We start from the raw sequence: 134875 nt of genomic DNA, 5'->3' as shown, positions 1-134875 counted from the left end.
TCCTGTATACAGCTTGTCCAGAATTTCCAACATGCTTCCGCTCTTGGGACGGCTGTTCTTTTACACCCTGGACTTTCCTGCAGTGCCTCTTTCAGCGATTCTAGTCCAGGTCAGCTGCCTGTGGCTTCTCCAGTGTCACCAAGCCACACCGGCTCCGGGGTTGCAAAGACTGTTGGATCTCACTGGACAGTTAAGCTTTGCAAATGTAATCTCAGTTCTGTAACTTGTATTGCCTTTGGTTTGCCTCTGTCTATATTTTTTCCACAGCCAGCTGGGGCCGAAAGCAGTTTTTCTTTGTACTTAGCATAGTCTGCATTGATTCTTGATCTTGAATGCAGAGCAACTTTCTCTTTATCTCTGGGCCAAGCTGAATTTCAAATTAACCTGTTCCTAGACAAATTGCTCACACTGTGTCAGAGGCTTTTTGGTGATTACAAGCTCCTCTGAGATGTATGATCTTATCTAGATTGAAGGTACCTTCTAATGGGCATTGTTTAGATAGATTTTCACACGTATAAAGATTCCAATTCTCTAAATACCTGCAGGTTTTAGGACCATAATGTATGTACATGTAATATGCTCGGGTACCCTGAGGGGGTGAGGTAGAATGCTTAGACTGTCCCTCACCCATTTTCCACTTACACACACAGGGGGGATGCCCTGTCCGCGCTAGCGGCTCATAAACTAAGGATCTCTCACTACAGGGTACTCACACAGGAGAGACTAACGAGGATGGCCACGACTCTCCTACACCTCCCTTCAGCAAAGAGCGTCGGCTAGTCTCTGGGAGACGGCGCCGCTTACTCTGATTGCGTCCAGTTAGATGATCAGACTGTCAGTAGCCCAAACAGAAAGGAAAGGGGAGGGAAGATGGGTTCACACGCTCCTAGACCCAGGTAGCTTCCTCGCCGGACGATGCCAGGCCGAGTCAGCCCACCGTGGGTCGGATCTCCTAAAGATCCACTAGTTACCGGGTTTGCGTTAAAGTAGTCCTGGTCACGAGCTTTCGCTTCACAGGGTACTCTGGGCGTCTTCCGGTAACAGTCACTCACACTGGTGTACACACACACACACACACCAAGGCCTTTATTTCCTATTACCACAATGCATCTTTACCTTACGTCCGGACCCAATACTATGAGGCGGTATGACAACCCCTCGAGGTAGTAAAAACCCCTCAGCACCGGTGCATACCTAATGCATTTACCTATGCATTACCTTGTTGGCCAACCCAGCAGTTCCCCAGTACTGCTATAAACTAACCTTGTTGGGGCCTTTCCCCAATACCACTTGCATCTGATCTTGCTGCACAGTCAATGCGTTCAGATGGCGTGAGCCCAACAGAGACAGACGTCGCCACGGACGGTCCTCCTCCGACACCCCAATAGAGATTTCGAAAGGTCTCATACCTCTCATGTGGCGCCATGGGGTTCGAAGGGGAATGATCCATAGTAGCCATCTGTGGGTCCGTGGGCGTTGCCATCCCGGACGAGCCCCCAAATTGTCGGAGAAAAACTCAGTTCTCGCTTTTTCTTTGGGTGCAGCAAAATCAAATACTTTATTCTTTCTCGTGTAATTACAATAGAGGGAGAGAGAGCTCTAGGACACAGGGTCGCCCCAGTCCCAGACAGGTCCCTCAATTGGTAAACAATTACAGCAAGCATTTATACCTTTGTTACAGACAATAACAAGCAATAATACAGACAATAATGAGCAACAACTGCTTATACATAAGCCATCCTGCTATCTTATTTTTCTCACTTCTAGGAGACGCCAGTCTACATATTTGGTTATCAGTTGCAAGGTCGTAATAACTTCTTACACAGTTCTTTCCCTCTCACCTCACACCATCCTCGCTTCTACAAGTCTCACGTCATTAGGGTTACAGTGTGGCCTAACTCTTGCTAACTACTAGCCTGACTCTTGCTAACTGACTGACATGCATTAAGATCCCCTTCAAATCCTTGTTAATTGTTTCCCTACTTCCATGTGCTATAGCAGGGAGTTTCTTGAGTAGACGGTGTAGTTTCTTTTGGTAACCCTCAGTGGGATTGGAGGATAGTGGCCTGTAGAATGTGGTGTTGGAGAGCTCACTACAAAAGCAATTTTCCCTCTCTTGGTATTGACACCTCCTCGTCAGTTATTGAGAGTGTACCACATCCACCCTAACTAAATTGGCCTTCAACATTGGTTCTCTCTTTGTAAGGTAACTCCCTTCTCTTCATGTGCCAATATATAATTATGCCTGTTTCTGTAATTTTCATTCCCTGCATCTGAAGAAGTGGGTTTTTTACCCACAAAAGCTTATGGCTAAGTAAATCTGTTAGTCTTTAAGGTGCCCCCGGACTCCTTGTTGTTTTTGTGGATACAGACAAACACAGCTACCCCTCTGATACTTGACACCATGCAAGGCTCAGAGTTGAGGGAATCACGAAGGCTCATAGGTGCCCAACTCCTAAGGGAATAGGTGCCTTATTCCCTTTGTGAATTCCACCTTTGATCCTTTCTTAAGCCAGGAGATGGTGGCAGTGGGTGCTGCCCCTTTTGGCCAGGAAGTGAGGCCTGGCTGGTTGCTGTGGGAGGAAGAGGAATGGAGGATGCGTGTGTCACGTTATTGATTTGAACTGGTCTTCTCCAGTCTATCTGCGCCCCCTGGTGGATATGTACCAGGTATGACATAGTACCACCAGCCAAGTCATCCCATAGGATGGACAGATCACCTAGTCCAGCCCCCTGCACGGAGGCAGGCCCAAGGAAACCTAGACCAGCCCTGACAGGGGTTTGTCCCACCTGTTCTTAAACCTCCAGTGACAGATTCTACAGCCTCTCTTGGAAGCCTGTTGCAGAACTTACCTACCCTGAGAGTTAGAAAGTTTTTCCTCACATCAGACCTACATCTCCCTGGCTGCAGATTAAGCCCATTATGTCTTGTCCTGCCCTCAGCGGACACGGCAAACAATCGGTCTTTCTAACAGCCCTTAACATGTTTGAAGACTGTTACCAGGTACCTCCTCCGCTGTCTTTTCTCCAGACTCAAGATGTCCATGGCTGACCAGGTTTAACCTTTCCTCACCGGGCAGCTTTTCTAAATCTTTTATCCCTTTTGTTGCTCTTTCTCTGGACTCTCCAATTTGTCCATATCTTCCCTGAGGGTACGTCTATACTTACCGTCCAGGTCGGCGGCTAGCGTTCGACTTCTCGGAGTTCGATATATCGCGTCTAATCTCCGAACGCGCTCCCGTCGACTCCGGAACTCCACCACCGCGAATGGCGGCGTCGGCGGCGACGGGGGAGCCGCGGACTTCGATCCCGTGGCGTCTGGACGGGTGAGTACTTCGAACTAAGGTAGTTCGAGTTCAGCTACGCTATTCGCGTGTAGTGTAGACCAGGCCTAAGGTGCGGTGACCAGAACGGAACACAGGACTCCAGCAGGGGCTTCCCCAGTGCTGAGCAGAGTGGAACAATTACCCGTGCCTTACACACTCCTCTTAATACATCCCAGAACCATATTCGCCTTTTTCGCAGCAACGTCACATTGCTGACCCCATTCAGTCTGTGATGCACTGTAACCTCCAGCCCTTCAGCAGTGCTGCAGCCAGCCAGTTATCCCCAGACTGTAGTTGGACACAGGCTTCAGTTTGACATTAACTCACCCACTTTGCAGTGGGGATGTTGGCACAAATCACGCAGGTGCTGCTCACCCTTCAGTGCCTCTCCATCATTCCCTTTGAAGGAGAGACTGGGAAGAAATCCTTGTGCATCTCAGCCCAGCGTACCACAGGCCATGCCCCAGCCACACCCGCATGAGGGCAGAAGCAGGGAGGGCGCAGTAACAAGGGGTGTGCTTGGCCATGGGGATGCTCACTGCTGAGCTAGGCTACGCTGGGTGCAGATAACCTGGGGGAACTGTGCAGTGAAGACACAGCTTGGCAGAGCCAGGCTGCTAGCAGGCCGGGCAGGTCCTAGTAGTTCAAAGTCCCCACCTGTAACCGGGTCCTTTCCTGGCCTGCCTTCCCGCTGCTCTGGGCTCCTTTAATAAAGCACCTTCAGGCTTCTCTTTTGCAGCACCCGTGGTTTTTATTTATATCTAGTACCCACCACCAGCAACACTATATACAAAGTTTACAAGGCTTTGGTCTCCTCTTTACAGGGGTTCTCCCTTCTCTTCTGCCGGTACTTCTCGGCCGACAACCCGAGGAGATCTAAGATGGCCGCTTTTACCGCCTCATAATCCCTGGCTTGGGTCTCTGTCAAGGCCATATATGTGGCCTGTGCCTCCCCGGTGAGATAAGGGCCGAGCCGTAGGGCCCAGGTGGTCCGATCCCATCCGGCTCCCAGGGCCACCCGCTCAAACGTGCCCAAAAAGGCATTGGGGTCATCGGCGGGGGCCATCTTACACAGGCTAAGGCCTGGAGTCCGGGCACCATCCCCCACCACAGCAGGACTCACCAAACGCTGGAGGAGCTGCTGCTGTACCACCTACTGCTCCTTGATGAAATCCTGGAAGGCTTTCTATTGCTCAGTTTGCCAGGCAAGGAGGGCCTGCCGCTCCACCTGGTGGGACTCCTTGAAAGACTGTAGTGTCTTCCCTAGTTCGGTCTGCTGCTCTGCGAGCCATTGCAGGGTGCCTTCCATGCAGGCTGCCACTCTGTGTCTATGGCACGGATAAGGGATCCCGGACAAGCCCCCACGTGTAACCGGGTCCTTTCCTGGCCTGCCTTCCCACTGCTCTGGGCTCCTTTAATAAAGCACCTTCAGGCTTCTCTTTTGCAGCACCCGTGGTTTTTATTTATATCTAGTACCCACCACCAGCAACACTATATACAAAGTTTACAAGGCTTTGGTCTCCTCTTTACAGGGGGTTCTCCCTTCTCTCTGGAGACTACCCCTTCCCTGGCCAATCCCCCCCCCCTTTCCACTGGCTGCCGGCCAGCCTTTATAGCTCTTCTCTGAGCAGGCCCACAGGTGCAGCCAGTTCCTGAGGCCAGGCACCAGCCTTCTCCCCAGCCCCAATCTATTTCCCCTGATTGAGGCTGGCTGAACAGGGGCTAATTAGGTGCTTGTGCACCAGCACACTGCTACACCACCCAATAGAATTCAGCAGCCAAGCCGTCCCTCTGGGATTGCCCAGCTGGGGAGCAAAGCACAGCTTCAGCTGCGGTGCCTCAATCCCCTGCTTCTCTGAGCCAGCAGCAGGGGCTTGCAATGCAGCTGACAGTGCCAGGCCCAGGTTTGCTCCGGCAGAAGCGTGGCACTTTCCACAGGCCCCATCCCCAAAGCTCGATTCATTGTGCGAGTAAGCCCCCCGCGGGCCCAGACCTGGTCCCACTCACGGCTGGACTGGACTCCAAACCATGCTGCTGAGCACAGCCCCAGCTTCTCACTGGGGGCGCCGTGCCAGCCGCTCTGGGGGCGCGCCGGCCTGTACGCGCCGTGCCAGCCGCTCTGGGGGCGCGCCGGCCTGTACGCGCCGTGCCAGCCGCTCTGGGGCGCTGCCTGTACGCGCCGTGCCAGCCGCTCTGGGGCGCGCTGCCTGTACGCGCTGTGCCAGCCGCTCTGGGGCGCGCTGCCTGTACGCGCCGTGCCAGCCGCTCTGGGGGCGCGCCGGCCTGTACGCGCCGTGCCAGCCACTTTGGGGGCGCGCCGGCCTTTATGCGCCATGCCAGCCGCTCTGGGGGCGCGCCGGCCTGTACGCGCCGTGCCAGCCGCTCTGGGGGCGCGCCGGCCTGTACGCGCCGTGCCAGCCGCTCTGGGGGCACGCCGGCCTTTATGCGCCGTGCCAGCCGCTCTGGGGGCGCGCCGGCCTGTACGTGCCGTGTGAGCTGCTCTAGGGTGTGGCAGCCATTACACACTGTGCCAGCCACTCAGGTGTGCTGGTCGATACACACTGCGTCATCCGCTCTGGGAGTGCACCAGCTGTATGTACTGTCAGTCACTCTGGCCTGTACACGTTGTGCCAGCCGCTCTGGGGCCATGCTTGTGTGTACAAGCCGTGTCAGTCACTCTGACATGCACTGGCTGGTATGTGCTATGTCACTGCTCTGAGCCATGTCAGCCGTTCTGGGGTTCACTGATCGCTGGGGAAGGGTGTCACTCATTTACACACAGCCCTGCACCAACCTGCACTGCCGTGGGCCCACATGGTCACCAGCCAAGACCTGCTGGAGGTTGCCACTGCAGAGGATCTTCTGGTCTCACTGCAGGAGACGCCCCATCCTGTGGCCTCGGGGCTTTGAGGATCCGCAGGGTAGAACGTGGGGCTGCTGGTCCCTGGGGAACTGCCACACACAGCAGTGCTGGCAGTCACCAGCCACAGGCTATGAGCATGCTGGAGCCAAGCACCACAGGCTGTGTCTGATGGGCAGTGTGCCAGGGGTCCTGACAGCTAGGGGTGTTACTTAGGCCTGGTGCAGCTAGGCAACCCCCAGCTGGCTGCCATGGTAGACCCTGCTCCATCACCTGGCTCTGGTCCCTGGCTTCTGACCCTGCCTCTGGCCCCACCCAATAGGCTGGACCCCCATGCCCCAGCTGTGACAGGAGTGGGGATTCCATCCCACAGACTAGATCCCAGCCGGCAGGACTGAGCCTCCCCTACCACTTGTCAAAGTTAGAATCAAGACTCACAATTTGTCAGACCACTCTGTTTTTATTAGCGCAGCGCTCCGCCAATAACACCCAGATAATGTGAGTGGCCATGCAAGACCCAAACAGTCTTATTTATACAGATAAAAGAGCGGGAATTAAACAAAGGGACAAAGAGAGAAAAACAGCAAAATTCACCTGGGGCATAGCATGCATCTCCTACTTCCTTACTAACTCCTATCGATCTAAGGCTAATGCTTCACCAATTGCCCTTAAACGGTGCAATTGTTCTATGTTAATGTCTGTATTCCTGACACCTGGACTCCAGCATTCCAGCGATTTTCCTTAAAGGTACAGACAGCATTTCTTTAATCCTATCTATTTTTGTAATATAATTCATTCTACTTTCACACACTGAAGTGGGTTGCTGGTGCCTGCAGCCCATGGCTCACCTGCTTCAGTCCCTTCAGATCTCCCTGCAGCCCATGGCTCACCTGCTTCAGTCCCTTCAGATCTCCCTGCAGCCCATGGCTCACCTGCTTCAGTCCCTTCAGATCTCCCTGCAGCCCATGGCTCACCTGCTTCAGTCCCTTCAGATCTCCCTGCAGCCCATGGCTCACCTGCTTCAGTCCCTTCAGATCTCCCTGCAGCCCATGGCTCACCTGCTTCAGTCCCTTCAGATCTCCCTGCAGCCCATGGCTCACCTGCTTCAGTCCCTTCAGATCTCCCTGCAGCCCATGGCGCACCTGCTTCAGTCCCTTCAGATCTCCCTGCAGCCCATGGCTCACCTGCTTCAGTCCCTTCAGATCTCCCTGCAGCCCATGGCGCACCTGCTTCAGTCCCTTCGGATCTGGTGCCAGACAGCCCACCCCAGGGCCAGCCCATGAACACTGCCAGCACGGGTCACAGCCCTGGACAGCCCATGTGGGGTGGGGTATTTGATGGGCATGGGGGTTCCAAATGCCACATGGCCCCTTGCTGGGGCTCTGCCTCCGGGCTGCATTTGCAGGACAGCAGCCAGCCTTGGCACAAGAGCACCAAACACCCTCCTTCTGTGACAGTCCTGGTGTGTCGGGTGGGTTGCTCTGAGCCTGGCACCGGGGACAGACACTGACTGTGGCTTTTTTGCAGGGACTGAATATGTGATGCCCCCCACTCCCTACAGAGGCATTGGAGGCCAGGGGTCAAAAGTGCATCTGAAGCAGCTTCTGGCTGTTTAGAATGTTTTTAAAGGGGGAGCTGCTCAGTGGGGGAGGGGGGCTGGATTCCAGGGGAGTCTAAGCAGGATCAGCTTGAGCCAAGGATGGTTTTGGGAAAAAGAAAAAAGGGCAGGTGGCCGCTTCCCCCCAGAGCCCTGCTGTGAACGGGCCAAAGAGGCAGTGGGGGAAATGGCTGGTGGAGTCTGGAGGCTGGGGGAGAGAGAGCAAAGCAGCAAAGCAGGGCTGCAGCGCGTGGGGAGCCCGTGGCTGGGGCCCCGTTGTCAGAGCTCCCAGGGAGAAAGGCCAGGTAAAGAGGAACAGGAAAGCCAGAGCGAGCAGGCGCAGCAGGGCTGGCCGCAAAGGGGAAAGACCCTGGTGTAAGGGGAACAGAGGGAAAGTTAAAGGAAGCACAGTACTGTTAAACGAGAGGAAAAATAAACAGAGTCTCTAAGAAACTATTAGAAAAACATTGTTAGAAACCTGTGAGGAAAGTACAGCCCAATGAAAGGTGAATGAAATAAACTGTAATTAAAGTGAAACCGACTTAAGAAATAAGGCAGAAAAGTGTTGTAGTGAAAGTAAGAAAATAGTAAGGACTGTAAAACAAACCATGCAAACAGCATGCTAAGGCTGACAAGGTGAAGCGCTAGGAATAGAGGGTATGTCTACACTGCAGGATTATTCCGATTTTACATAAACCGTTTTTTGGAAACATTGTATGAAGTCGAGTGCACGCGGCCACACTAAGCACATTAATTCAGCGGTGTGCATCCATGTACCAAGGCTAGCGTCGACTTCGGGAGCGTTGCACTGTGGGTTCCCATAGTTCCCGCAGTCTCCCGCGCCCATTGGAATTCAGGGTTGAGATCCCGAGTGCCTGATGGGGCAAAAAACATTGTCACTGGTGGTTCTGGGTACAGCCTCACCCCTCCGTCCATGAAAGCAGCAGCAGACAACTGTTTCACGCCTTTTTTCCTGGGTGAACTGTGCAGATGCCATACCACGGCAAGCATGGAGCCTGCTCAGCTCAAGACAGCAATCATGGACTTTGTAAACACCTCGTGCATTCTCGTGCAGTCTATGCTGAACCAGGACCTGCAAAGCCAGGCAAGGAGGAGGCGGCTACGGCAGAGCGGCGACAAGAGTGATGAGGACATGGACACAGAATTCTCTCAAACCGCGGGCCCCTGCGCTTTGGAGATCTTGCTGGTAATGGGGCAGGTTCTAGCCATGGAACGCTGATTTTGGGCCCGGGAAACAAGCACAGACTGGTGGGACCGCATAGTGTTGCAGGTGTGGGACAATTCCCAGTGGCTGCGAAACTTTTGCATGTGTAAGGGCACTTTCATGGAACTTTGTGACTTGTTTCCCCTGCCCTGAAGCGCCAGAATACCAAGATGAGAGCAGCCCTCACTGTGGAGAAGTGAGTGGCAATAGCCCTCTGGAAGCTTGCAACACCAGACAGCTACCAGTCAGTTGGAAATCAATTTGGAGTGGGCAAATCTACTGTGGGGGCTGCTGTGATGCAAGTAGCCAAAGCAATCATTAAGCTGCTGCTACGAAAGGTTGTGACTCTGGGAAACGTGCAGGCCATAGTGGATGGCTTTGCTGCAATGGATTCCCTAACTGTGGTGGGGTGATAGATGGAACCCATATCCCTATCTTGTCACCGGAGCACCAGGGCACCCAGTACATAAACCGCAAGGGGTACTTTTCCATGGTGCTGCAAGCACTGGTGGATCACAAGGGACATTTCACCAACATCCACGTGGGATGGCCAGGGAGGGTTCATGACGCTCGCGTCTTCAGGAACACTACTCTGCTTAAACGGCTGCAGCAAGGGAATTACTTCCCAGACCAGAAAATAACAGTTGGGATGTTGAAATGCCTGTAGTTATCGTGGGGGACCCAGCCTACCCCTTGATGCCATGGCTCATGAAGCCATACACAGGTCAGCCTGGACAGTAGTCAGGAGCTGTTCAACTACAGGCTGAGCAAGTGCAGAATGGTGGTAGAATGGGCATTTGGCCGTTCAAAGAGACGCTGGTGCACATTACTGACTTGCTCAGACCTCAGCCAAACCAATATCCCCATTGTTATTGCTGCTTGCTGTGTGCTCCATAATCTCTGTGAGAGTAAGGGGGAGACCTTTATGGCGGGATGGGAGGCTGAGGCAAATCACCTGGCCGCTGATTACGTGCCACCAGACACCAGGGCGATTAGAAGAGCACACCAGGAAGCGGTGCGCATCGGAGAAGCTTTGAAAACCAGTTTAATCACGGGCCACAGTACGGTGTGACTGTTGTGTTTGTTTCTCCTTGATGAAAACCCACCTCCTTGATTGACTCATTCCCTGTCAGCAACCCACCCTCCCCCTTCGATTACAGCTTGCTTTCTAAGGAAATAAAGTCACTATCATTTAAAAATCATGTATTCTTTATTAATTAATTATAAAAAGAGGGAGAGAACTGACAATGTAGCCCGGGTGCAGTTTGGGAGGAGGATAGGAGGGAAGGAAAAGGCCACTAAAAATTTTCAAAATAATGACAGCCTTTTGGTTGGGCTGGTCACTGGGATGGAGTGGGCAGGTGCAAGGAGCCTCCCCCCACGCATTCTTACACGTCTGGGTGAGGAGGCTATGGAACTTGGGGAGGGGGGAGGGCAATTATACAGGGGCTGCAGCGGCACTCTGATCCTGCTGCCGTTCCTGAAGCTCCACCAGATGCCGGAGTATGTCACTTTGATCACGCAGCAGCCTCAGCGTTGTATCATGCCTCCTCTGATCTTCCTGCCGCCACCTCTCATCTCGAGCGTTTCTCCTCTCCTCACGTTCGTCTCTCCTCTCCTCCTCACGTTGGTCCCTCCTGTCCTCACGGTCACTGGCATCTTTCCTGTACTTTGATACCACGTCCTTCCACTCATTCAGATGAGCTCTTTCATTGCGGGTCACTTCCATGATTTCCGAGAACATTTAGTCTCACATCTTTTTTTTCTGCCGCCTTATCTGAGCTAGCCTTCAGGACGGAGGAGGGAGGCTTGAAAAATTTGCAGCTGCAGGAGGGAGGGAAAAAAGGGAGAGAAGTATTTAAAAAGATACATTTTACAGAACAATGGTTATACTCTTTCACGGTGAACAACACTATTCACATTACATAGCACATGTGATTTCAGTACAAGGTCACATTTTGCATCTTAATATTGAGTGCCTGTGGCTCTGGTGTTAGAGATCACAGACGCAGGTCTGGGCAACAGAATTCGGCTTGCATGCGGCCATGGTAAGCCATTATCTTTCGCCTTCTGCAGCCTTCATCTATCCAGCGCCCTCCTTTCCCAAATAGCAAGCAAGGCCCATTGAGTGCTGCGTCTTTCCTGTTAACGTGCAGCAGCAGAAACCAAACTCCCGCACCCATCCAATTCTCTGGGATGATCACTTTACTCCTCCCCCCACTGCATGGCTGGTATCAGGGAAGATCCCTGCTAGCCAAACGCGAAAAAGCTCAGCGCCAATCACCCCCCCGCCACACCGGCTTGGCTAACTGCAGGGAAGGTTTTTTTTCAGCCACAGGCAAACAGCCCAGTAGGAATGGCCATCTCTGTCCCCTTAATTAAATTCCTGTATTTCAACCAGAGTACCATGAACGATATCACTCTCCTGAGGATAACACAGCAAGATAAAGAACGGATGTTGCTTGAATGCCAGCAAACACCGTGACCATACGCTGCCAGGCTTTGTCATGCAATGATACCAGATTACTTGCTACATGCATGGCGTGGTCAAGTGTCCTACCATGGAGGACAGAATAAGGCTGCGCTGCCCAGAAACCTTCTGCAAAGGCTTTTGGAGTACCTCCAGGAGAGCTTCATGGAGCTGTCCCTGGAGGATTTCCGCTCCATCCCCAGACATGTTAACAGACTTTTCCAGTAGCTGTACTGGCTGCGAATGCATCCCAAGTCCTCAGGGCAAATTAATCATTAAAAAACGCTTTTAAACCATGTCTTATATTTACAAGGTACACTCACCAGAGGTCCCTTCCATGGCTTCATTGTCTGGGATAGTGGCTTGGGAGGGCTGGGAGGGTAATTCCATCAGGGTGAGAAAAAGCTCCTGGCTGTTGGGGAGACCGGAGTGCTGTGTGCTCTCTGCAAGCTCGACCTCGTCTTCCTCCTCCTCATCTTCCCCGTCCGCAGAATTCTCAGCCATGGCTGCGATTACCACCCCAACCTCAGAATCCATGGACAGGGGTGGAGTACTGGTGGCAGACCCCCCTAGAATTGAATGCAGCTCAGCGTAGAAGCGGCATGTTTGCAGCCCTGCCCCGGACCTTCCCTTTGCTTCTTTGCTTTTCTGGTAGGCTCGTCTGAGCTCTTTAACTTTCACAGGGCACTGCACTGAGTCCCTGGTGTGGCCTCTCTCCACCATGGCCTTGGAGATTTTTTCAAATGTTTTTTCATTTCATCTTTTGGAACGGAGTTCTGTTAGCACGGAATCCTCTCCCCATACAGTGATCAGATCCAGTTCCTCCTATATGGTCCATGCTGGAGCTCTTTTTCAATTCTCAGACTGCATAGTTACCTGTGCTGATCAGCTCTCTATGCTGGGCAAACAGGAAATGAAATTCAAAAGTTCGTGGGGCTTTTCCTGTCTACCTGGCCAGTGCATCTGACTCCAGATTGCTGTCCAGAGCGGACACAATGGTGCACTGTGGGATAGCGCCTGGAAGCCAATACTGTCGAATTGCAGCCACACTAACCCTAATCCGACATGGCAATACTGATTTCAGCGCTACTCCCCTCATCGGGGAGGATTACAGACACCGGTATTAAGAGCCCTTTATATCGATATAAAGAGCTTCGTTGTGTGGATGGGTGCAGGGTTAATTCGGTTTAATGCTGCTAAATTCGGTATAAACTTGTAGTGTAGACCAGGCCAGAGAAACTGCCAGGGAGCAAAGGGGCTGTAAGCTAGAAAGGAGCCGAGGGATAACAGCTCAGCCAAGGAATCACATCAACAAATTTAGGCTGCAACTCAAACCAGTAAACCAAGGTGTGTGTGTGTGTGTGTGTGTCATGGGGCACTGCACACTGCCCCTGTCTCGAGCACCAACTCTGCACTCCCACTGGCTGGTTCCAATGGGAGCTGGGGGGGGGTGCCTATGGGTGAGAGCCACGCAGAGCTGCTTGCATGCCTCCACCTAGGAGCCAGACCTGCTGCTGGCCACTTCTGCTGCGCTGCTAATTGGGAGCCGCCTGATATAAGCCTGTGCCCCAATCCCCTGCCCCAGCCCTGAGCCCCCCCAAACCCAGAGCCCCTTCCTGCACCCCAAACCCCTCATTCCCAGCCCCACCCCAAAGCCTGCACCCTCAGCCCAGGGCCCTGACCCCCTCCCACACCCCAACCCCCTGCCCCAGCCCAGAGCCCCCTCCCAGACCCTGAACCCCTCATTCCTGGCCCCACCCCATAGCCCTCACCCCTGCAGCCCTACCCTCTGCCCAAGCCATGTGTCCCTCCCACACCCCAAACTCCCATCCCCAGCTCTGTTGGGTCGCAGACATCAACAATTTTCTTCAACTGGGTCACCAGAAAAAAAGTTTGAAAACCACTGTCCTAGTGCATTGTGTTCACTAATTCAAAATGCTGTTGTTTTATACATGAAAATTGTTACCTGTTAAGGCTGATTCCCCACTCTGGCACTTCGAGTGCAGAAGGTGGGGCCCACAAGGATTCTGAAAATTAATACTGGCCACTCCAGGCTTGTATTAAACTCCCAAAGATACAGCTTCTCTCTGACCTTGGATTGGTAGATGCTGCCACCACCCAAGTGCAGAATCCCTTTAAGAGCCCAGGAAGGTGCACTTGGGAATTCCTTCCTGTGGGGTACCCTCAAGCCCTTTCAACCCCCTCTGGCTGAGAAAAAAAAAAAGGAAATCAGCTGTCGCCACCAGCTAATTAAACATGTGCACAAACCTCTTAAGACACAAAAATCCAATCCAAAAATGGTATTTATTCATAAAAAGAAAAGAAAAGAAAATACATCTGGGAACTCAGGCTATTGCTAGATTTTAAAAGAGCAACTACACTAAATAAGCACAAATAATAGCTTTCTTGAGGTCCATCTTAAAGGTTGCAAGCATAAGAACGGCCGTACCGGGTCAGACCAAAGGTCCATCTAGCCCAGTATCTGTCTACCAACAGTGGCCAATGCCAGGTGCCCCAGAGGGAGTGAACCTAACAGGCAATGATCAAGTGATCTCTCTTCTGCCATCCATCTCCATCCTCTGACAAACAGAGGCGAGGGACACCATTCCTTACCCAGCCTGGCTAATAGCCATTTATGGACTTAACCACCATGAATTTATCCAGTTCTAGCTGTTATAGTCCTAGCCTTCACAACCTCCTCAGGTAAGGAGTTCCACAGGTTGACTGTGCGCTGCGTGAAGAAGAACTTCCTTTTATTTGTTTTAAATCTGCTGCCTATTAATTTCATGTGGTGACCCCTAGTTCTTGTATTATGGGAATAAGTAAATAACTTTTCCTTATCCACTTTCTCCACATCACTCATGATTTTATATACCTCTATCATATCCCCCCTTAGTCTCCTCTTTTCCAAGCTGAAGAGTCCTAGCCTCTTTAATCTTTCCTCATATGGGACCCTCTCCAAACCCCTAATCATTTTAGTTGCCCTTTTCTGAACCTTTTCTAGTGCCAGCATATATTTTTTGAGGTGAGGAGACCACATCTGTACACAGTATTCGAGATGTGGGCGTACCATGGATTTATATAAGGGCAATAATATATTCTCAGTCTTATTCTCGATCCCCTTTTTAATGATTCCTAAAATCCTGTTTGCTTTTTTGACTGCTGCTGCTGCTCACTGCGTGGACATCTTCAGAGAACTCTCCACGATGACTCCGAGATCTTTTTCCTGACTCGTTGTAGCTAAATTAGCCCCCATCATATTGTATGTATAGTTGGGGTTATTTTTTCCAATGTGCATTACTTTACATATATCCACATTAAATTTCATTTGCCATTTTGTTGCCCAATCACTTAGTTTTGTGAGATCTTTTTGAAGTTCTTCACAGTCTGCTTTGGTCTTAACTATCTTGAGCAGTTTTATATCATCTGCAAACGTTGCCACCTCACTGTTTACCCCTTTCTCCAGATAATTTATGAATAAATTGAATAGGATTGGTCCTAGGACTGACCCTTGGGGAACACCACTAGTTACCCCTCTCCATTCTGAGAATTTACCATTAATTCCTACCCTTTGTTCCCTGTTTTTTAACCAGTTCTCAGTCCATGAAAGGACCTTCCCTTTTATCCCATGACAGCTTAATTTACGTAAGAGCCTTTGGTGAGGGACCTTGTCAAAGGCTTTCTGGAAATCTAAGTACACTATGTCCACTGGATCTCCTTTGTCCACATGTTTGTTGACCCCTTCAAAGAACTCTTTACAGAAACCATGTTGACTGTTGCTCAACAGTTTATGTTTTTCTATGTGTCTGACAATTTTATTCTTAACTATTGTTTTGACTAATTTGCCCAGTACTGATGTTAGACTTAATTGCCGGGATCACCTCTAGAGCCCTTTTTAAATATTGGCGTTACATTAGCTAACTTCCAGTCATTGGGTACCAAAGCTGATTTAAAGGACAGGTTACAAACCTTAGTTAATAGTTCTGCAACTTCACATTTGAGTTCTTTCAGAACTCTTGGGTGAATGCCATCTGGTCCCGGTGACTTGTTAATGTTGAGTTTATCAATTAATTCCAAAACCTCCTCTAGTGACACTTCAATCTGTGACAGTTCCTCAGATTTGTCACCTACAAAAGCCAGCTCAGGTTTGGGAATCTCCCTAACATCCTCAGCCGTGAAGACTGAAGCAAAGAATCCATTTAGTTTCTCCGCAATGACTTTATCGTCTTTAAGCGCTCCTTTTGCATCTCGATCATCAAGGGGCCCCACTGGTTGTTTAGCAGGCTTCCTGCTTCTGATGTACTTAAAAAACATTTTGTTATTACCTTTGGAGTTTTTGGCTAGCCGTTCTTCAAACTCCTCTTTGGCATTACATTCTTGCACTTAATTTGGCAGTTTATGCTCCTTTCTATTTGCCTCACTAGGATTTTATGCTCCTTTCTATTTGCCTCATTAGCAACACAAAAGCATCTGGGGTTAGCACAGAGGAGTCCACAAGACATAAAGAAATAAAAAGAGATAAGCCTAATCGCATCTTCCTAGACATTTCCTGATTTACTTACATATCTGAGGTTTTAAATGAGTAGTTTCTAGGTATGATACTGATGATGTTTTCATTCCTGGCCCAAGCTTCTCATGGCATAGCTCTGTCCTGTTCACCTCTCCCCAGGAGGACAACAGCCAGACAAAAGGGGATTCTTTGTTTCAATTTTAAAAAGTTCTAGCCTTCCCATTGGCTCTTTTGGCCAGATTCCCATTCACTTCATAGAATCATAGAATATCAGGGTTGGAAGGGATCTCAGGAGGTCATCTAGTCCAGCCCCCTGCTAAAAGCAGGACCAATTCCCAACTAAATCATCTCAGCCAGGGCTTTGTCAAGCCTGACCTTAAAAACCTCTTAAGGAAGGAGATTCCACCACCTCCCTAGGTAACCCATTCCAGTGCTTCACCACCCTACTAGTGAAAAAGTTTTTCCTAATGTCCAACCTAAACCTCCCCTTCTGCAACTTGAGACCATCTCAAGTTGCAGAAGGGGAGGTTTAGGCTTGACAAAGCCCTGGCTGAGATGATTTAGTTGGGAATTGGTCCTGCTTTTAGCAGGGGGTTGGACTAGATGACCTCCTGAGATCCCTTCCAACCCTGATATTCTATGATTCTATGAAGTGAATGGGAATCTGGCCAAAAGAGCCAATGGGAAGGCTAGAACTTTTTAAAATTGAAACAAAGAATCCCCTTTTGTCTGGCTGTTGTCCTCCTGGGGAGAGGTGAACAGGACAGAGCTATGCCATGAGAAGCTTGGGCCAGGAATGAAAACATCATCAGTATCATACCTAGAAACTACTCATTTAAAACCTCAGATATGTAAGTAAATCAGGAAATGTCTAGGAAGATGCGATTAGGCTTATCTCTTTTTATTTCTTTATGTCTTGTGGACTCCTCTGTGCTAACCCCAGATGCTTTTGTGTTGCTAATGAGGCAAATAGAAAGGAGCATAAAATCCTAGTGAGGCAAATAGAAAGGAGCATAAACTGCCAAATTAAGTGCAAGAATGTAATGTGTTCTGTCATCTTCTACCACTGAGAACAGCCTAGATCCCTCCTCTTTGGAACCCCCTTTCAGGTAGGTGAAAGCTACATTAAAACTAAAGCATTGTAGTGGTATGGCTTTTTATTTTGCTACAGACTTATCCCATCCTGTAATAGAAATACTTTCACTTTAATATAAGTGAAGGTGATTTGCTGTAATATAAACACTTTTATTTTGGCATGAATTTTACACCTTAGGGAAGAGGTTTTTTGGGAAACTCACTACTTTCATCTAGACCCCAGGCAAAAATGATTATAGTAGTTGGAACAAAAATCTAACCAGATTAAGTACATTATATACACTCCTGTTTCCACTTGTAACTGTCCTTTCTTTATACAGCACTATAGATGTGCATAATAGTTTGGACAGAATGACAGGTCCCTGCTCCAAGGAGTTTACAATCTAAGGACTTGTCTACATGGGGAAATAGCCTGGAATAGCTAATGTACAATGCCTATTCTGCATTAGCTGCACATATGGATACTCTTATTCTGCAGTAGGGATGCCTTTGACCAATTTAGCTTAATCGACTTTAGAAGTGGATTAAACTAACCTGCAGAAAGACACTCTTTTAGGGTATATCTCTACAGTAGTTGGGGGATGTGACTGTAGCCTGGCTCTGGCTGGTCCACTAAAAATTGCAGTGAAACTGCAGTGGCATGGGCTTGTCACCTGAATGCATATCTAGTGTCCCAGAGGGCTTGCACTCAATGGCTAGCCTGTGCTTGTGCTACCATGGCTTTGATGCTATTTTTGGATAGCTAGCCAGATCAAAGCTAGTTTGGGAATGCCTATGCATGCTGCAGTCACACCTCCTGACTGCTGTGTAAAGGTACCCTAATGTGCAGAGCTAGAGTGGAATAGCTATTGGGATTTCAATATTTCTGAGGGGAAGAGCTAGCTCAGTAGTTTAAGCATTAGCCTGCTTAAACCCAGGGTTATGGGTTCAATCCTTGAGGGGGCCATTTAGGGACCTGGGAAAAAAATCTGTCTGGGGATTGGCCCTGCTTTGGGGGTTGGATTAGATGATCTCTTGAGGTCCCTTCCAACCCTGATATTCTATTATTCTAAATCCCCCCTCATTCTTCTCTTCTGCAGACTAAACAATCCCTCAGCCTCTCCTCATAGGTCATATGCTCCAGGCCCCTAATCATTTTTGTTGCCCTTCACTGGACTCTTTCCAATTTTTCCACATCCTTCTTGTAGTGTGGGGCCCAAAACTGGACACAGTACTCCAAATGAGGCCTCACCAGTGCTGAGTAGAGGGGAATGATCACATCCCTCGATCTGCAGGCAATGCCCCTACTTATACAGCCCAAAATGCCATTAGCCTTCTTGGCAACAAGGGCACCCTGTTGACTCATATCCAGCTTTTCATCCACCGTAACCCCTAGGTCCTTTTCTGCAGAACTGCTTCCTAGCCATTCGGTCCCTAGTCTGTAACAGTGAATGGGATTCTTCCCTCCTAAGTGCAGGACTCTGCACTTGTCCTTGTTGAACCTCATCAGGTTTCTTTTGGCCCAATCCTCTAATTTGTCTAGGTCCCTCTGTATCCGATCCCTACCCTCCAGCGTATCTACCACTCCTCCCAGTTTAGTGTCGTCTGCAAACTTGCTGAGGGTGCAGTCCACACCATACTCCAGATCGTTAAGGAAGATATTGAACAAAACCGGCCCCAGGACTGACCCTTGGGGCACTCCGCTTGAAACTGGCTGCCAACTAGACATGGAGCCGTTGATCACTACCCACTGAGCCCAAGGATCTAGCCAGCTTTCTATCCACCTTATAGTCCATTCATCCAGCCCATAATTCTTTAACTTGCTGGCAAGAATACTGTGGAAGACCGTATCAAAAGCTTTGCTAACGTCAAGGAATAACACGTCCACTGCTTTCCCCTCATCCACAGACCCAGTTATCTCCTCATAGAAGGCAATTAGGTTAGTCAGGCATGACTTGTCCTTGGTGAATCCATGCTGACTGTTCCTGATCACCTTCTTCTCCTCTACATGCTTCCTTTTACCTGTGCAGAGCAGCGAGACTTTTTAACCCTTTACAGGTAGAGCAATTAGAGAACAGCTACTAAGAGGGATTTTATAGCTACTGTCTGGCTGGGGGTCCATAAAAGGGAGCTCCCCCCCACCTTCATTTATCACATTACCTATGAAGTGAGTTTAATGAAGACAATCGTTAATACATAGTTGGTAACAGTAATAGTTTATGGTGTAAACTTAAGAAGTAGTTCCTGCTAAAGCAACTAACTCTGATTTCCTTGTGATTTGTCCCCATTTAATTGATTTCTGCTTTACCCCACCTGATTGAAAGAACATAATACAGTCTCTAGATTGCCTCTGCCTCTCCTCATTGCTCTGACTCAGAACGCCCCTCCTTTCCCGGCTATGCTGGGCAGAGACTAGGTCCCTCCAAGGCCCATTTTAGCATCAGCTGTGAAGTCCTAGAGCCCCAATGCAGCTGTTATCTGAGGATGCGCAGGGTCATCCCATTGTCTCTTAGCATCTCTGGGGCAGGGGGCTCAGGACTCTTGGCCCAGTTTCTGGGGTCTGTTTTCTGGACAGTCAATAGCACTCTCAGCTCCTCTGAAATACACCAATTCTCAAGCCAGCTGGGCTGGCCAGAGGGGCCCTCCCATTTTAGCCCAGTTTGCTGCTGTCACAGCATGTGGGGGAGTCAGGCCCCCCACTTCCTGCGATTCACCGTGACTCTCAGCCAACCAGTAACACAGAAGGTTTATTAGACAACAGGAACACAGTCCCAAGCAGGGCTTGTAGGTACAACCAGGACCCCTCAGCCAGGTCCCTCGGGGGGGCAAGGATCTTAGACCCCAGACTTGGAGTTTCCTGCCTCTTTTCAGCCAGCCCCAAACTGAAACTAAAAAACCTCTCCAGCAGGCTCTCTCCCTTTGTCCAGCTTCCAGGGCAAAGGTGTTGACTCCCCCCCACCCCTCCTCCTGGCTCAGGTTACAGGCTCAGGTACTGTCCATCACCTAAAGTCACCCCCTGCTCTCCCATCCCCCATGCAGACAGCCCCAGTAAAACTATCAGAGGGGGAGCCGTGTTAGTGTGGATCTGTAAAAGCAGCAAAGAGTCCTGGGGCACCTTATAGACTAACAGACATATTGGAGCACGAGCTTTCGTGCATCCGATGAAGTGGGTATTCACCCACGAAAGCTCATGCTCCAATACTTTTGTTAGTCTATAAGGTGCCACAGGACTCTTTGCTGCCAGTAAAACTAGACGACATTCCCAGGTCAGTCCGCCCACTCCCTGCTCCGTCACAGCTACCCCCATTAAAGCCTTGGAAAGAAACTTTTTTTAAAACCAAACAGCTCAGTAGGGACAAGTTCTCCCCCAAAAGTGCAGCAAGGAAGGGGTCTGGGTTTTGCTTTTTTTGGAGATTAAGTGCCTGAAAAATGGTTTATTTGCAACTGTTTTGCCAAATAACCAGTGAAATCCCCTGGCACCAAAGTCTATTATACACAAGTAGAGTCTCTTTATGCCAGTGCTGAAAGGCTTGAGCCAGTTGTCCAGTGAGGAGGGAAACATTTTGGGGCTGGACTAGTTATTATTGTTCTTTATTATCTAGCCTTTGGTAAAATGCCTCCTCCTGCATCCCTCTGACCTGGGGAACGCACACATAGACTCATAGACTTTAAGGTCAGAAGGGACCATTATGATCATCTAGTCTGACCTCCTGCACAACGCAGGCCACAGAATCTCACCCACCCACTCCTGTAACAAACCCCTAACCTATGTCTGAGTTATTGAAGTCCCCAAATTGTGGTTTGTAGACCTCAAGCTGCAGTGAATCCTCCAGCAAGTGACCCGTGCCCCATGCTGCAGAGGAAGGCGAAAAACCTCCAGGGCCTCTGCCAATCTGTCCTGGAGGAAAATTCCTTCCCGACCCCAAATATGGCGATCAGTTAAACCCTGAGCATGTGGGCAAGACTCACCAGCCAGCACCCAGGAAAGAATTCTCTGTAGCAACTCAGCTATCTAACATCCCATCACAGACCACTGGGCCTATTTACCTGCTAATAATCAAAGAACAATTAATGGCCAAAATTAGGCTATCCCATCATACCATCCCCTCCATAAACTTATCAAGCTTAGTCTTGAAGCCAGATATGGCTTTTGCTCCCACTACTCCCCTTGGAAGGCTGTTCCAGAACTTCACTCCTCTAATGGTTAGAAACCTTCGTCTAATTTCAAGTCTAAACTTCCTAGTGTCCAGTTTATATCCATTTGTTCTTGTGTCCACATTGATACTAAGCTTAAATAATTCCTTTCCCTCCCTGATATTTATACCTCTGATATATTTATAAAGAGCAATCATATCTCCCCTCAGCCTTCTTTTGGTTAGTCTGAACAAGCCAAGCTCTTTGAGTCTCCTTTCATAAGACAGGTTTTCCATTCCTCGGATCATCCTAGTAGCCCGTCTCTGAACCTGTTCCAGTTTGAATTCTTTCTTCTTAAACATGGGAGACCAGAACTGCACACAGTATTCCAGATGAGGTCTCACCATTGCCTTGTATAACGGTACTAACACCTCCTTATCTTTGCTGGAAATACCTCACCTAATGCATCCTAAAACCGCATTAGCTTTTTTAACAGCCATATCACATTGGCGGCTCATAGTCATCCTGTGATCAACCAGTACTCCAAGGTCCTTCTTCTCCTCTGTTACTTCCAACTGATGTGTCCCCAATTTATGACTAAAATTCTTGTTGTTAATCCCTAAATGCATGACCTTGCACTTTTCACTATTAAATTTCATCCTATTACTATTACTCCACTTTACAAGGTGATCCAGATCTTCCTGTAGGATATCCCAGTCCTTCTCTGTGTTAGCAATACCTCCCAGCTTCGTGTCATCCGCAAACTTTATTAGCACATTCCCACTTTTTGTGCCAAGGTAATAAATAAATAAATAAAACCATGTTGTATTTTGTCACAATTACCATTGACCTCAATGTCCTTAACTACTTTCTCCTTCAAATTTTTTTCCAAGACCTTACATACTACAGATGTCAAACTAACAGGCCTATAGTTACTCGGATCACTCTTTTTCCCTTTCTTAAAAATAGGAACTATGTTAGCAATTCTCCAGTCATACAGTACAACCCCTGAGTTTACTGATTCATTAAAAATTCTTGCTAATGGGCTTGCAATTTCATGTGCCAGTTCCTTTAATATTCTTGGATGAAGATTATCTGGGCCCTCTGATTTTGTCCCATTAAGCTGTTCGAGTTTGGCTTCTACCTTGGATGTTGTAATATCTACCTCCATATCGTCATTTCCATTTGTCATCCTTCCATTATCCCTAACCTCCTCATTAGCCTCATTAAAGACTGAGGCAAAGTATTTGTTTAGATATTGGGCCATGCCTAGATTATCCTTAACCTCCACTCCATCCTCAGTGTTTAGCGGTCCCACTTCTTCTTTGTTTTCTTCTTATTTATATGGCTATAGAACCTTTTACTATTCCAAGGTCCAACTCTACATGGCTTTTGGTCTTTCTCACTTCATCCCTACATGTTCTGACCTCAATAAGGTAGCTTTCCTTGCTAATCCCTCCCATCTTCCACTCCTTGTAGGCTTTCTGCTTTTTCTTAATCACCTCTCTGAGATGCTTGCTCATCATTGGTCTACAATGGTCTGCCTTTGAAATTTTTCCCCTTTCTTGGGATGCAGGGATGCAGGCTTCTGATAATTTCTGCAACTTTGACTTGAAGTAATTGCAGGCCTCCTCTGCCTTTAGATCCACAAGTTCTTCAGTCCAATCCACTTCCCTAACTAATATCCTTCTTTAAAGTTAGCCCTTTTGAAATAAAAAAACCCTAGTCCCAGATCTATTTTTCTTTATCCTTCCATCTAGTTTGAACTGAATGAGCTCATGATCTACAACCATGTCTTCTATGAGGTCCTCACTACTCACCAAAACCAAATCTAAAATGGCATCCCCTCTTGTTGGTTCTTCAACTACTTGGTGAAGGAGTCCATCAGCTATCGCATTCAGAAAAGTCTGAGCCCTATTATTATTACTAGCACTTGTTCTCCAGTCTATATCTGGGAAGTTAAAGTCTCCCATGATCACACAATTCCCATTAGTGTTTACTTCATTAAAAACATTAAAGAGGTCTCTATCCATATCCAGATTAGATCCCGGTGGTCTGTAGCACACCCCAAGCACTATCTCAGGGGAGGCTCTAGTAGTTTTCTTCCCCAATGTGATTTTTGCCCAGACGGACTCTCTCGTATCCATTCCATCCCTTCTTATTTCTTTACAGTCTACCTCATCATTGATATACAATGCTACTCCACCACCTTTGCCTTTATTTGTGTCTTTCCTAAACAGCACATAGCCTGCAATACCTGTACTCCAGTCATGACGACTATTCCACCATGTTTCTGTTATCCCTATAATATCCGGTTTCACTTCCTGCACCAGTAGCTCTAGTTCCTCCATTTTGTTTCCTAGGCTCCTCACATTAGTGTACAAACATCTTAATTTTTGCCGTTTGGCTTCACTGACATTTACCTGAATAGGCACAGACATTCTACCACCAGTATCACCTATTAGACTGGTATCCACACTACCCTTCCTCCTTATGTCCATTCGCATACCCACAACTGTATCCTTAATTTTTGCCATTTGGTTTCACTGACATTCTTTACCCGGTTAGGCACAGACATTCTACCACCAGCATCACCTATTAGACTGGTCTCTATACTACCCTTCCTCCTTATGTCCATTCTCCTGCCCACGGCTGCATCCTCTCTTAGTTTGTTTTCTTCCCTCTCAATGTTGAATTCCGGCATGGAGATTACCTGGACATCTCCCAACCATCTCCCCCAAATTCCTAGTTTAAAACTCTCTTAATCAGTTGTGCCAGCCTCCATCCTAGAAGTCTATTTCCCTCCTTACTCAGGTGAAGTCTGTCCTGAGAGAACAGTCGTCTGTCCATGAATGCTTCCCAGTGTCCATACATCCCAAAGCCCTCCTTATAGCACCACTGCCTGAGCCATCTGTTGATCGCCATAACCTTGTCACACCTTTGTTGCCCTTCTCTAGGAACAGGCAGAATCCCACTGAAGATCACCTGAGCCTCGATTTCCTTAAGCGTCTTCCCCAGTCTGGCATAGTCTCCCTTGATACGTTCCAGCGAGAATCTAGCCGTATCATTTGTTCCCACACGGAAGGACAATCAGCGGATTCTTTTCCACTCCCATTGGATCCTTTTCAGCCTCAGATCCACATCCCGTATCTTAGCCCCCGGTAGACAGCACACTCTTCTGTTCTCCGGATCAGCTCTAGTTACAGGTCTGTCTATTCTTCTCAGTAAGGAGTCCCCAATCACGTAGACTTGCCTTTTCCTGGTGACAGTGTGATTCTCCGGTCTATCCCCTGTTCTCTCTGGCTGCAAGTCCTCTTGATTCCTATTCACCCTTGCAGTCCTCTGTAACCCATCCCGTATCCTCCTGGGGCTCATGTTTGGTGTTGTCTCCATTGACTCTTCCCCTCTTCCTATAGGACTAGCTGCTCTTCTCTTCTTCCTTGCCCTCTCACCTTCAGTGACCACCTGCTGTGCCCCTTCTTCATTTTCCAACTCTGCAAACCTGTTCCTGAGCTCTATTTCTCCTTCACTGGCCCGTCTTTTCCTCTGCCTGGTTCTCTTAGTCACATGCTTCCACCGTCCACTTTCCTCACCCAGCAGTCTCCCCTCAGAGTTCTTTGGTCCTGTTTCCATCTGCAAGTCTGAGCTTATCCCTTCAGCCTCTTCATGTCTTTGTTCCATCATCCGCTCGAACCCTCTTCTACACTCTACCAGAGTTTCCACTTGCATCTCCAGTCCTCGGATCTTTTCTTCCATCAGCTTTATCAGGCGGCACTTCATGCAGACAAAACTCTTTTCAGGTACCCCCTCCAGGATCATGTACATGGTGCAGCTTCCACATCCAGTCATCCTCATTGTGTCTTTCACTGCTGCCTCTGTATCAGGCATAGCCTTCCCACCTAAATCCTGTTAGTCCAGGAAACACAAACCAAAACAAACCCCCAACAGGCCCCATAACACCGGCAGACCACCACCCACTCCCTTCACTAGGCTGTCAGTTCCTCTGTCTAGGTCTCTAAGTCTCCTCCGCAAACTCCCCCTGTAAACTCTCCTGTTTACAGCTCTGTTTGCTGGCTCCTGTGCCGCTGCAGCTGTCTATGCCGCTGCCTGACTGGCTGGCTACCTTTATAGGACCCCTAAGCAGGGAAGCCCCACCCCCTAAGCAGGGCTCTGCTTCTCTCCCAGCACCCTGCCCCTACCAGCCTCCACACATGCAAACTACAAAATACATGTAAGCAGAGTCAGGATGAGCTCTACCCTGACATCTGGTGGTGAATTATGGGGAGTGTGAAAAGGAATTTCAGGTATTTGCATTGGCACACCCACCCCACCTAGTATAGACCATGTCAGCCTGGGATGGTTATTTTGACAGCTCTGGGATCCCCAATTTCTTTGATATTGGGGCAGGAGGAATAAAGTGTTGTCACCCTGATTATGTGAATGAGGAACTATGAGACTGCGGAATGACAGAGATGTCTCAACATCAATTAAGTAGCACTTGCTAGACAAGGGACATGGGTGCCAAAACCCAGTGAAATGAGAGAGGTTGGGGACTGGTGTGTGTACCTAATAGTATGGGCCCCTTTTGAGGGTCTGGAATGCCAATTGCACATCTTCCTCTCTCCACTGTTGAAGAGCAGAGCTAATTTTGATTCCATTAGGAGTTTGTCTAGACACTGCTGAGCTGAATTCACCTTGGGCTAATGGTGCATCAGCAGTGGAGCTCCCCTACTACAAGCTGAAATCACTAAGAGAGCTAAGCTTACTGAGCAAGTGTAATGAAGGGTGAACAGAAGTTACAATATTGAGATACTGAAACAGAGCAAGTCTCAGTGATTTAAGCAAGAATTGGATTGATAGTGAAATTTACAAAGGCAGCAGGCTGAACAACTGTGGCTCATAACAAGCATCTTAATTGTTAATTAGCCAGTTATTCATAAAACTTTACTTATGAAGTTATATTAATAAAGTGAACAATTAAAAACAATTTCATTCATCAGTTCTACACTGCTCCCCACAAAGCCAGTCAGGACTCTGGGGAGCCTCCTCTCCCTTGGAGCAGACTGTCTCCAGGACAAGAAGCTCACACGGCTTCACCTTCATGGGTCTGACCTTGGAGCATTCAGCACCTCTGCCCCTCCGTGTGCTTCCCACAGCGAGTCTGCCCAGGTGGGGTCCTGGGGAAGCCAGAGGGTCCTGCACACACCCCAACTTCATCATCAGACGTGACTCTCAGCCAGCCAGTAAAACAGAGGTTTATTAGATGACAGGAACATGGTCTAAAACAGAGCTTGTAGGTACAGAGAATGGGACCCCTCAGCTGGGTCCATTCTGGGGCCCAGCAAGGCAGACCACCCCGTCTGCCCTCACTTCCTGTCCCCAGCCAGCTCCAAACTGAAAAACCCCCTTCAGCCTCTCCTTTCTGGCCTTTCTTTCTTTCCCGGGCCAGGAGTCTGTTTTTAGATACCATTAACTCTGGCTTGAATAGAGACTGGGAATGGCTGAGTCATTACACTACTTGCATCTATTTCCTTATGATAACTATCCTTACACCTCTGTCAACTGTCTCTAATTGACCATTTTGATTATCACTACAAAAGTTTTTTTTCCTGCTGATAAAAGGTCATCTTAATTAATTAGCCTCTTAGAGCTGGTATGGCATCTTCTCTGTATGTGTATATAGATACTCTTCTTATATGTTCCAGTCTACGCATCCGATGAAGTGGGCTCTAGCCCACGAAAGCTTATGCTCAAATAAATTTGTCAGTCTCTAAGAGTATGGCTACACTTGCAGCTGTACAGCACTGTGAGTTAAACCCGCCTTCAGAGAGCACAGTAGGGAAATCGCTGCAGTCTGTCCACACTGACAGCTGCCAGCGCACTGTCCTGGCCACGTTTGTGGTGCTTGCGGTGGCATTGGGAGCGGTGCATTATGGGCAGCTATCCCACAGCTTTCCCACAGAGCACCTCTTCCCATTCTGGTGCTGTGGGTTGTGGGAAAGGAGCGGGGGGTGCAGGGCATTCTGGGTCCTTTCCCAACGCCCCGTGATGCATCGCTTCACATCCCAGTAATCCCTGTGTTTCCGTCCACATTTCGCACCATCTTTCAATGGTTTCTGTGCAGCGCAATCTGTGTTTCATTTTGGTCTGTGGGAAATGGAGCCTGAACTGCTGAGGAGTATGCTGACGAGTCTCGCCAGCACATCACGTTTGGCAGTTGAGCTATTCCTTAAGATCCAAAGTAACAGTGAGGAGTCCGACGATGATAGCATGTCACATAATGCATACAACACGAAATTGCTTGTGGCATTCACAGACATGCTCAGCACCGTGGAATGCCACTTTTGGGCTCAGGAAACAAGCACTGAGTGGTGGGATCACATCATCATGCAAGTCTGGGATGACGAGCAGTGGCTGCAGAACTTTTGGATGAGAAAAGCCACTTTCATGGGACTGTGTGAGGAGCTCGCCCCGACCCTGCGGTGCAAGGACAGTGGAGAAGCAGGTGGCTATTGCAATCTGGAATCTGGCAACCTGTTTGGAGTGGGGAAGTCGACCACTGGAATCATGTTGATGCATGTTTGCTGGGCCATTAATCACATCCTGCTCAGAAGAACCGTGACCCTGGGGAATGTGCAGGACATTGTGGCTGGTTTGCACAAATGGGTTTCCCTAACTGTGGAGGGGCGATAGATGGGACGCATATTCCTATTCTGGCACCACCCCACCTAGCATCCGAGTACGTTAATCGGAAAGGGTATTTCTCTATGTTTCTCCAGGCACTTGTGGATCACCGTGGGCGTTTCATTGACATTTACACAGGCTGGCCCGGAAAGGTGCATGATGCACGCATCTTTCGGAACACTGCCCTGTTCAGGAAGCTGCAGGCTGGGACTTTTTTCCCCCAGAGTAGAAGATCACAGTAGGGGACATCGAAATGCCCATTGTGATCCTTGGAGACCCCTCTTACCCTTTAATGCCATGGCTCATGAAACCCTACACAGGGAGCCTTGACAGCAGCAAGGAATGGTTCAACTACAGGCTGAGCCATGCCGAATGACGGTGGAGTGTGCTTTTGGCCGTTTAAAGGGCCACTGGCGATCTCTGTATGGGAAGCTGGACCTGGCCGATGACAGCATTCCCGCGGTTATATCTGCATGCTGTACCCTCCATAATATTTGTAAAGGGAAGGGTGAAAGCTTCACTCAGGCATGGACCTCTGAGTTTCAACACCTGGAGGCTGAATTTGCACAGCCAGAGAGCAGGGCTATTGGAGGGGCCCAGCACAGGGCTGCAAGGATTAGGGATGCCTTAAGGGAGCAATTAGAGGCTGAAAACCAGCAGTAATGTCTGGTGCCTTGCACGGGAGTGAAGTGCAGTGGTTCCAGTGTTAGTAGGAATCTGCTTGCTAAGCTGACTTGCAGTGGCTGTTTCTTTCTTGGGCTAAGGTATCTTTTACTTTATGCAATAATTAAAGAATGTTTTCAAAGCCAAAAAATCCATTTATTGAAAAGAAACACAACTGTTTGGGAATCAGAAAGGGCAGGGGGGTGGGGTGGTGAAGGGTACAATCACAGAATTGCGTATGTCCTGTCTGGAATGCTGGGCAATGAGTGCTGCACTTCAGGATGGCTATGCTGCATGGTGATGGGGGTTGAGTGCAGAGGGTAAGGGTCGTAGTATTCAGAGCTGGGTGGTGAAGATACAAGTGTTGGAGGCAGCTGGTGGCGGTAAGAATCCGGATGTTGGGGAAAGTGGGTTAGAGGTGACATGGGGACACAAGGGAAAGAGTTTTGGGACAAGGGCTGCGTGGGGGAGGGCGGGCGCGGTAGTGCTCCCCCTGCATGGCTACGAACGCCTGGATAGAGTCCGCTTGCCGCTCCAGGATGCTTATCAGCTGATCTGTACTTTGCTGCCGATGCTCCTTGCTTTGCCGCCGGAGCGCTGTGTTTTCCTTGCGGATCCTGCTTTCGCTCTCCCTCCACTCCTGTGCTTTTTGATTCTCTGTAAGAGATTGCTGCATCACTGCTTGCAGCATGTCTCCTTTGCTTTTTTGCGGCCTCTTTCTGAGTCTTTGCAGCCTCTCGGCTGGTGATAACATGGACAGCTGAGATCTCAAGGTTGCATCTGTAAAGGAAAAATGCAACATTTAACAGAGGCCGCATTGTTTATACCAGACAGAGTAATGATTCCCCCGCACTTAAGGAGAGCACACACAGTCTACACGATAGCATAATTTTCCCATCCCAAAGAGCCGCACACAACCCACGGGAGCCCCAAAATGGTGAGTGAGGGGGACTGATTGTTTCAGGGCCGTACTGTCCTCTGGGTTTCTGTGCCTTGGGGAGAGCCAACAGCTGCAGGGGATACCTACATTTTCCACAGGAGTTTATCCTGGAAGATATCTCGCTGCTGAGGGTGACCTGGGAAGCAAGGGAGGGTCTTCTACTGCAATGCGGCTTCCGCCCTGGCCCATATGCAGCTTGCCTGTGTGCAGCAGTGGTCCCCCTGCCCCTCACGGCACAGTGGTGCAGACACGTTAGCCTGACTGGGACAAGGACCACAGTGGCTCTCCCAAGAAACCTGCGCAAGCGCATTGCCCACGTTCTGGATGAGACTTTCAAAGAGATTACAGAGGCCGATTACCACGATGTGATAGACCACATCAATGCGCTGTTCTGCATCTAGGCATGCATGCAGCCCTAACCCTCCTCTCCCAAAGAGCCTGCACCGAAAAAAATTCCTTCCCGAAAAAGGGCTGCTTACCAGGCAGGAACCTGCTCTTCTGTTTGTCCTCCACCAAGTACCGGCTGTTGCGACTGGCTACGTTCCTCCTGGCTCGAGAAGAGCTCCTGGCTGCATGGCTCCAGGGACTCTGGGGTTTCTCCCCACAGCCCAGCACCCTCAGTCCTGCTTTCCTCCTTCTCCGCCCCCCTCCGAAGTGTCCATGGTGGTGCTTGGAGTGGAGGTGGGGTCACCCCCAAGTATTGCATCCAGCTCTTTGTAGAATCAACAGGTCACGGGGGGAGCACCCAAGCGGCTGTTTGCCCTGTGGGCTTTGCAGTAGGCACTCCGCAGCTCCTTCACTTTAATCCTGCACTGCAGTGCATCCCAGTCATGGCCCCTTTCCATCATGGCCCTTGATATCTGCCCGAAGGTATCGTAATTCCTACAGCTGGAGTGCAGCGGGACTGAACAGCTTCCTCCCCACAAACACTGATGAGGTCCAGCAACTCGCCATTGCTCCATACTGGGGCTCACTTGGCACGTGGAGACATGGTCACCTGGAAGGATTTGCTGATAGCACTCCACACCTGGCTGAGCAAACAGGAAGGGGATTTTTAAAATTCCCGGGGAATATAAAGGGCAGGTCTGATGGTTGGTCACCTGAGGCCAGGGCAGTAGAGTTCAAACTGATGACCAGAGTGGCTAGAACAGGCATTGTGGGATACTTCCGAATACTTCTGGAGGCCAATCAGAGCGCATTGGGCGGCCACACTGGCACCATAGTGCAGCAGCAGCAGCGCAATACTCTTTATTCCTCTTGGGGAGGTTGATCTCCTGAGGTCCCTTCCAACCCTAATAATCTATGATTCTATGATTCTATGAGTACCAGTAGCGCTGTAGCCACGGAGACACAGCACTGTACGTGCCTTGCCAGTGTGGACAGGGAGTGAGGTACAGCGCTGTGGGTGGCTTTATTGCGCTGTAACTCGCAAGTGTAGCCAAGGCCTAAGGTGCCACAAGGACTCCTGTTCTTTTTGTGGATACAGACTAACACGGCTGCTACTCTGAAACCTGTCACTATGTGGATTGGAGTCTCCCAAAGTCCATTGTCAGTTAAGTGTTTCCTGACTGGGCACTTACTGAGAATAGTCCCTTCTCAAGAATCTCACCAAATGCTTCACTGAGGCTACTTAGAATCAAAACACATTGAGATGCAAGTACCTGGCCAATATTCATAACTTTAACTACAAAAATGATACACACATACAGACAGCATCATCATAACCAGCAAAGTAGAACCTTCTTATAGACACCTCACATGACAACCTTTGTATAATATTTGCTGCAAATATATGAGTGGTTGCAACAATGATCTATATGGTCATAGTTGATGTCAATAACATAAGAACATAAGAACATAAGAAAGGCCGTACCGGGTCAGACCAAAGGTCCATCTAGCCCAGTATCTGTCTACCGACAGTGGCCAATGCCAGGTGCCCCTGAGGGAGTGAACCTAACAGGCAATGATCAAGTGATCTCTCTCCTGCCATCCATCTCCATCCTCTGACGAACAGAGGCTAGGGACACCATTCTTACCCATCCTGGCTAATAGCCATTTATGGACTTAGCCACCATGAATTTATCCAGTCCCCTTTTAAACATTGTTATAGTCCTAGCCTTCACAACCTCCTCAGGTAAGGAGTTCCACAAGTTGACTGTGCGCTGCGTGAAGAAGAACTTCCTTTTATTTGTTTTAAATCTGCTGCCTATTAATTTCATTTGGTGACCCCTAGTTCTTGTATTATGGGAATAAGTAAATAACTTTTCCTTATCCACTTTCTCAACATCACTCATGATTTTATATACCTCTATCATGTCCCCCCTTAGTCTCCTCTTTTCCAAACTGAAGAGTCCTAGCCTCTTTAATCTTTCCTCATATGGGACCCTCTCTAAACCCCTAATCATTTTAGTTGCTCTTTTCTGAACCTTTTCTAGTGCTAGAATATCCCCTTTGAGGTGAGGAGACCACATCTGTACACAGTATTCGAGATGTGGGCGTACCATGGATTTATATAAGGGCAATAATATATTCTCAGTCTTATTCTCTATCCCCTTTTTAATGATTCCTAACATCCTGTTTGCTTTTTTGACCGCCTCTGCACACTGCGTGGACATCTTCAGAGAACTATCCACGATAACTCCAAGATCTTTTTCCTGACTCGTTGTAGCTAAATTAGCCCCCATCATGTTGTATGTATAGTTGGGGTTATTTTTTCCAATGTGCATTACTTTACATTTATCCACATTAAATTTCATTTGCCATTTTGTTGCCCAATCACTTAGTTTTGTGAGATCTTTTTGAAGTTCTTCACAATCTGCTTTGGTCTTAACTATCTTGAGTAGTTTAGTGTCATCTGCAAACTTTGCCACCTCACTGTTTACCCCTTTCTCCAGATCATTTATGAATAAATTGAATAGGATTGGTCCTAGGACTGACCCTTGAGAACACCACTAGTTACCCCTCTCCATTCTGAGAATTTACCATTAATTCCTACCCTTTGTTCCCTGTCCTTTAACCAGTTCTCAATCCATGAAAGGACCTTCTCTTTTATCCCATGACAGCTTAATTTACGTAAGAGCCTTTGGTGAGGGACCTTGTCAAAGGCTTTCTGGAAATCTAAGTACACTATGTCTACTGGATCCCCCTTGTCCACATGTTTGTTGACCTCTTCAAAGAACTCTAATAGATTAGTAAGACACGATTTCCCTTTACAGAAACCATGTTGACTATTGCTCAAGAGTTTATGTTTTTCTATGTGTCTGACAATTTTATTCTTTACTATTGTTTCAACTAATTTGCCCGGTACCGACGTTAGACTTACCGGTCTGTAATTGCCAGGATCACCCCTAGAGCCCTTTTTAAATATTGGCGTTACATTAGCTAACTTCCAGTCATTGGGTACCGAAGCCGATTTAAAGGACAGGTTACAAACCTTGGTTAATAGTTCCGCAACTTCACATTTGAGTTCTTTCAGAACTCTTGGGTGAATGCCATCTGGTCCCGGTGACTTGTTAATGTTGAGTTTATCAATTAATGTCACAAGCCCTTGCTGCAGATCAAGCCCATTACATCTTGTCCTGCCTTCAGTGGCCTTGGAGAACCATTGATCACCATCCTGTTTGTAACAGACCGTAACATAGTTGGACTGTTATCCGGTCCCCACCTTTTCCCACCCGCTGCTGCCCAGCTCCTCCCCCTCGCCCCCAGCACCTCCCACCCGCTGCTGCCCAGCTCCTCCCCCTCGCCCCCAGCACCTCCCACCCGCTGCTGCCCAGCTCCTCCCCCTCGCCCCCAGCACCTCCCACCCGCTGCTGCCCGGCTCCTCCCCCTCGCCCCCAGCACCTCCCACCCGCTGCTGCCCGGCTCCTCCCCCTCGCCCCCAGCACCGCCCCCCCGCTGCTGCGCGGCTCCTCCCCCTCGCCCCCAGCACCTCCCACCCGCTGCTGCCCGGCTCCTCCCCCTCGCCCCCAGCACCTCCCACCCGCTGCTGCCCGGCTCCTCCCCCTCGCCCCCAGCACCTCCCACCCGCTGCTGCCCAGCTCCTCCCCTCGCCCCAGCACCTTCCACCCGCTGCTGCCCAGCTCCTCCCCCTCGCCCCCAGCACCTCCCACCCGCTGCTGCCCGGCTCCTCCCCCTCGCCCCCAGCACCTCCCACCCGCTGCTGCTCGGCTCCTCCCCCTCACCCCCAGCACCTCCCACCCGCTGCTGCTCGGCTCCTCCCCCTCGCCCCCAGCACCTCCCACCCGCTGCTGCCCAGCTCCTCCCCCTCGCCCCCAGCACCTCCCACCCGCTGCTGCCCGGCTCCTCCCCCTCGCCCCCGGCACCTCCCACCCGCTGCTGCTCGGCTGTTCAGTGGCTGGTAGGAAGTTCTGGGGGGAAGGGGGAGGAGCAAGGGCAGGAAGAGGCAGAGTGAGGGTGGGGGTGCTCTGGGGAGGGGGCAGAATGGGGCAGGAAGAGGTGGGGCAGGGATGGGGCCTTGGGAAAGAGTGGAGTGGGGGTGGGACATGGGGCAGAGGGGAGTCAAGCCCCCTGGGGAAATCAGAAATTCAACACCTCTGCCCCCCTACTCCCTATGCCCAATGCCCCCCCAAGACTCCCCCAATAATGCCCAGTGCCCTGCACAACATTATCACTGCCCAGCACCACCAGGCCCTCAGGGGTGGGAGGGATAGCTCAGTGGTTTGAGCATTGGCCTGTTAAACCCAGGGGTGTGAGTTCAATCCTTGAGGGGGCCACTTAGGGATCTGGAGCAGAAATTGGTCCTGCTAGTGAAGGCAGGGGCTGGACTCAATGACTTTTCAAGGTCCCTTCCAGCCTTAGGAGATTGGTTTATTACCTTTTTTTTTTATTACAGCTCCACAGAGAACTGCCCCCCCCCCCCCTAACCCCCCCTCCTACCCCCCCACAGACACACACAGATCCTCCCTGCCCTCACAGCCCAGCACCTCCCACCCCCCCCTCCCCTCACTCACCCTGCTCCCCACTCACCGGTCACCAGCATCCAGCCCTGACTGTGTGTGCCAGGCAGAGGCAGGCCAGCGCAGCAGCGCAGCGCAGGCAGCAGGGAATAGCTCAGGCCCAGCTCCGGCCCGCCAGGAGCCAGGCCAGGCCAGGCAGCCCCTGCCCTCCCCTCCCCTCTCCCTTCTGGGCTGGGGCCTGGCCAAGCCCTCCCTCCCACCCCACCCTCCCTGCTGGCTGGCTGCAGGGCCCAACTGGGCAGGAGACTGCAGCAGCAGGGGCCCAGAGGGAGGCAGGAGGCAGGGTGGGTGGCACCAGGGGGGGGGGGGCAGAGGGGGCCAGCCGGGCAGGCTGGCTGCAGGCTGGGCTAGTGGGGAGGGCAGGTGAGCAGGGGGTGGTCTGCACAGAGCAGAGCAAGCTGGGGCTCCTCCTCATGGGCGGCGGCCCCTCCATCTCCACCCATGCCATTGTTAACCCCAGCAGAGCCTTCCCTCCCCCTCCCGTGCCCCCCCCCCCCCCCCCCCCTCCCCCCCCCCTCCCCCCTGCTGGGGAGGCAGGGGGCTGCTGGGGGGGCTGCCCAGCAGTGGCTAGTGCAGACTGATTCCTGCCCTGCCTGCCCAGGCTGGCAGGCCAGGCCGGCTGCTGCAGGAAGTCACGGTCACGGAGGTCACAGAGTCACACAAACTCATTAGCAGTATTATTATAGCAGTTAGTATTACAGCAGCGCCCCCAGCCAGGGCCAGGCACCTTTGTTGTACATTATTTATTAGTGTATTACAGTAGTGTATATAGTGGGTGGTAGCCCAGGGTGTGGGAGCTGGCTGTGCTGGGAGCTGGGTGCTGCCAACATGGTGTTCACTGGCCCACTTCCATGGCATGGCGGCCCCAGATGGCGCTAGGGCGCTAGACTCAAAAAAAGCTAACCTGCCCCCCCAAAATCTGCCGGCCCGCCGCCTTTGGAAAACCCCCACTTCCTCAGCCTGGCCTTCCCGTCCCCCCTCCCAGGTCAGAGAGAGACTGGGGCTGGTGTGAGCCAGGTGGTGAGCCAGTGCCTGGGTGTGTTTGGTGGTAGCTTGTACCTGTAGCTAGGTCAGGTAGATTGCCTTGCCCAACAGATGCCCCAGGCCTGGGTGCAGGGCGCAGCTTGCGAGGCCAGAAGGGTCTAAGGAAAGCGGGGGGAGGAGGGTCAAGGACCCAGCGAGGGGAAGGGACTGCCCTGGGCCATGCAGCAGGTTGGTGGCTGAGCAGGGATAGAGCCCAAGTCTGCGGGGTCCAGGCAGTGCCCACAGCTGCTTGGCCATGCTGCCCCATCGAAGGCTGGGAGGGAGCACGTCTGAGGGCTGCTGGCTCCGTCCCGCTGGCAGGGAGCTGGTGCGCCAGGCCCGCTGGGTGTGAGAAGCACTGTGCAGGGAGGCAGGTGTTGGTGTGAAGGCCGGGAGCGGTATCTCATCCCTGCTGCCTGTGGACCACAGGTGTGCGCTGCACGCTCGATAAGGCTGGGAAAGGCAGCTGCTTCCGACAGCAGCAGGGTCAGCACAGGAGAAGAGTTTATCGGCCATGCCCTGGCAATTTGGTGACTCAGGCACAGGGAGCGTGGGGATGGGGTGACAGAGGTGCAAAAGGAGGAGAGCTCCCCTTCCCCAAACGCCCTCCATCAGGGACGGGCCCAAGCCACAGCACCCTGGCCTAGCACTGCAGAACTGACCTTGCTGGCTGGGGGCTGTGATATCAACCGGCACCATTTCCCCTCCTGGGCGCTATGAAGGCTGGGCCGAGCGCCCCAAAAGGTCCCTGGGGCTGGCCCAGGCCTGCCCCGTCAGAGGTGTTGGGGGGGGGTGCACTGCCGGTGGCACCCCCATGCAATGCAGCCTGCTAGAGGGGCAGTGCTGTAAAGAGAATGCAAGGGGCGCCTCAGCTCTCTCCAGGCATGGGTCGGGGTGTCTAGTTTCCTGCGGTGAGAACCCTGCCCACCCAGATGAGTCCAGGCCCTGCCTGGGCCCCCGAAGCAGCTGATTGTGATGCTCAATGGAATGGCAGGGGGGAGCAGATTGGGGGAGGCTCTGGTGTTCCCTTTCGCACTGAGCCGCCAGCAGGGCACATGCAGAGTCACACACCAATGCAAAGGAAAAGCCTGTTTTCCTCCTGGAAACGGGCCACGTTCGGCGCCCTTCTGATGGCAGCTAACCCCTCTCTTTGCCACAGGAGCCAGCCTGGAAAGCAAACCAGCTGCCCTGCTTCTAAAAATACATCCACTTCAGGAAAAAAGTGCCCACGACTCCTGCCAATAGGGTAATCAATCGTGGTATCACGGGGGGGGGGCATGTTTGCCTTGCAGCAGATGTTCCCATGGCCCCCAGCCCCCTCACTGGCCCTACTGTGACCCACACTGGCATTGGGGATAAAAGACCTGCAGCCTCGTCTGCACGCCTCAGCCTCGTTGCTAGCATGGCTGCTCTGTGGCTGCTCTCCTGCCTGGCGCTCCTCGGCGCCGCTCATGGTAAGCCAGGCGGGTCCTTCTGAGCTTGAGCTGCAGAATTCATTAGACGACAGCCTCATCCGGGCTCAGGAGGCCCTGTGTGGGGACATAGCAGCACATACTGTGCTGGTCAAGCTGGGAGCTAGAGAGACGCCCGGGGCTGGCTGTGTCCAGCTGGAAGGCAGTGTGGCATAGGAGATAGAGCACTGTATTGGGACTTAGGAGATGTGTGTTCTATTCCTGACTGTGCTGCTGGGTGACCTTGGGCATTGCACTTCCCTGCTCTGTGCCTCAGTTTCCCCTCTAATGATCCTTTGTAAAGGGCTTTGATCTTGCTTGATTAAAAGCCCTTGAGTCCTGAATCTGCTGCTATTGCACTTGTCGGCAGCCAAAATGCTGCACCAGGATGGTTTAGTCCAGGCCAGTTTGGCTAGTTACTTTGTGCCTCCTTCAGTGCCCCTCTGTGTGCTTAAAAAAGACAATAGTCTTCAGTGTCGTCTCTAAAATGTTGTGAGGGGTGTTGCTGTGGGCTGTTAAGCAGCTGCTATGTTCCACACCAGAGCTGGCTGCATTTCAACAGCAGGCCAAGCAATGGGTAATGTCTGCTGTAACAGCAGCAGTGAGTGCTGTAGATAAGGGTGCCAATCTCACCACCTGCCTGCAGCCTGGTGCAGTAACTCTCTGGAGCTCACTCTGGGCAGCTGGAATAGCCTAGGTTTGGCTTCTGCCTGGTGGTGAACTGTGGGAAAGTGGCTCAGCTGCTTTCAGGCGTGCAGAGTGGGGTATAAATACAAGGTTCTTGCTGTAAACAGCCTTTCTGTGACCAGCATGAATGGCTGGGAGCTGGCAGGTGAAATGTGGCAGTGAAATATTCCCCACTGGCCGTGTCTGCACTCGCATTGTGCTTAATACCGGGGCGAGGGTTAAAATGCTACCATCCAGGCTCCCACAGCGCTGCTATTGCTGGTGACGCAGCAGGGGTGGGAGTGGACCAGCGGGAACGATTCTAGCGTGGCCAAGAGCACTCAGGCTGGGAATGGGCTTGGCGTGGAGCCAATCGTGATTGTGTCCTGCTCCCCTTTCATCAGCTGTGTGGCCCTTACACCCCAAATACTGCGCTCAAGTGTGTGAATGCAGCCGGGAGGCAGCCACGTGCACAGGGGAGCCTGTGCTGCACATGAGGCTGCTGGACACCAGCCTGCACTGAGCATGTGCCAGAGATTACTTTCCCCTCTGAACTATTCAAAAGTGCTCAGGCAGGAGTGCCTGGGTGTGCTGAGTTGAGCAGGACCTCCCGGGGCCCAGCTACCTGCTGCTTGGCTGTGGCGTGGGGGCTGCTGGGCTTTCTCATGGGAGCTGTGCTCCTAGTTGCTCTGCAGCTGGGCCAGTCAAGCTCCTTCGACTGCAAGGCGAGGGACTGCTCTGGCTGACCCCCCAGGCACGTGGCACAGGCTGCTCTGGGGCTGCCTAGCTACACCCGGCCAGCCTAGGGCATTGACCAGCAGCTCTTACCCTCCCTGGCCTGGGCCCCTGTGTCACCTGCCATTCTGATCGGGTGAGATTTGCCACAGAAGAACGGCCATACTGGGTCAGTAGCCCAGTATCCTGTCTTCCAACAGCAGCTGGGCCAGGTGCTTCAGAGGGAATGAACAGAACCAGGCAATTAGCAAAGGATCCACCCTCAGCTGGCCAGCCCCCAGCTTCAAGCCAACAGAGCATGCGGTTGCATCCCTGCCATCCTGGCTAATAGCCATCGATGGACCTATCCTGCATGAACTTATCTAGTTCTTTTTGGAATCCTGTTATAGTCTTGGCCTGCACAACATTCTCTGGCAAAGAGTTCCACAAGTTAACTGCGCGCTGTGTGAAGAAATGCTTCCTTTTGTTTGTTTTAAATCTGCTGCCTATTCATTTCACTTGGTGACCCCGGTTTGTATGTTAAATGAAGGGGTAAATAACACTTCCCTATTCACTTTCTCCGCACCAGTCATGATTTTATAGACCTCTAGCATATCCCCCCCCCCACCCTCCACCCCAGTCATCTGTTTTCCAGGCCTCACCCGGAAAGTTCCATACCCCTCATCATTTTTGTTGCTCTTCTCTGTATCTCTTCCTATTCTACGGCAGCTTTTTTGAGAGTATTCAAGGTGTGGATGTACCATGGATTTATATAGCATTTTCTGTCTTATTAGTTATCCCGTTCTTAATGACTCCCAACATTCTGTTCGCTTTTTTGGCTGCCTCTGCACATTGAGTGGATGTTTTCAGAGAACTATCCACAATGACTCCAAGATCTCTTTCATGAGGGGACCAGCTAAGTTAGACCCCATCATTGTGTATGTATATACACTAGATGCACAGATGCCACAGGGGTCAGTGATGCTGCAGGGTGCCAGGCCATGACACCCAGACAGGGTCTCTGGGTTTTCATTCTGAATAGGAAGGTGTGTGGCCACAATCTCACACTCCTCCGCATAACCCCTTCTGGGCCAGGCTCTGGCAATCATGCCGCCAGCCGGCACTGCCCACGCTCTCGCCAGGCTGCAGGTGGGAGAACGGGTGCCAGTGGGGAATGGGTGGAGACCCAGGCTGACTCCCTTTCCCTGCCAGGCTGTGGTGTGCAGAAAATCCAGCCCATCATCAGCGGCTATGCCCGCATTGTGAATGGTGAGGAGGCGGTTCCGGGATCCTGGCCCTGGCAGGTCTCCCTGCAGGTAAGGAGGGTGGGGAAGTCTCTCTGTTGGTGCTGGGTGCCCTAGCTACTCCCTTCACGGCCCCTCTCCCCCCCGGGTGACCTGAACTCTTTCCTCGCTTGGCTCGGCCCCCATGGCTCTGTCCCAGCTTCAAGCCCTGCCCCCATCAGGGCCAGCTCCAGGCACCAGCAGAGGAAGCACATGCCTGGGGCGGCACATGCTAAGGGTGGCATTCCCTCCAGTCTTGGGGTGGCTCAGTCCGAGCAGCTTTTTTTTTTTTTTTGCTTGGGGCAGCAAAAACGGTCGAGTCGGCCCTGGCCCTCATTTCCCAAGCCCAGCTTCCCCCTTTCAGCTCCCAGCGGCCGTGCTGCAGCCCAGACGCTGGGGATGAGCTCGTGGGAAGAGTGGCTGCTGGGCTGTCCTACCTCCACCCCATGGCACACTCTGGGGGAGTTATGAGCCTGTGGCTGCCCATGACAAGCACAGGCCCGTGTAGCTCTGGCAGTAGTGGCTTCTGCTCATAGAAGCAGAAGTGCCAGATTCAGTCCCTGCTGCCAGTGACCTTCTGGGGAGGCTGCAGGGAGTTTGTGGCTGAGGCCAAGGGACGGCGCCCTCCTAGCTGCCCAGGGCCATGCCTGAGCTGGGCACTGTAATTGTTTTCAGTGTGGCTCGACCTTGCGGGCAATATCCGGGGGCACGGGCCCTGGGGCAGAGGGGCATTTCTAGGGCCTTACAGTCTCCCCCTGGTTGGCAATTGCAGCAGTCGGCGACAAACAGCTGGCACTTCTGTGGCGGCTCCCTGGTCAGCGAGCGCTGGGTGGTGACAGCTGCGCACTGTGGAGTGACGTGAGTGGGGACCCCCCTGGGGATGGGTTGGGGGGGGGCATAGCAGCCTGTCTGGTGCCGCCTGAGGGGTCGATGGGCCCCAGCCAGGCTCCAGCCCCAGCCATGGAGATGTCACCTCCCCTTGCCCTTTGAGATCACACCTAGTGCCCGGACGATTGTTCCTGCCCCCACCCCGTAATGCAGGGCTGTCCCCAGCATGCCAGGCTGAATGGGCTAACCCAGCAAACAGACCAAGGGGAAAACTGTGCCTGGTCCAGCCAGGTCGCTGCCCGCATGGAAGGCCCCAGCTGTGTGCAGGGGAAGGCTCCCTCTGCATGGGTGGACAGCCCCGGGTGCACCTGGGCACTAGCCCCAGGCAGGCAGGAACCCCCGCTGCATGGCCGAGTGCACCAGCTACAGCTCATGGGCCCAATGGCATGTCAGGGAGTACCGACAGGATCAGCAGGGAAGGGGCTAGCTTGGCACCACTGGCTGCTAGCTCCCCATCCCACAGTGCCCCACACATCGCCCTTCGCTGGGGGTGAGCCCAGCTCTCCCTGGACACTAACTGCCTTCTCTTCCGGCCCCAGAAAATCCAACGTGGTGGTGCTCGGGGAACACGACCGCAGCTCCTCCCAAGAGACAGTGCAGAAACTGGCCATCCAGCAGGTGGGTGAGCGCTTGCTTGGTGCCGACCCACTGCAGGTGGGGGAGCCTGGCACAGATGCTGAGCCTCTGGGTACAACCCCACAGTGGGTGCCATGAGCCCCCAGGGTTGCTGTCTGCTCGCTGCCCCTGTGCAGCCCTGCTCTGCAGAGTGAGCTCTCCGGTGGTGAGATGGGGACCAGCTGGGAACTCCCATGTGTTCCAGGCCTGGGGGCATTGTGCCAGCACCACAGCCAGCTGGGGGAGCCCAGCTGGGGCAGCTGCCCCTGCAGGGGTACAATGGGGGGGTCCCCTCCAGAGCCACACAATTGTGCCAGCCACTGCAGTGTCAGGCGATGGCCCTGTCTCCCCTGCCCTCTGCTGGGCACAGCCTGGCCCCCCAAGGGATCTGACTGCTGCCCTGCTCCAGCCATGTGAGGAGTGCCGCTGAGTCCGCACACAGCCTGTGCCCCACAGGCCCCGGTGCCCTCCTGAGAGACTGCAGCTCCCAGCAGCCCTCTCTGGGTGCAGCAGGCCCTGGGAGCGGTGGGAGGTTGCCTGCCACATGCTGCCTGCTGGCTCTAAGGAGTGGGCTCAGCGCTGCCCCAGGCCTGGTGATGCCAGCTGGGCTCAGTGCCCGCTAAATGTACCCTAGCCAGGTGCCATGGCAACGGGGCCCATGTGAGCACCCCCACCGTGGGGGAGGGGTAGCTGCAGGGACCTGTCCTCATGGGCCTATGTCTCTGCTGCAGGTTTTCACACACCCGCAGTATAACTCCAACACCATCAATAATGACATCGCGCTCATCAAGCTGGCCAAGGCCGCGGAGCTGGGCAGCACTGTGTCCCCGGTGTGCCTGGCAGCTGCCGGGGAGCAGTACCAGAGCAGCCAGCGCTGCGTCACCACCGGCTGGGGCAAGACCCGCTACAACGGTACGTCCGCCTGGCGCTGCGGGGAGTGGAGCCCGCATGGCCTTAGGGTTTGGCTGTGACAGTCCCTGGAGCTGGGTCACTCACATGCATTGCGGGGTAGGGCCCGGGGCTGGGAATCACGAGATCAAGGCCGGTTAGTTACCCACCTTATGCCTCAGTAGCCCACCTGTGGGCGGGGACAGTAATGCTGACGTACCCAGCTGGGTGGCTGTGCACAGTGGTGATTGCAAGGCACATTCAGCGTGGGGAATGAGAGATGCCCCGCCCTGGCAGTACTGAGCTGTCAGCCCCCTGGGGTTCACACCCGCATTGGTATCCCCACTCCCCCGTGCGCAGAGCACTCCCTGGGGGGAGGTGTGAGAAAACACTTGGCTCTGTTCCTGTCACCAGCCGGCCTGGCCCGAGCCCCTTCTACGCAGGTGGTGAGACCCAGACTGTGGCCCTTCTCTAGTGATGTGTCTGGTCTAGACCCAGTGTGCCAGGTGCCCACCAAGAGCCACCCATGGGCGCACCATCGGCCCTTGAGGCAGTCGTGCACTGGGGCATTGGCAGAGCAGGGCTGGAGCTGGCCGTGGGTGGAGCTAACTCCTAGCATGCAAAGCACTGACTGGCCAGCTGGCAGCCTGCCCATGAGCCCACCGCCGCCAGGCTGCTGGGGGATGCTGCTTGGGCAGGCCTGGCCAGCTCACCGGGTGTGGGCAGGGGAACGTGAGCCAGGGCAAGTGGGGGATTGTTAGGAGCAGGGGATGCCCAGCCCCACTGAGGAGCCAGGGAGAAGGGGTCCGTGCCTCGGTAGCAGGACGGGCTGGTCGCGGGGGGCTCATGTGCAGCTCACCTGTTCCATAGGGCGTGTTCAGCAGCGCACCCAGCTCCCACGTGTGGCACAGGCCGTGCGCCATGCCATGTGGCCACTCCGTGGCGTGCAGCCCTGACCCTGCCCTCTCTCCGCAGCTTTAAGCACCCCAAGCAAACTGCAGCAGACGGTGCTGCCCCTGCTGACTAATGAGGAGTGTAAAAACTACTGGGGTAACAACATCCTGGACTCAATGATCTGCGCTGGAGCAGCCGGCTCCTCCTCCTGCATGGTATGGCCCCAGGGCTGGGGCTGCCCCGCTGGCCAGCCTCCTTCCACCCCCAGCGCAGGCTCGCGCCCTCTGTGGCCGCTCTGCCCCTCTACTAGCCCTATGGCCTTGCCATACACGGCTACCTTGCTTGAGCCCTGCCGTGGTCTTCTGCTCCCATCCGGGGGTGTGGGGAGGGGGGCAGGGCCGCCCAGAGGGCGGGGCAAGTGGGTCCTTTGCTCGCTCCGGGGGCCCCAGAAAACTCTCGCGGGGCCCGGGCCCCCGGAACTTCTTCCGCTCCGGGTCTTCGGCGGCGGGGTGTGTGTGTGTGTGGTCTTTCCGCCCTGGACCCACCACCAAGTGCCAAGTCTTTAGTGGTAATTCTGCGGCGGGAGGCCCCGCCGCGGGTCTTCGGGGCACTTCGGCGGAGGCGGGGGGGGGGTCTTTCCGCCCTGGACCCACCACCAAGTGCCAAGTCTTTAGTGGTAATTCTGCGGCGGGAGGCCCCGCCGCGGGTCTTCGGGGCACTTTGGCAGCGGGTCCCGGAGCAGAAGGATCCCTGCCGCCAAATTACTGCCAAAGCAGGGGCCACCTGCTGCCGAAGACCCCAGGCCCCCTGAAACCTCTGGGCGGCCCTGGTGGGGGGAAGGGCATAGTGATCCCTCGCGGGGTGCGAGACCCTCATGCCTGTTGCATGGGCCCATAGAGGCATTGCCCAGAGCAGACTGGCCCAGTCATTGCTGCTTGGCTAGGACGGTGCCTGTGGCCCAGGGGAAGCAGGGGAGCGCGAGCTCTTGGCCATGGCTCCCCATCTTGGGGGCACCAGGCCAGGGAGAATGACAGTCCAGGGCCAGGGTTCTTGTCCCTCGGGGAGCAAAGGCAGGCACTCTGCCATGGGCAGCTCCTCCCCAGCGTGGCACAAGAGGGGCCCACGTTGGGAGGATTCCTGGCAGGGGGTCTGGGCAAGGAGCTGGCACTGGAGGGCATGGTGCCCAGCTCTCTGAAGCCCTGGCAGCTGAGCCTGCATCTCCATCTGCTTTGCAGGGTGACTCCGGTGGCCCCCTTGTCTGCAAGAACGGAGTCTGGTATCTGGTGGGCATTGTGTCCTGGGGTAGCAGCCGCTGTGCCACCACCTCGCCAGGCGTCTATGCCCGTGTGAGCCTGCTACGCCCATGGATCGACAGCATCATGGCCAACAACTGAGCCTGTCGAGGGGCTCCTAGTGGCTAGGCCCCAGCTCGGCGGCTGCGGCTCTGCATCCTTCTCTCGCCGCGGGTGACCTAGTTCCACCTGGCTCAGACGCAGCTCCACGGCCTTCCAATAAAACTCTTCTGCAGCATGGTGCCTCTGAGTTCCTGCCATCTTCAGGGCACCAGCACGCTGTGTCCACGGGCCCGGGCACAGCCTGGGCACATGCCAGCTGCAGCTGACCCCGCAGGGGGCGCTCACACCCACCACGCCCAGGTGAAGCCGCCTTTAAGTTCCCTGCCCCTCAACTGAGCTTTGTGCCCATGGCCAGGTGGCCAGCCAGGCTGTGGCCACTGGCGTGGAGCTGGGGAAGCTGCTCCATGAGGGAAGGGGGGGAAAATCTTCCAGCAGCATCGCATGAGCCCCAGCCTGGCTAGGAGGCCCCCCCACGGAGAGCCCAGTGGGGCACAGGGTTATCAGGGGCCATCTAGGTCTCGGATGCACTAGAGACATGAACCCGGCCTAGCGCCCTTGGCTAGTGCATCCCCCCCAGCCAAGCCGCTGTCTGAGCCCTCTCCCAGGCTTGCCTCCCCCCATGGAGCTAGTCACAGCTCCCGCCATGCACTGCATGCTGGGAGATCCCCCCCCCCCCCAGTGTGTGTGGGGTAACTGAGGGTCAGGGTGTGCAAGGTCTGCACGGCTCAGCCCGAGCCGCTCGCTCGCCCTGGCATGGGTGCATGGCGCAGGGCCCGGGACATTGGCTGTGTCTCCAGGGTGGCGCTCACAGCTCCCATGTGCTCTCCTGATCACGGCAGCACAATCCTGCCTTTCAGGCCTGGGCCACGCATTGCCAGCGCCAGGCTTGCTGGCTGGGCCGCGCTTCGGCACCGCCCTAGTGAGCTCCCAGCGCCAGCCTCCACTGCCGGTCACTTGGGGGTAGCAGACGCCTCAGCTGCGTACCTGGCAGGGCCAGTAGCGGGTGAGTCACACCTCAGCCCCAGCCACTGCACCTAATGGTGCGCCAGAGAAGCCATCGCCGAGTAAAGCCAGCTCCATGGCTACCGTTGCAGCCTCATGACACACTTACCTGGTGCAGCCACTGGAGGGGGACACAGCCATGCTGCACTTGGGTGCGACGGTGCATCTCCAACAGCCGTGATGGCTCCCGCCACAGCCCTGTGCAGGGGCTGAACTCAGAGCTGGTGCTAGCAGGTGGCCTAGATGGGACTGGCTCTGCACGCCAGAGTGCAGCCCCCACAGCTTGTGCATGGGGGTGGCGGCTTGTGGGCATCTTGCTCAGGATTGTGGCGCTCAGACCCAGCTTGCCCAGCCACTTGGAGAGGTTCCCCTAGCTCTCAGGGCACTAGCATAGTGGAAGCTGTGTGGTTTGCCCAGCTCTGCAAGCAGCCTGGAGCCCTCTGAAGAAAACCGTGCTCTGTCCTCCTTGTCTGGACCGGCACTTAGCGTTCCTGTCTGCTGTTATCCAGCCAGCATGCTCCACACACGAGGTGGCTGCAATTCAGTGCTGGATGAACAATCCATGTCTAGCGACCGGTGCTCTGGGAGGGACAGCCCTCTAGAAATGCAAGTCCTTGGCTGGCCACTTGTTTCCTCCCTTCCCCAGTGCTGCACCATGTATAACCAATCCAGCTTCTGGTCACCCCTGGAGTCACCGTCTCTACCCCCTCCACAGCCCCTTCTCCACCTCTGGTCTGCTGAGCCCACCTGCTCGTGCCAGTGACACCACCCCATAATGCACTCCCAGACCCATTATCCCCCTCCCTGCCCGGGGCAGTTCCCCAGCAGCCTGCACCGCTGGGCCCCAGCTTCCCCTTCCCTGCTGGTTCCCAGCACTACTGGTTTTGGATGGAAAAATGGCTGTTTTGGGAGCATGGGACAGGGCCCCTTTCAGCTCCCTGATGGGGTTTCCTGAGAAGGAAAGGACCTTCCTCCTGCCGTTCCAACTCCGGTGCCGTGCTGGGTGGCCAGCTGGGTGAATGTTTCCAGGAAATTCAGCGTTTTGACAATTGGCCCCGAAACATAAACAACAAAAATAAAAGTTTGTTTCATTTTCATATAATTTTTTTGGGGGGGGGGGGATGTTGCAAACAGCCCTGCCCCTGCGCTCCGTGAGACCCTGGTGGACCAACACAGACAGTCGACTCTGCTCCCTCCTTGGTGCTTGCACTGTACACAAACTGAGCGGGCCCGGCCAAGCTACTGGGGAAGGGAGTGGGGCTGTCTAGCCCCAAAGATTGTTAGTAGTAGGGATTTGTATGGGATTAGCGGCCGGAGACCCAGTCAGGATCAAGGCCCCATTGTGCAGCATGACAGTGGTGGCCCTACAAAACTCCTATTGTTCAATTGTCTGTGTCACTTTAGTAATGAGGCCCAGCTCTTCCACAGTGCTTACCGGCACCGGAGCTCTCAGCACCGTACATCCTCCCCATTTTACAGCTGGGGACACTGAGGCAGAGACTGGGGAAGTGACTTGCTCACAGGCATCCTGCAGGCCAGGGGCAGAGGCGGGAATGAAGCCCGGCTCTGCTGTGTCCCAGGCACGTGCACAATACACTAGGCTGAATGGTTTATTGAAAGTGACCCCACAAAAATGGCCACTTGAGGTAGGCTCATACATTGCTCCACGTGGGGCAAAATCCTGGGGCCACAGATGCCATTAGTAAAGCGCCCCTGACTGTCCCCATGGGGCTTAGACTTCACTGATCCCTAAAGCCAAGGCCAGAAGGGACCAGTGTGATCATCTAGTCTGACCCCCTGCACAGCCCAGGCCAGAGCCCTGCCCACTATCACTCCTACAGCAGGTATCTTAGAAAAGCAGCAAATCTCCATTTAAAAACGGCCGGTGACGGAGAACTCCCCAGGACCCTGGGTAAATTGTTCCAGTGGTTAATTATTGTCATCATTAAAAACTGACACCTTATTTCCAGTCTCAAATTGTCTGGTGTCAACTTCCAGCCATTGGCTTGTGTGAGACCTTTGTCTGCTAGACTGAAGAGCCCATTGTTAAATATTTGTTCCCCACATGGATACGTACTGACTGTGTCGAGTCCCCCTGAACCTTCTCTTTGTTAAGATAAGCAGACTGAGGTCCTAGGGTCTGTCACTACCAGGCAGGGTTTCTGATCCTTTATTCATTCTCGTGGCTCTTCTCTGACCCTCTCTCATTTATCAACATCCTTCTTGAACTGTGCACACAACTGGACCCAGAATCCCAGCAGCGGTCGCACCAAGGGCACATGCAGAGATCAAAGAACCTCTCTTCTCCTACTCGAGATTCCCCCATTTCTGCATGAGCCCTTTTGGCCCCAGCACTGCATGGGGAGCTCATTTCAGTGCACCACGACCCCTAAATCTTTACCCAGGGTGCCCTGCTCTTTCCCGCTGAGTTTCCTGCTCACCCTCATTTTCCTCAGCTGAGCGCCATGCACAAGCAGGCTGCACTCAGCTCCCCATCAGGCAGCAGCAGCATGCCAATCCTGTGCCCACGGAGCGCCCCCGTAGGCCAGAGTGACACTGTGTGGGCTAAGGGGATCAGGGCCTACATCCTGATTAACCATGGGCAGGAAAGAACCCAGCTGAGGAGAGTGCTGGGAGCTGGGCAAACCTCAATGAGATGCCCAAGCCGAGTGCTGTGGGCATAGGAGTTAGGGATGGAGAACAATAACTTTCATCCCCATAGTGCCACAAAACCCTTGGCAAGCTCTATGCAGCAATCTGCTTCCCTGCTAGCAACATGCAGCCACCCCTGGGGTGGAACCTGGCAGCTGTTTACCAGCCACACCTCAGTGGGCTGATCCTAGAGGTGAGTGGAATGCACCCATCTCTTATTGGGTGAAACAGGAGCTTCAGTGGCCCCTTAGTCAGATCCTCTGTGTTGCATTTCATGAGAGCTGACCCAGCAGTACAGCACCTGCTGGCTGGGGTATGGGCTTGGTACGGACTTCACGGGATGGGCAACCCCCAGGGACCCATTCATAGTGACCCAGCCCCACACTGCTTAGCTGATGAGCACCGAGGGTCCACAGAGGGCACTGAGATAACAGCCTTATCAGCCAGATAGTTGGGGGCTTTCTGACTCCAGCCTATGCCTTAGGAGCTCCCACTGGGAGATGAGTTCTCACATCTTCATCTGCCATGGGAACGTGGGATCCCATCTCCTCTGCATTCCGGGCAATGCTCACACACCAGCCCCCCACCCCCAAAACACAACCACAAGCCAGAGGGGTTCTAGGCAAACCTTTATGCTGCCATGCCAGCAGGCTCCATATCAACGAGTATCCATACAGGCCGTGAGGTACTCCAGAGCTCCGGGAACCCGCACATTTCAAGGCACCAATTTTGTTTCGCATTTCTGCTACAGCCGATCTTAGCAAAACCCAACCGTGACATGCCCCAGTGAGGCACACCTCCCTGCGTCCATCCTGCCGGCCCCGGGGGCTGTCTGTCTGTCAGGCCAGGCAATGGACACACACACACTCCTCCAGCTTACAGTTTGACTGTACTTTCCCCCATTGAACTCTGTCAGTTTCCTTTTCATCTCCACCCTGATACCATTGGATTGATTCGTTCTGCACAATTAAACGGCTGTCAATTAGCAGCGAGAGAACTCGTTAATTAGATCAGGCCCCAAAGTCAATGGAAATCACACTCGCCCCTAACTGTCGGCTGACACTGCTGGACTTCACTTCGATTGCTCCCGCCTGCTATAATTGCATTGCTCTGATTCAAATTCTAGTTCTGTTTTTAAATATCGCCCATTGGCCTAAAGCGCTCTGAATCCATCACCGACAACAATAATTTGCCGCTGTAGCTTCGTTACGCGGGGCCTGGGGCCCCCTCTTCTTTCCGAGGCCACAGCCTCTGTCCTGGCTCTCCAGCCTTTCACCTCAAAGCACCCTTAGCGAATCGCCAGCGTGGCCTAAAAACTACCTCGTTCTTGGGGGGAAAGGGGGAGGAGCGAAGAGGAGCCCAGCGCTGACGCTTGTTTTGTGCCCCGCCTCTACCCCCCCATGGGAGTCTCTTTAAATATTTACAAGCCCATTTACACTCGTCTCGTGCTCTGCTGCGCGTCCACAGAGGCAGTCGTTAATAGTAGACTGATCTCTCCGAGTAGTTCCCAGCGCGGTGTGTGCTGGCGAGGCCGTCACATGGCCGCCAGCTGCCCCAGCACCATCCTGAACTGCTGTGTGCTGCTGGCCAGGTCTTTGACCCGCTCCACCATGTCCTTGGCAGCGGAGGGGGATGGGTAGTGGAGGGCAGCGGCCTTGGTGGTCACCACGATCTCCTTGAGCATGTCGCACAGCAGGTTGCTGTAGTGGGTGACCTTGTGGCGCACATCCTGCGCCCGGGCCTGGCGCGACAGGGTGTCGCCGATGAACACCAGCTTGTGGGCGCTGAGGATGACGAACTTGCTGTGGGCCACGAAGATCTTGGGTGGCTGGTTGGTGCCCATGGCGGTAAAGAAGGCGTCCACGGCATTGGTGAGCGTGGTGAGGTTGGCCTCGCACTGCTCCAGGTAGAAGAGGAGCAGCTGGCGGTCGGAGGGGCACAGGGCGCTGCTGCCCCGCACCTGGGCGTAGTGCTGCGGCGGCGTCCAGCTGGAGAGGTCGTTGTCAATGGGGCGCGTGACCTCCTGCTCCAGCCGCTCAAACTGCTTCAGCTGGGGGGAGACGGACAGCACGTTAGGGGCAGGGCGTGGCCAGGCCTAGCCAAGCACAACAAAGGGCCCCTGCCCTCCCCCTCCCGTGGCTAGCTCCCGCAACGGCTACTGACTCAGCCGGAGGAGTCAATACCGCGCGCCTGTGCCACAGCCTGGCAATGCTGCCCAAGGGGATTAAGCGCTGACTCCCTTGGTTCTTGAAAATCTGTTAGTGCCAAAGGCCCCAGGTCCATCCTGGCTGATGGCAGTGGGGTCAGCATGCCCAGGCCTGGCTCTACTTGCCAACTGGGGCACAGACAGACACCCCACTGCAAGCGTGTTCAGAGCCCCAGCCCCAGGCATCGAGGGAAAGGGGAGCAGCGAGGCTCAGATGAAAGTGTGGCCACGGGGAGGGAGCCGGAGTCTGTCCCTGGGGGCCCTGCGGAGCCTGGCCTGGCCACGCCACGGGGAGGGAGCCGGAGTCTGTCCCTGGGGGCCCTGCGGGACCTAGCCTGGCCACGCCACGGGGAGGGAGCCGGAGTCTGTCCCTGGGGGCCCGGCCTGGCCACGGGGGAGGGAGCCAGAGTCTGATCTGCCTCACGCATTGTCCACAGCATTAATTCCAATTGCAGAATGGTTAAACCTGCCTCCCGAATGTCTGTGCTGCCCCCAGCAAGTCAAGGGAGCAGAGCGGGGACCTGCTGTGTGCACTGGACTCTGGACTTGGCTCGACAGCATCCTTAGCTCCCCAGGGCTGGATCCCGTTACTGTTTACTATTGGTATTACCCAGCCCCTGGAACTGGGCAGCCTCAGGCCCCTCTTGCCTTCAGGAGGACTCCCCCAAAGCCGGAGGATCTCCTTCGGGAGACAGAGCAAGCTGGGGCGGATTCACGAGGGTGTGGCTCTGCCTGACACGGAGGCTGCACCGTGCATGTCGGGACAGGAGGGGCCTGGGCAGACAGCTGGGCCCTGCTTGGGGAGAGCCATCTCCAGCAAAGGGCGCTTCCCAGACTCCCCCCATCACTAGCTAAGCCCCTGCCTGTGCTCCCTAAGCTCCTGTCAGAGTGCTGTGGGGGTGGGAGCCCCCCCGCAGAGTGCTGGGCCCCAGTACCTGCTGCTGCTCCAGCTGCCCCTTGCCCTGCCGCATGATGTTGCCTCTTTCCAGCAGCTCCTTCTGGGTTTTCTCAAACTCCTCCTTGCCCTGGAAGACGGGAGGCCAGAGGGTGAGTCATGGCCATGGGGGGGAAGGTCCCTTCATCACAGCCCACTGGGGGGTTCCCCTGGTGGGAGTCCATCCCACACCAGGGCAGAGATCACGGAGCACAGCGATGAATGGGGCTGGCCTAGCACAGTTACCCCCTCCCAGCCTGGGGAGCCCTCGCCCTGGGAGACAGCTCTTAGCCCGTTCTTAGCCCTCCTCCTCCAGAACGGGCAGGGGCTGGCTTTCCAGCTGCGAGCCACTCACCCCTGGGGGGTTGTGAAATTGTTCATAACTAAAGTTTTATGAATGAAACAACATTCATTCATAAAACCAGTTACCCCAATAACTGGCTAACTGACAATGAAGATGCTTGTTAAGAGCCATAGCTGCCCTTGTAAATTTCACTTTCAATCCAATTGTGCTTAAATCACTGAAACTTGCACTTTCAACATTGTAACTTCTGCTCACCTTTGCCATTCATTACACTTGGCCATATTGTAACTCAAGCTCCATTTTAAAATGCTCACTCCATTTTGTAAAAGCCAGCTGCAACCTTCATTTTGCAAAACCCTAATGTAATCTGATTAGTTTAGTTTAGATGTGTGAATGCCCCCCTCCCCACACCCCCGGACGGGAGCAGAAGCAGCGTGACACAGCAAGACCTATAGACTCTGGATTCAGACTAAAAGCCTATAAAAAAGATGGGTAAGATGGAAGACTTTGGGTAACGTTCTGCTGCCAACATGGGAGGGCATCAGTGCACGCCTGACAGAGACCCAGCCCTTCCTCATGCCCGGCTTTCCTGGCCAGTTAGCCGCCACAAGCGCTATCCCAAGCTGCAAAATCAAATCATGAACTCAAGCTACGTTTAGGACTGGTAACTATCCAGCAGTTGCAGAACATTTGATGTGCGTGTGTGTGTGTATAAGTATTAGTTATTAGCTAGTGGTTATAGATCAAATTATCATCATAATAAACATGGCACCTTTGCCTTGTCCCCTGAAACGATTCCCAGCCTGCCTGCCACGAGGGCTCCCAAGAGGGGGCGGATTGCAGCCACCCGCTGTGAGGAACCCGAGAGGCAGCCGCCCCACTGCAGCTCCAGCATGCAGTGCCCCACCCCTTAGGTGGGACCAGCACACCCAGCCCTCTCAGTACACACCCAGCTGGCTTTAGTGCTGCAGCCAGGGTGCAGTACTGCAGAAGGCCAGGCAGTGGCGCTGCAGGCTGGTGGCGGTGACCAGATAGCTGGAACCCTGCCTAGGCTGGCTGAGCTGGGTCCCAGATGCCACACGCCGAGCTCGTCAAACCGCACAGGCTGGCTGGGTGCCCAGCCCCATGGCCTGGCCAAGGGCAGATGCCCAGCAGGGGACCCGGCCAGGTGGGAGGGAGGCAGGTTCACCCCCACGTAACTGGCACTAGAAGCGGCTTGGCTAGAACCAGCCAGAGGCTGCGTCCATACAGCCCCCGGGCTGGCTCCCTGGGAGCACCTACTGCAGAGGAAGCGCAGCCAGTGCATGGGCACCTGGGAGGTGCCCAGGGCTGGTTATGGGGCACGTGGAGAGGTTCCCCAAGGACCCCTTCAGCCCCCCAAATAGTGGGAGGGAGCCCAACAAGCATGGGCCTCTGGGCTGTCAAAAAGGGGCAAGGAACCTTACCTCCATCACGGTGCGCAGCCTCCTGGCCTTAGGAAACCTGCCCATGCCAGGCTCACCCTGGCACCCCTGGCTTGGCAAGTGGGAACCCCCTGGCCAGGGCAGTGTGCCAGCGAAGGAAGCAAAGGTGCTGGGTGGGTGGCAAGCAGCAGGCACCAGTCCCTACCCCCATGGCCTTCCCAGGAGTCAGTCCCAGCTGGACCCATTGCTTCCCTGCTGGGGCTGGATGCTGGGGCATTGAGCGCGTGAGGCCCAGGCACATTTCAACACACCCTGTCCGGGGGCACCAGCTCTGTGCCTGGGGCAGGGGCCAGTGGGGGCAATGCTGGAGGGAGAAGCAGGAGGAAGAGAGAGGCCTCGTGTGAGGGGGTGAATGGGGGAGGCCTGTCTCAGTTGGGGGGGGCTGAGGTGCCCCCAGTGAGATGTGCCCCCCTCCAGAGCAAGCCCAGCCCTCGCCCTACCCTGGGATGCCCCCTCCGCCTCCTCTCTCCCTCCCCGCTGCCCACCTGCAGGTGCACGTAGTCGTAGTCTTCCATCCAGCCGCTCTCGCTGTTCTCGTACGGCCCGTCGGGCGAGTCCTGCGCCAGGAACTTGGGTGGGGAGGGCAGGGGCCGCGACTGGATGCTGCTGGCCTTGTCGGCAGGCGCCGGCAGGGGGTGGCTGGCGTCCGGGCCGTCCGCCGGCGGCTTATCCCGTCTGAAGAGCAGGGAGGCGTTGCCGTGCAGGAAGGACGCCAGCTGCTTGGTGTCGTCGGGGATGCCCCGTGAGTACATCACCAGGCGGTCCAGGTCGTCAGTGGCACCCGGCTTGCCGGCTGCCAGGGCACCGGGGGCCCAACCACAGTCATCCAGCGCCTGGCTGTGCCGCAGCAGGGCCTGGTACACGTCCTCCATCTTCTGCAGCTGCTTGCTGAGCTTGGCATGCAGGGCGCGGTCGGAGGCCTGGGCCGCATTTCCCACGGCCCCGCGGGCGAACTCCAGCAGGTCCCGCAGTGCCCCCTTGATGCCCTCGGCCGCCGCCCGGAGGCTGGGCGCGTGGAGCTCCAGCTGCTCCGGGCTGCGCCAGCCGGTGCTGATGAAGGACATGAGGTAGGAGACGGAACCGCTGATGTGGTGCTGCAGCCGGGCCAATAGTTCCATGGCCGCGTCCAGGTCCAGGCCCAGCTCCTTGGGTGCATCCTTGACTGGCCCCACATCCAGCGAGGAGCTGGAGATGTTGCTGCGGGTGCTGCCCGTGCTGGAGGCTGAGAGGCGCTTGGCATCACCCGCCCTGGCCTCCCGGTCCACCTGCGGCGGCACGTCATAGATGTACTCGCCCTCGCTGTCCAGGCTGCCAGCGTGCAGCTCCCGGGGCACATCGTACACGTCCTGCGCGGGCCCCGCCGGCTTTCGCAGGCCGGGCAGCACGTCATAGATCTCCTGCGGGAAGGGGGCTTCAGGGGCGCCCTTCCCTGCCGCCGGTGGCACATCGTACACGTCCTCGGGCAGGGCCAGCTCCGCCGGGTGCCGGGGCAGGTCCAGCGCCTTTGACTTGGCAAAGGCGGGGGGCACATCATAGGTTTCCTCTCGGGAGGGGCCGTCTGGGACGTCCTTGCTCACAGATGGGGGGACGTCATACACCTGTATAGGGGGACAGCAGCTGTGAGTGCCCAGCCCTGCCCGCGCCCCTTCCTGCCACCCGTGCCCCTTCTTCATGTCAGAGCAGACACTGTGGGAGAGCCCGAGGGCTCAGAAAACTGACCAATGTTTATTATTTTTCAAAGTCTGGTGGCTTTGAAGCTGCTCTGATGGTTGTGGGGCCCGCCTGGAGCTTCTTGGAGGCTGGGGGGGGCTGGGACCTGCCCTCCAGTCCCTGCTGAGCCCCTTGCTCTAGCAACCCCTGGCGCCCGCCCCTGCTTGCCCGTGGCACCGTCTGAGCTTGCCAATGCTGCGCTGACCCCACCTGGGAGCTCAGCTGGAGGAAACCCTGTGCTGCACCTTGCCATGGGGCCACTGTGCTGCAGACCCAGGCAAGGCTTAGTGCTGGGGCATGCCAGGGAGCACAGGTTTGGACCCCAGCCCTGGGGCAGGCAAAGGAATTCCCATGCCCCCCGCCCGCACCACTCACAGTTTGGGGAGCCTGGTGCAGGGCCTTCTCCACGCTGGGCGGCACGTCGTAGATCTCCTGGCCGGGCTCCCGGCTGGTGGGGCCCTTCACTGCCATTGGGGGGGTGTCGTAGACCTGCGAGCGCAGCGAGCAATGGCATTGGTTCTTGCGGCTAGCGGATGCCCAGGCACTTTGCCTGTAGCCATGTTGATCCCTAGGGACACTGGGACAGCTGGATGGCTCAGCCCCACCGCCCTGAGCCCAGGAGCTTGGCTAACAGTGGCCAGGAAGGAAGGTGCATGAACCCCACAATAGAGAGATGCGGCATGGGGGGGTCATCTGTCCCCCACATCACTCTCATCCTACAGATGGCCTCCAGTTGAGCCGAATTGGTTAGTATCCCTTCTGCCTTTGCTAGCACTAACCATGAATCTCTTTGAAACTTGCTACAGTCTAGGTTATAGAATCTCAGGGTTGGAAGGGACCTCAGGAGGTATCTAGTCCAACCCCCTGCTCAAAGCAGGACCAATCCCCAGACAGATTTTTACCCCAGGTCCCTAAATGGCCCCCTCAAAGATTGAACTCACAACCCTGGGTTTAGCAGGCCAATGCTCAAACCACTGAGCTATCCCTTCTTCCCTCCCCTGGACACTTCAAGTGGTAGGGAGTTCCACAGGCTAATCATACTGGAATCTGCCCTCTTTTCAGCATCACTGGGCATCCCTTGTTCTCGCACTGGAGTCTGTCCCTCAGACCAAAGCCGGGAGGAGAGAGCCCCTGTCCTGCACATCACCCGCTGCTAGACAAGCAAGGAGACAAGATCCAGAGTACCCCTGAAGAAGCTCTGCCCCCAGGCCCAGGTGGACAGGACAGCACCTATAAGATGAGGGAGGGGGAGGGGCAGCTAGCTAGCCATGCCAGGCCTCTCAGCCCGCCCACCTGCTGGCGCAGGGCCTCACCTCCTGGCTATACTGGCTGGCAAGCACACCGCGGACGGGGGGCACGTCGTAGATCTCCTGGGGCCCAGAGGCGAGGAGGTGCCGTGGGATGTCGTACTCATCCTGCTCGCCTTTGGGTGAGTCGTAGATGTAGACCTGCCCCACGCGGGTGGGCACCACCACCTGGAAGAGAGCACAGGGGTAGGTGAGCAGGGCGCTGCCATGTGATACAGGTGCCCCACGGCCCGGGGGGGGGGGGGGGGCAGAGTGCTGCCACGTGGCGCAGACACCAAAGCCTGGGGGGGAGCAGAGTCTCCCCCGGTATGAGTGGGTGGCAGTTGTGGGGAGCAGAGAAGAGAAATTGTTGGGGGTTTCAGCAGTTCCTGCTTAGGCACTGAACGGGGAGGCAGTGCCCGGAGTAAGTGCTCCATCCCAGCTACAGACTGATGGGCACCTCCCCCTGAGCGCCGGGTGTTGCCTGTTCACACTGGTGTTCTGCAGCCAGCTCTGCCTCCCGAACCTCTCCCCCTCCCCCTTGCAGCACTGCCAGAGCCTGCAGCTGAGCTCCCTGGCCGTGCCGACAGCGGGTGGAAGCTGGGGCTGGGGGGCAGCACTCCTCCAATGCAGTTGGGCACATGGCAAGTAGCAGCTGGCCTCACTGGCCTCACATGAGTGGCCAGGGTCCCAGTTGGCAGCCCAGGGCTGGTGGGAGAGCCCCTCCCCAAGAGCTCACGTGCCCGGCTGGCAAAGGGAGGAGCACTGCCCTGTTTTGCGGGGGACTGAGGCTCAGAAAGACCACAGGGCATGGCCTGGGGGACACAGAGAGACCACGCTGAAGCCAGGCGGCCGAGGGCCATGGCCACAAGCCCAGCCTCCCTGGAGGCCATGGGAGGGACTCACTATCAGCCCAAGGCAGAGCCAGTCCAGCTTCTCCCGCTATCCACCCCAGCCCCCTGAGCCGGAGGGAGGAGAGAAGGGCGTGAGAGCAAAGGGCTCCATGCCTGTCTGTAGTGGGGCCCGGAAGGGGTTGGAAAAGCCCTGCAGAGGGCTGGGGAAGGGAGCAGAATCCCGGCTGATTGGGGGAAGTGGCTGCAGCTGGGGCCATGCCCCAAACAGACTAAGGGGGCCTTATAAGGCGGCCAGGGCAGGCAGCTCAGGACTCTCTCTCTGCTTGTAGAGAGAAGGGCCTGGCTGCAGGGAGCTGCGCAGGGTACCAGGAGTGGAGCAGGGCTGGGGGAAGGCAGGAGGAGCTGGGGAGCTCTGGCCTAGGAAACCCCCGGCTGTGGGCCTAGCTGAGGGCCTAAGACCAGTACAGGGGCTGCAGAGGGGCAGCCCAGTTACAGAGAGAGGCAGCAGGTCCAACCCACCCTTGCCTGTGATGAGTGGCTGACACTGCAGTCTGCCCCAGGGAGGGGGGCTAGATGGTGACTGGCGGTAGCCTTACACTGAGGTGAGGTGAGGTTAGTGGGTGGGGAGGGGGAGACTCAGAGTGTGGGGGTACTGCCAGGGGGGCAGCAACCCAGAGAAAAGGGCACTGGGGTCCTGGGAGGGACTTGGGGGCCAGCAGTAAGGTGGATCACCAGCCTGCAGGGGGCGCTCCAAGACACTGGAAGAGCTAATTCCCATAGATGACCAGCAGGAGGCGCCACAGGGGTTAGTCCACTCCCTTACACTGTCTGTGTCGCTCTCCATGGCTGGGCACGCACAGGCTCGTGTCCCCTGCGGCATGGCGAGGAATGCACCAGCCGAGGGCCTGGAGGAAGGCATTGGGGGTCTGGGTGAACCCAGCTATGCCACACAGCTTGGGCCAGCTGGCTCTACGAGGGGGTCCGCACTTGGTCCACATTTACATGCCAGTGGGGTCTGAGCATTGAGCTGCTGATCAGAGCCAGCTGGAGCTAGGGTGGGGCTGTGACACTCCCCGTGGAATGGGATAATGTATGGAAGATGGGAGTCAGCTCCTCGGGGAGCCTCCCTGGGTGGGCAGTAGGCAGAGAAGGGGGCTGCATGTGGGAGGAGGGGTGTGTGTGTTGGGGGAAATGGGGCTGTGTGGGGGAAGGGGTACGTGCGGGGGAGGAGAGATGGGGCTATGCATTTGAGAGCACTCAGTTGACAGGCCCAGGCCCAGCCCAGCCCAGCTTGTGAGGAGAGGGCTGCTGGAGAAGGAAGGAGAGCCCAGTGATTAGGCTGAAAACTGGGACTTGGCAGACCCAGGTTCAAACCCCAAATTGACCATAGACATGCCCTGATGCCCCTGGAGATGTGCCTCAGTTTCCCCTACTCCTGAGTGGCAACTAGCCCTGCCCAGCCTGCCAGGGGCTGTGAGGAGAACTCCACTGAAGAGAGCTAGGTGCTCCCCTGCCACAGGGAGTGCAGCTCAGTGGGCGTAGCCAAGCCCCAGGCAGGAGCAGCCAGCAGCTGGCAAAGGGGCAGTGGCTGAAAGGCAAAGGACCAGCCAGGGCTGCCATCCCCTGCACACACCACTGAGGCAGGTGCTGCCAGCATTCTACCAGCCACGCAGGGCGTAAAACTGGCCTAGGCCCCACACTCCCCTATAGCCCACCCGTGGGAGTTGGAGTTGGGCACCGCAGGGCCCAAGTGACAAGAACATTAACCTGTGGGTAGAGGGGCAGCAGCAGAGCTGGGCCTGGGGCTGGAATAGCAATGGGTCGGTGTTTGCACAGCTGAGTGCCTGATCCCGTGCTGGGCAGGCAACGCCCTGGAGTGGCTCCTCGTGCCTGGGGCACCAGGCCTGGAGCTGCCTGCTGTCTGCACCCCTTGCCCTGCATTGCTGCATGCTGGCCACAGCCAGTTTGGGCTGAGGGACTGCAGCCCTGTTTCTAGGGCCTGGGCCGTGGGGAGTGAGCCCTGCAGCACCCCTGGGCCAGCTTGCAGGTCGAAGGGTGCCCGGTGCAATCCCAGCGCTGACAGCACGCTTTGCTCCTCAGCAATTTTAAAGCCAGAAGGGCCATCTAGTCTGACATGCACATCACAGGCCACAGAACCTCACCTGCTTACTCCTGTAACAGACCCCTGACCTCTGGCTGAGTCACTGACATCCTCAAATCTAGATTTAAAGACGTCAAGTTACAGAGAATCCACCATTTACTCAACCCAGCAAGTGACCCTGCCGAGTCTCTGTCAACCTGACCCAGGGGAAAATTCCTTCCCCACCCAAATACAGTGATCAGTCAGACCCTGAGCATGTGGGCAAAACCCAGACAGCCGGGCAAGAATTCTCTGTAGTGACTCAGAGCCTGCCCCGGTCATTAGGGATATTCGCTCCTTACTCACCATTCGGTTCCCCAATTCATCCCCAGCTCCTCCTGTGTGACTAACAGCCCCCCCTGGGTGCTGTCTGATGCCTCACTGGCATCCCGTTAGAGCTGCAGGGCAATTGACCTGCTGTAAAACTGGGCTGTATTTTATCCCCATTGCCCTTCGCCTTCATGGCCTTACCAGGGTGGCAGAACTGCCCTGCTCCCAGCGTGCATGGCTGGAGTGCCAGGTGGAGCCAGGACTCTCCCTGAGCCACACCCAGAGATGGGTCATGTCTCCTCCCCGGTGCCTGTGCCAAGGGTGCTGCCAGGGCCATCCCGGCAGGGGCTATTAGCCTTGCACGAGAGCCAGCCTCTGACCCAGAGCTGCCCCATCCCACGGAGCTTTGCCATGGACGATCAGCCCACGCTGGCACCTGGCACAGTAGCTACTGCCTTGGTGCACCTACTCTGGGAAGCATGGGCCAGGCTGACTCCCTGGCCAACCCCAGGGAAGTCTGCCCCAGGCTGTGGGGAGGAGGGTTATGCCCAGTGTGCCCCTGCCCTCGAGCCTTTGGTCCTGGGGTCAGCATCCCTGTAGCAGCAAGCGTTCCCAGCTCACCTCCTGTGTGCCCTGCTATGCGAGTCTGCATGCATGCCTGCCTGCTTCTGGGCGTGGGCACATCCGCAGCCATCTGTCTGCATCTGGGTGCATGCATGCGTCTGCACGTGTGTGCCTGCCTGTGCATACGTGTGTCTGTCTACACATCTGTGCGTGCCTGCCTGCTTCTGGGCGTGGGCACATCCGCAGCCATCTGTCTGCATCTGGGTGCATGCATGCGTCTGCATGTGTGTGCCTGCCTGTGCATACGTGTGTCTGTCTACACATCTGTGCGTGCCTGCCTGCTTCTGGGCGTGGGCACATCCGCAGCCATCTGTCTGTGTGTCTGGGTGCATGCATGCATCTGCACGTATGTGCCTGCCTGTGCATACGTGTGTCTGTCTACACGTGCCTGCCTGCTTCAGGGTGTGGGCACGCCTGCGGGCGGCCATCTGTCTGCGTGTGGCTTATGGGTGCACCAGCACAGCCAGTGAGATGGGTGTCCGGCACCATCGCAGCCCTGGGTATGTGTGTGGGGGTGCCACTAGCTCTCTCACAGCAGAGACAGTTTGTAGCATTGTAAACACACTGAATGGCTGGGACCCCTCCCCTGGGAGGCACAGACCTAGCAGACTCCACCCTGCTTTCCCTCGACTCCCCCATCCACTGGGGGGAACCTAAGGGTTCTGTTAGTGCCCCGGGCTCAGAGCAGCCCCTGAGGGCAGGAGTTAGCTGGGGTTCCCCTGAGCGGCAGGGGGGGTTCATGGGGCATGCATGTCTGTGCACATACCTTGCACGGTGGGGGGGGGGGAGTGGGGAGGGGCAGGTATCTAGGGAAGGTCCCACCCACAGCTCTGCCGCTGCCCCTCAATCCTGACCCATAGCCTGCTGCCATTCTAGCCAAGGCTTCCCAGCCGCATCTGCCCCTCAATCCCAACCAGCAGATGTAACATATGCACTCAGGTGAGAGCTGACCCCAGAAATTCAAGGCTTAACAGATCTGGGAGCAGCAGCCTCTGGTCCCAGATTATACTGGGGAATTCCCCCCACCCCCCACAGCTGCTTCCCCTGCAAGACAAACCCCTGGGTGCAGGGCCACGGAGGGCACCAGTTTCCAGCCTGTGGTTTTGCTCCCTGGCCCCTGTAAAGGCCCAGCCAGGCTGCTCTTCTTAGCTGCCCTGGCACCGAGGGACTGATGGGTTTTGCTTCTCTAGGGCATTGCCCTACAGCATTACACGGCCCTGCCCTGCGTGCTGAACCCCGCAGCACCAGCAGAGAGCCCCAGGCCAGCCTGGGTGGGTGCTACCACACGTGGGCTGCCCTGTGGGGCAGGGGTGGGAGTCGGCTAGCCACTCCAGCTAAGGGCCCTGACCCCTCACTCCAGGGGAGGGTGTGATGAAGTGGGACTGTTAATGTTTCCTCTGAATACTGTGTGGGTGCCAGTTTCCCCTATGCATTTCTTAAGTCTCCAGTGTGTATAAATGGCCAACACTCTGTCCTGGCAACAAGTGGCTGGGCCCTTCCCCCTGCAAGGGAATAGCTAAAGGTGAACAAAGATCAGGTGACCTCCTGGCCCAGGAAAGAGAAAGGCCAGAAAGGAGGGGCTGGAGGGGGTGGCAGAGCACAAGCTGGAACAGCCCTGAGTCTGCTCTAACGTACCTGGGGGCCGGGCAGGCCCTCGAGCCAGGCAGTGCAGAGGGGTCTTCCCCTCCTCCCCCCCAGGGCAGGGATCGGAGACTGAGGATCTCCAATGAGTTGGGTGGGTGACAGTGCCCCTCACTCCAACAGCCCCCCACCTTTCTGCCCAGTGCTGGCTGTGGTCCAGCCACGTGGAGCCACCGAACACAGCCAGGCCTTATGCCAGCTCCCTACCATACCCCCCACTGTGGTGTGAGCTGGGGGAAGAGGAGACCCCTCCGGCTCCTGCTACAGCTGGTGCTTGCCTGCTGAAGCCAGCGGCTGGGAGCAGGCAGAGAAGCTAACGGACTCCGGACTGTGGGCTCAGTTGGCCACAGGCCAAGCAGCAGCACTCCATGCTCAGCCTTGGCAGCTGCAACATCAGGCCCCGCCTCAAGGTCAGGCCACCGGGGAAGGGCAGGTGGGGGATGGCCTGGTCAGGCCCAGCCTCATAGCACGGGCCACAGGAGACCCACAGGGGACCAGCAGGCCCCCTGCTCTGCAGCCGGGGAGAGTGCTGCATGCCCAGGTGGTGATCTCTCTCCCCAGAGCTGCCATGCTGCCCACCCCACTTCTAAAGAGACCTGGAGCCAGCCCCCCGGCTGCACTCCCAGGGGGCGCTGGGCAGGAAGACAGCCTGGAAAACAGCCCAAGGAAACACTGGCAGGGCTCCTGTGCCCAGGTGTGCCAGCCCCTGCCAGCAGCGTCTGAGGCCTGCCCAGCTGCTGGGCATCCTGTGGCAAAGAGGTGCCCCCTGGTGGGTGCTGGTGGTGCTACAGGCAGAGGGGCTGGGCGGGGGCACACATGTCCCTGTCCAGCTCATTAGTGGCTCTAACAAAGTCAGGCGGCATCAGAGCACGGCCCCGCACTCATCATGGCCCAGTGCTGGGATCCAGCACAGCCCAGTGCTCCGTTAACCCAGCCATGCCACGCTGCACTCCTCGTCCCCAGCTCTAACCGCCAGAGGGCGCCGCCAGGCCCCTGCACCACGGTGTGTCTGTCCAGGGACAGTGCCCCGTAGGGTGGAGATGTACCCCCAAGCAGGACTGGCCTTACCATGAGGCAAACTGAGGCGGCCGCCTTAGGTGCCAGACTGTGGTGGGGCCACCACTAGGACCCAGAGTGTCGAAAATTGTGGCTGCTGCTGGTGCATATGTATTCTCTCTGCTCGAGAGGCACAGAGATGGTGGAGTGCTGTGCTGGAGGAAGGAGGGCACAAGAAACATAACAGAAAAGGTGAGAGGGAATAACAGAAAGGAGCTGGAGCTGCAGGGAGAGAGGGGAGGAGGAGCCTCTTATGTACCTCTCTAGCACCCCCAGGAGCCTGGACTGATTCGCACCAGCTTCTCAGGGAGCTTCCTGGTTCCTGCGGCTTCCCTGAACCCACTTGAGGAGAACAGGCAATCAACTGAAGTAGTAGGAGCCAGCTAGGCCCTTAAGATGCTAGTATCTTCCCTCACTCAGGCCCTGCTACCAGCCTGCTTATTTGTCCCCTTCAATTGAGTGTTGAGAGCCACTATAGCTGGCACAGAACAGCAGTCATGAGTGAAAGAAGAAAACGCCCCCCTGGGGCAACATTCAGAAAAAGAAAGCAAGCAAAGGAAGCTTTTCTGTCTAAGCAGGAAGGAGCTCTCCTGAGATACACAGACACAAATGTTCACGCTGAGCCTTCTAGCCTCAGTGAGAATGTGAGTGGTCAGGAGATGCCTGATCAACGAATAAGAATATTAGGGTCGGAAGGGACCTCAGGAGGTATCTAGTCCAACCCCCTGCTCAAAGCAGGACAGATTTTTACCCCAGTTCCCTAAATGGCCCCCTCAAGGATTGAACTCACAACCCTGGGTTTAGCAGGCCAATGCTCAAACCACTGAGCTATCCTGATCTTCCAGTTAGTCAGAGTGCAGGTGACCTGGCAGCTAAAGCAGCATACATATCTCCATCTCAAATGGATGTAACTGTGACGAACTAGGAATGTTCTTAATGTTTTCTCTGAATACTGTGTTGGTGCCTCAGTGTCCCCTATGCAGTTCTTAAGTATCTAGCAGAGCAAAGGGCCAGTGCACCTAAATGCCTGACCCTCTGTCTCCTAGCAACTGATGGCCTGGGACCCTCCTCCCCTGCAAGGTGCCAACTGAAGGTGTTGGAGACAAAGAGATGAGGTGGCCTCCTGGCCGGGGAAAGAGACAAAGGCAAGAAAGGAGGGGCGGGAGGGGGTTTGCAGTCTGGAGCTGGCAGGAGACGAGGAGTGAAGTGCAGATGTGGGGGTCTGGCTCACTGCCCCCCAGAATGGACCCGGCCGAGGGGTCCAGTTCGCGGTACTTACAAGCTCTGTTTTAGACCGTGTTCCTGTCATTGAATAAACCTCTGTGATACTGGCTGGCTGAGAGTCACGTCTGACTGCGAAGTGGGGGGGCAGGACCCGGTGGCTTCCCCAGGACCCCGCTGGGGCGGACTTGCTGTGGAAAGCGCACGGAGGGGCAGAGGATGCTGAATGCTCCAAGGAGAGACCCAGGAGGTGAAGCCGTGTGAGCTTCTTGCCCTGAAAACAGTCTGCTCCGAGGGAGAGGAGGCTCCCCAAAGTCCTGCCTGGCTTGGTGGGGAGCAGTTCCAGAGCATCGCCCGGGGACTCCGTGACAACTGGCGGCAAATGTGGGATCTACTGCACCCCGTGGACGGCGCTTCCTGCAGTAAGTGACTGGGGAGCAGTAAAACGAAGGGGGACTGAGGGGGACCAGGTGTGCTGAAGATTCAGAGAGAGATGGTTTCTTGTTACCCCTGGGAGTGTGTGACCAGAGAGAAGGACTTTGCAGTAACAGGGTCCCCCAGGGGATTGCAGCGAGCGGTCACAAGGGCGGAGGAGTCTGCCACTCGACCCTGGCAGAGAAGAGGTGACCTCAAGAAGGGCTGACACACTAGGGATCTCCCTGGAAACTGTGGGGAGCGGCGAGCACCCAGGCCTGCGAGTGGCCAGCAGGAAGATGTATGCCAAGCGGCTTAAGAGCGACCTGGTGGAGTTGTGCTAGCAGAGGGGGCTGCGCAGTGGGAGGCTCACCAAAGACCAGCTGATTGCCCAGCTAGAGGAGGGAGATTGCTCGAATGAACTGATCCCTGTCTCCGAGGAAAGCAGCCTGGCAGATGCAGTGCAGGCACCAATGTCTGTCCCCGCTGGGAGTGGTCAGCCGGCTGCTGAGGACTTCCCAAGACCTCTTCTTCCTATGCCTAGGGGAAGGGCGGGGAGGAGCCCAGCGAATACCGAGGGCACCCTGACACCCCCGGCCAGCAGGGGATCCTCCTGGCGTCACTCAGCATCTGTGGAGCGGAAGCAGCTAAAATGGGAGAGAGAGCTAAAAATGAGAGAGATGGAGGATCGTGAGAAACAGAGGCAGCACGAAGAGAGAAAAAGGCAGCGGGAGCTGGAGGAGAAAGAGAGACAGAGGCAGCAGGAAGAGACACAGCGTCAGCATGAACTGGAGCTGGTGAGGCTGAGGAGCAGCGGGCCCCCCGCTGGGGTGAGTGAGGGAGGGCCCAGGACTGCGTGGAGCTTTGATAAGTGCATCCTGGCCCAGCGTAAGGAGGGGGAGGACATGGATGACTTCCTGGTTGCCTTTGAGACGGCCTGTGAGCTGCACCAGGTTGATCCTGTGGACAGGCTCCAGGTTCTCACCCCCTTACTTGACCCCAAAGCCGAGGCATTGTAGCACCAACTGGAAGGGGCGGAGAAAGGGGACTATGAACTATTCAAGCAGGCCCTGCTGCGCGAGTTTGGGCTGACTCCTGAAATGTACCGGGAGAGGTTCTGGAGTCAGGATAAAACCCCTGAGGTCTCATATCTGCAACTGGCCGTCCGCATGGAGGGATATGCCAGCAAGTGGGCAGATGGGGCCCAGACGAAGGGGGACGTGGTTAAACTGCTGATACTGGAGCAACTGTATGAGTGGTGCCCATCCGACCTGAGGCTGTGGTTGAGAGACCAAAAGCCAGAGAACCCACGACATGCAGGGCGACTGGCCGATGAGTTTGTGCCGGTCAGGGGGTGGCAGGGAGGATTCCCAAAGGAACAGGCCCACCACGATGCAGAGAGGGAGTGATCCTGGGACCTCCCATAATGAAAACGTGGAGAACCCCCTCCCAAGGGGAACATCCGGCATCAGGGCCAACTGACCAGCTCGAAGGGACCAATGGGACATGGGCTGCTATTACTGTAGCCAAAGAGGCCACATACGGACCCAGTGCCCCAGGCTCAGGTACAGACCGAGCAGACTGGACCCACAGAGGATTAACTGAGAAAAGGCCCAGCTGGACGAGGGGCAGGCTTCCCAGGCAAGGGGAGCTGGCAGCTTATCTACTGTTCAGGAGGGAGGAAGGCCCCAAGCTGCAGAGCTGGATGCTCTGGACATCAGATTTTCTGTTTAGAGGGTGGGTGCAGGGCTCTCCCTGCAGAGCGAGTGCCTTGTTCCCCTGGAGGTGGATGGGAGGAAAGTCTATGGATACTGGGACACAGGTGCTGAGGTGACGCTGGCCCGGTCCGAGGTGGTAGCTCCAGAGCAGGTGATGCCCAACACCTATCTGACCCTGACGGGGCTGGGCGGGACCCCATTCAAGGTGCTCATGGCAAGGGTACACTTGAAATGGGGGGACAAGGAGGGCCCCAAGGAAGTGGGGGTGCACCCCCATTTACCCACTGAGGTGTTAATGGGGGGGGACATGGAGAACTGGCCAAGCAACCCCCCGGGGGCCCTGGTCATGACCCGTAGCCCAAGCCTGCAGGGGACACTGTGCCCTGACCTCGGGAAGGGTACCTTGCCCGAAGAGCAGGACCCTACCCTGGTAGGGAGGGAACACCCAGAGACACAGCTCAAGGAGGCTGCGGCTTCAGACCCAGCCGGTGAGAGAGAGCAGGTCCCCATCCCTGTCCCAGCTGCTGAGTTCCAGGCCGAGTTACAGAAAGATCCCTCCTTGCGAAAGATAAGGGACCTGGCCTACCTCAGTGTGGTACAGACCATGGGGGGAGGTTGCCAGAAAAGGTTCCTGTGGGAGAAGGGGTTCCTGTACCGAGAATGGGCTTCCCCAGGGAAAATTTAGTCGGGGGGATCAGGAGGCAGCTGGTGGTACCCTGGAAGTATCGCCGCCAGCTGCTGTGCCAGGCCCATGACAGTAACCATGCACATTCTTGAAGAAAAGTGTAGATCAGAGAAGTGTGTGGTGGAGGTGCAAGAAATGGCTGCTGCTGAGTTTAGTTCCTGTGGACCCACTTGAGCAGTAGCCTGAGGGACTTCCTTGTGCTGCATGGGCCACAGCAAGTGAAAAACTTCATGTTCCCCAAAGACAATGAAAATAGAAGTTTCCATCCAACACATTCCTGGTGTGAAATCCCCAATGGTGACAAGGTGGAGAGGCCATGGCTTATGTACTCAAAAACCCAGAATGCTGCATACTGGTTTTGTTGCAAACTCTTCCAGTCTAATGTTCCAGCCACATTGGGTTCTACAGGAACAAAGGACTGGAAAAATCTGGCTAGAAATCTGGCATGCCATGAGAAGGCAGCAAACCACCAGAGAGCATCCCATAGGGGGAAAGAGCTTGAGACGAGACTAAGGTTAAAGGCCACCATAGATGATCAGCATCAAGAGAAGATTGCACCAGAGTCTCTTTACTGGCAAAATGTTCTGAAAAGGCTCATTGTCATTGTGAGAACGCTTGCTACCCAAAACCTAGCACTGCATGACACTGCAGATCAGCTGTATGTGCCAAACAATGGAAACTTCGTTAAAATTGTGGAGCTGATGGCTGAGTTTGAAGCTGTACTCCAGGAGCATCTACGAAGAGTCACCACTCAAGAAATGTCTACACATCACTACCTTGGAAAAACAATTCAAAATGAGATCATACAGTAACTGGCAGCAAAAGTCAAACAGAAGATTGTGACAGATCTGAAGTCAGCAAGATATTACTCTGTTATTCTGGACTGCACACCTGACACCAGCCGTACGGAACAAATGACTTTAATGGTGCGTTTTGTAACAACAACAGAACCTAGTGAAAATGTCTCTGCAATGGTGACTGTCAGAGAGCATTTTCTAGAATTTATTGACATTGATGATACTACAGGAGCTGGTGTGACAAATGTGCTTCTTAAAAAGCTGGAAGATACAGGAATTGCGATAGCTGACATGAGAGGTCAGGGCTATGATAATGGTGCCAACATGAGAGGAAAGAACAGAGGAGTCCAGACACGGATCCGAGAGTTACACCCTCGAGCTTTTTTTTGTCCCATGCAGTTCTCATTCATTGAACTTGGTGGTCAGTGATGCAGCATCAGCTTCTAGTGAGGCTGCTGAATCTTTTAATGTAATTCAATGCATTTATGTATTTTTCTCTGCATCAACTCATCGATGGGAAATTTTGAAGCAACATCTGAGAACATCCTCTCTGACATTGAAACCACTGAGTGCGACACGATGGGAAAGTCGAGTGGAGGTGATATAGCCTATCAAACATCAAATTGGGAAGATAGATAATGCCATAGTTGCCATTATGGAGGCTAATCCTATGACAGGAACCGTTTGTGGGAAAACAGTGGCAGAGGGAATGGAAAGCTGGCTAGATGGTCGGGCTCAATGGGTAGTGTTAAATGGCTCCATGTTTAGTTGACAGCCGGTATCAAGCGGAGTGCCAAGAGTCAGTCCTGGGGCTGGTTTTGTTCAATCTCTTCATTAATGATCTGGAGGATGGCGTGGATTGCACCCTCAGCAAGTTTGCAGATGACACTAAACTGGGAGGAATGGTATATATGCTGGAGGGTAGGGATAGGACACAGAGGGACTTAGACAAATTAGAGGATTGGGCCAAAAGAAATCTGATGAGGTTCAACAAGGACAAGTGCAGAGTCCTGCACTTAGGATGGAAGAATCCCATGCACTGCTACAGACTAGGGACTGAATGGCTAGGCAGCAGTTCTGCAGAAAAGAACCTAGGGGTTACAGTGGACGAGAAGCTGGATATGAGTCAACAGTGTGCCCTTGTTGCCAAGAAGGCTAACGGCATTTTGGGCTGTATAAGTAGGGGCATTGCCAGCAGATTGAGGGATGTGATCATTCCCCTCTATTCGACATTGGTGAGGCCTCATCTGGAGTACCGTGTCCAGTTTTGGGCCCCACACTACAAGAAGGATGTGGAAAAATTGGAAAGAGTCCAGCGGAGGTTTAGGTTAGATATTAGGAAAAACTTTTTCATTACGAGGGTGGTGAAGCACTGGAATGGGTTAACTAGGGAGGTGGTGGAATCTCCTTCCTTAGAGGTTTTTAAGGTCAGACTTGACAAAGCCCCGGCTGGGCTGATTTAGTTGGGGATTGGTCCTCCTGAGGTCCCTTCTGACCCTGATATTCTATGATACTATGATGAATCACCAGAAACATACATAACTTCAAATTTCTGTGTGGCTTAGTGTTGTGGCATGACACACTGTTTGAAATAAATGTTGTAAGCAAGAGACCTTGATATATCTGGAGCAATGGAACAACTGGACAAAGCAAAGTGATACCTACAGTCTTAACGGTCAGATGAGGGATTTCTAAATGTTCTGAAGAGCGCACAGAAGTTGGCAGAGGAAATTCACACTGAAGCTATTTTCCCACCCATTCAAGAATACAAGAGTCACTGAAGACGACAACATTTGATTATGAGGCATGGGATAATCCCTTAAAAGACCTCAAACAACAATTCAAAGTTGAATTATTTAACCAGGTGCTAGATTGTGCAATACAGTCATTGAAGAACATTTCATGCAGCTCAAGGAACACAGCAGTATATTTGGGATGTTGTAGGATATTCCAAAACTCCTCACTATACCTGAAGATGACCTACACCAGCAATGCTGGGCACTAGAGACAGTGTTGACACATGATGACGTGTGATATTGATGTGAGTGATTTAGGTGATAACTGAAAGCCCTTTCAAGATACATTTCAGCAGGATCAACTCCAAAGGCTGTTCTGGAATATATGTGCACAAAAAAGATCTTTCCCAATGCTTTTGTTGCTCTGCACATACTTCTGACACTTCCTGTAACAGTTGCCAGTGGAGAACACAGATTCTCCAAGCCAAAGTTAATAAAAACACATCTACGCTCCACAATGACACAGGGGAGGCTGGTCAGCCTTGCAACCATCTCAATAGACCACGAGCTGGCCAGACTGTGGACCCTCAGGTAGAACAGGAAGATGGCAGAATTGAGACCTTTCAAAGTTTTGGCCCAAGCAAGGGAGCATGGGCGCATCATTTGAGCTCCTGCCTAAGGTGCCAAAATGTTGTGGGCCGGCCCTGCCCCCGAAAGCCCGCAGTGTCAGGGAGCTGGCACACTGCCCCTACCGCTGGCACAGGGGGCATGCAGGGGGGTGCCCAGAGCGTCCTGCACTATTCTGTGCCCTCGGGGGCCACAGAATAAGCCCAAAGGAGGGCAGCCCGCAGGCTGCTGCAATGTGCATGGAGGCCAGGTGGGCGGCAGGGGGTTAATGCCCACTTTGGCCCCCTCCCCCGGGGCCCCAGGCACAGGAGAACAGAGACTTGTGCCCTCCCATGCCGGGAGCCCAGATGCCCTGGTGAGGGGCATGGCACTCAAACCCAGCCTGAAAGGGGCGGGGGCCTGGCTGTGGGGATGTTACGCTGAGTGCCCCACAGCACCCCCCAGAAGGGAAGGATTGCCCCCAAACTCTCCAGAAAGCAAAGGCTGGGGAGCTCCCCCACAACCCAGGGGTACCCAGAATAGAAACATCCCCTGCCCATCACGCCTGCCTCCAGCTCCTGCCCCAGCACTGGGAGAGCTGCCTGGATCCCCCCGCGGGGACCCTGGGCAATTCTCAGGGCAGAGCTGGGCCCTGGACCATGTGGGGATGCGTCCTACCTTTCCCTGGGGCTTCGGCCCTTCCCAGCTCCTCATGTCCAAGGACGGTGGCACCTGGTAGATGTCCTGGCCCAGCCCCGCAGCTGGGGGCACCTGGTAGATCTCCTGTGGCGGACTGGTGGAGATGTCCGGGGCGTGGCTCAGCGACGGAGGCACCTGGTAGATGTCCTGGCAGGTGTGGGGCGGCGGCTGCTTTGGATACGTCAGCGGCTGCTTGGCTGGAGGTGAGGGGAAGGGGGCCCCTGGCGCAGAGCCCGGGTAGAGGCCCAGCTGCCCCTTGCTTGGGGCTGGGATCAGGTAGATGCTGTCCCCTGGCGGCCGGGTGGTGGGGTGCAGCGGGTGCTGGTGGGAGGGCGGCTGCCCTTGGCCAGGCCCTGCCTGCTGCTTCTTGTCATACATGCCCACCAGGATCTTCAGGCGGTTGCCAGGCACAATGCCCTGGCGCCCGTGCAGCGAGCAGAGCCACCAGCCATCCAGGCCCTGCGTGTTGCGCTCTAGCACTGTCATGATGTCACCCTTGCGGAAGGAGAGCTCGTCCGGGGACTCGGACACGTTGTCATACAGCGCCTTGGCCAGCACGTTCTGGGGGGGGACAGACGAGGGAGGGTGAGTCAGCCGCACTGGGACCCTGCCTTCCTGCCCCTTGGCCGCCCATGCCACGTGCACCGCTCAAGGCAGGGCACCGAGAGACCTTGGCCTTCTCTCCCCAGCGCCGTACGGACTGGGCCTGCCCCTCCCAAAGCATTGAGCTACCCGCCTCAGTGCCTGCAAAGCAGCCATAGGTGCTCACTGCTGCCAGGCTCCCCTGAGAGCTGGAAGGTCCCCGGGGTGGCCCCCGCCCTGAGCGATATCCTCCGAGCCCATGCGGCCGGCAAAAGGCCTTTGTGGTAGCCCTTCATGAGAGGACCCGGCCTGGTGACACCAGGTGGCCCGAGAGAACTGCAGGGTCAGCCCACAGCCAGCAGCCCTGGTCCAGAATCCGCTGTGCACACAGTCCAGCCACGCCCCCGCAGGACAGAGACGTGCTAGCGCTCGGGCTGCAGGGCTGCCCCTGTGGATGAGCGACCCTGGTCAGAAACCCACTGGCTGGGCTCCGCCACCATCTCCCAGAGCCTGCCTGCATCCCCCACCCTGCCCTGCGCTCTGCTGAACCGTCACTGGGCGCGATGCAGCGGGTGCCAGAGATCTGCTGGGAGACAAGCAAGGCGTGTGTCGCACCTGCCCCTTAACGGGGCACTGCCAGCGGACAAACCACGGTGGTTGGACACCCAGCTCCCATTGAAGGGAACCGGAGCTGGGCACCCAGATGCTGTGTCCTCCCCATCCCAGCCCCACCAAATTAGAGCCCCTCCCCCAGGGGAACTGGACATTAAGGCTTTGCGAGAGGCATAGAATCACAGAATCATAGAATCTCAGGGTTGGAAGGGATCTCAGGAAGTATCTAGTCCAACCCCCTGCTCAAAGCAGGACCAAACCCAACTAAATCATCCCAGCCAGGGCTTTGTCAAGACTGACCTTAAAAACCTCTAAGGAAGGAGATTCCACCACCTCCCTAGGTAACCCATTCCAGTGCTTCACCACCCTACTAGTGAAAAAGTTTTTCCTAATATCCAACCTAAACCTCCCCCACTGCAACTTGAGACCATTACTCCTTGTTCTGTCATCTTCTACCACTGAGAACAGTCTAGATCTATCCTCTTTGGAACCCCCTTTCAGGTAGTTGAAAGCAGCTATCAAATCCCCCCTCATTCTTCTCTTCTGCAGACTAAACAATCCCAGTTCCCTCAGCCTCTCCTTAGAAGTCATGTGCTCCAGCCCCCTAATCATTTTTGTTGCCCTCCGCTGGACTCTTTCTAATTTTTCCACATCTTTCTTGTAGTGTGGAGCCCAAAACTGGACACAGTACTCCAGATGGGGCCTCACCAATGTCGAATAGAGGGGAATGATCACATCCCTCGATCTGCTGGCAATGCCCCTACTTATACAGCCCAAAATGCCTTGGCAACAAGGGCACACTGCTGACTCATATCCAGCTTCTCGTCCACTATAACCTCTAGGTTCTTTTCTGCAGAACTGCTGCCCAGCCATTTGGTCCTTAGTCTGTAGCAGTGCATGGGATTCTTCCATCCTAAGTGCAGGACTCTGCACTTGTCCTTGTTGAACCTCATCAGGTTTCTTTTGGCCCAGTCCTCTAATTTGTCTAGGTCCCTCTGTATCCTATCCCTACCCTCCAGCGTATCTACCACTTCTCCAAGTTTAGAGTCACCTGGTGGTGGAGATGGGGATGCCTGGCTGCCCTGTGCCAGTGCTCCTGCAGGGCTGGCAGTGCCCCAGATCAGGCCCCAGGCACAGAGAGCCGCCATTTCCTGCTCCCTCCCTGGTCCAGGGGCGCTGATAGTCAATACTCGCCAGCGCTGCTCAGGAGCATGACACATTGGTCATGCTTCCAAATATCACCCAGCCTGGCCCAGGGGCTGAGCGATGGAAAGAACCTTCAGTGCTCGGCCACGCACAGTCACTCTGCTCCCAGCCGTTTGCTGGGGATTAGTCATCCCCACACCGCACTGCTCTGCTTCCTGCTGCTACAAACGACACCTGGCCTGGGGCTGGGATCCAGGTGGGAAGAGGAACGCAAGGCGCTGAGCCCATATGCAGCTCCCTCCACATGGCCCCCTGGGGCACAGCTACACCTGTCACACAGCCCCTCCACTGCCCCAAGACACAAGGGACTCCCCCCACCCAGACCCAGCTGCCTTCAGACCTCATGGGTAAAGCCAGAATGACCCGACTGGCTCAAATGGGGGCACGTCCTATCTGCCCGTCTCATGAAGGGCCACACCTTCATCTGTGATTCTGCAAAGCGGACTGGGGGGCACCAGCAAAGCTGGGGGCAGGAGCAGAGAGGAGTCTAGGGCTGGGATAGCTGGGGCTGTGGGGCGGTACTGAGAGGCACCGGCAGAACTGTGGAGGGGGGGGGAGCCCAGGGCTGGGACACCACAGGGCTGTGGGGCACTGGTAAAGTGGGAGGGAGCCCAGGGCTGGGACAGCAGGGGGTCAGGGTTGAGGGGCACTGGCAGAGTTGTCTGGGGGGAGCAGGCCCAGCTCCTGTCTGCCCTGTCCAGGCTGGAAGCAGGTGGTTTCCCTGCCCTCTCCTGAGAGCCCAACTGCTCTCCAGCTCTATTTCCCACCTGCCCCAGACAGAGGGGGGTTCCCAGCAGCCGGGGGCTCCCCCGCAAAGCAGGGGTGACGGGGCTCAGCCATGCTGGGAACCAGGGACCGGTGGGCAGCCCGTCCCAGAGGAAGCCGGACGCTGGGGGTCAGCCAATCCTCCCACACCCCTGCTCCAGCAGCACCTGCTGTGAAGGCCCCTCTAGGGGGCAGGGAGGGGCCCAGGTGCGCAGCGGGGGAAGCAGCAGGGACAGCGCCCGGCTGAGGCCAGTGATCTCCTGCAGCATGGCTAGTTCACAGCATTTGAAGTGAGCCAAGAAAAGGCCCCTTCACTCCAGGGCTGTCCAAAGAGAGGTCAGATCCTGCTCTCACTCCCCGCAAGGCGCTGAGCCCATCCCTGGCACCATGTATGGCTGGGCGGGCGTTGAGTGTGGTGAGCTGCAGGCCCCATCCCCACCTGGGAGCGGCTAGAACCAGATCAGAAACGACACCGGACCGAAGGTCCTACCCTGCTGAGCGCCTCCCCCGGCGGCTAAGCACCTAGCGGGACGGGTCTGTTGGGTGTGACCCCACTGGAACGACACTGGTGTAAAGCCAATGGGAACTGACGACTGAGGCAAAGCCGGAAGCTGGGACATCCCATTCCCACGGGCTTCAAACCCACCCCCAGAGCCAGGCCCAGCGGGCCCCGAAGAGGGAGAGCAAAGGCCGGTGGGCCTGGCTCTCACACATTTAGCACCAGTTCGCAATACAAGTCCCAAAGCCCCGGCTCCGGGAGTCCTGTGATGATGACAGGATCTCAGCTCTGGTTTATTTCCAGCCGGTCTCTAGCCCACGTCACAGCGAGAAAAGCTTGGAAACACGACTCACACGCACCCGGGCGTCAAAGCCAGATGCTTAACCACAAAAAGCCCCAAACAACAAACCAACTGAAATTCCCCATTGGAAAGCCCATCTCGTGATCCCCAGGAGGCTCCGAGCCCAGGGCTGCCAATGCTGCCCGAGCCCCGGGCGAAGGTGTAAACCTCGATCCCAGCCTGCTGGGGAGAGCAGAGTCATTACAGTGCTGCTGAGCTCCCCCGCACCCCACCCCAGTGGCTGCTGTGGGAGCCGGGGGCCTGGCTCAGGGGAGTGGGCCAGGACGGAGCTTTCCCTAATATGGCCTTTTGCCTGCTTTTCCTGCTCGGAAGAGCTCACATCCTGTCCAGATCCGCCTGCGGGGAAGGGAGCTGGGGAGGGGAGGGGGGTGGGCCGCTTGGCGGCAGGCTGGGCCCCTCGCATCATGCTCCCACCCAGCTTGTGCTTCCATTTCAGGTGCCTGGCTCCCCCACCCCCTGCCCCTGCCCGCTGGACAGGAAGTGCCAGCGCCGTGAAAATCCCCAGCTCCAGCCCAGCCAGCGAGCTGACCCCAGAGAACACAGCCTGCTCGCACCAAGGCTCACGGGGCCAGGCTCTGGTCACCCCATCCGGCACCCGCTAGGCTGCCATCCACCCAAGATGCCAGGAGGGGTGCGGTGAGGGGGGCAATGCCTCAGCCTCCTGAGGGTAGATCAAACGTGGTCAAAGGCCGGGGCTCGCAGCACGTGCACTGGGCCTGGCCCTTTGAGAACTGGGGCTCGATTTCCACTACCTTGCCCCTTGGGTTGGCAGCCTGGGCACAGCCCATTTGGGGGGGGGAGCAAGAGGCTCCAACCCCATTTGATGCCCCAGACCCGAGGCTGCCTGGGTCGTGCCAGCCTCCTGAAGGCTGCTGAGAATCACACCAGCTGCCAGCTGCCAGCAGCCCTGGGGATTGCTGAAGCACCCTGCCAGCGCCCCCTTTCCCTCAGCAATGCCATCCCCAGGGCAGGGGGGGAGGGGGCACAAAGGCCATGGCACTAACTACTTGCTGGGAGTAGCCCCTGTGCCAGGCTGTACATCACCCGAGCCACCTGAGGGGGGGGGCAGACAGCATTGGGGACTGGTGGCAGCTTTGGCGAAGCTGCAGTCTCACAGAGCCATGAAGCAGCCCCCCCTGCTGGGGGCAGAAAGCAGCCCCTTGCCATGGGAACAGGGCACAGGCAGGAGGAGCGGGGGCTGGGGCGGGTCATGGATGTTGGGGGCCACTGGCAACACTGACCTCTCGATCCCCCCAAACAGGAGGCACTTGAGAAAGCCAGGCCGGGATCATTCTTCCTCCACTACAGATGGGGAAACTGAAGCACCAAGGGGTGCTTGAGCCCCCGAATCCTGACTCCCAGGCCCAAAGACTTCCTGTGGCAAGGGCCAATTCTGGTATTGGTCTCACTGACACTCCAGGGCCCTGTGCCCATGTGATTTAGAGCAGAACAAGGGCCCTAGCTGATGGACCCTAGCTGGCCCCTGGCTGCTTGCCCCTGTCCTGTGCCATTTGGGAGGGGAGGGGGGTCTCCAATATTTTCCCCAGTAACTCTCTAAGGGTGACTGCACTGTATTCACTAGCAGCGCACAGCGCTAGGCACTGGTGTCTAATGGTTAGAGCAGAGAACAAGGGGCTGGGACTCCTGGGCTCTGCTGCCAACTCTGGGGGAGCCTGGGCAGGACACTGCCTCACTCCGTGCCTTAGTTTCCCTGTCTATAGATTGCACAGACACAGGGGCTTCACTCTTGCTGGCAAAACACCTTGGGAACTTCCAGGCCAGGTTGCCTGTACAAGTGCCAAGCGCTTCCCCCACGGACAGCACGGCACGGCACAGTGGGAAGGGCAGCCGGAAAGCTGGGCAGCCAGGATGGCAGCGTGGTGGGCGAGGGGCCGAGTGGGAGCAGTGCTTGGGGCACTGGAGTCTCACAGAACTAGCCCAGCTTGGGCGTGAGGCCCTGGCTTGTGATGGCAGCCCAGGAACCTGAGCGGGGTGTGGAAGCCAGCGTTCATCCCCACACGGAAACACCTTTCGACCCTGGGGTCACTGTATCACCAACCAAAATCCACGAACTGGGCCCCCAAACCAGGCATACAAATCGTTCCATTTTAGACTATAAGAAATACCGGGTTCTTTTCATTTGTCTTGTCTCAGAGCCTTCACAGCTCCCACTCTCTCTGCCACCACGAAGATGGGACAGTTAATGGTCTTTCTGAATGAAAGCCGAGTCTCTCGAAATCACATGCTGCCGTGAGCTGGGGCTTTAAGACTCCCCCCCGCCCCAAGATCGGCAGCACAGTATGGCTCAGTACCAGCCCTGATTGCTGGAAAACCCAGCGACAGCTGGGCTAGAACCTCTCTGGAGAACGGCAGGCACAAGACGGAAAACTGGGAAGTGACAGCTGCGAAGGAACCTGCCAGAAGCCCCGCCTGTCCCCCACTCGGATTTTCATGTGAGCCGCACTTACAACCAAGGCCAGATTTTTACCCCCGGCCTTCCGCGGGCATTTCGCAATGAGCATGCCACTCACCAGGAAGGGCATCCGCGCCTCGCCAGCTCACCCCTCCCCCCCCACCGCTCAGCCTGACTTCCCAGCAGCTCGCCCGCCAGAGCCGTAGCTAGGAGCTGCAGAAGGCTCCATGCCAGCTGGTGGTCACCAGCAGCAGCAGCAGCTTGCCCTGGGTGCATCCTGGTATCAAAACAGATGGAAACAGAAATCCACGTCCAACTGGATGACCCGATGCTCTGCTAAGGAGATGGGGGGGAAGGGATGACCCCCCGTTATCTCAAAGCACCACTCAGGCATCACTGAGTCCAGCCTCACATTCCCTGCTGGGCCCCAGGGAAGAGTCATTACCTCTATGTAACAGACGGAGAAACTGAGGCAAAGCAAGGGAAAGAGACTTGGCTGAGTTCACAGAGGACAACGGCTTCCCAGTGGAACAGGACTTCCCATGGCTGCCCAGAGGGGTCTCCAGGTCCCACATGGGGAAATTTCATCCTCCCCCACACAGCTGTCTGAAGCATGTCCCCCTCCATTCCCCACGGCCACCGCACCTCTGACCGATTCTGCTGGCATCCCAAACGGCAAAGCAACCATTCCTAAAAGCTGCTGGAATGCAGCACACCAGCCAAAGCCCTGGATTCACACCGGGGTTACCGTACTGGGAAGACTCCCCACACTGATCTCTGCGGTGGAGGCTGCTGGCACAACACCAGCCTCAGCAATGGTATCCCCAACCTGCCACTCCTTCAGCTGCCCCTTGACCATTCGCAGGTCCCTTGGAACGGAAAAAATCCAGCCCAGGATTAATTGAGGGCATTTTGCTGGCACAAGGCCCAAGCCCGGGCAGGGGGACCCTCCTGCTTGCAGCCCCATGGAACAATGCCTGTTTGTGCCGGGGATCAGCTCCAAGACTGTTCCCCGGAGCCGGCAGTGCGGTCGCCACGCAGAGCCGGCAGTGCTGGCATTAGAGCCCTGTGGAGACTGACACCACCGGCACACCCCTAATACCAGCCCTGGCGCTGCCAATGCTGGGGTCCCCCAATCGCACCCCACCCCCATCATGGCCCCCAGACGCCTTTGCGGAGGCCTCCAGGCGCAGGACCCGTGTGTGTTGTTAATGCTCCCACCTCACAGCTTCTCTAGGGCCCCGCCCCCGGCGGCCCCCATACACCAGGCACAGCAGGGTCCAAGCCTGGGCCCGTTGCCTCCCTGCAGCGTGAGCCCCACGGAGGGGAGCATACGTCTGCTCCTCAACAGCAGTTGGAGTGGGTGAGGCCTGACCCATGGGGCACCTTGGAGGGGCGCCTGCTGCTGTCCAAAGGAAGGGGGAGGGGACACAGGCAAGTCAACACCTTCCTGCAGCTCGGGCCCAACTGGCGGCTCTTTACATCCGGAATCCCAATCCTGCAAGTCAGTCGGCCCCAGAGGGATGGCCAGTTCTTACAGGGCTGGTCCTACCTGACCCAGAGACAGCACCCAGCCCCACGTGGGGCAATGCCAGATGTTCACTATGCAGCCCTTGGGCAGCCCGACGGCGTGCTGGCCCAGCAACCAGCCTGCGTCAGCCAGCTGGTCTGTTTGTGCCACGGGGATTGTCCGGTAGCTCTCAAGAGAAGAGCATCAGCAGCCCTGCAGGGAAATCCCCCAGCCCTTCCTCCTTGCTCGGAGGTGCCTTCATTCCCTGGCCCAGTACAAGCCGGGGGTGCGGAACGCCGCTGGGCTGGAGCTCAGGTCTCAGAGAAGCTCAAAGCTCTGCCGGATCGGTGCATCAGGTGAGCCCCACGGGGCTATTTGCTAAGCAGTTCTGATGATTCCCCCTCTGTTGCCAACCCAAACCCAACTGGTGTCGCTCCCAGACACAGCCGGGCCGAAGGAGTCACTGCAGGGAGTTGAGGCCAGGGGCAGGGCTAGATTAACTTTTTGTGGACCCCCATGGGGGCAGTAGGCCATGACACGGCACGGGGGGAAGGGTCGGTCCTCAGAGTGAGGCAACGGGGCAGGTCACCGCATGGCAGGAGCGGCCCCGCTCCACTCAGCCCAGTCTGAGGGAACCATTTACATACCTACAGCCAGACACACACTGGCCCGCCTGGCCCTGTGCTGCCAGCGTGCCCCCCTGCCCAGTGCCCTGCCCTTATGCCCGGCACTCTCTCACCCAGAGATCCCTATGCCCAGCACACCCTCACTGAGACCTTCCCCACTGGCCTCCAACCACAACTGCACAGCGCCCAGCACCCCCCGCACTGCCCAACACCCCCCCTCACAGCTGCACAGCACCCCAGGAGGGAATTCTGCATCAAAAAATTAAAAATTCTGCACATCATATGTTAAAATTCCGCAATTTTTTTGGCCAATAAATGTGGAAGCTACAGCCTGGCAGTGGGGGGCACAGGCCACTGGCTGCATGGAGGTGGGAGATCACCCTACAGGGACTCAGCAGCGAGGCTGCACCTGACCCTGCCCCAGAGAAAGGGCCAGGCCTGCCCCAGGAACACCCTGAAGCCCTGCCTCTCTGCACCAGGTGCAACAGATATGGACAGACACACTCAGCCCGGCAGCAGGATTCAAGTGCAGAGGGACTTAGTGTGGGAAAATCCAGGTGGGGGTAAGAGGTTTCTGTGTGGGGCAATCTGGGTGTGGGCAGCTCAGTGGGGGATCTGGATGCACAGGGGCTCGTTGGGGGGTTCCAGGTGCAGGGGCAGTGAGACTCTGCAGGGGATGCTGCATGCCGGGCTCCCACTTCCCCTACCCTCTGCCCCTTCCCCACTTCTAAATCCCGTCCCCATCCCATCACCTTCCTTCCCCACTGCTCCAGAAGGTAGGCTCCAGCTGCAAAGTCAGCAGAGCTGAGCACCGGTTTTTTTCAGCTGGGCAGCTCTGCGCTCACAGAAAGGGGGGGCAGCGACATGTGACCCTGTGTGCCCCCCACGCCTCGCCTCTGTTTGGGGGCAATGTCCATGGGCGTTCCCAGCCGCACCCCACAGCTGCTTCCCTTTTCTTCTCCCTCACTTTCTAAACGGAAGCAAAGAAATCTGCAGGGGGACCTGTTTCCATTCCCCCAGGAGTACCCCCTCCCCCGCAGACCTCCCAGTGCCCAAAGTCCCAACATGCACAGACCCCCCCCCCAAAGATCCCCAGAGACCCACTCCCCCACCTGCCCCCTGCTGGGAAGTGACCATGTCCATGTGTGGGCTGAGCCAGCAGCTCAGCTGGGACTGGTAAACAGCGTAATCAGCCAGGACAGAGCAGGGCCTGTAGGCCTGGCTGGGCTCTCTCAGGACCCACTTGCCTGGAGGGGCCCAGCCAAGCCCCATGCACTGCCCGAGACGGCCCTGCACCTGCCCTGGTCCCAGGCAGCTCAGCCCGGGGCCGTGGGCGAGGTCCCACAGGTGGCAGGCAGCAGAGACTGCCCAAGCCAGAGTCATGCTGGGGAGTGGGGCAGACTCCTGGGATGTGAGCCCCGAGAGCCGGCCAACCCAGCCACGCTACTGGCCCCATGCCCAGGGCCCAGAGGGTGGGGAGGCAGGTGAAGAGGAGTCAACATTGGGTGGGGCCTTGGAGTGGGGAGGGGAGTTGGGGCCACGGTCCCAACACCAGGCCCCCTTCTGAGTCTGGGCCCGGCACTATGGAGCCACTGGTGCCATGGTAAACCTGGTACTGGCCAGGTGCACCCCTTCCCTGAGACACCAACAATGGGGAAACACAAGAAGGGGGAAGGCAGCCTTGCCTAGTGGACAGAGCAGTAGACTGGGACTTGGAAAACCTGGGTTCTATTCCCAACTCTGCTGGGTGAGCTCAGGCAAGTCACGTCCCTGCTCTGTGCCTCAGTTTCCCCAGCTATAAAATGGAGATAACCCTGACCCCCTCAGCAAAGTGTGCTGAGACAAATGCAGGGATGGCTACGGAGCCGTTTTCTGTTCCCTAGATGCATGGTGCTGGATCCACCCCAATTCTCAGAGATCCCAGCACTAACAGATACAGGGGCGGCAAGTTTATAACAGCAGCATTTTTGTAATTGCGGCATCAGTGCAATTCTACCAATCATAGCACGTACTGAAACCACCAATGACGGTGTGACACCATTTAATAAACATACTGGTGAGAATCCTAAACGTTAATAATATGACTGGAAGGAAGAAATGAAGCAGTTCTCAGTTTTGGATCCATGCACGGTCCCGGCCCATAAGTGAAATCACGCTATACAGACGTGTGTTCAAGCGAGGGTCCGCTGTACTTGTAATTTTATTTATAATAAAACTTGTAACTGTTCAATTATTTTAATGATATTTAGATTCATTTTAGTTCAAACAAATTTGTAAAAAAACTAAAACAAGTTCATATGGGGCTGGGGGTGGCAATAATTTCAGGGCCTGGGGGTGGCAAAATCCTTAATCTGCCACTGGCTCAGGGGCTCACTGGCTAACGCAGCCCACCCTGGGTAGACAGGCCCCAGCAGCACCCCACGGTGCTGATCACAGCAGCCAAGACACGTGTTCTTCCCACGGCAGCTGGGGAACCATCCCAGCCCCATGCAGGGTCCTTGTCTCTGTGCAGCAGCCGGGCTGAGGCCAAAGTTCGGATGCCTTGCTCCCAGAACCGCCTGGGCCCCGCTCTCCATGTAGACACAGCGCTGTATTCGCCCTTCCCCAGCCCTTTCTACATCTGACTGGCGGCAGGGGTCCAGCAGAGCAGCTGCTGCTGCAGATTTATTGTCCTCCCCCCTTCGGCTGCCATCAAACCCGCCTCCTTTAAGCATACAAACACCTGCCGCCAGAGCTACCTGCATAGGCCCCCCACCCAGAACATCTGCATGGCTGGGACTCCCGTGCAAGAGCGCCATCCAGTGGGCACTGCAGACTGAGCTTGCCCAGCTCCAGGTGCGCCCAGCTGACGCGAGCGGGGAGGCAGCCGGATGGGAGCGCCGCCCCCCACCCCCTCCAGCAGCCTGTCCTGCCCAGACACGACCCTGGAGCTCGGTGCACCAGCTGCAGCAGAAGCCGTTCCTGCAGACAGGCCCTGCCCTGCCCCTGCAGGCTAGAAGCACATGGAGCCTGGGCAGCCGGGTCCCAGTGCCCACCATGGACACAGTGTAGTCCAGCGCCAGGCGGGAAGGGCCTCGGTAGCGCCTGCTCTGGGATCCCCCTGGACACCCTGCTCCCTTGTGGCTGCAGTTTGGCTGTGGGGGGTCTGCCAGGGGCGGCTTGCCCAGGTACCATTCGCCCCCACCTCAGCAGCACCCAGTCCCAGCTGCCGCACACAGAGATAGGGGGAGCCAATGCTCTGATCACCCATTGCTGGGGGTGTCCTGGCATGAATGGGCTCACACCCATGGCCACATTCACCGCCTGGAGCTGAACCCTCCAGGAGCCCTGGGCTTTGTTCAGACACTGCTGCCCTAGGGCGGGACACTTCCCCCCTTCCCCCTCCAGGGCTGAGGCAACCCTGGCCTGGAGTCTGCTCACCCCCACACCATCAGCATATGTTCCTCTTGGGGATGGGAGCAGGCAGCCGCCAGGCACCTAGCCACCCGCTGTATGCATGGGGCACAGTGCCCCTCCCCCCAGAACTAGGCATGTTGCCATCAAGCTGGGGCTTGTCAGTGCAGCAGCACCTACAAGGAGGCTGCAGTGGAGGTCTTGCACAAAGAGGCTTGTGCGCTGAGTGGGCTGCTTCCTCCTCTCCCTCTCCCTGCCCCTGAGGATGGAGCAGTCCCAGGAGCTGCTCTGCCCCTTGCTCCATAGCAGTGCAAGCCCCGTCACCTCTCCGGCTCTCAGGTCTTGGTATCTGGGTCTCTTCCCCCTCTTCCCCCAGCACTGGGTTCACTAGGGCCTGTCTCGCACTAGCCTGGGTGTCCCATCCCACACCATGGCAGACACTGAGCTCTGCTCCCCACACCTGCCCTTCAGCCATTGCCCCTCCCACCCCCAGACCACGGCAGAGCCTGCCCTGATCAGGTGACCTCCCGCCTTATGAGACTGGCCCAAAGTATCCCCGAAATGGCCTCAGCTCAGCTCTACCACCTCTGGTAAGCGACTGGGTGAAGGTCCAGCACATGCTCACTTATCTATGGTATTTATCTGGTCCCTACTACCCATGTTTAACCTCCCAAAGCCCTGGGAGGCAGGGCCATGCCACTACTCTCATTGCCCAGAGGGGGAAACCGAGGCACAGAGCAGCTAAGTGTCTTGACCAGGGTCATCCAGGTAGTCTGTGGCAGAGCAGGGATTCCAAGTCCCAGGCTGGGGCCCTACGTCACCATGCCGTTCTTCCTCACCAACCCTGGCTCTCTCTGGCCATCTGGTGAAGACAAGCCACACTGCCATGAGCCCTGCCCAGGGATTGGAAGCAAGCCCCAACGGGAGCTGCGCCGGGTGCTGTTCAGCCTCCAGTCAGGACCTGCCCAGGGCTCCACGCCAGCAATTTTAGGCTCTTGTGCAGCAGCTGGACCCTGGGGGCAAACAAACAGCAGGTCCCTCCCCAGCCTGCGCTGTGGTTTAGCCCCCACGCCCAGCACTCACCTCGCTCTCCCTTGGGGCAGCCAGGAGAGCCAGGTCCTGGGAGTGACACTTTCCCAGAAAAGTGAAAGGTGAAGAGACAGATACGCTCAGCTCCGCACACTCACCATGCCCTGTTCCTGGAACTACCCCACACGCCACCTGCTTTTAGAGCCCCACTTCACCTGCGGCTGCCAGCAGCTGGCGGGGCTAGTACAGCACGGCGGGTGGGTCCAGCAATGGCTATTAGCCAAGATGGTCATCTGAGATGAAAGGAGTCGCTCCCATCCCCTGTACTGTACCCCATGCTCTGCATGTCCCTAAATCTCTGACTACCAGATGGTGGGACTGAACAGATCACTCCATGGCCTTGTTCTGTTCAGTCCCTTCTAAAGCACCTGGCACTGTCCACTGTTGGAAGACAGGACACTGAACTAGGTGGGCCACTGGTCTTCCCCAGTCTGGCCGCTCTTATGTTCTTAGCAGCCAACACGTGCCCTCTGCCAGGCGTCTATGGTCTCTGCCAAGGCAGGAGGATGGATGCCATTTGGGGGACTGCCATCATCAACTCAACAGGCCCCAAACTCCCCCTTCATTATTGGTGTGTATTATGAACATAAGAACATAAGAAAGGCCGTACCGGGTCAGACCAAAGGTCCATCTAGCCCAGTATCTGTCTACTGACAGTGGCCAATGCCAGGTGCCCCTGAGGGAGTGAACCTAACAGGCAATGATCAAGTGATCTCTCTTGGATGCCATCCATCTCCATCCTCTGATGAACAGAGGCTAGGGACACCATTCTTACCCATCCTGGCTAATAGCCATTTATGGACTAACCACCATGAATTTATCCAGTCCCCTTTTAAACATTGTTATAGTCCTAGCCTTCACAACCTCCTCAGGTAAGGAGTTCCACAAGTTGACTGTGCGCTGCATGAAGAAGAACTTCCTTTTATTTGTTTTAAACCTGCTGCCTATTAATTTCATTTGGTGACCCCTAGTTCTTGTATTATGGGAATAAGTAAATAACTTTTCCTTATGCACTTTCTCAACATCACTCATGATTTTATATACCTCTATCATGTCCCCCCTTAGTCTCCTCTTTTCCAAACTGAAGAGTCCTAGCCTCTTTAATCTTTCCTCATATGGGACCCTCTCTAAACCCCTAATCATTTTAGTTGCCCTTTTCTGAACCGTTTCTAGTGCTAGAATATCTTTTTTGAGGTGAGGAGACCACATCTGTACACAGTATTCGAGATGTGGGCGTACCATGGATTTATATAAGGGCAATAATATATTCTCAGTCTTAGTCTCTATCCCCTTTTTAATGATTCCTAACATCCTGTTTGCTTTTTTGACCGCCTCTGCACACTGCGTGGACATCTTCAGAGAACTATCCACGATAACTTCAAGATCTTTTTCCTGACTCGTTGTAGCTAAATTAGCCCCCCTCATATTGTATGTATAGTTGGGGTTATTTTTTCCAATGTGCATTACTTTACATTTATCCGCATTAAATTTCATTTGCCATTTTGTTGCCCAATCACTTAGTTTTGTGAGATCTTTTTGAAGTTCTTCACAATCTGCTTTGGTCTTAACTATCTTGAGTAGTTTAGTATCATCTGCAAACTTTGCCACCTCACTGTTTACCCCTTGCTCCAGATCATTTATGAATAAATTGAATAGGATTGGTCCCAGGACTGACCCTTGGGGAACACCACTAGTTACCCCTCTCCATTCTGAGAATTTACCATTCATTCCTACCCTTTGTTCCCTGTCCTTTAACCAGTTCTCAATCCATGAAAGGACCTTTCCTTTTATCCCATGACAGCTTAATTTACGTAAGAGCCTTTGGTGAGGGACCTTGTCAAAGGCTTTCTGGAAATCTAAGTACACTATATCCACCGGATCCCCCCTGTCCACATGTTTATTGACCCTTTCAAAGAACTCTAATAGATTAGTAAGACACGATTTCCCTTTACAGAAACCATGTTGACTATTGCTCAAGAGTTTATGTTTTTCTATGTGTCTGACAATTTTATTCTTCACTATTGTTTCAACTAATTTGCCCGGTACCGACGTTAGACTTACCGGTCTGTAATTGCCAGGATCACCCCTAGAGCCCTTTTTAAATATTGGCGTTACATTAGCTAACTTCCAGTCATTGGGTACCGAAGCCGATTTAAAGGACAGGTTACAAACCTTGGTTAATAGTTCCACAACTTCACATTTGAGTTCTTTCAGAACTCTTGGGTGAATGCCATCTGGTCCCGGTGACTTGTTAATGTTGAGTTTATCAATTAATTCCAAAACCTCCTCTAGTGACACTTCAATCTGTGACAGTTCCTCAGATTTGTCACCTACAAAAGCCAGCTCAGGTTTGGGAATCTCCCTAACATCCTCAGCCGTGAAGACTGAAGCAAAGAATCCATTTAGTTTCTCCGCAATGACTTTATCATCTTTAAGCGCTCCTTTTGTATTTTCATCGTCAAGGGGCCCCACTGGTTGTTTAGCAGGCTTCCTGCTTCTGATGTACTTAAAAAACATATGGTAACAATTGCATTCGGGGCTTGGTCACGCTAGGCATCCCCCTGATGACAGACAGTCCCGGCCCCACAGAGCCTGCAATCTGAACAAGGCAAAACGTGGGAGGAGAAAATGGGCCCAGTGAGGACAGATAGCCACCCAAGGCTGCTGGCAGAGACAGGAGCAGACCCAGGCTCCCGCCCTCTCCACCAGCCCGCCCCACCTTTCCACTCACTAGGTGTTACTTGTTTGATCCTTCTTGCTCAAGCAAATCTTGGGCAAATCTGGGTCTGAAAGGGTTAAACAGAGAACGGCTAAATAGAGCAAGGGAACAGCCAGTGTATTAGCCACAAACTCCCAGAGTGCAGAACCCCTCTGCGTGGTGAGACCCCCCCAGCGTGCACTGTCACAAGAGTGCGATCAACAAGGGACCACCCACCGCCCTGGGGGAAGATCCCCCTCACGAGCCCTGGCCCCTGTGGGTTTGCATGGCTCAGCACCAGCCAGAGGTCCAGGCACTGCCCGAGGGGCGTGCTCCCTGAATACCAGGGGAGACGCAGGGGCACATCTCCTCTCACGGGTTGCTAGCGCCACATGGGGCGTGCTTACAGCTTGCCTTCACACCGGTCCCTGCTCTGGCTGCCCCACCCAGCACTGCCACTATGCTGTAATCTGACATGAAAGGAGTCGCTCCCCTCCCCCGGCCCTGTACTGTACTCACACAGCCAGATTAGCCAGGCCTGGAGATTGCTGATTATCGCTGGGTGAATCATTAACGAAATGCTCTGGGGCCAGCCTGCCGCTGACGTGCACAGGCAGGGCTCTTACGCTCTCACACTAACCACCACCCATGCCAGTTATTCCCCCCAGCCGGCCTCCTGGCACCATGCAGCCTCCTCCCAGGAACGGCTCCCTCCCTCCCTACTCCTTCAGTTACCAATGGCAAACCCGGCCTGGCCTCGGGAGGGGGAAATCCAGCACGCCTCCTTGACAGGCCTCAGGGCCCCGCTGCCCAGCACAGTCCCAGACCGCCGCTGCGCCCAGGTTTGGATGGTAAAATGCTTCTAGAGGCCAGAGTCCCAGCTCAGCTTGCCTGGGAGCCAGCCTGGGTGGCCCTGTGAGGGTCTGGGCCCTTGCTCCTGGGGCCAGCAACCAGAAGGGGCTGCCTGGGAGAGCCTCGTGGTGCTCACTCCTGACTGATTATGGGGTGGTGCTGAGCACCAGAGGGCACTCGCAGCCCAATGACAGGGTGCTGACAGTGGTGGGGAGGGAGGGCATCAATGGCTTCTCGGGGGGCAGAGAGAAAAGGGGGGCAGGGTTTGAAGGGTGACTCAGGAACATGCCAGCAGGGTGGGAGGAGGGAGCAATGCCCCCTGCTCAGGGCCGGCTCCAGACCCCAGCGCGCCAAGCGCACGCTTGGGGCGGCATTTTGCCGGGAGGGCGGCAGGCGGCTCCGGCGGACCTTCCGCAGTCATGCCTGTGGATGCTCCACCGGAGCCGCGGGACCAGCGGACCCTCCGCAGGCACGTCTGCAAGAGGTCCCCCGGAGCCGCGGGACCGGCGACCGGCAGAGCGCCCCCTGCGGCGTGCCGCCGTGCTTGGGGCAGCCAGATTCCTAGAGCCGCCCCTGCCCCTGCTTAGAGTCTCGTGCCATCCCAGATGGGGTCAAGTCCGGGAGGGAGCACAGGCCAGTGGTGAGAGCAGGGCCTGGAAGTAAGGCACTCAGCCAGATATTCTGCACAACCTCCGGGCAGATCACTTCCTCTCAGAGCCCCAGTTCCAAATCTGTAAACCAGGGACCCCGACCAGGATCCTCCCTACGGGGGAGATGAAGGTACCAAGTGTCACAGGCAAACATGTGCCATGGGCCACCTCACGCAGCTAGCCCTGGAGGTGACCAGTTCGAGCCCTGGCCTGTCAGTCAAGATAATGGCCATCACCTCGTTAAGAGCTTGAGATCCTGGGCTGGCAGGTGCTAGGTGCCAATGTTAGCCTGGAGCAGGGCAATGATCCATGCTGCTGCTGGGGGAGGGGATCCTATGGGGGAAATATGCCCTCTAGCCTCCCAGCTTAGCCCAGCTAATTGCCCACATCACAGCCAGGTCACCTTCCCCTGGGACAGGCACTCAGGCTGTAAACCCACATCCACAGGAGGGGACTGCAATGTTGGGCAGATGGCCCTGGGGCTTCCCTTCCCATATACACTCCTAGGGCAAGGGCAGCGCCAGGCAAGCCTGCAGCCACTGCTGCCACGGTAGCCAGCGCCAAGGACTCTAGCGCACTGCTACAGGTAACTCCAGTGTGCCTGCCCTGACACGGGGGGGGGGGAGGAGGAGCTCACCGCCGCGGCCTCTCCTGCCAACAAAGGGAGCGCCAAGAGTGCTGGTGGGCTCTATAGCAGGCCATGCCAGGCCCTCCAGGAACTGGCCTGAGACCCAACAAACTCGTTACAGGGAGGTCCCTGAGCAGCCACAGGGCTCGCAACAGCCTGGCCCAGGGGATTTAGCCACTGGTTTCTGTTTCAGATCTCCTTCAAAGGACAAAGGCACTGCTCCACACCTTGGAAATACTGTCCCCCATCCGCCCCGGGCTGCTGGGCCACAGCCTGACCCGGGCACAGAAACCCGCCGCTGTCCGTAGCTGTGACAACTGCCCCGCAGCCCTGCCCTCAGAGCTCCCCACCCCGCCCGCCCGGGCTAGTCCCAGCTACAGATGGCTGCCACCCAGGGGCCCGCCCTGGTCCCTGGCTTCACCAGGGAAGCGGCTCGGGGCCAGATCAGGGTCCCCAGGAGCCACGCGGAACGGTTTGTGCCACGTCGAGAGGGGCATGATCCCGGGCCGGCAGAGCAGAGCCCGGGAAGGTCCCGGATCGCAGCGGGCAGGGGACGGGCGCCTGACCTGGCCGGCCCCGCGGGCACGGGGACCCCGGCTCCCCGGACGCAGCCTGGGGACCCCGGCCAGCGGGCGAGCCGGGAGCAGGAAACTCGCCGCGGCCTCGAGCTTCCCAGCGCCGGGAGGGCTCCGCATTGTCTCCGCTGGGGGCGCAGGGGGCGGCGCCCGGCAACTCCCAGGCCCAGGCCCGTCCCTGCCAGCTGGGTCCGGCTCCCTGGGGCGGGCGGGGCTGGCAATCCACCACCGCCCGGCGGCGTCCTCGGCCCGAGCTCCGTGGAGCGCCCCCGGGAACGACACCCCTCGGGCCGCCGCGGACGCTCTGGTGGCGCCGGGAGGCAGCGGGGATGGGCCCAGCGGGCAGGCAGAGAGGCCCAGCTCCCCACTCCGGACACCCCCGCCACCGACCCCAGAGCCAGCTCCAGCCGGGCTCCGGTCTGCTCCCCCCGGCTGCAAAGCGGGGGCTCCGGCCGGCCGGCCCAGGCACTCACCAGGTAGTTCATCTTCCTCGGGCGGCCCCAGCAGGGCCCCGCCGACTGCACAGCCGCGATCCCGGCGCTCGGTGCAGGCTGCCCGCCCCCCCGTCAGCGCATAGTCCTGCGGGCCCAGGCGGCGCGGCCCGGCCCGGCTCGGCTCGGCAACTCTGCACCCCAGCGCTCCCCCCGGCCGACTGGCCGCCAGCGCCCGGCTGGCCAGGGAACAGCCCGCCTCCAGCGCCGCCCACCGCCGGCCGCGGCCAGGACAGCAGGGGGCGGTGCCGAGCGTGTGTGTGTGTGTGAGAGAGAGAGAGGGACGGGCTGGGTGTGTGTGACGGGGCGGGGTTTGTGTGTGTATATGATTGACATGGGCTGTGTGTGTGTGTGAGTGACGGGTGGTGTGTGTGTGTGAGAGAGAGAGAGAGGGACGGGCTGGGTGTGTGTGACGGGGCGGGGTTTGTGTGTGTATATGATTGACATGGGCTGTGTGTGTGTGAGTGACGGGTGGTGTGTGTGTGAGAGAGAGAGGACGGGCTGGGTGTGTGTGTGAGGGGGGGGGGGGTGTGTGTGTATATGATTGACATGGGCTGTGTGTGTGTGTGAGTGACGGGTGGTGTGTGTGTGTGTGAGAGAGAGAGGGACGGGCTGGGTGTGTGTGACGGGGCGGGGTTTGTGTGTGTATATGATTGACATGGGCTGTGTGTGTGTGAGTGACGGGTGGTGTGTGTATGTGTGAGAGAGAGAGGGACGGGCTGGGTGTGTGTGACGGGGCGGGGTTTGTGTGTGTATATGATTGACATGGGCTGTGTGTGTGTGTGAGTGACGGGTGGTGTGTGTGTGAGAGAGAGAGGGACGGGCTGGGTGTGTGTGACGGGGCGGGGTTTGTGTGTATATGATTGACATGGGCTGTGTGTGTGTGTTAGTGAAGGGTGGTGTGTGTGTGAGAGAGAGAGAGGGACGGGCTGGGTGTGTGTGACGGGGCGGGGTTTGTGTGTGTATATGATTGACATGGGCTGTGTGTGTGTGTGTGTGAGTGATGGGTGGTGTGTGTGTGTGTGTGAGAGAGAGAGAGAAAGGGACGGGCTGGGTGTGTGTGTGTGTATATGATTGACATGGGCTGTGTATGTGTGTGAGTGATGGGTGGTGTGTGCGTGAGAGAGAGCGAGACCGTGTGTGGGGGGGGGTGAGAGAGAGAGACGGGCTGTGTATGGAGTGATGCGTGGTGTGTATGTGAGTGTGTGATGGACTGTGTGTGTGTGTGTGTGAGACAGGAGTGGGGTGTGTGTGTGAGAGAGAGGGACGGGCTGGGTGTGTGAGATAGGCAGGATGTGTGAGTGACTGTGTGTGTGACAGGGACTGGGTGGTCAAAGCACTCGACTAGGACTCAGGAGATCTGTCTTTGATTCTTGGCTCTGACACGCTGCCTGTGTAACCCTGGGCAAGTCATTCTGGCCTCGTTGGCTCACAAAGTTTTACTGCTATAACAATATCAGAGGTGGGTGTGAGTTGTTACTGCAATAATAATACTGGTAAAAGCCCTGGGGTGGACCCAGTTTTACCCATATAAGGGGCCTTATACCAGTGTGGTTCATACAAGAATCGCTCACCTGTATACCAATCTAATTGTGTCCACATTAGTTGGAGTTTGTTGTAGTAATAAAACTTTCTGGTGCATGTAAGTCCTTTGGGCCAGATTGGCATGTGCAGCTGGATTTTCCAGAGCTCAGCTCTGAAATCAGAGCTGGATTTCCCAAAGTTTCTACTGGGACACTTCTACCGGCACACTTCTACAGCAGTTTCTACTGGGACACTTCTACAGCAGTTTCTACTGGGACACTTAGGGATAGATTTGATGCCTCTTAGGAAACACTGGCCTCTTATTGTGGTGCTCACTAGGAACTGAATGAGGCTGAATGTCTGGCTTCCGTTCAGCAAACCACTTATGCACGGGCATCACTCGAAACATGAGAGTAATCTCCTTGGCTTCAATGTGTGCTTACAGCTACTCCTGGCATCCTTGCCCCATCTGTAAAATGGGGACAATCCATTCTTTCTCCCAGCCTGTGTCTACCCCGTCTCTTAGGGGCAGGGACTGGCTCTTCCTATTCACATTTTGTGCCCAGCATGATGGGATCAAGACCTAAGTTAGGGCCCTGAGACCATATTGAAAGATGCATACGAGTGACGATGAGCATGGGGAAGCACGGGGCAGAGGAGAGAGGAACCAGTAGACGGGATAAGTGGGCTGTATGCCAGGCTCTTATTAATTGTATTACTGTCATGTCCACAGCATGCTCGGTGCTGTACAAACATGCAGGAATGCATGGCCCATGCCCTGAAGAGCTTGAAAGGGTCAGGGGAAGGGTACAACAAAGAAAGGGAAGGTCGCCTGGCAGACAGAATAGTGCTCTGGACTGGCATCAGGAGACCTGGCTTCTCTTCCTGCTGTGTGACCCTGGGCAAGTTCTTTTCCCACCTATGCTTTGTCTGTCTCAGCTATTTTGATTGATCTCTTTGGGGCAGAGACTGTCTTATTGCATGTTCCTACAGCACCCGGCACACCTGGGCCTTGATTCTAGGTACTAGCAGAATATACATAATGCAGCCCTCTGGAAATCTTTTTTCTCCATGAAAATTTGTGATATAAATGAAACTATTTTCACATTTCTCAAAATTATTTGGGTTTTTGTCCCTCCGCCACCCTCAAAAGCTGACTTGGGGGCGGGGCGGTGGGGGTTTGGCAACTGAAACCGGAAGAAAAAAATGTGTGCTGCTGCTTTTTTTTTTTTAAATAAAAATCTGATTTTTTGTTGTTGTTGATGAAATCAGATTTTTGTCCACAAACATTGTCAGGGGAGAAGGGGGGAAATGTTCTAATGGAAAACTTTTTTGACCAGCTGTAAGAAATAATACTGGGCGAGACCACTCAATGCTTAATCATAGAATCATAGAATCTCAGGGTTGGAAGGGACCTCAGGAGGTATCTAGTCCAACCCCCTGCTCAAAGCAGGACCAAACCCAACTAAATCAAAAGTTAAATTAACAGCTCTGTTGCTTTTTAATTTATATTAGAATTATACCCAGTGCTCCAGCACTGCCTCCACCTCCCCAAGCTTTGATGGCTAGCTCCTTGTAGGCATCCCAGTGGTTATGGGCAGGGCCGGCTCCAGACCCCAGCACGCCAAGCGCGCGCTTGGGGCGGCATTTTGCCGGCAGGGCGGCAGGCGGCTCCGGCGGCCTTTCCGCAGTCATGCCTGCGGGAGGTCCACCGGAGCCACGGGACCAGCGGACCTCCCGCAGGCATGACTGAGGAGGGTGTGCTGGTCCCGCGGCTCTGGTGGACCTCCCGCAGGCATGCCTGCGGAAGCTCCACCGGAGCTGCGGGACCAGCGGGCCCTCCGCAGGCACGTCTGCAAGAGGTCCCCCAGAGCCGCGGGACCGGCGACCGGCAGCATGCCCCCTGCAGCGTGCCGCCCTGCTTGGGGCGGCCAGATTCCTAGAGCCGCCCCTGGCTATGGGACTTGAGGAATGGGTCTGAATGCACAGAGGGTGGTGGCTATGTGGGCACTGCAGGAAGGGTGTGCCAAGCGGCAGAGAGGAAAGAGGGCAGAGGAGCAGATGAACAAGTGTCACTGGCAGAGTGGAGGGGATGATGTGGAAAGAAATGAGGATACGTAAGGAGGGACAACACAGCTATGAAGGGCCTGTAAGACAAAGACAGGAAGCTGGAACGGGGTGCAGCACAACAGAAGGAGCCAACATAAAGATGCAAAGAAGGGTTGACGCAGGCTGTATGAAAGGCAAGGACGCTTATCTTAGCAGCTGCATGTTGCACCAGCTGGCATGGGGCTTTGTGGGCATCAAGGAGGCCAGAATGACTCTGTGACTCACTGTGTGACCCTGGGCAAAGCTGTGTCTCAGGTTCCTCATCTGTAAAATGGGGTGACAATCCTCCCGCACCTTCCTGCAGTGCTGCGAGATCTCTGGATAAAACACGCCATGGAGTTGATTCCTCTGCAAACAGGAGGATATGTTCAGCCTGGGGAGGAGGTGGGGGACAGTTGGTGGGTTTTCCTTGAATCAAACCACTTCCTTAAGAATGGGGGGCTGTGTTCACAGCTCCCCTGCCCCTTGTGTGGTCATTCACATCCGTGCAATGTGGGCGTGAAATGCCACTGGGTCCGTGGTAATTCTACAGCCACTTTGCACGGCTGTAAACAATTGCATGAGAGAATCCAGCTTCTGGGAATGGGAGCTAACACTGTAACATTGTCTAGTGATGAGAGAAGGGCACCTGGGAGTCAGGACTTCTGGGTCCTTTCTGTTCACAACCCTGCCACTGGGGGACCTTGGGCAAATCTCTGCATGGCTCAGTTTCGACCTATCTGTCCTATGGCTCAAAGGGGTGGTGGGAGGCTTAACAGCAGCAACGCATGTCTGTAAAGAATACCGAGATCCTTAGATGAAAGATGTATATGCTGGTGCCCAGACAGCAAGGCGATGGATTGTGGACAGAGGCAGTCCCAGCAGAGGAGAATAACACCCAGCAACACGGCCCAGGTTCCCCATGCTTGGCCATGACACCCCCCCACCCCCAGGACATAGTCAACAGGCCACGTGCAATAGCTAGTGGTGACCTGCCTGCAGTCTCCCTGGGGCATGCCTGGCCCCACGGCAGCCCCCTGTGAATGAGCAGGCTTGGTTGTCTTGCTACAGCCCTGCTAGGTGGAAGCTCCTGGTCTCACCCTCAAGGAGGTCTCTGACTACAGCCACGGACACAGCACTGTGCTCGTGCCACCTCCTGCTTGCAGCAGAACCAGAGCACAGAAAGGGGGAGATGTCGGGAGCCCCTTGAAGGTCTGTGGCCCTCAAAGAGGAAATCTCTGAAAGCCCCATGTGCCTCAGCAGTGGGGGAGAAGCTCCCCCAGTCGTTTCCTCCATGGGGGTGGGAGAGTGCACTGCAGCCACAGGGCTGCTGTACTGATCATGAGGTCTGCAGCCTGGGATAGGACAGACCCTCCCCAATCCAACTTTCATTTCTCTCTCTCTCTCTCTTTTTTCATCTCTGCAACCCCCTTGTTTGCTAAACGGAGCCAAACCAATCCCCTTGTTTGATCCTCCCTGGGGTGAAATGCCCATGGCAGCCTGTCCCTGGCTAACGCCCTGGGACAGCAGTTTGCTCAAGATTCTTTCCTTCCTGTTGTAAAGACCTACTTGGTGTGTCTGTCCTACAGCTCATCTTATGTCATAGACCCTCTACTGCTGGCCGTTACTGGAGATTCTTCTATCAATTGCTGAAGTGGCAGAGGCCTCAGCTTTCAGATCAGGAGGAGCTGTGTGCCTAGCCTCCACTAGGATGTTCCCCATAGCCCTGGACCTATAAAGTCCTTGGAAAGCAGCAGTCTCCTGTCACTGACACTAATGGGTATCTCCAGTGATGTTGGTTATGCTGCAACGAGAGGAGATTCAGGCCCAGCCTGTTTAAGGCCTGGTCTATACTACGAGTTTATCTCAAATTTAGCAGCGTTAAACCGAATTAACCCTGCACCCGTCCACACAATGACGCCCTTTATTTCGATATAAAGGGCTCTTAATATCGATATCTGTACTCCACCCCGACGAGGCGAGTAGCGCTGAAATCGGTATTGCCATTTCGAATTAGGGTTAGTGAGGCCTCAATTCAACGGTATTGGCCTCCAGGAGCTATCCCACAGTGCACCATTGTGACCTCTCTGGACAGCAATCTGAACTCGGATGCACTGGCCAGGTAGACAGGAAAAGCCCCGCGAACTTTTGAATTTCATTTCCTGTTTGCCCAGCGTGGAGCGCTGATCAGCACAGGTGACCATGCAGTCCCAGAATCAAAAAAGAGCTCCAGCATGGACCATACAGGAGATACTGAATCTGATCTCTGTATGGGGAGATGAATCTGTTCTATCAGAGCTCCGTTCCAATAGACGAAATGCCAAAACATTTGAAAAAATCTCCAAGGCCATGATGGACAGAGGCCACAACAGGGACTCAACACAGTGCTGCGTGAAACTTAAGGAGCTGAGACAAGCGTACCAGAAAGCCAAAGAATCAAATGGACGCTCACGGAGGGAGGGGTGACTGACGACTGTAGCTATCCCACAGTTCCCACACTCTCCGAAAACCATTTGAATTCTGGGCTGAGCTCCCAAAGCCTGAAGGGTCAAAAACATTGTCACGGGTGGTTCAGGGTATATGTCATCAGCCCCTCCCTGCTCCCCCGCCCCCTGTGAAAGCAAAGGGGAAAAAATTGTTTCTCGCCTTTTTTCAATGTCACTGTATGTCTACTGGATGCGGCTGGCAGATGCAGTGCTGCAGCGCTACACAGCAGCAACCCCTTCCCTTCCCTTCCGGATGGCAGATGGTACACTAGGACTGGTATCCATCATCATCATCCCGTGAGTGCTCCTGGCTGGCCTTGGTGAGGTCGGCTGGGAGCGCCTGGGCAAAAATGGGAATGACTCCCAGGTCATTCTCTTCTTTAAGCTTTGTCTAATGGAGATTCACTCCTGCCTGGAATATCATAGTAGCTGGAGGCTGCTCTCCCCTCCCCCCTTTGATCTCTGCTTGCAGAGGCAATAAAGTCAGTGTTGTTTCTTATTCATGCATTCTTTATTACTTCATAACACAAATGGGGGGATAACTGCCATGGTAGCCCAGGAGGGGTGGGGGAGGAGGGAAGCAATGGGTGGCATTGTTGCAGGAGCACCTCCTAGAATGGCATGCAGCTCATCATTTCTGCAGGATGTCTGGGGCTCTGACCCGGAGCGGCCATTTGCCTTTCTGGTTCTTTAGTAGGCTTGCTTGATATTCTAGGCAGGACTGTTTCTCCATTAGACAAAACTTAAAGAAGAGAATGACCTGGGGAGTCATTCCCATTTTTGTCCATGCGCCTCTGACCGACCTCACCAAGGCCGGCCAGGAGCACCCATGACAGCAGCAGATGGTACAGTGTGACTGGTAACCATCATTGTCAACTTGCAAAGCAGCAGATGGTACAGTAGGGCTGGTAACCGTCTCTGCTAACTTGCAAAAGGCAAGGGGATGCTGCTGTGTAGCACTGCAGTACCACGTCTGTCAGCAGCATCCAGTAGACATATGGTGACAGTGAAAAAAGGCTGAACGGGCTCCATGGTTGCCATGCTATGGCGTCTGCCTGGGCAATCCAGGGAAAAGGGCGCGAAATGATTGTCTGCTGTTGCTTTCACGGAGAGAGGATTGACTGACGACATTTACCCAGAATCACCCGCGACACTGTTTTTGCCCCATCATGCATTGGGATCTCAACCCAGAATTCCAAAGGGTGGGGGAGACTGCGGGAACTATGGGATAGCTACCCACAGTGCAACGCTTCCGAAGTCGACGCTAGCCTCGGTACATAGACACACACCGCTGAATGAATGTGCTTAGTGTGGTTGCGTGCACTCGACTTTATACAATCTGTTTCCAAAAAATGGTTTCTGTAAAATCGGAATAATTCTGTAGTGTAGACATACCCTAAAGGTTGGTTACAGACTAGTTACAGTCATGTTTGGGGCTGAGAACGTTGGTGGGACGGTTAAAAAGAAGGCCTCAGTGCTGCTAGGGGACCAGGTGAGGCTGAGCGGTGTCTGGGATACCAAGCATGAAGCTAGCCTGTCCCAGTGCAGAACCTCTGCTATGCAGGGCTGCCCAGGGCAAGTGGGGCAATTTGCCCCGGGCCCCACAGGGGCCCCCATGAGAGTTTTTTGGGGCCCCTGAAGCAGGGTCCTTCACTTGCTCTGGGGGCCCCGGAGCATCTTCCGCGGCAATTCAGTGGCGGGGGGTCCTTCCGCTCTGGGACCCACCGCCGAAGTGCCCCAAAGACCCGTGCTGGCAGGTCCCGGGGCGGAAGGACCCCCCCGCCGCAGTGCTGGGTCTTCAGCGGCAATTCGGCGGTGGCTGATCCCAGGCCCCCTGAATCCTCTGGACGGCCCTGCCGCTATCTATAAATCAGATTTCCAGGGACTTGGTCAGTGATGCCACCATCCCCATTCAAGGCTGGGGAAAGTGGGAATGAAATCCCAGAGCTGGCTGCAGCAAGCCACACCAACAGCCCTGAGACACAGCGGTCCTGACCTCTGCCGAGAGGTCTGGCTCCCAGCAAAATCCCCCTAAACCTGGTTTTAACAGTCTCCTAAACTCTGCTCTGTACAACAAATGGATCCTGTGAGGGCTGGATGAGAAGGGGGCGCTCGGTCAGGAGGACGCACAGGCTGCCTATAAGAAAGAGTTCTTATCTCTGGAGCCGAGACATGTTCTAACAATACTGCACACTGTTAAGAAACAGCCGGCAAAGGGTTTCAAAAGGGGACGCTGCTGAGATTGGAATCACAGGGTTTAAAAGAGCTGGCCTTATCTCACAGACAAGGAACATTTTTTTTAAGGTCACTTGTCCAGCAGTTCAAAGATGCGTATCCAACCCAAGAGAGCAGGGTCACACACTGTTCTTTCCTAGCCTTCTACTTTATTATTACAGCACTCAGAGGCTGCAACCAAAATCAGGGCCCTATTGTGCTAGGTGCTGTATAGAGACAGAGGCATTGTCTGGGAGCTCTTTACCAGGCTAGCAATACCAGTATACTATACCAGCAAAGCGCTCATGCTGCTGCATCCAGCAAAGCTGTGTTAGAATCATAGAATCTCAGGGTTGGAAGGGACCTCAGGAGATATCTAGACCAACCCCCTGCTCAAAGCAGGACCAAACTCAACTAAATCATCCCAGCCAGGGCCTTAAAAACATCTAAGGATGGAGATTGTGCGCTGTGCACTGGGATAGTCAAACCAGCCTCTCTGTTGGTAGAAGTGCAGCCAGTAGAGCTGTCTCTGCCCTAGAGGCATTTGCAGGTGTAGCTTGCACCTCATCACAGCCCTGACCGACAGAGCGTCAGCAGAAATTCGCAATGTGGATCTGGCCAGGGTATCTAGTGTGAATGCTGGGTCCTCACCACAAACCACCCAGTCTCACAACTTCTGCATTTAGCCACGTGGGTAAAGGCTGAGGAGGAAATGCATGCCAGAGCAGGCCAAGTGGGTAAATCAGCATTGGCTGGTGCTGCGCCGGGGGGTGGGGTGGGGTGGGGTGTTTACAATGGCACCCAAGTGGAAGAAAGTTTCATTTTCTTGTTTCAGAACAGATCATGGCAGGATTGCTACGTGCGGGCCAGCAAGTCATTAAAATGGACTTGGGCTCGTCCTGAGCTGCTGGCTCTCCCCCAGGCAGCAGGTTCTTTCTGTCCCAGGAACACCTGTGATTAGTAAAGGTGACAGAGTTTTATAGAACACAGCAGGCTCATCCCTCATCCTGGCTTCTGCAGCTCCTTTCCCTGCTGGCTACTCTCTGCTGGGACAGTCATGCCTGGCTGGTCAGTTTCTTCTTCTGTGTCTAGTCAGTTTCACTTTGCACTTCTCAGGTGCCAGCCACAATTTAGGTTTGCAGAGCTCTGAGTGCAAACCTTTTCCTCTCTCCCATCGGTCTAGCTCCCCCCAGCCGCTGCACTTTCTGTGTGATCACACAGATTCTGGGTCCCAGAGGAAGCGTAGCATCTGAGCATGGCCCTGCGGGGCCACTGGGAGCATAGTTGGTTAATTCCCACCCGCACAGAAAATCCCTGTGCGCGAGAGAAACAGGGTGAGCTGCCCACTGTATTTCACTAGCACAGCGGCAGATCCTGAAGAAACAGGCAAAGGCAGGCAGCAGCATTGGCTGTGTGTGAGATCAGGGTGTGTGAGAGAGCTGTCTGTATTTGGTTAGCAGCACTGGCATCCCCATTTCACAGACAAGAGAACTGAGGCATATGGAAGCTGAGTGACTTGCCTAAGGTCAGGCAGCAAATCAATGGCAGAGCCCAGAAGACAATGCAAGGGTCCCAGGCTGTGTCCTACCCACTAGGCCAGGACAGCCTCCCCCTGCCTGCATGACTGAGCTCAGCACTTGTCTGATGAAGGCGTTTGACTTTCCAAGAAAACACACAAGGTCTGTGTGCATCACAAAGCCCTCACTGCCCCAGGGAGGTCTGGGAGGCATGTCAGAGAAATTCCCTTCCTTGGTGCCTAACTCCATCAGCCAGTTCCACGGAGTGAAAGCAGGATAGAAACCCTCCAGCCCACACCCGGGAGCAGCAGTTGCTCTTAAAGGCTGCAGCACCGTACACTGGTTGGCCCCTCACCTCCCCGCGTGCACAGGAGGGCTTGGACTAGAGGTTAGCGCAGTGCTGGCTCCTCTCTAGACAGGGCCTGCCCCGGTCCTGCCAGAACCCACCACCCATCTGCCCCTGCCGAGCGGCGCCTGTGCCTTGGTGCAGGGTCATTCCCCCAATTGTACATGCTGTCCCCTTAAAACAAAACTACAGTTCCATGGCAGTACTTGGACACCAGGGCATGGCACCCTAGGGGAGTGCTGGGCAGCCGACCCCTGCCACGGGGTTTAGGATGCCAGGTTCACATCTGCCGCTTTGGTATTTTTTACACCACCAGCCAAGCAAACCTGCTCCCTAGCTGAAGGCCAATGCAGATTGTTGGGGGATGAAAGGAGATTGCGACTTGCCACTTGGCTGTGGCATGCGAGTGGCAGGGGCAGGTCACTGTACCTTAGCAGCCCCTGGTGGCAGGTTTAAGATCAGAAGATGTTGGTACCTGCAGGGGAGAAGGGGTCTGATGCTTCCAAGGGCTCTTTCATCTGGCAGGCCAAGGTAGAAGAGGAGCCAGTGGCTGGGAGCTGAAGATAGGAGAACTCAGAGTGAGGAAGAGGCACCTAAGCACAACAGAGCCATGCCTCAGGCCCAGCGCCTGGAGTCCCAGATCACACAGAATCTTCGCTTTCACTGAAAAACAATATGTCTCTAGCCCTCTTGGCTGTGAACAAAACCATGAAAACATGAGGTGGTGGGGGTGGGGTGGGGTCGCTGATGCAGGGACACCTGCCTGAGTCTGCAGAGAGCCTCAGCAATAGCTCTGATGGGGCATTGCCCCATGCATTTCATTGGGTGGTTAACTCTGAAACCTAACAACAGTTCCTCAGACAAGGGCTCTGTATGCAGGGAGTCCTTGCTGGCAAGCCCTGCATACAGCTTTTGGGTGGATGGGCAGCTCATGCCAATGCTACCCCATGGAGGGGCAGGGGCAGGGATACATGTGAGTGCATACCTAGGGCTCTGGATTGGCTTGACCCAGGCCTTTGTCTCTGGGTGCATAGTCGAGAACCGTTTGTGTGAGAACTTGTGCATGAAGCAGGGATTCAAACCACCTGTGTGAGCTGTGTGCAAGGGAGATCTGGATGTGGATGCGCACTCTATGTGTGTTGTGAGCACTGGGTGCATGTGACGAGCACCGGGAGTCAGACTAAGCTCTGGGGGTGTAAGAGGTGGGTGTGTGGTGAGTGCTGTGTAAGTGTGAGAACCAGGCACATCCATGAGGGTTGCTGGGTGAGATCAGGGTGTGTGAGAGAGCTGTCTGTATTTGATTAGCACTAGGTGTGTGAGTTGTGTGTGTGATGAGAGCTGTGTGACAGTTGTGGTGGGGGGACAGTGAGCACTGAGTGTGTAAGATCCACGTGTGAGCTATATGTATGTGTGATGAATCCTATAAGTGTCTAGACCTGTGTGGGGAGGATCTGTGGTGTGTAAGCTCTGTGTGTGTGAGAGAGAGAGAGTGCACGTGTGTGTGGGAATACTGAGTGTGAAATCAGTGTGTTGTGTGGTTAATGTGTGTGTAAGTCATGTGGTGAGTGCAGTGAGTGTGAGATCTGCATGTGAGCCTGAGATCCGAGTGTGTTAGATCCATGTGTGAGATTTGTGTGTGACTGCTGTGAGTGTGTGATCCATGTGTGAGCTCCGTAAGCATGAGAGCTGCATCATGTGTGAATGTGTGTGTAAGAGTCATGTGTGAGCTCGGTGAGCGATGTGTAAGCATGAGAACTGTGCATGTGTTAAAGAGCCATTGTGAGATCTGTGTGTGCAAGCTGCGTGTATACGAGTGCTGTGAGAGTGTGACAGCAGAAGCACTGGTGCAGGCATCTCAGGAATGTGCCCCTTTCCCCCTCGTCCTGCAGCCCTGCGCTCCTTGCAATGGCATTTCCTCTCTGGAAATCTCCCCCTTGGGGGTTACCTTTGCTATGTGCCAGCCAGCTGCTTGCAAGAGGCAAAATTGCTAACACATGGTTTCCCCTCCTCTACCCCCACAACCAGGCTGACATCACTGCCTCACGCAGGGCCTGACCCGGCTCCCGCCCCCTCCTCCTGCGCTCAGCTGCCTGGTGGCACAGCTCCAGCCCAACCCAACCATGGGAGGACTTCACTGGCCGCCCTGCCGGGACCACGCATGTGGGCTGAGAGGAAGCCCTTGGCACTGCCGTGATTCCCTATGCTGCACCAACACCCGCTGCCCGCCTTCCCCTTGGCTTGGAGGATTCTTACACTAACTGTCAGAATGCTGCTCCACTGGGAGCACCCTCCCGTGGCAGGCCGCAGCATGACAGACCCGTCTGCCTCAATTTCCCCTCTCAGGTGACCCCATTACTTCACTTCAGGTTTGCCTGTCTCCACACTCCCCCTCCTTGGGGCTGCTGTATTACAACAACCCAGTCCAGAGAGCACCTAACAAAAGTCTGACACACTGTCCATTGCTCAGTCCAGCGGGCGCGGTCATTACAACTCAAGACACCTCATGCCTCGTTGCCCCACATACCAATCACCTTTGCCCACACCCGGACTCTGTCAGTCCTCTCCTGTCCTCGTGCCGGGACAGCCGCCCCAGCCCTTCCCCTGCTCCCCCAAGCCTGGCTTCTGGGAGATAGTTTGTACCAGGGATGCACCCCTTGCTCCCCCAGCCCTCACATGGGTCCTCCTGGCCAGCTCCCATCAGCAGGGGAGCTTCTTTGCTGCTCCTCTGCCTTCAGTACTCTCCAGCCCAGAGCCAGCTGACATCGCCCTTTGTCGCTCCTCCAGCCTTCAGCTCTCTGTGGGCTTGGCCAGGGCCGGTGCAAGGAAGTTTCACGCCCTAGGCGAAACTTCCACCTTGCGCCCCCCCGCCCCCGCCAGCTAACCCTGCCCCCCCCACGGCAGCTAACTCAGCCCCCCACCCAGGGAGCGCCCCCCGCAGCAGCTACCCTCCCTCCACCCGACAGCTAGCCCCTCTCTCCCCCCTGACCACAGCAGCTAACCCTGCCTGGGGAGAATCCCCCCCCCCCATGGCAGCTAACCCTGCCGGGGGAGACTCTCCCACGGCAGCTAACCCTGCCTGGGGAGACTCTCCCCCCCCCCAGCTAACCCTGCCTGGGGAGCCCCCGCCAGCTAACCCTGCCTGGGGAGACTCTCCCCCCCCACGGCAGCTAACCCTGCCTGGGGAGAATTCCCCCCCCCCCATGGCAGCTAACCCTGCCTGGGGAGACTCTCCCCCCCACAGCTAACCCTGCCTGGGGAGCCCCCGCCAGCTAACCCTGCCTGGGGAGAATTCCCCCCCCCCACGGCAGCTAACCCTGCCTGGGGAGACTCTCCCCCCGCCACGGCAGCTAATCCTGCCTGGGGAGACTCTCCCCCCCCAGCAGCTAACCCTGCCTGGGGAGACTCTCCCCCCCAGCTAACCCTGCCTGGGGAGACTCTCCCCCCCCACGGCAGCTAATCCTGCCTGGGGAGACTCTCCCCGCCCCCAGCTAACCCTGCTTGGGGAGCCCCCCAGCTCACCTCGGCTCCGCCTCCTCCACTGAGCACGGCGCTGCTCCAATTCTCCTCCCCGTCCAGGGCGCTGATCGGAGGAGACAGAGCAGGGGCTGTGTGCTCAGTGGAGGCGGCAGAGTGGAGGTGAGCTGGAGCGGGGAGCGGTTCCCCTGTGCGCCCCCCCCCAGCTCACCTCCGCTCCACCTCCTGGCCTGAGGGGGCTTTTAGGCGCCCCCAACCACTAGGCGCCCTAGGCGGCCACCTAGTTTGCCTAAATGGTTGCACCAGCCCTGGGCCTGGCTCCGGCTTGGGAATGCCAGCCACCAAACCCCTTATGCTGCTCTCCTGCCTTCTCCCAGGAGCCACCTTCTGCTCCCTCCCTGGACTCCTCCAGTCTCCCAGGGATGGGGCAGCTCTCCCCTGATCCTGACTGACCCAGTCTGCTCTGACTCACTGGTCTTGCCTGGCAGGTTCCTGCCCCCGGCCTCTGGCAGTCGCTCCCAGGGGATGTCTTGCACCTGGCCAGTCTCCCTGCTCCCCAGATCTGCCCTCTCTGCCCTGTCCCTGGCTCACGTTCAGGCCCCAGTCACCTGGGCTCCTTCTCACTGGCTCTCCCACCCTTTTCTTTATGGCCTCTAGGTGCTGCCCCACCCTGTTAAATGGCCAAGCTGGGGTGTGCTGAGCAGCTTCTCCCTTGTAAAGGGAGAGAGACCCGCAGAGGGAACCAAGGATCAATCAGTAGGTGGGGTGACCAAAATAACCTCACCCCAGTGGCTTCCAAACACCCCTGCTTGGCCTCCGCAGAGCTCCCTAAGCTGTAAGCGCGCAAACGGACACACAGGGTCTTGGTTGAGGTGACCCGGCGAGTTCCTGTCCCAGAATAGAACCCACATCCCCTGCTGTGCAGGCCCGCGGTCAAGCTGGTAAACCGCAGCTGCCCCCGAAAAGCCAGGCCGAGTGAGCCACAACTTCCTCTCCAGTCCGAGCGCGTCCGTTGACGAGTTCAAGCGCTTTATCGAAACAGACCTGTGTGGGTCGAGTCTGAGATCCCCGGGCCGGAAGGGACAGGTGCGATCCTCTGGTCTGCCCTGGCTGGCACAGGCCAGCCAACCTGGAGCAGTAATTCCTGTGTTGAGCCTGGAGCCTCGCAAGAACAGCGAAAGAGATGCCAATCTTGCATTGAATGAGAACACCACCTGGCTCTAATAGAGCGAGGGGCTCTCAAAGTGCTGTACAGAAGAGGTCGGTGTCATTATTCCCATTACAGGCAGGGAAACTGAGGCACCAGGGAGGGAAGTGACCCATCTGAGGTAACCCAGAGCCACAAATAGAACCCAAGTTCCCTAAGCCCCAGGCCAGTGAGCTAGCAACTAGGCAACACTGCCTCCCTTTAAAGCAGTGGGGAATCATGATCCTAGGTGCATTGTTCCAAGCGAACACCTGATTTCTAGTCTGAATTTGTCCAGCGTCAGCTTCCATCCCTGCATTCAGGGGGTGTTTCTCCCACCCGCCCCCTGGCTGGAAGGGCAGCCTAACCCCACTGCACATTAGTCAGGGACCAGGGAGGGGTGCAGCCAAGTGCACCTTAGTGAGCATTCCTGCTATGCCAGCGTCATCAGCGGATGTGGCTGGATCCTCCTCAGGCCGTCACAGGGAGGCCTCTGGGAAGGGAACATCCTTGCCTAGAACTGGCCCCCTCTGGGCTTGGAGGGTCAATGGAGATGGGCAGTGAGGGGCAGGCCGGAGCAGGAAGGGAGGTGGGGTGACAGAACAAGGTTCCCTTCTGGCCTCCCCGCCGCTCCATTCTTGGGCAGATGCAGATGCCCCACCTGCCCAGGACGGCATCCCCCCTCTCTGGCTCCCAGCTGCCATTGAATCCAATGTGAACAGCTGGGCACCTCCTCTAAGGTGCAAACCTGGCTGACCGGTATCAGAAATCTGGGCTGGCCCCCTTTCCCAGAACTATCTGTCTGTCCGCCAGCCTTAGACCACGAGCACCTCGGGGAAGGGCTGGCCCTTTCCACACAGCTGGAACTCCCAGTGTGCTACAGGCACAAAGAAACCAGCCCCTTATTTGTGCTCAGGAAAGAGATCTTGGAGTCATTGTGTGTATTTCCCTGAAAACAGCCACTCAATGTGCAGCGGCAGCCAAAAAAGCTAATGGAATGTTGGGCATCATTAGGAAAGTGATAGATAATAAAACAGAAAATATCATTTTGCTGCTATATAAATCCCTGGTACACCCACATCTTCATACTGTGTGCAGATGTTGTCGCCCTATCTCAAAAAAGATACATTGGAATTGGAAAAGGTTCAGAAAAGGGCAACAAAAATGATTAGGGATATGGAACGGCTGCCATATGAGGAGAGATTAATAAGACTGGGACTTCTTAGCCTGGAAGAGAGATGACTAAGGGGGATATGATAGAGGTCTATAAAATCATGACTGGTGTGAAGAAAGTAAATAAGGAAGTGGTATTTACCCCTTCTCATAACACAAGAACTAGGAGTCACCAAATGAAATTAATAAGCAGCAGGTTTAAAACAAACAAAAGGAAGTATTTTTTTCATACAATGCACAGTCAACCTGTGGAACTCCTTGCCAGAGGATGTTGTGAAGGCTGACTATAACAGGGTTCAGAAAAGAACTAGATAAGTTCATGGAGGACATGGTCTCTGCATTGTGCCTGGCTGCCTGACAGGAGAGGCATCTGCAGCAATCTGCTCTGCTCCATACAAAGCAGGCAGCCAGCCTCGTACCCCTCGTTCCTTGGAGTCCTTTGGGCTGGTCCTGTGAATACAGGGGCAGGAACAGAGCTTGGGCAGGGCCGAGCTGACCCTCTAAACAGGATGTGTTCATCTGTGCCTTGCCATGCTGAGTTCCCTGGAGCTTTCCTTCTGGACAGGATTTAATTTCCCAAGGCCCTGCCCTGCAGAGATGTCCCTTCCTTCTTATCTTATCTTATCTGATCTTGGGGGGAGGGATAGCTCAGTGGTTTGAGCATTGGCCTGCTAAACCTAGGGTTGTGAGTTCAATCCTTGAGGGGGCCATTTGGGGAACTGGGATAAAAATCTGGGAATTGGTCCTGCTTTGAGCAGGGGGTTGGACTAGATGACCTCCTGAGGTCCCTTCTAAACCTAATATTCTATGATTCTATGATCTTCAGAAGGCCGGCGGCCAGAGCTCCTCCTGTCATTGGATCCTGCCCATCCCAAATGGATTCCTGTAGGCAGCCTGGCCCTCGGAGCTCTCCTGGAGAGGCAGGCTGTACTGCTGCCAGGTCATAGCTGGGACCTAAGACATTATTCTGAAGGATCTTACCCACACCAGTGATGTGTGTCTTAAAGAGACAGCCTCAAGGAGGTTGGGACCCCAAGTTTGATCTCTGCTAGGGAACACACTGTAGGGTTTGAAGTTGGATCCTCAGGGCCAGATTTTCATATGCTCCATGCCTGCAGACAGGGCTGCCACTTCTCTGGGTTTTATCATGCATCTTGCAATATTTGAGGAGTTCCTGGAGTCCTCTGAGGATGTGAGACTCTCAGCTTGCGTTTAACATAGAAACAAAGCTTCCCGCCCTTGTGGTTTCAAATAAACGCTTGGAAACATGACACTTCGAGGCTCCAAAAGCAGAACATGAAGGGAATGACCCCGAGGTGCATTATTTGTGAAATAAAATCTCATCATTTTTTAAGCCAAGCTCCTGATTTTTGAGCCGACTTGCGATGTTTGAATGTTGGGGGGGTGGGGGGGAGAAGGTGGTTGGCCCCACTGCCCTGAGAACAATGGGGGCTGCTGGGGGCTTTGGGAGATCCGGACCCAGGATGCTTTCACATCTGTGTTTGCAGTGGAGAACAATAGTGGGAAGCTGACTGGCAGGGTAGAGGACACCATCCGTTGTGCAGGGAATGCACAGGGACGCCCCAGAGAGAGACTCAAAGGGTCTCTCTGGTTTTCAGCACCTGGGGACTGCCAAGGGGACAGGGATTTTACACATGGGCAGGCCATGTGGAGTAAATAAATACAGCCAGGATCAAGGCTCCATCAACTTGGCAGCAGCCCTCCAGCAAAACGCATGCAGACAGGCCTGTCAGAAATGGGGGAAAGGTTAGTCCTGCCATTCGGTGGGAAAGCAGCCAGCCCTGCACGGCCTCACTGAGAGCAAGGGCCAGGGCGTGGGTGTGTATGAATCCCTCCTTGCTCTGTCCAAGCCCCACTCAGCTCCAGCTCAACTCACAATGCCCTCCCTGTTGGGGCCTTGATGAGCCGGCTTGGCCCCTGGCGTAAAGGCCCCCTATACGCGGGTATCTATGGTGCACAGGGGTCCTCTTGCCTGCCCTTTGGCTCCCAGTGGAGAGCGCATGCTGTGAGTGGGCGAGGGGAGCTCCCGTGGACCAGCTGCCATCACTTCTGTGCCAGGCACCTTACCCAGTTACCCCATCTGTCACCCTGGTGACTGCTGGGGGAGTAAACAGAGGGTGGAAAAGGCAACTAGGTCATGCGGCACTAGGGTTGCCAACTTTCTAACTGCAGAAAAATGAACACCCCTGCCCCATCCACCCCCTTCACCGCCCTTGCCCCTTCTCCGAGGCCCCGCCTCTGCTCACTCCATTCCCCCTCCCTTTGTTGCTGGCTCTCCCCCACCCTCATCACTCATTTTCACCGAGCTGGGGCAGGGGCTTGGGGTGCAGGAGGGGGTTAGAGCTCCAGCTGCGGGTGCGGGATGGGGCTCTGGGCTGGGGTTGAGGGCTTGGGTTGCAGGAGGGAGCTCTGGGTGGAGGCTGAGGGGGTTGGCGTGTGGGAGGGGGTGTGGGCTCTGGGAGGGAGTTTGGGTGCGGGAGGGGGCTCAGGGCTGGGACAGGGGGGGTTGGACATGGGAGGGGGTGCGGGCTCCAGGTAGTGCTTACATCAGGTGGCTCCCGGGAAGCAGCATCATGTCCCTCCAGCTCCTAGGTGTAGGGGTGGCCAGGGGGCTCTGCCTGCTGCCACTGCCTGCAGGCACTGCCCTTGCAGCTCCCATGGGTGGTAGTTCCCAGTCAATGGGAGCCGCGGAGCTGGCGCTCAAGGCAGGGGTGTGTGTGGAGCCCCTGTGGCCACTCCTATGCCTAGGAGCTGGAGGGTCATGACGGCTGCTTCCTGGGAGTCGCATCAAGCCGGGTAGGGAGCCTGCCAGCCCCGCTGTGCCAGCAGCATCGCCAATCGGACTTTTAATGGCCCGGCAGTGCTGACTGGAGCCGCCAGGATCCCTTTTCGACCAGGTGTTCTGGTCGTAAACTGGACACCTGGCAACCCCATGGGGCCCTACAAAGGCACCTGGGCCTGTGGTTATATGGCATATGATGGCCATGCACCTTTTCTGTGCAATGGCCCCACCAGCCACTCCAAGCGCTGTGGAGAAGCTGTCGTGTGAGGAGTTCAAGCTAGGATCGGGCCTTGCTTTGAGAGGATAGGCTGGGACAAGAAGTGCTGTTTCCCTCCTCTGGGTGGAAAGGTAATTTCTACAGGGAAAGGCAGGTGAATGGTGGGCGGGGGGCACTGAACGGAATTAAGCTACTGACTAAGTGGTGCAAAGATCTGGCATGAGGGAGGGGCACCTGCAGCTGTGTAGCCAGGCCAGAGAGGTCACATGGAGAGCAGGTGTGAAGAGCACAGGTCCAATTCAAAGATGGCCCCTGGGGATCGACTCCAGCAGACCGCACCAGCGTCAGCCCAGAGAGGGACTGGGTCAGCTTGGCAATTGCGCTGTAACTTAAACTGGCAGCTCTTTGGGGCAGACATCGTTCCTTTGGTGTGTTTGTGGCAGGCCGGTAATTACAAGCATAAAGGAATACACATCCCTCTGGGGAAGAGAACACTAGGGATTTCTAGACCTGGCTCCGCTTCCCTTTTCAAAAGCCCATTGAAGGGCTGTCCCACCCTTGAAATCCCAGGCTGCAAGGCAGAGATCTCCAAACTAAGCTCAAGGCAGTGCAATCCCCCCGAATGCACGTAATAATGCGGCGATGGACTTCATGAGAACAGCCACAATGGGGCAGACCAAAGGTCCATCTTGCCCAGTGTCCTGTCTTCCAACAGCAGCCGGGGCCAGGTGCTTCAGAGGGAATTAGCAGAGCAGGCAATCACTGAGTGATCCAGCCCCTGTCATCCAGTCCACCTGGAGCATGGGGTTGTGTCCCTGCCCACCTGGCTAATAGTCATTGATGGACCTATCCTCCATGAACTTAGCTCATTCTTTTTGAACCCTGTTATACTTTTGGCCTTCACAGCATGCCGTGGGAACGTGTTTCACAGGTTGACTGTGGCTGTGGGAAGAAATGTTTCCTTATGTTTGTGTTAAACCTGCTGCCTGTAAATTTCATTGGGTGACCCCTAGTTCTTGTGTAAGCAAACATCAAAATCTAGCACCCCTCCAGGGACCAATATACGTCTCTCAACACAATCAAACTTGATGTTCAGCTCCACTGACGTCAATATCAAGTCAAGTCTCAAGAGAAGTCCAGCCCTGACACTAGGCCTCTTGCCCTCTGGACTGAACTGGGACTTGTTTAAATATGTAGTGAGTCTAGCTGAGCTGGCAGCCTTCTGGGGTTGCTCCTTGGTAGTCTATGGAGATCTGCTGATCTCCTTATTTCATGGCACCCCAAAGCGTGTGGGGTTCTCCACAGGAGATACAGAGGAGTACTATCTGTGAGCTGGGGAGACAGGCTACTACAGACAAACCCCTCTATATCCCCAGGTGATCTGGTGGCACTGTCTGATACATACCTCCCTCTCCCAGCTCTACCCCCAGCTGATCTGAGGGCTCTCCATGATACATACGAGACACATCTATGCACAGCGACACCTCTAACTGTGTGACCAGAAACCTCCTGATGTCAACTGGCAAGGGATGCGGTGTTACAGGACTGTCCTGATTCTGGTAAGTACACTCTGGTTCACCAAAGGATGTCAGGTGAGGCCTCCAATGTGTCACACCGGCCATTAATATTGTTGTGAAATGTATGAGCAGACACTTTGTGAGGAGTTCTGTACCTATACTGGGAATATGTTCCTAGCGTCTGTTCCATACCCAGGCTGAGCCACCATCAGATGTTTCCTGTCAGACCAGAGAGATTGATTCACCTCTCTCTGGCGGGAGGTAAGGTAAGCATTGTATGTTAACCCAGTGGGTGCCCCTTTGCATACAAAGTCAGACATTAATGAAGAGATGGAAAGTCAACTGGGAAGCAGCACACAGAAAAGGAAAAAGAACAAGCAAGAAAACCAGCCACATGTGGTTATCCTGTCTGTGAGCAAAGACAATGAACTTTGGGGGTATATCTGGAAGGCAAAGGAGACAGCCTCTCATTCTGCACCTGGGAAGTAAACAGTGTGTTTACATTGATGAAAACAGGATCTCAGCCAACCTTGCTTGAAAATGTTGGTGAGAACTTTGGGTGAGACAAGCTTCTTTAGATAGCAGGTTAACCTGATAGTTAAGTCTAGTCTCTAGAAAGTGCGTTAGGATTGTGTTGGATATGCAGCCATTTGTTTCCAGTATTCTGACTCACCATCTCTTGAATCGTATCCTTGTTGTCACTGTCAATGTATCTCAGTGCTGTGACATTAAGCAAAGTGCACATGAACCACACTTGGATCTTCCGAGCTGGGGAGTTCTGTCCCTTTGGAAACAGCAGAGCTGGCAGTCCTGTGAGTAGCCAGTGTCAGGGACTGGGTGTCACAGGGTGTGACGAAGTGGGACTGTTCTTAATGTTTCCTCTGAATACTGTGTGGGTGTCTCAGTTTCCCCTATGCATTTCTTAAGTCTCTAGGGGGTGAGATTGTTGCAAAGCAAAGGGCCAGTGTGCATAAATGGCTGACACTCTGTCTCCTGGCAACTAATGGCCAGGGCTCTTCTCCCCTGCAAGGATAGCTAAAGGTGTTGGAGAACACCTTTGGGGAGGAATAGCTCAGTGGTTTGAGCATTGGCCTGCTAAACCCAGGGTTGTGAGCTCAGTCCTTGAGGGGGCCATTTAGGGATTGGGGCAAAAATCCATCTGGGGATTGGTCCTGCTTTGAGCAGGGGATTGGGCTAGCTGACCTCCTGAGGTCTCTTCCAACTCTGATATTCTATGAACAAAGATTGGGTGACCTCCTGGCCTGGGAAAAGGAACAAAGCCCAGAGAGAAGGGGCTGAAGGGTGAGTCAGTTTGGGGCTGGCTGGGGACGAGGAGTGAAGTGCAGTTGTGGTTGTCTGGCTCACTGCCCCCCAAAATGGACCCGGCTGAGGGGTCCTGTTCTCTGTACCTACAAGCTCTGTTTTAGACCATGTTCCTGTCATCTAATAAACCTCTGTGTTACTGGCTGGCTAAGAGACGTCTGACTGCAAAGTGGGGGTGCAGGACCCTCTGGCTTCCCCAGGACCCCACCTGGGCACACTCGCTGTGGGAAGCCACAGAGGGGCAGAGGATGCTGAATGCTCCAAGGTCAGACCCAGGAAGGTGAAGCCATGTGAGCTTCTTGCCCTGAAGACAGTCTGCTCCGAGGGAGAGGAGGCTCCCCAAAGTCATGACTGGCTTTGTGGGGAGCAGTTCCAGAGCATCGCCTGGGGACTCCATGACACAAGGGAACGCTTCAAAGGGACTCGGGGAGCGGAGTGCACCCTTTGTTAACCTGCAAGGCAAGGGAAGGGCTAGCACATCCCCGAGGAGAGGGCTGGTGGTATCAGGGAGCTGCCACCCAGCCAGGCACAAGCAAGGTGCCTCAGGTACCTCGAGAATGGGCACAAGCTGGTTCTGTCAATGCATGCCCATGTTACAGGCCTTAGGGTTATGGGATTTCTGGACATGCCGCGACCTAGCCTGCTCTTGCTGACATAGTCTAACCTCTACAGGGGGTGGCTTTTGTCCAGGCATGGAGTCCCCCCTCTACTTCCTAGCCGGTTTGCTTCCAGCGAAGTCAGTGCAGCAGGGGGAGGAGGGACCTGCTGGTGAGGTGGCTGTGGCTCGCTTTCAAAGCAGCCCCTCAGCAAAGACTTGCAGTGCAGTGTTGGACCAGAGCTTTAGGATGGTAAAACCACATTAATTCTGCCCCCCTCCTCTGACTGCTGGGTCTCTGCAACCTGAGTGGCTCTGTGCTGAGCTCCTGCAGTAGGCTGTGGATACTGGCCAAGGCAGCTCTGGGATGGCTTGGCATTGCCCAAGCTCAGCAGCTGATCCGGCCCTGCTGCTCCGCACTAGCGGGTTGTGGAAGATGGAGGTGGACATGCCTCAGCAGTACCATTGACTTTAGTTCCCACCTTGGACTTCTGAGGAGCTTGTGCCCATTTATACCAGCTGGGATCTGGCCCAAAGATCACCGCTACCCCCGCAGAACTTGACCCAGCAATTATCAAGGCCCAGATTGCCATCAGCCTGGCCAGGGAGCTGTGCAGACCCAACACTTGGTCTTGCTGACCAGCCCTGTCCCCCACAATCTGCTGTGTGGAGATCCTTGTATGGAAGCCAGGCTGAACCCACAGGTAAAGCCACTCTTCGATTCTCAGCATTGCAGAGTTATCTCAGGGGCAAGAGAATTCAGATCACTTGTGCATGCTCCACACCCCATAAATTATGAGTCAGTCTCAGCCTCTTTGATCCTAAAAACGGCTTGTAACACACTGCCAGGGAGTGATTGTATTTTGGTTATCTCGTCTTTGCCCAACGGGCTTTCAATAAGGCCCAAAATTCCCTTTAAAGCTGAATAGTTTGTCTCATCGTGTGGTCTAATCTTAAAATAGTGCAACCCCACCAATCTAATCTGATAACGTACACAAGTCTGCACAAGGGGGAGGGATAGCTCAGTGTTTTGAGCATTGGCCTGCTAAACCCAAGGTTGTGAGTTCAATCCTTGAGGGGGCAATTTAGGGATTTAGTTAGGGATTGGTCCTGCTTTGAGCAGGGGGTTGGACTAGATGACCTCCTGAGGTCCCTTCCAACCCTGATATTCTATGAAGGCTCAGGTATTCAGAACCAAGAGGAGCTGAGCCACTTGGGCAAGGAACAAAAGACACACAGAGGGGAAAAGGAAAAATAAAACAAATCCAAGCAAGTATCAGAGATCTGGAGAAAGAAAATATCATCCCCATTCCCTGAGCAACGGAACCCTGGGCACAGCTCGTGCTAGCACTGGCCGAGAAGATGCAGTTAGACAGAAGCTGAAGCTGACTGTAGGAGTGCATGGCCATCCCTCCCTGTCAATCTCAAAGTGAGGCCATGCCCTCTTGCTGGCTTCTTCCTAGAAAGGTAATCTGGTAAAGGGGGAAATTAGCTGTCTCTGATGTCCAGGCCCTCTGAGTTGGGCTGGGCAGTAATCAGTTTTGGGGGCAATACAGCCGGACTGGAGTTGGTTGTCCCTGTGTTGGTGTCCGTAGGCCTAAGTAAACCAAAGTTGTGACTTTGGGCCTGAGTGAGCCAAAGCAACTCCATCTTGTGAACTTCAACCAACCTAAATGTTAACAGCCTAAAAGCAAAATGTGTAACTGTCAGCTGTCTTAGCCTGCAGCTGCAGGACAGTTTGAAACAGCAAAAAGCGGCAGGGAGGAGGGGGAAAAGGGGGAGGAAAATCTGCATGCGTCTGTGCTGTGAAGGCCATAGATAAATATGCGAATGAGAACAGTTCTAACAAGCTACATTATAGTGTTAAGTGTAACTGTTGCAAGGGGGAGGGAGGAAGGGGGAAAAACAAGGGGGGTATAAATGCTGGGACCCCGCCTGCGCGCGGGTGTGCAGGATTTGAGAATGCTTTTTCTCCCTGGCACCTTTTTGAGCTCAAATAAACTTGGTTTGCTTCTCCACCCTGGTGTGTTAATTAGTGCGACACACACCAGGCAACGAACCCCCGCTGTTGCTCCTCCTCGGGCCCTTTGAGCCGGCAAAACCTGGGCTACTTCCTCCCCTCCCCTTGGGGTGTACCTGCATCCAGAGGTTATCCTCTGTCCCTTGGGATACACCGCCAATGGTAATCCCAGCAGTTCCTTGGTACCTGGCAGCTCGGCAAGGTCTGGCAAGTTCTCGGTGCAGCAGTGGGTAGGGATGCATCTGTCTCCCATGGTGGCTCCAGCCCAACTGAGCTGCAGGGCCCACCTTTTATACTTCCTGTTCCTATCCTGCCCCTCTGCTTCCGGCGGGGTGGGCATGGACTTCCTGTCAATCTCCAAAGGAGGCCCCACTTCCTCACTACACTGACCCTAGCCCTTCAAAGATCCTCTTTGCCCCATTGATTCTTCTTCCACTGTGAGTTTGAATGCAATTAATCAATTCATTTGTTTATTTAATTTCCTTCCAAGTATCCAGCCAGGCAGCCAGGGGCTTTTATACAATCAGAACTGGCATGACTGTCAGCTAAAGGGCCAATGTTTCCGCACCTGAATTTAAGCAGCCAAATCCAGATTTAGGCATCACTATGAGCAGCTGGATTGTCAGAGGGTGCTGAGCAAACCCACAGGTCGCACTGCCTCAGCACCTCTGAAAATCAGCCCACTGCCTGCCATGCCTAAAGACAGATTTAGTTGCCTAACTTTAGGCACCTACATTGTAGCTGCATATTCTGTAAGCCCAGGCCCAAACTGCACATGTGAGAATCCTGCCAGACGCAGGAACATTCTGCCAGGTGTGTGCACTGGGCTTTGCCTCATGTAGATCAGGCACAACAGGGCATGTGCAATGTAACATGCACGCTTTGGAGAACGTGGCTTCTGAGCTACATACTGTGTCAAGCCCAGGCATCCATTTCCTCCTCAGGGGAAGAAAGTCTTTGTGCCCACACATTTGGCTCTGGGTTGCCTGGCAAGTGGAGCAGAGCAGGGAAAAGGCTCAGCAACTGGCCCATCCCCAGCCAGCAGCTTCACCCACAGGGGAGCCGGAGGTGAAGGGACAAAACACCCCACTTTATGGTGCTGAGCTCAGGCCACAAGCAGGCTGTCCAGCTGCACGCATCTGCCTAATGAGTGATGAAATGCACCATAAAGAAGCAACTAAGTCCCAGCTCCCGAAGGGCCAGAAGGCACCTGCAGGGGCATTGGATGCTCCCCAGCTAGGGACCATGGCATCAGGGTGGGTACAACTGACAACCAGGGCACCGTCCCTGTTTTCACAGTGGGTGTGAGTCTCAGGACAGGTCACTAGGGGAGGTGAGGAGGGAATTGCCAGCTAGGAGGGGATCAATCCAGGTGGGCCTCCTGGGGGATGCTGATTTGAGGAGCCTTGTCCTAGGGGAAGGGTCTCCACTCACTGTTCTCTGAGTTTACAAAGCAGGAGCATTGTGTCCCACGCCAGAGGCCCTCATGAAGCCAGGACATTAAGACAAGCAGGTTGAGATGATTTACCAGCATAGGAAATTAGACAGGGAGACATTGCTAATGGATTTCCACCCTCCAAGGGTCTTCTGTGAATCCCCCAAAATCCAAGAGCAAGAATGAGCAAACTCCAGGAGCTGGGGGGTTGTAACAAGCCTCTGCATCCTGACGCTGACACACTTAGACCACAGAGCCAGAGCTATGCGAATAACCCATTTTTCAGGTCAGTGACTTAACCCCAAAATGGGGGGAGGTGAAAAAATAATTTTAGATCGACCTGAATCAAAAGGTTTTGAATTGTTTGACAAAATGAAACGTCAAAAAATATGTGTTTTATGCTGACGGAACCATTTTGTTTCCATTTCAAGGGATTTTTTAATAAACATTTTCAAACTTTTTTTTAAAATCCAAGGGAGGGAAATTCCAAAACGAAACAAGACGTTGAAACATTTTGGTTCGGAAATGTCGCAAGGGTTCAGTTTGGCTGTTTTGAACCAACACAACTAGCTGAAGTCTACTCAGATTTGTGAATTGGTTTGGCTGACCAGAATTTGCATTTTTTGATGAGAAAAGATAATGCATGTAAATTTCCCTCCAACAGTATTCAAAGATGAACCCAAAAGGCACCAGGAGTAGGCTGGGAAGAGAGTGTCAAGATGCTCTGTACAAAAAGCTTAGCAGTGGCAAAATCTTCATACAGGGAAGCTATTGAGGAGGCTGGAAATGTTTAAGGAAAACACACAGGTGGCTGTTCTCTCCAGAGAACCCTCTGTTATAGCATGTCCTCTCCAGAGTGCCCCCTTGAGGCATAGTGTGGTGCACCAACCACTCAGCCTCAGTTTCCCAGCCGGTCTTCTGCTGCTGTGCCCAGCCCCCAGTGCCTTCTGGGTTGCAGAGACTTAGCCCTCTGGCTAGGTCCAACAGTTCTATCCCTTGGGGGCACTCAAAATCCAAAACAATACAAATTTAAACTCTTCCCTTTCCTCTGGTAGCTCTGCTAAGCAGCAGGCTTTCCCAGCCTTCTCTCTCATAGTGGTGGCAGTCCCCGTCTGCTCTCTCTGCCTGCCCCCCTCCATCTGAACTCACAAGTCCCTTTATGCCCTCAGTGATCCACGGCCACAGCAACCACCTGGCAGAATGGGAAACACTATTCAGCTGTTGATCAGTTGGAGAGGGGTCAGAGAAGAGCCACAAGACTGATTAGAGAGTTAGAAAACCTGCCTGAAAGTGATTGAACTCCTTGAGTCTATCTAGTTTAGCTAACAAAGAGAGGTTTGGGCTGACTTGTTTACAGTCTATAAATACCTACGTGGGGAACAATGGACTCTTCAGTCTAGCAGAGAAAGGTCTAACATGATCCAGCTGAAGCTAGACAAATTCAGACTGGAGAGGAGGTGTCCATGTTTAACAATGAGTGTAATTAACCATTGGAACAACTTACAGTTGTGGTGGATTCTCCATCACTGACAATTTGTCAGTCAAGATGGGCTGTTTCTCTAAAAGCTCTGCTCTAGGAGTTATTTTGGGGCAAGTCTCCAGCTTGTGTTATACAGGAGGCCAGCCTAGATGATCACAGTGGTCCCTTTTGGCCTTGGAGTCTATGAATCATCTAAAGATTCAGACAGTTGAGGAAACAACTAGGGCGTTGTCCATTTTTGATCAAAAGGGATGAATTAGTTGTGAACAAACGTGAAGGTGGTCAGGAACTTGAGAGGAAGTGATTGTGCACTGATAGAATTCAAGATCCTATAGAAAGAAGGACATGAGAACAGCAAAACAAGGACACCGGACTTCAGAAAGGGTGACTCTGAGACATAGCAGGCAGAGGTCCAGCGGGCTGTTGGCAGGGGGTGCCAGACAGGAAGAGAGCTGCCATGCCATTCCTGGCCACAAGGAGGCACTCCAGTGGGCAGGGGCAGCTCTAGACATTTCGCCGCCCCAAGCACGGCGTCATGCCGTGGGGGGCACTCTGCCGCTCGCTGGTGCCACGGCTCCGGTGGACCTCAGGACCAGCGGACCCTCTGCAGGCAAGCCGCCGAAGGCACCCTGCCTGCTGCCCTCCCGGCGACCGGCAGAGCGCCCCCCGTGGCATGCCACCCCAAGCACGCGCTTGGCGCGCTGGGGCCTGGAGCCGCCCCTGCCAGTGGGGAGCGCAGCCTTTTACATTCCCATGATGCACCACGGTCTCCTTCTATTGACCTGATATTTCAGTTTTGGGGCATTTATTTGCCAGAAAAATAAAATCAGTGTTTCCCATGGGCAACTGATGCTTTGCAGGATATTTATGCCTAATGGAAAATGCTCCTTTCCATCCACCAAGGAAATCTGCCACCAGCCTTAACAAAAGTGCAACAGACTTTGAGATGGAGGTGCTGCCCCTGAAGACTACAAGTCCCACAATGCAGTGCTCCTTCTTGAGCCTAACATGCGGGCCACTTGGCTGAAGATGAGCCTTGAATGGGGAGATCTGTGCTGTCCCAGGGCTGCACCCCCACATTCCAGATGAGGGCAGCCAGGGATCAGGGCGTAGATCTCCAGGGGCTTGCTGGTTGTATTTTAGGCCTCTCTGCAAAGGCAGTGAGTCCTGTAGTTATGCCCCATAGGTACATTGTTCACCCCCCACCCCCAAGATTGGGTCCCATTGTCACACTGAAACCCATCTGGGATTCACACCGCTAACAATTTACAGCTTTCTGGAGACATATTTACGGCACTGGGTTTTAAAGCAGCGAGGAACCCTGGGCCTGGCAAGGCTGGGCAAGCAACTGCACAGATCTGCTGTGACAGCCACAGTCATCGCAGCTGATGCAGGACTAAAATCTCCACTGTCATGAGAGAATATCACCTGCTTGCAAAATTGCCAGAAATGTGAGCGTGTGCTGCATGGAGCTGCAGCTCTGTGTGTGTGTTGGGGAGGTTTGCAAGATGGGAACTGTGCAGGACTGTCTTTACTTCCCATTATTTCATTTTCCTTTCAGCGCATCATAATTCTTCACATCTTGTGACGCTGCAATGAATATAGTGTATTAATCTCCCTACTGGATATATTATTGGGGTGGAGGAATAATATTTTCTTTAAGGGAGAAACAAGGCCAGATCCTCAGCTAGGGTCAATCAGCATCTCTCCACTGAGTATTTTCTTGCAGGTTTCTAATAGCTGGAGGAAATGGCATTCCTACCCCTCTAGGGTATATATCAATTTTAAAAGATTGTATGAGGGATTTATTGTATGCCCTGGGAAATGAAGGTTTGATGCTGTTGTCTACAGTTAGATAGAGAGCCCTGTCCTGAGAGAGCTCATTGAAGTCATTGAAAAGAATCTTGACTGCACAGGTGTGTGTCACTGGCCCTATATGACTACTAGCTGATGGAGAGTATAGCTCTACAAATAGGTGATTTGTTTGGTTCACTGACAGATCCAAAAAATTAGGGGGAAAAAATCACATTTTGGGTCGATCTGAAATGACCTTTTTCAGAAATTTTCAGGAAATCAAAAGTAAAAAAAAATTGAGTCAAATGAAATGTTTAATTTCAACTTTGAGCAGTTTTGTAAATGTAAATAAGTTGAAGGGCTCTTCGACTGAATTGAAGAGTCAAAATGTGTTGAAACCAAACACTCTCGCTTTTTCAAAACAAAAAAAATGTTTGGCACTTTTTTCTCGACACGAATGATTTGGCGAAACCCCCATGAATTCAGGAAACGTTTCTGTGTCACTGAACCTGCCTTTTTGTTGTTCTGAAAAAAAAACAGCTGAAAAATTTCTCCCTGTAGCTCAAGGGAGACGGGCTCACGGAGCAGAGCATCTGGATTCTCTCCTTGCTTTTGCAGTGACGTTCACATGGCCATGCTGTGCCACACAGGGACAGCCAGGGGTTAACTGCAATGTGCAATTATTTGATCGTACCCCAGTCTCCTAGTTCATCAGGCCCATGGTGTGGCAGGCTACATATAGCACACATTAAGCCTTGCTGGAATTACCAACTTCCCTTCACTCAGAGCAGGGATGGCCATTCCCAGGCCCTGCGACAGCTGCCTGATTCCTCAAATTCTTACCGCCAGCAGGGTCAGAGAGTTTGCACAAAGAGGTTTTCAAAGCAGCAGGCAGCTCTATTTGATCTCCCCACACGCCCCCAGCTGGGGCCCCTCTGAGCCCTAGGTTTCAGTGCTGATTAAAAGGAAGCTACGGGCAGGGCCGTCCTTAGCCATAGGCAGAACAGGCAGCCGCCTAGGGCACCACTAGGTCTGGGGGCACCGCTCTGCTAGGAGCCCGGACAGACGGGAAGCAGTGGAGCATGTAAGAGCAGCACTGCTGGGTCCTAGAGAGAGCACAGTCTGAGGGAGGCGATTGGCTGCTGGGGTCTCTGGGAAGGGGTGGGGGAAGGAACTCACCTGTAGGGTGACCAGATGTCCTGATTTTATAAGGACAGTCCCGATTTTTGGGTTTTTTTCTTATATAGGCTCCTATTACCCCCCACTCCCCGTCCTGATTTTTCACACTTGCTGTCTGGTCATTCTAGGTGAGGGTAATTGGTGCCTATATAAGACAAAGGCCCAAATATCGGGCCTGGCCCTATCAAATCAGGACATCTGGTCACCCTAGCTGGGGAGCATGTCTTTCTCCCGGGCTGGCAGCGATCCATCTCATCCGGGGGCAGCTGCAGAGGGCAAGATGAGCTGCTGTGGCTCCATGGGTGCCCCGTCCCTGAGATCAGATGCTGTGCTAACTTCACCATGGTTTGTTGCCCATTGGCGTGTGATCAGATCTGAGGGTTTGCTGCTGCTGTTGCAGCTCTGCACCCCAAGAGGTGGATTTTGGGGTCCTGCAGTTTTCCACCTATCTCCTCCTCTACTGCAGCTGTTGGACCAGCAGGCTGGGGGGTGAGCCAAACATGAAAGCAGTACTGTGTTGCCATTTAGATTGTCATTTAACAAATTTGTTCGCCAAAAATGCTTGCTAACAATCCTGAATTCAATTTCAATATATTTTTTTTTAAAATCAATATCTTAGCCAAAAACTAGCAGAAAATTAAGTTGTTGACAATTATTTGTGACAAGTTTGGTATGGGGAAGGGAGTGGGCCAGTTTTCATCAGAGAAACAAAAAATGTTGACTGACTTTCCTATAGCCCTGTTACTGCTAAATAGAGCCCTCCAACAACTGTAATATGCTCATCTCCTTACTAGTGTATAGAGCAGTGGTCGGCAACCTACAGCACACGTGCCAAAGGTGGCCCGTGAGCTGATTTTTGATGGCATGCAGCGGCGGACTGAGTGGCTCAGCCCGCCGCTGCTCTGGGGTTCCAGCTGCTGCCCCACTGTCACCCGGGGTCCCGGCCGCCAGCCCCACTCAGCACCCACTGCTGACCTGGGGACCCCCAAGGAACCCCAGGCTGGCAGCGGGCTGAGCAGGCTAGTGGCTGAGCCACTCAACCCGCTGTCGGCCTGGGATTCCATTCACTCAGCTGGTAGGCGGGCTGAGCGGGACTAAATTCAACAAAATAGGAAAACAAGAGCAACTAATGACAAAGTGCAAGAACCTAGAGCAGTGGTCCCCAACCTTCTTCATCTGGCGGGTGCCAGACGAAGGACGGTGGCGGTGGACGAGCATCTGCCGAAATGCTGCCGAAATTCGGTGGCATTTCAGCGGCGATGCCTCTGGATGACGCTGCTTGTCGGCGGCAAGCGGCATCATCCAGAGGCATCGCCACCAAAATGCCACCGAATTTTGGTGGCATTTCGGCGGATGCTTGTCCGCCGGCCAGTACGCAGGTGCACTGAGAGGCCCCTGCGGGCGCCATGGCACCCATGGGCACCGCGTTGGGGACCCCTGACCTAGAGAGCCTCCTGAAGCACGGCGATCGTTTTGATTTAAATGAACTTGAACTGTATGAAGAATTGAGTACACTGTCATCAATGTTGCCCCATGCAAAATCGATGATGGACGTTGCACGGTTTATTCATACCAGCAAACTTGTTGACATATATCCTAATGTGTACATTGCCACTCGTATTCTACTGACAAGTCCTGTAACAGTAGCATCAGGAGAATGGAGTTTCTCAAAACTAAAGCTCATTAAAAATTATCTCCGCTCTACAAGGAGTCAGGAACACTTGACTGGTCTTGCTATTCTTGCAATCAAACAAGGCATCACTTTGTCTTTGTCATACGATGACATTATTACTGATTTTGCAGCCAAAAAAGCCAGAAAGATTGCTTTTAATTAAAAACAAATCCTTGTTTCAATACCTCTTCATATACATTTCTAATAAAATGTTGACAAATTAAAAAAATTATATTATTTGCATCATTCTGTCAAATCAGTATTTTTTCTATAATGCTGCTACTTTAGTGCTAGTCCATCAGCATTACAGTGTGCTTAATTAAGTTAAACTGGTTTTAATAACATGCATGTGGCAAGTCTTCCAATAGTGTAAGCTTATGTTTGTGTTGCTAAGAGCAAGACAGGCACAGGGGCACCAGTTTAATAATCCCGCCTAGGGCACCATAAATCCTAAGGACGGCCCTGCAGGGAAGGAAACCACAATCACTAGCTTGGTTGGTCTCTGGGTGCTGGGACGCAGGCTCTATTGGGAGGGAAGGGGTGAGATTCAAAAGGGATGCTGTGCTCCATTGGGGATACAGAGCACTGCCTCTGGACGGGTCCCTGATGTGATCGACCCAGTGGGGTGAAATTTTTCAGCCAAAATTTTGGGGGACGAAAAACGCAGCTTCAGCCCCACTGAAACATTCCATGAGTTTGTGTGTGTTTCGCTGAGTCAAATTGTTTTTGGAGAAGTTGAAAGGTTCAGATTCTTCTACTCAAAGCGACTTTTTTTGCTTCATAATTTCTTTCCATTTTAATTTTTAAACAAATGTTTTTAAAAAATCTGTCAAACTCAAAATGAATCATGGAAGTGAAATGGTTCAGCCAACCGGAAATGAAATTGGGTTGGATGTTTTGCTTTGCTGACAGTTTTGAACAATTTCTTCTTCAGCTCAACATGGAACAAATATTTGTTTCCGTTTTTTGGAATTACCCAGCTGTAGCAGCATGTCCTGTCTCCCTAGCCGTGCCCACACTGTCTGCTCGGTAATTCAGTCCTGTACTGCAGAGGAGAAGGAGGGGGAAACCAGGGACGTAAACTGAGAGGGCCTTTTTGGTCCAGATCTTCAGAGATGCTCCTGCTACTGCTCAGCAGGGCCTGAAAATTAAACTTAGAACCCAGCGTGTCCGGCCTGTCAACCCCCCTCATGATACTGTGTCCCCTGTTGTGCTGTGATCATGTTCCATGCTGGCTGGTGTGCTCTGGTGGATCAGCCTCTGGAGACTGTTCGGAGATGCGAGCTCTGCCCTGGCTCTGCTACAGCCTCGCTGTGTCACCTTGGGTGAGGCACCTACTCCTGGCCCTTGGCCCCCAGCTGTGCAAGGGGAATAATGACCCTACCCTGCTTTGTTCAGCACTGGGAAATAGGGGGGCCCACTGCGGCAGCACTGAGCATTACTGTTCGCACCCTGTGCTCCCTAAAGACGGCAGATTCCTCATGGAACTTGCTGCTAAGCAGATGAGAGGCGATGGCAGGGGTGAAAGTAACTTACAGGACTTATCGGTACTGCTGGAGTCCTGAGGGGGGCGTGGCCTCAACCGGAAGAGGTGAGGCCTAACCAGGAGAGATGGGGCCTAACCGGAAGAGGCGGGGCCTCTCAAGATTTAAAGGCCCTGGTGCACTGGCTGTGGCTGGGAGCCCCAGGGCCTTTAAATCAACCCGGGGCTCTCAGCTGCAGAGGTGGCTGGGAGGCCCTGGGCTCAGGGGAAAGTTAAAGGGCCCGGGGCTCCGGCCGCTGCAGAGCTCCGGGCCCTTTAAATCCCCACCACCCCGAGCCTTGCCGGTCTAGGGCTGGGATTTAAAGGGCCTGGAGCTCCTGCTGCTGTGGGGAGCTCTGAGCCCTTTAAATCCGTCCCCAGCCCAGCCACCGGAGCTGAGGACGAGATTCAAAGGGCTCTGGGCTCCCTGCTGCAGTGGGAGATCTGAGCCCTTTAAATCCAGCCCCAGCCCAGCTGCCGGAGGTGCGGGCGGGATTCAAAGGGCTCTGGGCTGCCTGCAGCCGTGGGAGCTCTGAGCCCTTTAAATCCTGGCCCCAGCCCGGCCGCTGGAGCTGTGGGTGGGATTCAAAGGGCTCTGGGCTGCCTGCAGCTGCAGGGAGCCCAGAGCCCTTTAAATCCCCGCCGCGGAAGCCGTACCCGCTTACTTTCACCTCAGGGCGACGGGCTTGATCCACCCCTCCCCAAACCCCCCAAGCAGCAGGAAATGCAGGGAGCAGGGTATGGCACCAAGAAGCAGCATGGAAGGAGGTTCAGGCAGGCCGATTTGGGTGGGGCATCTCTGCTTTTCAGCATTTCGCCTCCCTTGGCATATTCTGACAGCAGGATCACAAAGACCGGGGTGCAGACATGTTGTTTCGGGCGCCTAAGCTAACTTCAGCCCAGAGAAAGTCGAGTCCCAGGCAGAGCACTTAGGGCCCCTGGAGTCTGGGATCAGATGGAAGAGCCACACGGACAATGCCGCGGAGGGTCTCATTCAGAGGGTGGGGTGATTTGCTGCTCTGCAAACCCGTGACCCAAGGCTGCAGGCAGTAGAAGGTCAAACTGGAATCACAGAAAGCAAGAGGGACCAGATGCTCATCTGGTGCAAACAGGCACAGCTCCAGCAAATCTAGTTCCGTCCCTGGGCTGCTCTGGCCCATCCTGTTTGCTGGCAGGGGTGTGTACTGTTGCAATATCCACAGCATGGCAGGCAGGCAGACCTCACTACCTCCAGCACGTAACTCGGCCCAGTGCCTGCTACGTGCCAGGACGAGTTGGGATGGGCCCATTATAAAGCAAAACACCAACGTTTGGGTCAGGACCCATTGCTGGATCACCGTATCCGAGCCCCTCCAGTTGGTGGATGTGGGGTTCAAACACTGAATTCTATGGATTGGCGACTTCCAATCCAGAAGATGGCTAGAAAGGGCCCCTGGGGAGTTCTTGGAAGGCCTTGGAGGACTAGCGGCCCTTGAGCTTTGTATCGTGGCGCCAGCCTGTGTCCAGGTCATGTTAGCAGCTGACAAGTTCTGCCCTTTGACCCTGGTCGTTCCACCACTGCACAGGAGTTTTTGTGTGGCAGAGGCCTGGGTCAGCCATCGAGCTATAACACGTAGCTATGGTGAAGACAAGGCCTCAGAAGGACAGAGGGTCTGCATGGGATTGGTGTGAGGGGTGTTCTGAACCTGAGGAGCCATCCCTGGTAACGACCTGCGACTCCTAAGGGCCCAGCCTAACTGGGCAACCCCAAGGCAGATCTACTGGCTCCTCATGAAAGCAGCCACTCCAGTTGGCTCAACGTCATGGTCTTGCTGGGGATCCTCCCAGCTGCCTGGTGCTTTTGGTAGGTTGCCCCTGCTCTAGCGCTGGCCCTGTCCTGACAACTGGCCTCCCCCCTCTTCTGCCCCTGCTCGGGAGTGCGCAGCTTGCCCGGAACTGAGCTCCTGTCCCCGCTGTGATTTTCTCCCTGCTCTGAGCTCAGGTGAGCCATGCTCAGGCGGGCGTGTGTCTGATGGAATCCGTGGTGTGTGGGGGTGGGGGAGGAAGGCATTGCTAAGAGGGCTGCTGTGGGCTGGCAGCTTTGCGGGTCTCCCCGTGTTACGGCCAGCTGCTGAGAAGGCTCCATCTGCAGCTCCCTGGTGAGTGCTCTGGCATCCCAAGGGCTGGGTGAGTGCAGGGGCTCTTCGCGGTAGCCCTGCTGCAGCCCGGTTGTGCAGCATAGCCACAACTCTGTGTGCAGCTGCATTGTTACCCAGCACAGCAGTTCTGCACCTGGCCCCACACACGGCCACCTCCCTGGCTTGTGATCCAGCCTTGAGCAGAGGGGCTGCTGGGCTGGAGATGGCTCTGAGGGAGTGGTGCTGTGACCGGGCGCACAGGGCCACAACATCACTCAGCTTTGGCCCGACCACCTCTCCATCATGAGGGAGAGGCAGCCACGCCAAGGGAAGGGCTGTTATGCCACCCAGCTCCGGATGGTGGGAGGCCCTGCACTTCCATTACTCAGAAGCGGGGCCCCCATCTCCAGTGCCCGTAGTGCGGAGCTGGGAGCAGAATCCAAATCACCCAGCTCCCGTCCTGTGCTCTAATCGCTAGATTACGCTGCCCCAGTCCACGACCAAGGGAGATTCCAGGGCCAGGGAGCTCAATAGGCCTTCATACTTCCAAGGGCTAGACCGTCTCCAGGCAGGGCATGGCTCATCACCGAGCAAAGGGGCTGGGTTGTGACTGTGCTAATGGTGCAGCTGACGCCCTCAATCCCAACCCACAGCCTCCCTTCTATTCCAGCCCTGGGCTCTCCCTGCCCCCAGCTCTGCCAATGCCCCTTGCTCCTAACCTGCAACCCCCACCCCTGCTATCCCAAACCTGGGCTCCTCCCCAGCCCCATGGCTTTGCTGATGCCCCTCAGTCCTGACCTGCAGCCCCCTGCTGCTATTCTAGGCCTGGGCCCCCAGCAGGGTGGAGTGATTTAAATCACCTGCTGCTCCAGCTGAACCTGGGCAAATGAACCCCCACCTCCACCCAGTACTTGGGGCATAGTCCCACTGATACCTTCAAGCCTGACCCATTGCCCTGCTCCCAATACTCTAGTCCTGGGCTCCCCACCCCATGCTGGACACACAGGGGCCTCCACAGCCCCTGAGCTGGGGAGGGGCAAACTGCCTCCCCTCGGTCCCTGTGCCTGAGCCGGGGAGAATCTCTCCCTCACTGTGCAGCTGTGGCCTGAAAACATTACCTGTCTCAGCATGCACTGCTCCATCTTTATCCAAGGGCCTTTGCCGCTGGCAGAGGCACTGGTTCCCAGCATGCACTGCTCCATCCTGACAAGAGCGGGCTGCACCCAGCATACAAAGACTTTGGCAGCCATGGCTTCATTTTAAGGTTTTGGGGTTTGAATCCTTGAGCGGGGTGCTGAGAAGCATAATGAGGTCAATATCCCTGCCTCCCCCACCGCCGACAAGCCTCAGTGCCAGCCCAGCTAGCAGGGTGAGCCATCGCTAACAATCACAATACCACTGGTCCGTCTCCAGTGGATCTCATAGCCCTTTCCAAAGAGAACCAGTGTCATTTCCCCATTTAGACCAGGAAACTGAGGCACAGAATGGGGAAGTGACTTGCCTGAGGTCACCCAGGGAATAGAACCCATGCCTCAGTGTAGTGCTCTATCCACTATGCCACACTACTAGACGGCTTCCTCTTAGGAGCAGTTCACCTAGTGAAAATCCTGTGAATGGCAGTTTATGTGCATGGAAGCTGTAATTAATGTGTTAATAATTAACCAGAGCTGGCTGAAAAATGGCATTTCTGCCCTGGTGAGAAATGATTTGACCTTAACAAGGGCACTAGCTATCCCTGACGCACAGAGAGGCTTGCTCATGGTCACCCAGGTTCCAGTGCCACAGCCTGCCTGGGTGCCCTTGGGCACCACACATGCCCGGTGGGCCATTAACCGTGCAACACCTGAGCCTGTGAAGCTGGCATGGGACCCCAAAGCCAGGTAGCTGTTCCTCCAGCCTGGTGGTGATTTATGTTCCTGATAGTGGCTCATGTTGTTAGCCGCTGGATGGAGAGCGTGCAGCGCTGTCCAGATACGGTTTCTGCCACTCATTTGGTGACAGGGTGCATCCCATCTCTCCTTGAACAGTGGCAAGAGTGGCATGTGCTGTACCGTGGGGATCAGTTGGTTGGCTGATGTTAGGTGGAGGGATATTGGGTAGGACTGGTAACCTGTGATGGGGTGAGCTCCCCACCCTGGCCCTGCAAGAGCTGAATTAGGCCAGGTGGGCCCAATCAGCCAATTAGGCTGCAAACAGAAGAGCTTTAGGCTGGAGAGAGGCAGGAACAGGCAGGGCCTATATAAGCCAGAAGGGGCCATTGCTGGGACAGGGCTGTCACTCACTGTGTGGGCTGGTACACCCAGCAAAAGGGGGGAAACTAGGAGTGGTAGGAAGCAGTCCAGGGAAGGAGCCATGAGGCCTGGGAGAGGAAAGCCCAGAACTGCTGGGCTGAGGGTCCCTGGGCTAGAACCTGGAGTAGAGGGCGTGTGCCTGGGTTCCCCACCTGCCACTGGGGAAGGGGCACTGGTGGGACTGTGTAGCAGACAGATGGCTGAAGAGCAGGGACCTTGATGCATAAGGGGAACCACACTAGTGACCTGGCCAGAGCGGTGTGTCACAAAGAGGGTGCTGTGGCTCTTGAGAGTAAGGGAAGGGCTGCAGAGGAGGAATGGATGGGGTGTAACTGCTGGAAGGGGCATCACCTCATCCCCAGAAGTGCCAGGAGACAGCACCGTCCAGTGTGAGTAGAGCACCCCCCATCACATAACCATAGTTCAGTGTTTCCCGAACTGTGTTCCACAGAACACTGGTGTTCCGCATGATGTTAATAGGTGTTCCATGAAAGAATCGTAATTTTAAAAAAGGGTCTTTACATTTTTTTTAATTTTAAATTTGGCATATTTGAAGGGTAGTTTACAACTCTTTTTGAATGACTATAATTAACATAAAACTCTTTTTCCGGTTATTGAGAGATCTCATATTGAATATCCTGGAGTAAAGAGAACGCGGCATGCAAGCATGTTGACGTCTACCCCTTTCGGGCACGTTTCAGTCAGACCCCTTCCAGTCGAGGCTGCGCAAACTGCAGCGGTATGCACACACCATTCTCTTTACGCCATGTTGAATGTAACATATTCACTCAACACGTTCAAACTTGTGGGTCTTTACCGTGTGTGCGATAAGCACAACTAAACTAGCTTCGATCAAAACAATATAAATATTTGTGACAAACAAAATTTGACAAAAATCAGTATTTCTAAATATTGTTACTAAACCTAATCACCATGGATTTGTGGCTAAAAGAAGGAACTTTGAAATGAAAAGCAAGTTCTTCTGGTACTCCAACTGTAGCCGAAATAAACGAGCAAAATATTGTGACACTTCAAAGTGAGGATGAACAATCGCAGTCTTTTGTTGCCAAAAAATCTGCTAGTACTAGTGAGTTATCCAAGGTGAAAGAATTTCCACCGAAGTATATCAAAAAACAAGAAGAAGCAGGTGTTAGAAGACAAAACAAAAGTATGATGAAAGTTATTTGTCTTTCAGTTTTACGTGTGTTGGAAATAAAGATGTTCCTGATGCGCAGTGCGTCGTGTGCAACAAAATACTAGCAAACAGTTCATTGGCTCCTGCTAAACTTTGTAGGTATTTGGAAACCAAGCATGCTGAATACAAAGACAAAGATATAATTTTTTTCAAGAGGCAGCGTGACTCATGGAAATTGTAAACTTTTGATGATTAAAATTGCTAAAACAGACAACGAAAGTGCAACAGAGGCATCTTATTGAGTAAGTTACCGTATAGTGCTTGCCGAAGAAGCTCACAGTATTGGAGAAACACTTATCAAGCCTTGCGCGAAAGATACTGTAACGTGCATGTTGAGTGAAAAGTCTGGTAAAAAAATTGATTCTGTACAGTTGTCAAATAATATTGTTGCACGCCGTATTAAAAATCTTGCCGATGACATCGAAAAAGAGCTAGTTTGCCGACTGAAAATTTGCCATGAGTATTCACTGCAGCTAGCTGAGTCCACTGACGTTTCAGGACTTGCTGTGCTACTAGTATTTGTCCAAAAAAGATTTAATAATATTATTGAAGAGGACCTGCTCTTATGTGAATCTCTGCAAAACAACATGACTGGAGAAGGAATATTCAACTGCATCAACAATTTTATCAGAAAGCATGAAATTAGTTGAGAAAAATGTATTGATGTATGTACTGACAGTGCTCGGGCAATGATCGGGACGATGAAGGGAGCTGTAATGCGAATCATAAGTGTGGCACCAGAAAGCACTAAGAGCCATTGTGTTCTACACAGATGACCACTTGCAGTCAAAAAAATACCAGCATGTCTGAAAGTTGTGCTCGATGAAGCAGTACAAATTATCAATTTTGTCAAATTTCGACCACTTCAATCCAGATTATTTAAAATTTTGTGCGAGGAAATGGATAGTCAGCACGAAACATTTCTTTTACATATGGAAGTGAGGTGGCTATCCAGAGGAAAAGTGCTTGTGAGACTTTTTGAGCTTCATAGTGAACTACTGGTATTTTTCACTTCAGATAATTCAGGACGAAAATTTAATGACTGACAAATTCCTCGTGGCTAATGACACTTGCGTATCTTGCAGATATTTTTGCAAAATTAAATGAAATTAATCTGTCGCTGCAAGGAAAGAATGTGACCATTTTTACTACAATGGATAAAATGTTGTTGTTAAAAAAGAAACTGGAATTCTGGGCATCTTGTGTAGAACAGAATAACGTTGCCTGCTTCCCTATGGTACATGAATTTCTGACTGAAATAAATTCTACAGTCCATGAAGAAGTTTCCAGCATCATTTTACAGCACTTACGTGACTTGCAGGCCTCTTTATTAGAATATTTTCCTACAACTACTGATGATGATGCTTGGGCTCGAAATCCGTTTGTAATTACAGCCAAACCAGTCGGCTTTACTGCACACGACTATGAAAGCCCAATTGACTTAATTTCTGACTCTGATTTGAAACAAAAGTTTAAGGATCTTCCACTGAATAATTTTTGGAGCAGCCTAATAGAAGAGTACCCTAATGTGGCTAAATGTGCAGTTCGAGTGCTCCTTCCTTTTGCTACAACTTATTTGTGTGAGACAGGATTTTCGTATTATACTGCAACAAAAACCAAATATAGGAATAGACTTGGTGCTGTGCCTGACATGAGGATTCAACTTTCCAGCATTATTCCTAATATTAAACGAATTTGTGATAGAAAAACGCCAAAACACCAATCCCATTAAATCCCAATTTGTATTTCTGTTTATAAAAATAGATTTTCCTAGTAAAAATCTAATTTGTTTGGTGTCTGTGTAAACAGGTTTTTTAAGTAGAACACTGTTTTTAATATTGACTCTTGCACTTGATTTTTGTACTATTTTATACGCGCTTTCCAGTTAGAAATTGTTAGTTCAAGTTATTTTAAATTTGTATTTTTGCTTTGTTTTATAAAATAAAATATATTTGAGCATAAATAACGCAATTTTTTATTTGAAAACCAAAAAAGACTACAAAATAATATTATAAGTGTTCCGTAATAGGCTAAAAAGTGTTCCATGGCCAAAAAAGTTTGGGAAACACTGCCATAATTTTGTAGACTTCAGTGTGCTTGGGAGAATTCTCATGGTATGATTAACAGCATTGCCAACCACAAATGTTCACAAATCATGCATCCTACTCAACCAAAATCATGAGATTGGCTTTAAAATCTTGAGATTATGTACAAATAAAAGATTTGGGGTTCTTTTTATTTGCCTTCTGCTTTTTGAACCTTTTGGGTGCACTGGGGTTGCGTTTTGAAGCTTTCTCCACAGCCATGAGAGCTAGAAACTTATTTTTTCTTTAAGAATGAAGGCTGAGCTCATCACCTAGCCACTTGACTCCAGGAGCTGGGGCTTTAAGGAAAACAATAATTATCATGAGAGTAGGCAACACCGGATTAAGCTGTGTGTCTACTTCTCTAGTGTGGGCAGAGTTTAACCAAACTGGGACATGATATTTGTATCATTTTATATTACATTAAACATTTTGTTAATTTCCCACAAAAATTTCAACACAACTGACCCGTTGCCGTGAAAAGTTTCAATGTTGTCAAATCAGCGTTTTCCGCTGGAGAACTGCTCTGTTGGAAAATATCCAACCAGCTCTCCTCTTAATGCCATTTAACCTCTCAGATGAAGATTCACAGGGCTTTAGAAAGAAGACAAAGGGGCGGGGGACATAGGCGGCAGGTTTGTATAATTTTTGGTGGGGCCCAAAATGGTGGTGCCCCCCCGCTCCCGCCCTGTAAGCCAATATAAAATGAAGCTACAACGCATCAGTGCCACAAGATTACAAGGGTCAATTAAAAGTGGAAAGTCAGAAGCAGCACTTGCCTACTTCAATATACAGTATTATATTTTGTTGCATCTGTTGTGATGAAGTGGGAATGTTCTTAATATTTTCTCTGAATACTGTGTGGGTGCCTCAGTTTCCCCTGCAAGATGCCAACTGAAGGTGTTGGGGACAAAGAGATCAGGTGGCCTCCTTGTCCGGAAGAGACACAGAGGCCAGAGGAGGGAGTGTCAGTTTGGAGCTGGCTGGGGAAATTGGGAGAGACCCAGAACTTGGTTCTGGGCTCCCCACCCCCCAAGATGGACCTGACAGAGGGGTTCTGTTTTCTGTACCAACAAGCTCTGTTTAAACTGTGTTCCCGTCATCTAATAAACCTTCTGTTTTACTGTCTGGCTGAGAGTCACATCTGACTGCGGAGTTGGGGTGCAGCGACCTCTGGTTGCCCCAGGACCAGCCTGGGCAGACTCGCTGTGGAAAGTGCATGACGTGGAAGGGCTGAATGCTCCGAGGTCAGACCCAGGAAGGTGTAAGCTTCTTGCCCTGGAGACAGTCTGCTCCGAGAGAGGAGGCTCCCCCAGAGTCCTGACTGGCTTTGTATGGAGATGTTCCAAAGCATCACAGCATCCCCTTCCACACCGTGCACTTCCCAGAAGTCCGCACAGGCACTGACACTCCCTCCTCCGGCCTTTGTCTCTTTTCCAGGCATTAGGAGGCCACCTGATCTCTCTGTTCTCCAACACCTTCAGTTGGCACCTTGCAGGGGAAACTGATTTGGGAGAAATGAAGTAAAAGCTGCCCAAACCGAGCTTGAGCACTCCTGAATTTTGAGGTGTTCAAATCTGGAAGGCAGGTGCTGGGGGTGGGAGAGGGCTGTGGGCTCCATGGGGGAGCATGGCAGCAACTGTCTGGAGCTGCATGGAGCCAGATACGCTGGTCTGAGTGGCACAGTAAGCGGTTTGGGGGTTGGAGAAGAGGTAGGGAGTTCCGGGGGGCAGTCAAGGAAGAAGGAGCAGGGGGAGTTGGATGGGGCAGAGTTTCGAAGGGGCAGTCAGGTGACAGGCAGCAATTGGATAGGCATGGGAGTCTAAGAGGTTTATCAGGGGACAGGTAGGGGGTGCGGTCCTGGGGAAGTTGGGTGGGGTCTCAGGAGGGGGCAGTTGGGGACAAGGGGAAGGGAGGCGTAGATCGGGGCTGAGGTCCCCAGGGGCAGTGGGGGGCAGGGGTCTCGGGAGAGGTAATCGGGAACAAGGACCAGTGGGGCTTAGATAGGGGTGGAGGTTCTGGGGGCAGTTGGGGCAGGGGTCTGGGGCGGGGGCAATCAGCGGACAGAGGATGGGATTCAAAGGGCTCTGGGCTGCTGGCAGCCGCGGGGATCCCAGAGCCCTTTAAATCCCAGCCCCGGCTGGGAGTCAGAGGACTCTGGGCTGCCTGCAACCGCAGGGAGCCCAGAGCCTTTTAAATCCCAGCCGGGGCCAGGAATCAGAGGGCTCTGGGCTGCCTGCAACCGCGGGGAGTCCAGAGCCTTTTAAATCTCAGCCGCGGCTGGGATTTAAAGGGCGCTGGGCTGCCTGCAACCGCGGGGAGCCCAGAGCCCTTTAAATCCCAGCCGCGGCCGGGAATCAGAGGGCTCTGGGCTGCCTGCAACCGCGGGGAGCCCAGAGCCTTTTAAATCCCAGCCGCGGCGGGGAATCAGATGGCTCTGGGCTGCCCGCCGCGGCAGGCAGACCAGAGCCCTCTGATTCCCGGCCGCGGCTGGGATTTAAAAGGCTCTGGGCTGCCGGCAGCGCACAGCAGGGGAGAAACCTAGCTCCAAATATTGCTGGAGCAGAGCCCCTGTCTGTGAATATTCCTGGGGCTAAAGCCCCAGGAGCCCATATAAGTCGGCGCCCATGGCGGGGGAGGGTTCTCTAACCAAGCAGAATATCAAAAGAAAAACTGAAAAGCAAATGAAATTAGATGTGGGAAGCTTCCAGTGAACTGGGAGCTTCAAGTTTTTTAAATGTCCTTGTGACACTTGGCACATCTCTGGCTCACAGCACTTGACAAGCTTCATTCAGGCTCCCTTTGCGGCTGGTAGGGGGAACTAAGGCATGGAGCTAGGAAGTGACTTTCCCCAGGTCACCCAGCAGCTGAGAGGCAAAGCTGGGTCTAGAATGCAGATCGCCAAAGACCCAGTTTGGAGCGTTACTGCGAGCGTCTGGCTCTGGCTAGGTGTGGGGGGGGTCTCTGTGAGGGGTGATCATGGCAATGCTTAGTACTGTGCTAACATCTGGAAATCGTTCCCATGTCATGACTAAACACTGTGGAAATGGCCTTTGCCCCTGGCAGGCACAGAGGGAAACAATTCCTGGCCTCTGGCCGGCTGGGTCCCACCATCGGTGTGTGGGAACCACAAACAATGTGCAGGCAGTGCCCAGGCCCGGGGCTTGGAGTTCGTGCTCCGCCCGCATGTGGAAGCTGACCTGGCTAAGGCCCCCCGGAAATGGGGTCACCCAGGTGCACAGAAAACTCTGGGATGGAGGCAGCCCGGGATTGTCCCCTGGTAACAGGGAGCAGCTGCAGGTTCAGCTTCCTGGACTAAGCACGTGGCATGGCTGTGCCAGCTCTGCCAGGGGTGATGTGGTCCCAGCTGTGTGGGCAGATGCTGCATGTCACTGCCTAGTGCATACAGTGCCCACAAGTTTCAGACAGCCCATTGGCTGGGCCCCATTTGCTCCAGAGCGTCTCAGCAGGAGAGGCAGTGCTGGAGGGGGGCAGCACCAGGGGGATGCAGAGGGGCCCCTACTCCACTGACCGGGGGGTGGGAGGAATCAAACAGTCACAGACTAAGGTAGTCAGGCCGGGTAATGCGAGCTGCTGGTAACCAGGGACTGAAGATTTCCACGTGGGGTTCTCCATCCACAGCGGCACTGCCCATTCTGCTGCTGGCACCTTCTCATTACATCCCCCACATTGTGGCACTGGGGGCAGGGACATGCTCCCCACGCTAAACAATCTACTACAAATGAAAAGGTCAGCTGGAGGGACAGCAGCATTGGTGCCCAGCGCTGTCAGTGCTGTTTCAGCTGTACTCCTCCGGAGGGCGGGCACAGGGAGCAAGGGGAGGTGCCATGAGGGAGTGGGAGCCTGGCTCTGGCTGCGGCGCAGCAGCAGTGCTGATGTAGTTCACTGGTGAGCGTGTGTTACAGACACACACACACATACACACCCGTGCCAGTCCATGGAGGATCTGCACTGTTCCAGCCTGGTGTGCCTGCAGCTTGGCTCTCTAGCTGCAGCTGCCTTATGCTGTTAGCTGTGGAGGTCCCTGTTCGATCCTTGGCATCAGCCAAGAGGGTGACTGGCACTACAGCAGCAGCTGACAGCTGGCTTGCCCTCCTGTGGTACAGCTTGGAGCCCCATACCCTGGATCTGGGGGAGCGGGGGAAGCTGGGCCATCACCCCAAAGAGGCAGCTCCCTGGCTCCTGTTTTCCCCTGCCCCCGGCATGGCCTGGATAGGCGGAATAGTGTGCAAGGACCGTGGCCCCCCGCTCCCAAAGCTGGGTTCCTAAGGAAACCCCTGCTGGCCCGGAGAGCAATGGGCCCAGCCCCAGGGGCAGTGCGCCATGACAGCTGCCATCCGAGAGGGCTCTGCATTTCCCCACACTGGGGAGATGAGCAGGGCGGGGTTGGGAAAA

General features: G+C 54.6%; 2 protein-coding genes across 2 annotated transcripts; one reads left to right on the top strand and one right to left on the bottom strand.

Annotated features, from left to right (window-relative positions):
* The first annotated feature begins 36887 nt into the window (after positions 1-36887).
* LOC120384610 (chymotrypsinogen A-like) lies at positions 36888-44414 on the top strand. Its single transcript, XM_039503575.1, has 7 exons — positions 36888-36939; positions 39529-39632; positions 40372-40457; positions 41027-41105; positions 41834-42014; positions 42966-43099; positions 44120-44414. The coding sequence occupies exons 1-7, from the start codon at positions 36888-36890 to the stop codon at positions 44276-44278; spliced, it is 795 nt and encodes a 264-aa protein (XP_039359509.1). The 3' UTR covers positions 44279-44414.
* Positions 44415-48505: 4091 nt separating this feature from the next.
* BCAR1 (BCAR1 scaffold protein, Cas family member) lies at positions 48506-89477 on the bottom strand. The gene is made up of 7 exons (XM_039503655.1): positions 89190-89477; positions 70237-70818; positions 55824-55985; positions 54886-54999; positions 53286-54398; positions 51035-51124; positions 48506-49943 (listed from the first exon to the last, which is right to left on the bottom strand). The coding sequence occupies exons 1-7, from the start codon at positions 89199-89201 to the stop codon at positions 49428-49430; spliced, it is 2589 nt and encodes an 862-aa protein (XP_039359589.1). The 5' UTR covers positions 89202-89477; the 3' UTR covers positions 48506-49427.
* Between the last annotated feature and the right edge of the window lie 45398 nt (positions 89478-134875).

The sequence above is a fragment of the Mauremys reevesii genome, linkage group 16, assembly GCF_016161935.1.
Source record: "Mauremys reevesii isolate NIE-2019 linkage group 16, ASM1616193v1, whole genome shotgun sequence".
In the NCBI taxonomy this organism is placed as follows: domain Eukaryota; kingdom Metazoa; phylum Chordata; order Testudines; family Geoemydidae; genus Mauremys; species Mauremys reevesii.
This window is presented reverse-complemented; position numbering and strand designations above follow the sequence as displayed.

What these genes read in the sequence shown, in the direction of transcription:
- LOC120384610 (XM_039503575.1), top strand. Translation starts at nt 36,888, where the DNA reads ATGGCTGCTCTGTGGCTGCTCTCCTGCCTGGCGCTCCTCGGCGCCGCT. An exon ending in GCTGCGCACTGTGGAGTGAC is followed by an intron (nt 40,458 to 41,026) that starts GTGAGTGGGGAC and finishes TTCCGGCCCCAG; the next exon opens with AAAATCCAACGTGGTGGTGC. An exon ending in CCGGCTCCTCCTCCTGCATG is followed by an intron (nt 43,100 to 44,119) that starts GTATGGCCCCAG and finishes TCTGCTTTGCAG; the next exon opens with GGTGACTCCGGTGGCCCCCT.
- BCAR1 (XM_039503655.1), bottom strand. An exon ending in CCAGCCAGTATAGCCAGGAG is followed by an intron (nt 55,000 to 55,823) that starts GTGAGGCCCTGC and finishes CTGCGCTCGCAG; the next exon opens with GTCTACGACACCCCCCCAAT. An exon ending in TGCACCAGGCTCCCCAAACT is followed by an intron (nt 54,399 to 54,885) that starts GTGAGTGGTGCG and finishes CCCCCTATACAG; the next exon opens with GTGTATGACGTCCCCCCATC.